Genomic DNA, 132854 nt, shown 5'->3' on the forward strand with positions numbered 1-132854 from the left:
TACGCTAAACCATGCCCATTCTGGGGGGCTTCGGCGCTGTGAAGGCACGAGCGCCCTTCATTGGACGTGACGTCACGTCGGGCTCAGTGGTAGGCTGCTGCAGTTCCCGCAGGGCAGCCTATGAGCACGCTAGACAGCCTGCTCAAGGTCTGCTAGCTGCTGAACTGCGTTGACAATGGATACAAAAATTATGGATAATTTTTTGGGTTTAATATCTCGAAAAGATTCATCTTTCCCGTAGCGTAAGCTATACTTACGCAATACGAGAGAACCTCTCGTAAGAGAACGCCAACACACAAGGAACCTGTAAAGAAACAGAACAGAAACAGACATGTTAGGGCATAGGGACTACAATTATGATGATGTAATGAAAATGTCATAGTACAGCTTAAAAAAAAAACATATTAATACTAACCAAGAGAAAAGTGCAGCAGAAAATGCAGGTTGTGCTCTGATCAGTCAGTCTGAAAAAAATTAACAATGACAACATAATGAAAAAATTACTAAACTCGAGTCAACTATACATAACTTTTTGGATCATAATACTTTAGTACCATAAATATATTCTAAATATTATTTTTAAAATTTATTTTTAATTGATGAAAATTGCACTTAAGGTGTTTGGTCAGTTTTTAGTCTGAAGCATAACAGTTAATATATAAGGAATGTCTGAGGGTTAAACAAGAAAAACATATCAAAGTTGTGCCTCCATCCTTCCTCAAAAAGTAATCGATGCGTTATGCGTCACATCATGTGTCAATATTTACCAAAAATTGCAGCAAATACAGCTGCAGTCTCTATCCTACTTGAACTCATTCAAACAGATTATCACCGCGGATTAGTGTTACATCAACCACGTGACTGCACAGCGCGAAATCAAGGTTATCTCACTCTTGAGTAATACCAGTAAAACACTCATGGAACTCCCGTTATATCAAATAAAGCTAACTACAGACCACAATAAACTTCTTACATACATTAAATTTGCACTTTGTGGTTTATGATTAGATAATTCTGTAAGTGAGCACTGGAATCGGTTCTCATCGGATTTCTTCACCGTTACTAACTTAATCCGTTAACCGCCTTTGATTAACGTTAGATGACTAACTTAATCCGTTAACCGCCTTTGATTAACGTTAGATGCGGAAACTTCGACGCTGCTTTTGATGGACATAAAAGGCGACCTGCATCAATCAATAATTTTCATTCTAATATCTATGTGTAAATGGTAGAGTAACTGCCGTAGCAAGGTTGTCCTCCTGTGCTCACCGTATCCCTCTTCCCCTCAGCCACGCCCTCTAGTTAGCTTGTAAGCGGCTAGTTATTCATTAGCGTCAATGGCACTTCGTATAAAACCGGCACATCGGGTGGAAAACTGAGTAATCCCTCGGTTCGTACGTCCTCTTTACATTGTGTTCACTGTGCTGTCGCCTATGAAAGAGGTTTGACGGTGTACCAGACGCTTCCGAGTAGCATATTGTTGATCTTTCTTGGCTGGAAGACGCTATGCACGCGCGGTCTGTCAGTGTCAACTGGAATGTGAGTTGAGGTTTGCATGCGGGGGAGGTAACCGGGGAGCCCCATTTCCGTTTATGTTGAGTGTTGTATCCCTAGAGAAAGATTGTCACTGCTGCTTTGCCTCTGGTAAATTTAATGTAATTGTAGCTCTTGCCTCATTTTGTTTTCTTTATTTTTGTTATTTTCTTTGCCCGTCTGATCTGGCCTAAACCTAGGCGTGGTGGGTTTTCTTCTTTGTCCCCCTCTCCCCTTTTTTTGTTGTTGTTTGTCAGCAATAGGTGTGGTATTGGCTACCCCAGTAGTTTGCTGTGGTATGGTGGTAACGCTAACATCTAGCTTTGCTTATTCCTGATTCAGCCAGTTAGGTTTAATAGTACACCAATCTTTCCTTCTCCTCTCTGGAGAACCAGAGTGTTGAAGCTGTTTCGTGGGGAAGGTCGCCGGACTTGAGTCCTCTTCACGCATCGCACACAGTATTTGTAGTGGTAACGTGCACCTCACTATTTGCAGTGATCATTTTTTGTAGTGCCTATGAGTGTGTGTGTGTACGTCTGCGTGAACAGGCAACAGAATCAGCAGCAGTGGTGGTGTCGGTCTCGCTCCTTTTCCAGGACAGGTAACCTCTCCCAAACAGCTGACCCATTGAAGTGATTATTGTTTGTATTTTGATGTTCCTGGTGGCAGCCACTACCCCCCTCTGGCTGGCCTATGGGGCCTGATCTGGATTGCCTCACACTGTTCTGAGAAACAAACCCCAAACTGTTTTTACTGAATTAATTGTTAATAAACATCGTTGTATTTTTATATTGAAATATCAAATTTCTGTCATTACTTCAGTATCTGTGTGTGAGAGCCCTCTTGTCTAAATCAAGGTGTTGGAGGTCTAGCTAAGGTACATCTTGGTGTGAAAGGCCCCAGGTGGCGTAGTCCAGCACCCTAGAGTCAATTCACTCCGGTGGGTCACATATGCATGAATTCAAAATACAACAAACTGCGAGTACCATAAGTATACCATTATCTTGTACATCACCAGATAAGCTAGGCTACTAGAGAGGAAAAACGATATTAACTACAACTTATATTTATAATACAAATAATATTATCTACATTTAATTCAAATAAAGAGCTGCATTTGACAATTCAAGGCTTTATAAAACAGCATATTTGAAAACAACTGTCTCCACTTACCTCAAGAGAATAATGTGGGAACTTCAGTTCTGCTCCCATGAAGTCGACCTCGCAGCCAATCAGCAGCGAGCTTTGATTGTACAACCTATAAAATCACACCTTGTAGTGATGGATCGGTCATGGACGATTCGTTCATTGTGAACAAATCTTTAATATGACTCGGGAATACCCATAGACATAATATATATCTATAGGATGTCTATGGGAATACCGTATATATTAATACTCGAATGTGTCCTAATCCCTATAGTCTAGTGCAGTGGTTCTCAACCTCTCCTGCAGGGACCCCCTGACAGGACATGTTTTTGTTTTAACCCTGAAATGGCACACCTGATTCAATTAGTCAGCTACACATTAAGCCTTTGAGCCTTTAATTCATTGAATCAGGTGTGCCATTTCAGGGTTAAAAAAAAAAAAAACATGTCCTGTCAGGGGGTCCCTGCAGGAGAGGTTGAGAACCACTGGTCTAGTGTATGGCATATGGGTGCACTATATCTGCAAGGAGTGAACGAAATGAAGTGAAGTAGCTGTGTCCAAAACAGCTCACTCGTTCATTGATCCCAATATTGAGTATGGCATTTGAGTACATTATGATTATATGATTAGGTGCATTATGATTAGGAGTGAACAAAGTGAAGTGAGTGAATTCTGACGCTGACGTATACACTGTGCGTCGGAGGAGTGCTGGAGCTGTCGCAGAAAAGGTTTCGTCACACATAGTGATTAAACTACTTTTATCTTAAATAATTGCCATTCATATTATTTCTGTTATTTAACATGTTTTGTTACATTTGTTTTGTGTTGTTGTTAACTAGGAACTAACGTAAATTTTGCGTTGCACACGGACACTTTTTAAGGTGTAACAGGAAAAATACACTTTAGTTATTCTCCGTGTGTGGACCATACAAGAGTTCTCTTACGAGAGGTTCTCTCGTATTGCGTAAGTATAGCTTACGCTACGGGAAAGATTCATTGAAGCCAAAAAATTATCCTTAATTTTTGTATCCATTGTCAACGCAGTGCAGCAGCTAGCAGACCTAGAGCAGGCTGTCTAGCGTGCTCATAGGCTGCCCTGCGGGAACTGCAGCAGCCTACCACTGAGCCCGACGTGACGTCACGTCCAATGAAGGGTGCTTGCGCCTTCACAGCGTCAAAGCCCGCCAGAATGGGCGTGGCTTAGCATATATAAACAGGGCTCATAGGCTGTATTCTCTGATTTTCATCTCTTTAGTGAAGCTCTCCGCATCGCTGGACCTTGAGAAGCCACCGCCGCCGTCGAAACAGCGACAAGCCAGCTTAGGACAGTGCCTGAAGAAGCCGGCCGTCTTCGCCACCTTCAGCCATCCGTGCGAGCTACGCTATCCGGCGACATATCCTTCCTTGCAAAACTTACTGTCTAAAAGAGCAGCAAGCGTCTTTTTCAAGATGCCTCTCACTTCCTGCGGCTCGTGCAGAGCTCCGCTCAGCGACGGACCCCGCCATGTGATCTGCGCTCTCTGCCTGGGCCAGGAACACGCAGCTCTTGCCCTCTCGGGGGTTTGTGAGCTCAGTGACGCACTTCCGATGTCGACCCTGCGGGCTCAGCTCGAAGTGTTCAACCCTCAAGCTGTCACTCCGCCCTTTGCAGGACCGCGCAAAGAAGCGCCTTTCTCAAAGTTCTAACCGCGGCTAGCTTTCTTTACGTTACAAGAAAGCTACCCCATCCCGCATGCGTCACCGGCGAAATGAGGAAAGAGTGTGCTTGTCCCGCCGAGGCCGGACTATCCCCCATTACTATGCTCGCGCTAACTTTGCTGATGTCGTTTCCCCCTGTGGCTCAGTGGCGAAACCCACAGCTTTCGCGCCAGAGACCTGTGTTCGATCCTGGCTTTCGCAGCGGATAAAAATTGTATGCAGCTCTCTTCTCTGAGATCGCGGCCAGCTTTCTTACGTGCAGAAAGCGAACACACCCTCCCGCGCGCCCCGTGTGCATGCGTCACCGGCGAAATGAGGAAAGAGTGATTTTTAGTCCCGCCGAGGCCGGACTATCACCCATTTCTCAAACATTTGTCAGCTCCTCTTAATTCGAGCAGCTGGTAATGTCAATATTGCACTATGAGCCTGTTATATAACACGCACGCCTTCAAACAAACGCCGACATGATGACGCTCTCTTTATCTGCTCGCGCTAACTGAAGCTGATGTAATTTCCCCCCTGTGGCTCAGTGGCGAAACCCACAGCTTTCGCGTCAGAGACCAGTGTTCGATCCCGGCTGTCTCAGCGGATAAATATTATGCGGCTCTCCTCAGCGAGGTGCCATATTCAGATCCGGCTCACGCCGATGGTGTTTTTAGTGTAGAAAAGGTGCCCACACCTCAGTGTTCACCCCTACACACAAGCACAACACTTCCCATGTCACTCACAGAGCCCACTCCCTTAAAGCGGAAAATAGCCGCTCGAGTGTTAAACGTAGGAACGCTGTCCACGTGTCCGTGCCCACGCCTACTTTCTGCCCGCTCTATCACACGGCCATTAAAACTAAGGCTACTGCAGTGAGTCATTAGCAGCCAACGAGTCGGTAACACAACCCGCTCGCTTGCACACAACCGCCGTTTTTACGGCAAACCAGATAAATCTCACTAAAAGCATAATGTTTGGTTATCCGGCTCACGCCGGTGGTGTTTTAAGTGTAGAAAAAGTGCCCACGCCACAGTCCTCACCCCCACACACAAACACAGCACTTCCCGTGTCACCCACAGAACCCACTATCATAAAGCTGGCAAATGCCGCTCGAGTGTTAACTGCAGGAGATGTGCCCACGTGTCCGTGCCCACATATACTTCACTCAGAAATAGCAAAACTGCTGTGCAAAAGGGCCATTGAACCGGTACTGCCTTCTCTGAGCGAGTCAGGTTTACAGACGTTATTTTCTCGTGCCCAAGAAGGACGGGGGTCTCAGACCCATACTAGATCTGAGACATTTGAACAAAGCTCTTATGAAAAGACCGTTCAAAATGATTACAACCAGACAACTCCTCGCGCACGTTCGCCCGAGAGACTGGTTTATATCTCTCGATCTAAAAGATGCCTATTTTCAGATTCAGATAATACCCCGTCACAGGCCATTCTTGAGATTCACCTTCGACGGTCAGGTTTATCAGTAAACCGTCCTGCCGTTCGGTCTGTCCTTAGCACCCCGCACATTCACGAAGTGCATGGACGTGGCACTCGCCCCCTTGAGAAATCAGGGCATGCGAATTCTGAACTATCTGGACGATTGGCTGGTTCTAGCACAATCAGAGACAGAAATACTGTCTCACAGAGCTGTGCTCCTCAGTCACCTGGAAAGCCTGGGTCTCACGGTCAACTGGACCAAGATCTCATAAGTGCCCAGTCAGTCAATTTCCTTTTTAGGAATAGAACTGGACTCCATGGCAAGCGCGCGCGCGCGCTGTGTTCAGCAAATTGCCGCGTCTTTCCAGAAGGACAGCACCGCCCTTGAAGACATTCCAGAGGATGCTGGGTTACATGGCTTCAGCTGCTGCGGTACTTCAGCTGGGTTTGCTACGTATGCGCCCGCTACAACGCTGGCTTGGCCGCTCGTGTGTCTCACCGAGCAGGGGAGTCAGGCTGCGCCCGGATCAGAGTGACTCAGAGCTACATCACAGCTCTGCAGCCCTGGTTAGCAGCCGACTGGTACCAGCGGGGAGTGCTTATGGGAACAGTCTCATACCGGAAGGTCATCTCGACAGACACGTCCAACTCGGGTTGGGGCGCGCACTTCGAGAGGAGACCAGTCTCTGGCCTGTGGTCAGACCGGGAAAAACTCCTCCATATAAACTGTCTGGAAATGATAGCGGTCGAGAATGCGCTGAAGCGTTTCCTCCCGTTTATACAGGACCACTATGTTCTAGTCCACTCAGACAACATGTATGTAGTGTCCTACGTGAACCACCAGGCCGGTGTCAGATCCAGAAATCTCTGCAATCTGGCAGAACTCCTCCTCGTTTGGTCTCAGCACCATCTGCGCTCGCTGAGGGCTGCGCACGTGCCAGGCCACCTGAACGACGGCCCAGACAGACTGTCAAGGAACAATGTTCCCCCGGGGGAATGGTCCCTGCACCCCCAAACAGTCCAGTTGCTATGGCGCCTTTTTGGCAAAGCGGAAGTCGACCTATTTGCGTCACAGGACAATGCTCACTGCCCAAAGTTCTTTTCAAAGAACGAGAACGCGCTGGCCCAGACCTGGCCCAGCCGACCATTATATGCTTTCCCTCCGGTCTCTCTGTTACCACAGGTGATCAAGAGAATCAGGGAAACGCGCAAATCAGTGCTCCTCATAGCGCGTTGGGAGAACCAGACTTGGTTCCCAGAGCTGACGCGGTTCTCCTCTCTCAAGCTCGCGGCTCGATCTGGCATCCCCATCCAGAGCGCTGGTCGCTGCACGTATGTTTGACCAACGGTTACCCGTTGCCCTGCCAGACGCAGTAATGAACACTATGTAAGGAACTCAGCTTTTTGGAAATATTAATAATCAATATTATCTTGTTATTATTAATTATAAATATTTGGGTCAGTTAATTGGATTAACTTGATGTGGCTGAATTAATATTACAATCAATTAATCAGTTCTTCCAACGAACTCTTTTGATTATTAATTTATTCTAAGAAAAGGGTATCTTCCATGGCCACCGAAGAATAATTATTTCTTCGCCTGTACTTGTACTTTGAGCCAGTAGCAAAAACCGTGATCGTAAAGTGACTTGTATTGCAAGCAAAACAGAACCAAATACATATTATGTACAAGTTTTATTAACTAAATATAGATATTTATATGTATATAAATAAACTAAACAACATACACACATGAATACATAAATAGGTTAGTGATAGGATGAAATTGGAAACCGGAAGAGGGTCTATGAGAAGAACCATCAGAATTTAATTTTCACATTTCATTGAATTGAATACTTGCATTTGTAATGGGAACAATTCTTGAAGTTGTTGAAAATTGAAGTCGTTGATGGTTCCGGCAGTGTCAAGTGGAAGTTGGTTGAGCGTTCTCTTTCTCCAGGACCGCATGGCTGGTTTGGGCAAGGCCTGGGACTCTGTTGAGGCCACGCCGAGCACCCAGGAGAAGTGAGGAAGTCGGAAGGATGGGTGATTGGAGTCGTTGTTGGTTGGCGTCTTTGTTGGTTGGAGTCTTTGTTCCAAAACTCCTGAGATTGTCCTTGGTTCTTTGTGAGAGAGTCTTCTCTCTTTTCCATGAGGCCGGATCTGGTTGGAATCGAGGCCTGCTGGGCCCTGGGGCCCCCGTGGAGGGGGAGGGGGCTCCCCAGTCTCACCAGAACAGTGTTGCGGCTGGATGAAAAAACTAAGAGAGGGCGGTCACTGTTGCCTGCCTCTGATATACCCTTAGAAAGAACCAACCCCTAAGGTTTGAATGGACCTATGAGTAAGGTGACATGTCCGAGAGGGGAAGCGGCTCTTAGTTGATTTATGGTCTTTGTCCCCAGCATGCTTAGACTGTTCATTCAAGCTCAAATAGACATAACAAATTCACATTGCATTCTAAGAGAAGGTGATGTACATCAAAGTGTGTGTCATTAAATGAGGATTAATTTGCTAGGAAGCATGATACAGGTGAGGTTATATTGACCGTTGGGTGGTCGTTCAACCACATACACCCCAATCAAACATACCATGTTGTTATACCTAATAGTACACAAGACAGTAAATCATCACAGTTTCTGTGAGGCATGTTCCTTCATAGATCAGAGTAACACCGCAAAGTTTATTTAATTAAAGATGGTCTCTCTCTCTTAAGCATGTGGCGCATGTGGCCACATTCCTTTGAGGTCGTAAAGTCTGTTATCAGTCTTAAAGTGTTCTGTAACCGGACACCCGGCTGACAAAGTAACTTCATTTGTGAGGTTAGTTTTGGGGGAGAGTTTCATAGACCTTTATATTCATTAAATATAGTGAATATGAATAATTAGTGTGTGTCTGATTGGTCCAGACCTTACATCCCCCCCTTCGACCGTTGTTGTCCCCCTCAAGGGGACCATGATCATGATCGAAGTTGAAAGTGCCGACAGATCAGACACACCTTTGTCATAGAAGGCTGGAAGGCCATGGTGGCCTCTGGTTGCTCGCGTCTTCTGGAGTGGTGGTCGTTCCACGGCGGTTGATGTGGACAGTAGCCCAGTACAGGTCTCTGCAGCAGGTGTTGGGGCAGAAGGTGCCTTGACTGGGTATCACCTGTCATTCTGGAGTTAGGGTGAAATTGTGGTTCTTGAAGAAGGATGAGGTTTCCAGCTTTGATTCAGGTTTGGCCTCAGCAGGGCAGCGTGTGTCTTGGATCAGAGACTGCAGACCAGCTGAGTTTGAGTAAAGTCATTCTGGAAGACAGTAAACAGCTGTTTCATGGAGTTCACTGTCTGGTTCAGCCGAACGCTGTGGGTGTTGAGAATTACCACAGTTCCCTTCGATGTCTTGCCGATGGACGGCAGGGAGGCACTCTGTGTTGTGAGTTGCCCTTTTAGCTGTGGGATTTCAGTTTGAATTTCAGCCACACGTTGTCTCACGGTGGCTAGGTTCAGTGCGTTGACACTGGACATGCCAATGTTAACAGAGTTCCGACGGCAGTGGCGGTTGTGTCCATCTGGCTCTGCTTGTGTGACATTTTTTTTTTTTCAAGTTGGTTGAGCATGTGTTCGACATTGGCCTCAGCTCGGGCGAGGGAGTGGAGTCGAACATACACTCTCTGGGTGTGGGTCCTGCAGTTGGTGATAAGGAGTCCCGGTTGTTCCTTCGGGACGCTGCCTGATACCGGACCTGGTGAGATGACCGACTGCGGCTGTCCTCTGGTTGGCTGGAGGCACAGGAAGACTAACCACAGCAGCATCCTGGAACAGACAACGGGGAGAGGGAGAGAGAAAGGGAGGAAAGATCTCAGCGACTGTCGTCCTTTGTTGGCTAGGACAGTCTTTCCGCTTCGAGGACGCCGGTATGCCAATTGCTTCGGTGTTCTGGTGCTGCGGTGTGCAGCACATGCTGCGTCATGGGCATACACTGGCATGAACCCCCCTTTTGCACTGTGGCACCACAAGCTTTGGCGCAGCGATGTCATCAGGTGCATAACACAGAGTGTTGTCCTGTGCACGCAGCGTGTGCTTGTTGATTTCAGTTGTCTGGGGCACCGGTTGTCGGTGGGTGCAGACGGCGTTCGTGGGTGGTATGAGGGGTTAGAGGTGGTTTCTCATAGTGTCCATTGGTTTGTCATAGTCTTTGGTAAGCTGGAAGGTTGGGGTCAGGTTAAGCAGAGGCTCTGTGACATTTTGGCACACTTGTGGTGAGAGACTAATTCATGACCCTAAAAGTTCAGAACCACTGTTTAATGGGTTCGCTAGATATGTAGCATAAAGTTAGGTGTTTCATGTGTATCTAGCTAGTGATGTGTCTCTTGTATCTTTATCATCTTAGCTGTGGATGTTAGGAGGCTAAGACTTGTGTGGTTCCTAGAGTATTTCCTGGAAAGGGCATAGCCGAGATGAAATAAATGACTTAAGATGGTTCTTATGACTAAATTATTTCTCTGGACTTAAATGGTGGTTCACTGCGGCTTGACGAAGTGAAGGATAGGAGGAAAAGGGACAGCTTTCCTATTCAAATTATGCTTATTATCAATCCTCAGGACTATAGTTATGCCCTAGTAATTGTTGAAATTACTTGTGTCGCAGGGTCACAAAAATGAGTGCACTTGTTGAAAATAAACACAATCACAAATAAAGGTGTCTCTGTTTCCTTTCTGGGCCCAATGGGAAATAGAACCACATTCGAACAAGAGAGGAAATGGAATTAAATCATATAGATGACCGAATAGACAAGGGAATAGCTGACTGCTATTATTATCAAAGTGGAAATAAAAGAATAGAATAAAAAAATAAAGTAAGTAATCAAAACAGCGGAAATGATCTGAAATTGAGAATAATCAATAGCACTAGTGACTAACCTTTAGATTTGCCTGGACCAACACTCCCTAGTGGGTCACAGCTGTTGCGTGTTTAAGACCACATCGTGTGTGTCCCTCCAAAGGTTTAGTCAATATGCTGATGAAAATTCTCATAACTATAATAAATCTTCTCTAGCTACACAGCTTACATGTAATTAAACTTGGGTTTAATTGCCAGGGCATCTGCAAATTTAGCCTACAGCGCTCAGCAAGGACTATGCTTAAACTAGTGAAGGTGAAATTCAGCTGCGAAGAATTGAAAGTAAGGAAAGAGAAAAATTAGAAACCCTAAATGGGGTTAAAGAAAGTATTTTAGAATACTTTGCGCTGTATACATAAAAGCTGTAATTAAGGCTTCAAGTAAATGATGCTAACCGCTAACTGTAGAAGTTATTATGTAGCTTAGCCTAAGCTGGATGGATGCTATGTTAGCTTAGCTTAGCCTAAGCTGGATGGACGCTAGGTTAAGTTAGCTTAGCCACCTAGGCTGGTTTGATTACAAAATGACGTCACGAGTTAGCACTTCCTGTGACAAGTCGTTGTCATAGGAACCAGTGCATGTCAGAACAATTCAACAGTACCTGAAGAATGTCTACACATTTTACTGAGTTATGCATGTTTAAACGGGTTAAAAGGGGGCGCCTATACTTTAAGTCTTTCAAGAACTTGATGTTACATTCAGTAAAATGCTAATGTATTTTGGCATTTGCTAATTTTACTCATGGAACTCTTCTCTTTACTTTACAGAACTTATTCTATTCGTTTACAAAGTAAGGAAATAGATTTGCTGTAAGTCAAAGCTTGTCTAAGCCTATATAGTTACGTCCCTCTCATGCATAAATGCTGACTTTTCAGCGAGTAAACAGTTTTGATCGCTAGGTAGCTCTCTGCTTGTGGATGCAGCTAAAAATTTAGGTGAATTACATCAATCTAACAATAATTTGTAAGGCCTTTACATTGTAGAAAGGGGAGCATCACCCAGGTCTACGTATATATAACACTGTCCTGAGCTTTCTTTTTCAGAAACAGGTTTAGCAATACTGCAATTTGGATTTCTTTAACCAAAGCAGGATAGATATCAGTACAGTTTACAAGCTGCTGAGATGAGATTCCTTTGTCAAACAGACTTACGCTTTAATGCTGAACTTACTGATACCAGTTGGAAATCTAAGACTCTTTCACTTACAGTAGAGATGTCAATTCCCGCTATCGTTTTATCTGCATTTAGACAAGCCAGCAACCAGTGATCAAAATGCGTATCGCATGTTGTGTTCCAGTTGGACCGCAATGGTCAAATGCACGCCTGTAGGTTAACAGTAGTTTAAAACTCAGGTGGTTTTCCTACACTATGGCGTCAAGGTATGCCCTATTTGGAGCTAGTGTTTCCTGTAACCCTTCATTGTCATGGAAACTAATGTAGCAGTGCCAATTCAACCAGCATGTAGCAAATGTTTGTTTCAAAAGAGTTGTGCATAGTCTGTTGGCAGGTGAGGCTTACACGTCCATTCAAGATTTTCTTTATATCAGTAAAATTCTATTTTTACTAATGCAGAGTCTTGCTGCTCTTTGAGCACCCATTTTCATCTACTTTAAAATTTTTATGTCCTATGCTGACCAGGGACTTTTTAGCAGAGTCTTGCATTGTGTTCATGCTGTGTGGCTTCTGGTTTTGCAGTTCAGGATCAATGGGGTCTTAGGAACCCTTTCTGGGGAGGCCTTCTGTGTTAGAGGCCTTCCGCATCAGGTCACACATCGTTGAGTGGGCATTGCGTGGGGGCAGGTGAAAATATGGTGACTAACTGGTTTTGGAGGAAAAGTTTCTTGAAGCTGGTGTCCTCCTCCGTCACAGGTTCGTTGTAAGTTCCACAGACAACTCGTTCGGAGTTGGTGGTGGTAGCACAGGGCCTTCTAGGTCTGTCCTGCTTGGTGTTTGGGCAGGGCCCAGCTGGGCTGGATGTGTCCAGATCAGATGGAGTCTGTCTCGGTGTGCCATACCGGTTGGAGACTGCAGGTGAAAATCAATGTCTCGTAGATTGGCAGGGATGTTTCTGACCTTTCACTTGAGATTGTTGAGTGTCACTTCATGTGCCATTTCAGGGTTTGTCTGATTTACCTTTTCCTCCTGCAGCTGCAGGGGCTCTCAGGGCACTGTCTGGTGAAGTGTTAAGCCGAGGGCTTTGGCTCCTCCCCCCTTTGTGCAGGGCTGGGGAAGCTTACGCTGCTAATGTGAAGGTCAGCAGGGTCCATCTTTCTTGTTTGGTCCATTTGCAGTGGGTTGGACTGTTGCAGCTCTCTTTGGACCACATGGAGTGCGTCAATAATGTTACAGCATCGCTAAGTCAGTGTTCGGACTTCCGCTGCACATTGATGGCTTTAGCTCTCTTTGAGTTCAAACATTTCTTTAAGTTCTTTGAGTGAAACAGTTCTTTACCCGTCGGTTTGCAGGTGCTCAGAGCTGTCGTCCGCCTGAAAACTGATGATCTCTTTCAGTTGCTCTGCTCTGTCAGGGTCCTTGCATCTGTCCTGTGCCTTCTCCCGTTGAGCAGGGTTCGTTCTCTGTGGAGTCCTGTGGCTGGCAGTGTTAGTTCATTTACCTCCTGTTTGAGGCCTGCGGGAGCATGGCCAAGGAGAAGATAATGCTGGTCAGCTCTTGGTGGCTCAGGCTGGGTGTCAGACGTCTGCTTTCATTGTTGCCTAACTGTTCCTTCTTCTGCCGTGGCAGGTCGTTGCCTGCTTCAGGCTGAAGGATGTCCATGACACTGCTCTGCCGGGTCTTCAGGTGGTCCTGGTGGCAGGGCTGGGTGTCTGAGGCCTACTGGAACACTTGTGGGAACACGAGAGAGAAATGGCAAAGGCAAATGCAAGTTTCTACAGAGGTGGTGAGCTATCTGTGTGGGAGAATGGCTATGTGGAGCAGCTAAAATTTAGTGTTGGTGAGCACACACAACAAAAAAAAAAAAGTTTTGAGTATCTTAGTTGACGTGCTTTAAGCAGCATCGACTGATGACTGGGCTCTTACATGTCATAACCTATTACTCAAAAATGCTGATGGTTCTTCTCACATGTTGTGCTACGAGAGTAACAGATAGAGCAAAACCAAAATAAAACAATGGGATGAAACCAGAAAAGAAGAGGAAGAAAGGAGTGTTTTACCTATTTAGGTTTAGCTAGGAGACATAGGTAAACAGGAGTCACTTATGGGTTATGCTGCTGTTAGACTAAGCTACCAGGGACACATCAGACATCTCAAGGTCCAAAAGAAGAAGAAGAAACAATGGGAAGTGTTTCCAGTTCTGTCTGGGGCCTACTGTGCGTTTGTGTTTAGCCGTACTTCATGTATTTAGCTTGGTGCTAAGGAGTGAGGATGGGTAAAACACAGACAGGAAGTAGGATATTAATGACCTGTGTAACTCACTATGGAAACAACAGTCGCTAGATATTGTAATCCTATAGAGAGAGAGAAGATGAGGATAGTGACTAGTGATCTAAAATAAGGTAAAGGTAAAGTTAGAACGTCCTTATAGCTCTAAGAAAACTAAAAGGAAAGGGAAGCGTATCAAGTAATTTAATTAAATTTCAAATTTAGTTGAGCCCTTTTTTTTTCTTTAGCTGAATATAAGAATTCAGGCTGAAACCAAAGTAAATAACTAAATTGAAATAAAATCAAAAAAAATTATGTAAACATTGTGTGTTCTCATAGCTCTGGTAACTATGGGGGAACTTGAATAAGCAAATTGATTTAATTAAATTCCCAATTTAATTAAATTCAACTTAACTGAATAGGAAATTCAGGCTCAACAGGTGTAAATACACAAAATAAAAGAGGGGTAGATTTAAGTAAAAATAAAAGAAACACAAATAAAAACCCAGAGTATCTGGGTTTCAATCTGAAAGTGAAACCAAGAGGAAGGGGTCGAGAGAGAGAAAGAGAGAGAGAAGAGGGTGGTTTAACCCTCTTATGAGACGTGCTTCGTGAAGCTCTGACACCAGGGTGAATCATTCGTCTCAAATCATTCGGAGTGTATCACTGCTAAGGTCACGTGATTTTATTAAACTGGGCTTCGTTACGCGTCATAGCTGTTTCGAAATTGTTTTAAATTTCAACGTTTCGTGAACCATTGTGTATCTGGTCTCTATGTGATCTCGTATCACTTTATAGATTCGTACACATTTAATGACGCATTCGATAAAGGGTCTGATTGACTTTCAAGTCAAGCTTTCATAAAACGAGCCCTATGGTTTACTAAGATATTATGCCTTGAAAGACACCTCATATTAAACGATATTAGGTAGCTCGCGGATTGCCATTACCTGATTACACCTTTTGATAAAACCTTCACGATTGGTTTGTAAAAGGTGTTCCGTTGATTTGAGTTTCCGCTACACTTCCACTGTTTTGACCAGCAGGGGTCGCCAGCGAGGGCGCTTCAAACAAAGAATCATTTGTGACTCAGTTGACTCCTTTGATTCAAAGCCTCGAAGAGCTTTGACTCTCATTACTCGTGTTCAAATCACTCAGTTCAAATCACGCAAAATCTATAGTCTTTGGTTTAAGGTTACACTTTACGCTCTAACGTGTCTAAGTTTTTAGGCGGTGCTAAAACTATCACTCGAGGTAGAGGGTTTTACTTGTAAGTCATGCGTGTAAGTTAGGATTGAGGGAGCTATTGGCTACAACCGTCGCTTGTTTACACGAGGGTCTGTGAGATTGGTGCTGTTGTCAGAAAAACTAGATAGGAACGCCTGCTCGCGTTCCGGACGCAATGCCAACCAACAACACAGATCGTTCGGAGCAGCGATCGAGCTGTGCTGACAGTTTGCACTGAGTCTCTCACTTAGACACGACGTTGCGTGTGAGTGACTCTTTTTAACAAATCAAAACAGCACCGTTCTTTCACAGACAATGGCAAATTACTAGTTAGCTAAGCTAGAATTTATACCACTAATTCGACGCGATTGTTTCATATGAGCGCTTCAGCGGTTTAATATGAATACAATGACGTAACGCATAATAAGGCCTTAATCGGTGATTGAGGAACATCGCTCAGATCACATTCAAAAATGCTGAAAATGGAGATTTCTTCGTCCATATCAGGTTAATTAGTTCTGGTACCATTTATGCGCGCGGCTAATCTGAGATTTCTTCGTCAGAGAAGGCTTATGCTCGATTTATATCTGAAATTAGGCTTTCTTCGCTAATATCAGGAGTTTATGCATTATAGCATTTGTGAACTTTCTGGCATTCGTAGGAAGGCATATTCAAGCTATAGTTTTGTTGATTTACTCAGAAACTTGTACGTGCATGTATGAGATGTTAATAAAACTTATGGGACAACATATGATTGATTACTGTCTGCTTGCATACAATGTTTAATACGATGCCTGCATTCTCCACCATTATGTAAGGAACTCAGCTTTTTGGAAATATTAATAATCAATAATATCTTGTTATTATTAATTATAAATATTTGGGTCAGTTAATTGGATTAACTTGATGTGGCTGAATTAATATTACAATCAATTAATCAGTTCTTCCAACGAACTCTTTTGATTATTAATTTATTCTAAGAAAAGGGTATCTTCCATGGCCACCGAAGAATAATTATTTCTTCGCCTGTACTTGTACTTTGAGCCAGTAGCAAAAACCGTGATCGTAAAGTGACTTGTATTGCAAGCAAAACAGAACCAAATACATATTATGTACAAGTTTTATTAACTAAATATAGATATTTATATGAATATAAATAAACTAAACAACATACACACATGAATACATAAATAGGTTAGTGATAGGATGAAATTGGAAACCGGAAGAGGGTCTATGAGAAGAACCATCAGAATTTCATTTTCACATTTCATTGAATTGAATACTTGCATTTGTAATGGGAACAATTCTTGAAGTTGTTGAAAATTGAAGTCGTTGATGGTTCTGGCAGTGTCAAGTGGAAGTTGGTTGAGCGTTCTCTTTCTTCAGGACCGCATGGCTGGTTTGGGCAAGGCCTGGGACTCTGTTGAGGCCACGCCGAGCACCCAGGAGAAGTGAGGAAGTCGGAAGGATGGGTGATTGGAGTCGTTGTTGGTTGGCGTCTTTGTTGGTTGGAGTCTTTGTTCCAAAACTCCTGAGATTGTCCTTGGTTCTTTGTGAGAGAGTCTTCTCTCTTTTCCATGAGGCCGGATCTGGTTGGAATCGAGGCCTGCTGGGCCCTGGGGCCCCCGTGGAGGGGGAGGGGGCTCCCCAGTCTCACCAGAACAGTTTTGCGGCTGGATGAAAAAACTAAGAGAGGGCGGTCACTGTTGCCTGCCTCTGATATACCCTTAGAAAGAACCAACCCCTAAGGTTTGAATGGACCTATGAGTAAGGTGACATGTCCGAGAGGGGAAGCGGCTCTTAGTTGATTTATGGTCTTTGTCCCCAGCATGCTTAGACTGTTCATTCAAGCTCAAATAGACATAACAAATTCACATTGCATTCTAAGAGAAGGTGATGTACATCAAAGTGTGTGTCATTAAATGAGGATTAATTTGCTAGGAAGCATGATACAGGTGAGGTTATATTGACCGTTGGGTGGTCGTTCAACCACATACACCCCAATCAAACATACCATGTTGTTATACCTAATAGTACACAAGACAGTAAATCATCACAGTTTCTGTGAGGCATGTTCCTTCATAGATCAGAGTAACACCGCAAAGTTTATTTAATTAAAGATGGTCTCTCTCTCTTAAGCATGTGGCGCATGTGGCCACATTCCTTTGAGGTCGTAAAGTCTGTTATCAGTCTTAAAGTGTTCTGTAACCGGACACCCGGCTGACAAAGTAACTTCATTTGTGAGGTTAGTTTTGGGGGAGAGTTTCATAGACCTTTATATTCATTAAATATAGTGAATATGAATAATTAGTGTGTGTCTGATTGGTCCAGACCCTACAACTATCACGCAGTCTAGAACTCCTTCTACCAGAAGGCTCTACGCGTCTAAATGGTCTGTGTTCTCTAAATGGTGTGCTGACAAAAACCTGGACCCACAGAAATGTGGGGTTCCGCGGTTGCTTGGTTTCCTTCAAGAGCTATTGGAAAAAGGAGGGTCCCCCTCCACGCTCAAAGTCTATGTGGCAGCCGTCGCAGCTTTCTCAGAATCGACGCGCAGCCAGTCAATAGGCAGGAACGAGCTCATCATCCGCTTCCTCAGAGGAGCCAGGAGGATGAATCCCCCGTGCCCTCCTTCAGTTCCTATGTGGGATCTTTATTTGGTCCTCGAGGCCCTGAAAGTATCCCTTTGAACCTTTAGACTCTGCGGATCTAAAATACCTATCACTTAAAACCGTTTTTCTGATCGCTCTGTCGTCAGTCAAACGTGTGGGGGACTTACAGGCGCTGTCTTTTAGTGCCGCGTGTCTCGAGTTTGGCCCGAATGACTAAAAAGTCATCCTCAAACCTAGACATGGCTATGTTCCTAAAGTGATTGGCACACCGTTCAGAGCACAGGTCATTTCGCTATCGGCTCTGCCAGCATCCTGCCCGACTGCCCGGCCAGGGCGCTGAGAGTTTACACTACGCGCTCCGCCCCTTTCAGGCGCTCTGAGCAGCTTTTTGTTTCGTTTGGTGGGCACACCAAAGGTCTCGCTGCGTCGAAACAGAGTCTATCCAGATGGATAATAGACGTGATTGCAGTTGCTTATACAGCAAAGGTCTGCAATGCCCTTTGGGCGTAAGGGCTCATTCCACCAGAGGCGTGGCCTCTTCGTGGGCATGGTCCAGTGGAATTTTTATTCATGACATATGTGTGGCGGCGAGCTGGGCCTCCCCCTTCCACCTTTGTCAGACTCTATAATCTGTAAGTTCCCGCCCTGCAGGCGAAACTACTATCAGTCTAAGTGAGAGGTCAGTTCTGCCAAGGTACTATCGTGCGCAAACTACTCTCATATGACTTAGCTCTTCTGGTTGAGCTGCACTGTATCAGGTTATGTGCTATATAATTATACATTGACCGGCGTCGCCGCTCTGTATTCCCTGTGAGTGCTTTTACTGTGCTTATATTTACATGCGCTTATTTCTGCTGATCTGGGATCCCCGGATCTTTCTGGGACTCATTAGTGGATGATGGCGCGCACGGCGTTGACAAGGGGTTCCCGTAGCGTAAGCAATACTTACGCAATATGAGAGAACCTCTCCTAAGAGAACATACTCGGTTACCTAATGTAACCTCGGTTCTCTTTAGAAGAAGGAACGAGTATTGCGTAACCTGCCGTGTTCGCGCCACGAGCGTCTTTCGCTTCAGTCGATGAAAACCAGAGAATACAGCCTACAAGCCCTGTTTATATACGCTAAGCCACGCCCTTTCTGGCGGGCTTTGACGCTGTGAAGGCACGAGCGCCCTTCATTGGACGTGCAGTCATGTCAGGCTCAGTGGTAGGCTGCTGCAGTTCCCGCAGGGCAGCCTATGATCACGCTAGACAGCCTGCTTTAGGTCTACTATCTGCTGCACTGCGTTGACAATGGATACAAAAATTAAGGATAATTTTTGGCTTCAATATCTCGAAAAGATGAATCTTTCCCGTAGCTTAAGCTATACTTACGCAATACTCGTTCCCTCTTCTAGAGAAAACCGAGGTTACGTTAGGTAACCGAGTACGTTACTTGTCTTCGAGCGAAGAATTAAGGAAGATGTTTTAATTTTTTGAACCGGGTATTTTCAAGTGAACTCATTCCCTCTTGGTTATATGCAGCCAGCAAGGTGTGTATTACGTGTGTATTCCCGAGTGTATTTGTATTTACCTCTTTAAAGTGTGTGTGAACTTGTTTATCTTTTACATTGTCATACTGTAGTTTGACGGTGGATTTCATTGACGGTAAATGTGATGACGGAGAAAGGGATGACAAGTGCAATAAATCCATCAGTAACCAGAACCATGGTGTCGTCTATTTCCTGGAGGGAGTGATATCTTACATGTTACTTACTTTATAAAATAATATTAATAACAATCATAATGTCTTTATTTTGTAATTATATATTGTAATTATGTGTATAATCATTAAATATGATAAAAAACTGCAGACAAAAATAAACACACTGTGGCGAACGGGACGGCCGAGGGACGTGAGAGAACGGCGCGAGGCCGGTGGTGCGATTGATAATGAGCAACACTTGTGAGCACACCGGTCTCGCATCTCTCACGGAGGAGCGGAAGCATAAAGGAGGAGCGACGACGTTGATGATCGAGAGAGGAACAGGCCTGTATTTTAGTTGAGTTTTGGTTTTTGTATTTGTGTTTTATTTTAGCCAGCAGTTGTCCGCGAAGGGGCTGCTGGCCGTTATGTTTATTTTGGGTAAGCCAACAGTCGTCCGCGAGGGGCTGCTGGCGGTATTTTAGTTTGTTTGGTTCATTTTAAATAAAGATTATGTTTGATTGTTCGCCGGTTCCCACCTCCTTCTTCCCTGAACATTGCTACACTGGTGCGAAACCCGGGTAGAGGGAGGAACGCGCTGTCAGAGAGTCCTCGCCGCTGTGGGAAATCCGCGGTGCCATCGAGCATGGTGCGCGAGTCGCCGCCGCTCGCCGTGGGCCGGAGCCTGCTGCCATCCGCCTAACGAGGGGATGAGCAGGGAGCGGGGGAGGAGCGGCCATGGACTCTCGAGGCGGTGCGCTGGAGTGAGTTGCCGGTGGGACGGTCGAGCTCGCTGCCGGCCGCCTGGGTATTGGAGGGGCGGCTGCCATCCGGGAGGGAGAGGAGGAGTCGCCACCGCTCGCCGTGGGCCGGAGCCTGCTGCCGTCCACCAGCGAAGGGGAGGAGCAGGGAGCGGGGGACTCCTACCGTCTGCCCAAGGCACCCGAGGAGCCGTCGCCGTCCACCGGGCGGCGGAGGAGCGTCGAGCCGTCCACCGAGGGCTACCCAGCGTCACCGCCAGGCACCGCGGAGGAGATCGCCCAGCCGGTTGGGGGACCAGATGGCAGCGCGTTGTGGGAACCGGACCAATTTTTTTTTCTCTCTCCCCTCTCTCGATCTGTCGCTCCTCATGCTTCCGTCTCCGTTTCTCTCGGCTTGTCGGTCCATAACCCCCCGGGATCGCCGCCGCCGGGGGGGAGTGGGCACAGACTCGTGGGTACCCCCCGGCCTGTAAGGGGCGATGGGGGTATGTGGCGAACGGGACGGCCGAGGGACGTGAGAGAACGGCGCGAGGCCGGAGGTGCGATTGATAATGAGCAACACCTGTGAGCACACCGGTCTCGCATCTCTCACAGAGGAGCGGAAGCATAAAGGAGGAGCGACGAATGTTTTATTCAAGTAGTGATTAATAATGCGAGGGTTGCTAGGGTGTTCTGGGTGGTTGCTAAGATGTTGCTAGGCGGTTGCTAGGGTATTCTGGATGGTTACTAGGGGATTGCTAGGGTGTTCTGGGTGGTTACTATGGTATTGCTAGGTGGTTGCTATGGTATTTTGAGTGGTTGCTATGGCGTTGCTAGGTGGTTGCTAGGGTATTCTGGGTGGTTGCTAGGCAGTTACTAGGGTGTTCTGGGTGGTTGCTAGGGTGTTATGGGTGGTTGCTATGTGGTTTCATGGGTCAGTGGCAAGTTAGTTCACTTGTTGAAATTGTAATGCTGAAACTTTCAAGATGTGCTGGTATTTGTGACATGTGGTAACATGTTTTCCACGTGTGCTCCACATGTTATCCCATATTACAATGTGTGGAAACATTTTCCACATGTACTTCACATGTTATCACATATTACAACATGTGGAAACATTTTCCACATGTTAGGCTACCACATGTGATCACATGTGGAAAACATGGGCAAATCATGTGTTTTTTTCTGAAAGGGGCATATTAAGTCCAGAAAAAGGTTTTCCAAAATACAAGTTCAGGGTGTGCCCGTGTTGTCTTTTTAGCGCTGGTCTGGCCACACCCCACCGGCAGAGCGAAGACAGAGCGCAATGCGTCATAATCTGAAGACCACGCCACTGGGGGGAGAAAACAATCCAACCGTCTCCATTGACTTTACATTGCCAGAGGCTGCCTCCTTGTCATTTATGATAACAAAAGACAGAAAATGCATAAAAGCTGCTGTGTGACAAGGTGTACAGCAAACAAGCTAAAAAAAAACAGAAAAATGTTTTTATAAGCTTCCGAACCGTAAAAGCCGTACCTTTAGGAGACAACAGTGGATAGTAAGACGTGACACACCAGCAGAAAGAATGGGTAAATTGTGGGATCCTGACACTCAGTATGTCTACGTGGGTGGTGAAAGCAATCGACATCGTTAAAATTAAGATTTTTTTATTTATTTTTTACAACATCATGTCGCGTTCCAGTGGCCGTTGTTCTCGGATTAGGTCGAGAACTAGTTGCGCTCTGTCTCAATTGATCCACTTTTATGTCCTGAAACAAACCGTTTTTTGGGGTCGACACGACAGCTTATGAAAAATATTTCTGGGTTATTTAGCTTGTTTGCTGTACACCTTGTCACACAGCAGCTTTTAGACATTGTTTTGTTTTTTGTTATAAGTCATAAATGGCAAGGAGGCAGCTTAGCCTCTCGCAATGCAAAGTCAATGGAGACGGTTGGATTGTTTTTAATTTTATGGGTGAAATGTGTTGTCCTGTGGCCTTTTCATAGTTTGTCTTACAAAACAAGCATTTATTCTCTATAATGTGTAGAGAGAGAAAATTAAATATTCAGACTCTGGTTAGCATCATATTCGTGTGGTTTGAGGCTTTATTATTCCTCCCCTAATTCCCCACAGCCCAACCAGCTTTCAGCATGATAGCCTAGTCACCTGGACTCAAGCAGTTTTTTTCTTCTTTTCAGTCTTTTTATTTTCTTGCTTTTGTTCATTAAAGTTTTTTGCTCAATACCCAGTCTCTTTTTGTGTTTATTTTCTTAATGGTGTTTAAAAAAACAACCTTTTCATGAACTGCACAGATCATAAAGGAGAAAATTAGTGCTGTTTGACATAATGGCATTCCGAAAGGCATTATTTTTTAATTTTTTTTTTTGTTTTAGTATAGGTAAGTCTACTTGAACTATTTGTTTGGTATGCCATGCCATGAATAAAAAAAAACAGAATACTCCTTAATATATTAAAATGTCACTTAAATGTTGTAGTCCTGTTTGAAATGTTCAATTACAACATTAGATATTAATTCCTTTAACATTTATAATCATAATTGTTATAATTGTAATTACCTATTTATATTTGCCTTGCATTTATTCACAGCAAAATAATGTAAAATTAAACGTATATATATGTATATTGTTTTTATTTTGGAGGCAATGTGTTCTTCAAAGGGAAGGGGGGGGGGGGTTAAAGAAAAGTCTTCATATATGTTGGCACATCACACGGAAAACTAAGGTGAACTACACGGTAGTGGGCATTCAAGGTGAACATGATGGCATCAATTTACTGATTAGATTATAGTTTCCATTGTAGGGGTTTTTGTTAGTCCCTTTTGAATTTGATTAAGAGATCTGTTCAAAACAAATACTGCAATGCTAGAATAACTATCAATAGTTTGTATTTTTGTAAGATCCCACATATATATTATTATTACATTATATAATAATACATTATACATAGATGATCATGGAAATTAAGCGTTGTATTTCTTTCAATGAAAAATAAATAAATATCCTGGATTTGCGTACATCAAAAGTCGGAAGAGCCTGTAAATACCATATATGGACAAGTGTGACGTAGCTTTGACGTTTCCATGTCGCCAGCAGGACAAGCTGTGGTTGGACTAACGTTTAGGTCAGAATAAAAAGCGCTCCATATCGCAAACTATGTTTTGCTGTCGTTATGACGTCAGTAATACTATCAGTTAACAATGAGGTATTGCTATATTGAAAGATATTACACGTTTAGCGAGATCCTAACCCTAACCTTGTAGTGTAACTACACACTTCAATAAACTACAATTTACAGCGCCCGTCCCATCGACACAATGATAGAGGCTTATGGGTAATGTAGTTTAAAAACGTTTTGTAATGGAATTAAATAAATACAATCTTTAATGTACAAAGGGACATCTAAATATGTTCATTATACAAATCTCTTTGACATATTTGAGAATCAGACTGAAATTTGGTATTTTACTGTGAGCACTTTTTAAAATGCTTTTATAACACCTTTCCATGTATGCCAGACATCTCTGTTCAACATTATGTATTAAACATAACAAAAAAAAAAATGTCCTACCAATTTTCACTTCAATACGCTTATCAGACTTTGCATTTGCAGACTTTGCAGAACATGCATTTTTTTTGCTCTTCCAGGGGTGCTACGGGACCCCTGAGGGAGGAAGGGCAGTACAACCTACACAGATGTAGTCTCTTCATCATGGACAACAAACTGTAATTGAGTCACATTTATATCTGCACATTCTTTTTCTTTCCCACCTTTTCTATATTTACATCATGCTTGTGTTTGATTTTGATCACATTGCAAGACTCTGAACTCGGAATACAAAAATACAGTCATATTTTACAAATGTTTTAAAATAGACTTTTCAGAATTGCTAAAACACTAACCCCCCCAAATTCTCAATAGCCTAATTGTCAGGATTCAGGCTCGGAGACAGAGGTAAGTGATAAACATAAATGTATCTTTATTTAACTCAAAGGTAAGTATGCAGGGTTTCGGGAGTTCAACGGTGATCTCGAAGAGGATATATGTGGCAGGAATGCATCCAGGTGAGTGAATCCTCTTCTTAAGGAATAACGTGGTGGGTAACACAGATCAATAACTTGAGTTTTTCTCTCTTTTCAGATCGTTCGTGGATAGGCGTGATTCAGGAAGGATTCCAGGTGAGTAGATCCTTTGAAGTGCACTTGACAATGAGCTCACCAGTTCAGTGATACTTTCCCTTTCTCTTGCAGCTCATCCAGTGGGAAACGGGACTCGTGGCGGATTCCAGGAAACGGAGAACATGAGTCATGGAGCGGATCCTGGGAACATCAGAACAAGGACAACAAGGTTAGTTTCTTTCAGGTAAGTATACTTTACGTCCGTTGCTGAAGGATGGCTCAGAGTTAGACAAGTGGTGACTGGTAAGGGTCGTTCCTGTTGGAGGCTTGACAATGACTGGGAGTGAATCGGGTGCTTTTGTGCTGGCTGGGAAGTGAGTGCTGAGTGGAAACAGGTGCAGGTGATCAGTAATCTGGGGACAGTGATCTTTGCGTGGTGACATGTGAGGGATCTGATTGGCTCCTTACAGTACCCCCCCCCCCCTCCAGAGTCCGCGCCAGCGGACCTTGGACCTCGACGTCGTGGGGGTCTGCCTCTGGGTCGTGGTGCAGGTTTCTCGGGATGCTGAGCATGGAATTCTAGGAGCAGACTGGGATCAAGAACATCATTACGAGGTACCCAACTTCTCTCTTCTGGCCCATATCTCTCCCAATCAATGAGGTATTCTAACTGACCTCCCCGACGTCGAGAGTCCAAGATCTCCTTGATGAGGTAGATGGGCTCGGGTTCAACGGGTGGTATCGGGGGGTTTTCTTCGGGTTCGACCTCGTTGACTGACTGGGGAATCTGTGGATGATGGGGTTTCAGAAGTGAGACGTGAAACGTGGGATGGATACGGTATTCTGGGGGCAACCGGAGCTGGTAAGTGACTGGGTTGACTTGCTTGACAATTGGAAAGGGTCCGATGTACTTGGGATTTAATTTCTTACATGACTGGCGCAGTTTGATATCTCGAGTGGAAAGCCAGACTAGTTGCTCAGGTTGGTATTCTGGCGTGGATCTTCGGCGGGTGTCAGCGAACTGCTGTTGTCTATTCACAGCTTGTCGGATGTGCTGATGAGTTTGGTTCCAGACCTGTTCGCTCTCCTCAAACCATTTGTTAACCGCGGGCACTTCTGAAGGTTCACCGGACCATGGGAATAACGGAGGTTGGTAACCAAGGATACATTGTAATGGAGTCAATTGAGTGGATGCTTGTCGGAGGGAATTCTGTGCATATTCTGCCCAGATGAGGTATGAGTGGCAGAATGTGCGCAAGAACCTACCTAGATCCTGGATCTTTCTCTCGGTTTGTCCATTGGTTTGTGGATGATACCCGGAAGACAGACTCACTGTCACATTCATGAGAGTGAAAAATGATCGCCAGACTCGGGAAATGAACTGTGGCCCTCGATCGGAGACAATGTCCTCTGGCAGACCGAAATTTCGAAAGACATGTTCCATGAGAAGCTCAGCAGTATCAAAGGCGGTTGGAAGTCCCTTTAATGGAATGAACTTGCATGCCTTCGCGAACCGATCGATGGCTAGTATTTCACTTCCTGGCTGGGAAGTGAGTGCTGAGTGGAAACAGGTGCAGGTGATCAGTAATCTGGGGACAGTGATCTTTGCGTGGTGACATGTGAGGGATCTGATTGGCTCCTGACACTAATCTAATTTGTAAAATAAATCACTCTTTTGTTTTCGATTTTCCTTTTGCCTGAGATGCATTGTCTGTGATGTGGACAAGGTCCTCCGGCCGGACCAACATGAAGACATGATGCTGAAGCAGAATCACTCTCTCACTGACCTTGATTTTGCAGTTGAACAACTCTTCTGAGTGTACAGTAACATGCTTTTGATTTAGGCTTTTTTTACTGTAACCTTTTTGTGTTTTGCAGTTGTTTCACTGTATTTTCACAGTATGCAAGTGCTGAAGACATTCAATAGTATACAATATCCGGTAACAATATGCATTTACAGTCCTGTTACCCATGTACACACTATATACTAATTATAGTAAATACAATCACTGGGTAATAACTAGGTACTAACCCTGAACCTACCCCTAGCCTATGTACTTACCTTATATTAGCCAGTACTTTCTAGGTAAGTACACTGTAAGTACACGTAAGTACTGAACTGTAAAAGGAAGCGTTACCCTATATTCAGTACAATACTATACTTGCAGTGCTTACAGTATACAATTTATTCACCTTGCCATTACTATATGTAATTGAAAAATGTTTTTACTTAGTTGCGATACATTTCTTTTTGGTAACTGCGTGTTTTGGATTCTGTTCTTAATTTTTTTATGTAGTCTAACGAATGATCTGTAGTGATCATGATAATGATTATTCTTCCTCATCATTATGGTTTTCTTCCTCAGAATCTGCTTCTTCCATGTCTCTAAACAGGTTTCAATTGTTATACAGCACCCTACAGTTCAACTAATGAAAGTTACTGTACCACACAGTACAGTACTTCAATTAATGCAATTACTTTCCACCACTGACTGGTTGTAGAGGCATGCATGTACACATTTCTATGTATGTGAAAGAAGAGGTTACACTTTGGTTTTATTTATATGGTGATAAAAAGCAGATTTTATTACATGCTTTATATTCATAGTTAAGGTAATTGTCCAGAAGTATGAAAGGTGTTACAGTCTTGTAGATTACAGTCCATCATCAGAAATGTCATAGTCACTGTCGTACTCATCAGATGATGCATTGTACAAGAAGCTCATGTTCTCTGCTCCAGACAAAACTTGCAGGTAACAGTCTCTTGCTTGCACCTTCATTTCTCTGATTTGATGCCGCTTTCTGAGGATGATGCTGTGCAGACCTTTCAAACCCTCTTCACTTAGGCCACATTGCGAATCTTAAAAGAGGAACACAAGAATATAAGACCAGCCTTAGAAACTTTATAAACAGTCATCATTGTTGTGTGTATATTTATTAGGGCTGCCCCCTAATAGCAATCTTTTGTCGGTGCAACCCTATGTTTATGTAATTTATTACAAATATATAGTTTTCATTGTCTCACTTGAAAACAAGCAGGACAGCTCTCTGAGGGTATCGGCACGAGTTGAGAGAGATTTCCAATGGTGGTCCATCTCTGCAACAAGAATCTTCTGCTCCTCCTCAAGCCTCCTTACTGACACGATGATGTCAAAAGCTCTTCTCTTTGTCCTTAGATCGACAGAGTCTGGAATGCATTTATGATAAATAAATAAATCATTAGTATTAAACATCAACCTTCAAAGAACATCTAAAATAGTTTGGGTTGCAGAATGACATTTGAAGCATTGTGGGTTATGTGTCAGTATGTATCAGATTTGTCAGAAGCAGTTAACAGACTAGTGTACATACCACTGTGTGGGAGCTGCCATGGCCAAGCTGTCTCACCAGACAGAATGGTTTCCAGGCAAAGAGTTTCTGTAATTGGAACCATTCTGTTGTATTTCTCCACAACAGATGTCAGGATTCCCTTCTCCTCCCTGATCTTGCGGCGGATTCTGGCACGACCTTTGTTGCCATCGGAATCTTTATAGAGACGCTGGGAACGTCTCTTGATACTGGCTACCAGCACCTCAATTCTGCTGGCCAAGGCATCAGCATCATTTGTAGTTGTTGTTGCAGCTGACAAGAAATAGGTGTGGTTTGCACTTTACAATACCAGTAACAATTACAATTATTTGTGACTTAATGTATTACAAGTAATCATTTCCTTACCGTCAGCCCAATCCTTTACATCATTCACCCAGTCTTCCAATTGGCTCGCTGTCACTGTCAATTGGGCTTTCATGGTCTCTAGGTTTAGTAACTGGCTTTGCAGAGCTTTTGTGGTCTACAATAACAAACAGTAGTAAGAAACAAGAACCAAATGTTCAATGCACAGCTTCATACACTGCTAACATGCAATACTGAACATGTAAAATTAATTCTACTGATGTCATAACCTTTTGATATCGGCGGGTCAGTGAGATAGCCAAATTGTTACACTTTTGCTGATTCCAGCGCATGGCCATGAGAGTCAGCATGTATGTGCGTCCTGCAAACACAGAAAATATGATGTTACCATATTCCTCCAACTTATTATGTAAGGATGTACCTGGTGCAGTATGTCACCTTACCTGCTTTTGACATATGTTTTGTGGTCACTGCAATCCTAGAGAGGAAGGCATTGCACTGTTCCACCTCCTCCCCCAGTGTTAAACCACCCCCATCCTGATATGCCCCACTCCATTTCACCTGGTTAAGAATTAAAAAAACAATAAACAAAAAAAAACCCAGATGTTTGCAGATGTTCAGTTTAGATAATGCGATTCTATCACATAGCAACATTTCCTTACCTCGCATTTAAAATCATGGGCTTTGGCATGAAATACCGAAAGGAATGGCTTCATGTTGAGAAGGTGCTGGAGCTCTGGACAGCTTTTTGCAACTCTTTGGAGGTAGGGCCAATATTTGCAGGTCACATCCATACAAAAAAAAGTTATTTGCCTACTGGCCAGCTTTTCTTGCAGGTACAGGGGATAGGCAAAAAATTCCCCCCTATACATATTTAAGGCACAGAGCAGGACTCCGTGCCGACACACCTCAAGCTCCAATCCCTCCTCGTCTACCTTGCTGGCAGATCTGTGTGAGGTCTCTATGGCTGCTGACCACTCCCCTCCACAAACACCTCTTCCACTGACCTACAATATGGAAAATGGTGTATGAAAATAAGACTCTCCTAAACAAACTCTTCGGAAAGAGGTTTTACAAGATTTTACATGTTTGGTTGTGTTGTGAATGTGGTCCACAAATCTTTTCACGTCTTCGTCCTTGGCTATGAAGACGCCTTCAAAGATGGCCTGTTCCTCAGATCTAAAAAAAACAAAAAACAACAATTGGTGATGAACAACAATTTATGATAACTTATAATCTAAGATTTCTAGGTTCACACATTAAATAGTTATGTTTTCCTATTAATACAAACACTGTGATACACAGTTTGGAGTACCTAGCAGCATTCTTGAAACGGTAATGCTTGCGGTTTCCATCAACTGAAACTGCAAGCATTTCAGGGGTGCACGCAGGACAGTTGAAGGGTTCTTCCTTGCATATTTTGTCCAACTCAAATCGCACAGCCTCCCACTCAAAAAAAACTTTTCAGAAAACTGTCTGCTGAGATCTTGCCAGTCTATTAAAAATAAGGAAACCAACAGCTAATAATGTACAACAAATACATTAGCATCAAACAGCTTATCAAACCACAACTCAAAAATATCAACAACACTGCAGGATAGATAAATTAAATACTCACACGACCAAAGCGGACAGTTCGCTGATTCAGCATTCTTAAAAATCCTTGGCAGGACAGTCCTGGTGCAGCCATCTTCATTTCTTCAAATGAAAAAAAGACATCTGTGGCATAAACTGTGGCAAATTGAAGGGTTGCAGGCCAGTAGTCACTTCTGTTTAGGTCAGAGACTCCAGAAGTCCAAGTGGCTTGGCATGCCTCACAAATTAACTCGGGAATGCTTAGATCATGTCGTCCTGTAAATATCAAAAACACATCCACTGTAATGTAAACCAGGATTTGTGTTCTTTGTACAATTTATACATTACTTTAAAAGTTTTATATCTATGTCAAACTTGTAGGGAGTCGCGTATGGATATATATTTATTTTTAAAATGCTTCTCAAACTAGACAAAATAAAGTTCTTCACATTCTTACCATTCATTGTGACCACAGCAACAGTCTTTCCTGGACTAACCCTCAATGACTCTGGTGAACAACCACAGATTTTGTCAGGCATCTCCACAGGTACAAGCCGGACTGAAAAAAGATCATATAGTACACTTGAATTCTGATCAATTTGTATTGACTGAGAAATATAAGATTGTAACAGATTGCTGAAAAAGTACTCAAGATATGCTCAAAAAGCTGACTGACACAGAGTATCCACATACATTCAAGATAAAACAATAAGGGATAAAAAGGCATACTTTAAATAATAAAGCTTATGAGGTTAACTATTCTGAAAATGATATATATGTTGTACACACAAACCAGAACTTACCACAATGGGAAAGAGCCTTATCCACCACAAAAGTTGTTGGAGGCAATGGTTGGAAGAATCCAGCAGTCATGGCATCTCTGTTGTGAAGAACATGTCTGGTGTGCATGCTGACGTCACATTCAGCACAGAAGAAGGGACGTGGTCTACAGTCACAACACCGGACAGCCGCTTGATTACTCCCACACTGTTGGCAGATGTGTGTTGCCACATGTTCTTGTGCCACAGCCGTGTTCACCAGGCGGGGTCTCTCTGCCCTCCACCTCTCTGAAAAGAGACTTTGTCGTTTGCTCCAGTTTGAGGAAGCCAGAAGAGAATCTCTTGGGGTTTCAAGAGGTGATGCTTCATCACCTGAGAATTCGCTTAGTGAGTGTTGGAGATCTTGTAGAAAACAGTCTGTAAATGGTATGGAATATTCAAAAACAATAATTTCCTTCTATATATATATTTTTTTTTTTACAATATTAAAGTGTACTCCATTTGGCTGTGAAAGGATCAGTATTCTACAAAAGTTTAAAGTAGAAACTTTTATTTACATTCTAACCCACTGTCATATATATATATATATATATATATATGTATATATACAAGGGCTAATGGTGACACAATGAAGTACACACCAACAGTCTCTGGAGTAAAGGCCACCTCACAGTTAGTGTCAGGAGCAATGAAGGGAGGATCAGTCTTCCGAATGTGATCAGCTGTAGAGGATAAAAACAACACAAATCATCATTTATAACTTGTCCCAAGGCCTGGTTGCCAGCCTAAAATGGTGCAAGCTCACTGTTTAACAGAGCTAGAGAGAAATATTTGTACACTTATTTCCCAAACCCTAATGGGGGAAGTCCAATTACTATTGGTTATCTCTAAGGTGGCAATTTCTTATGACAGTAAATGATAGAAGACAATATAAAAATATAGCTTGCTGCACCAAATGTGCAGGCTAGCAAAGTTAGCTAATTGAATTCAAGTTTTTGTCAAATTTTGTCGCATATAACGTTAATCATGTAAGATAATAGGGGAGATTTTAAGGTTTTCAGTATTACATTAGCACACAACTATTATCCAACATTATAAATGTTCAGATGAAGAACGGTGTTGCCAGTTTGGTTTGTTTTACAGCATAATTGTTTAAAACCCACGCAAAATTATATAATAAACACCCAAATAAATCTATAATTAACAATACAAATTAATTTATAACTACTACATTTTGGCTCATCACAATTTTTCAATATGAAATAAAGCAATTAATATGTATAATTAATGTAATAAGTAATGATATAACAACTTATTGACTGATTCATATATGAATTATAAAGAATGTTAGACAACATTTCTTGTCTAATTTTTTTCTAAAATGTCATTAACAATATTAACTTCTCGTTTATTGAACTGTATAAAATGAATATCACATAAAATATAGCCCATTCTGGCAACACAGATGAAGAGAATACTGCTGTAAAATGTTCAATTCTGTTTTTTCTTTAGGACCCTCAAATTTGGCAGCTTCAAAAAATACATTTATTCTTACCCCCCACCACATACACACACACACACACGCGCAAACAAAGGCACTTTTAAGAGCCATGTCCGTCTTGTTAATCTGTACTCATCAGTCTCTCTGTAGCTCTTTCGCTCTCTCGCTCTCTCTCTCTCTGTTTACATTTATATTTGTTTTATCTGTCCATCTCTTCGTTGTGAGTCTTTCTGTCTGTTTGTGTTTCTGCCCATCACAATGTCCAAGAGTGATTCAGAAATCCAAGACCATCTCATGATCTTGGATAACTTGGTTGATGACCAAGAACTGAAGGATGAGCTCCAAAGTCTTGATGACCTTCTTGGTGAGCTGCAAGATGAGGAGGCAGCAGCACCAGTGAAGACACCTGAGCCGAGGGTGGAATGGAGAAAAAGAGACATAACTGGAAATATTGTTTATGCGAGGCCAAGATCAAGCAGGAATCATTCAAATAAGGGTCAGTATTGTTTTTCATTCAAGATATATTGTAGATCTACATTGTTTAACCACTTATGAGAGTATGTGTTACAATACATGTATAGCTTGATATGGCAGGGAAACAATCAAACCAGAACCAATCATTTGATTTTTTACATAAAAAGTAGATTTAGGAAAGATATCACTAGTCTTGGATTAAGTGAAAGACACATTAAGGCTAATATTACATATTTGTGTAAAGCATAAAAAATAGTTCAATTGTGGGCTGTATTGACATTGTCAGGAAATCTTGTCAAATTGGTTATAATGTCATATGAGCTAACCTGGTTACCATCATACTAACTCTCTTTCAAGTTATTGGTTTTGGCAAGGCTGTGTTTGAAACAGTTTGTTCTTCAGAGTGTTGTCAATGGCCAACCATTCTGTTTCTTTTTAATCTGCTTCTATATAAGCATTCCTATTTGCTGTCATCATCTATATGACACCTTATATCCAGATAACCAGTGTTGTGCAAGTTACTTCCAAACTGTAATACATTATATATTACTTGTTACTGTTATTTAAAAGTAATTCATTACCTTACAATATTACTGTCTCAGAATTGTAATGCGTTACATTACTCCTGTATTACTTTTGAGTTACTTTCACCAAAATAACAATACAGGAGTAGAACTTAACATTCTAAAATAAGGCTGTAAGGATATGCCATATCCTATGAAACCGAAACGCGACACTCAGATCCACGAACCTGCAGAATCGCAACACACCCCTTCCAACTCCCAGCGTTCCCTTTCGAGAGGTCTCTCCTATTGCGTAAGTAGCTTACGCTATGGGAAAACTCCTTTTCTCGAGAATATTGAAGTCTTTATGTAAAACGCATTGCAGCTGCACAGCTGACAGCAATGAACGAAGGCAGCTCGGTCATTGGCTGTGCTGCGGCAACTTGCTCGAACCAATGACGGGGCGACTCTGAATGCGCGACCAATGAGCGCGCTTCGCGCCCGCGCGCGTCAGAGCCCGCCAAGATGGGCGTGGCCAAGAGCTATATATTGGGCGCCCCGTCATGAGAGTTCTTTAGATTTAATCTCCTTCAGCGAACACCTTCTTCGCTGGATCCTCCGGATTATTGAAGCTTCGCCGTCGAAAAGCATACCAGCGGGATTTGCTACGAGGACGTCGGCACCTTCAGCCGCCTTCTAACGCGATCCTACTGAGCCATCCGGCGTACTGCTCACGCAAGTATTTACATCTGTTCGCTCTGCGACACTTGTAAAAGAGCAAATTTTCCAAGGCGTTGTTTCAAATGCCTTCCTGCGCGTCGTGCAGAGACCTTCTCCCGGACGGGGATCGTCACATCATCTGCGCTCGCTGCCTGGGCCGGGACCACGCAGAAGCTGCTTTGACCAAGGGCGGATGCCCCGAATGTGACGACCTGGGTCTCTCCGCACTGCGGGCTCGCCTCGCCGCTTTCGCCGTGAGCGAGCCCATCGCCGCCATCCCTCTGTTCGAGCCGCGCACTAAGAAAAAGCGCCGCTCACAGAGGCTTCCTGAACCTGAGCTCAGTGACGTCACGCCGAGCCAGTCTCCGCGTGCTTCACCGCCGCTCTTGCCTTCCCCACCGCCGGTTCAGTTCACCCAGCCGGACCCACACCCCTCTAGCAGAGCGGTGGGCCTTGTGACTTTCGGCGCGTCCGAGGACGACGGGGGAATGGATGACAGCTTGTCAATCGACGCTGCATCGGACGACTGGCCGGGCTCCACTCTCGACCCCGCCCCGTCGACGCTAGCTAGCGCGAGCGGGGGCTCCACCATGGATAGCGAGATTATCCGCGTTCTCTCTAAGGCCGTGGAAGACCTCGGGCTCGATTGGTCTTCTCCCGAAGAACCAACCCGGAGCCGACTGGATGAGTGGTTTCTGCAGGGGCGCCAGCAGGCCCCTCGGCAAAGGCCTTCTCCCTTCTTCCCGGAAGTTCACGACGAACTCACCAAGTCGTGGAAAGCCCCCCACTCTGCGCGCCTAAAGCCTTCTTTTTCTTCCTCGCTCTCCTCTGTGGACGGCGCGAAGGAAAGAGGCTACGAGGGAACACCGCCCCTCGAGGAGGCCGTGGCCAATCATCTCTGCCCGCCCTCCACCACCGGATGGAAAGCCAAAGCTTCCCACCCCTCGAAGCCCTGCCGCACTACTTCAGCTCTCGCCGGTCGCGCCTACGCCGCCGCCGGCCAAGCTGCATCAGCGCTTCACTCTATGCCGGTACTTCAAGTGTTCCAAGCCAAGCTTCTCCGCTCTATGGACGAGTCTGGCCCCGAACCCGAAGCCTTTAAGGACCTACGCAGCGCGACTGACATAGCCCTGCGAGCCACGAAGGCCACCGCCCAGTCTATCGGCCGTGCCATGGCTAATTTGACTGTTCTCGAGCGCCATCTGTGGTTGACTCTGACTGAGATGAAGGACGCGGATAAGGTGCCATTTCTCGACGCGCCTATCTCCACCAGCGGGCTGTTTGGACCGGCGGTTAAGGGTTTCGCCGAACGGTTCACTGAGGCCCAGAATGCTTCACAAGCTATGCGGCATTTCCTGCCCAAGCGCTCCAGCTCATCGCAGAGCAGACAGAGGCCGCCGCAGCCGCAGCGGGCTAGAACAGCCCCCACCGCCTCTCAGCCCGCGCCTCAGGCTGACGCTCGACGCCGCTCGCGCTCTCACAACCGCAAGCCGCCTTCTGAGCGACGGGGTCCTCGGCCCAAGATTGTGCTGAACCCCGAGCCTCGAAAGCCGTCCTAGCCACAAGAATGAAAAGAGAGAGTGCGTGTCTCGCAAAAGCCGGACCACTCTCTCTGCAAAAGCTCAAGCATTACCCAGTCCCCTTACAGGCGGCTGGATATGTTCATACAGCAGTCAATGGGCCAGTCACAGAGCTCGCTCACCTGCAAACAAACGCCGTTTTTACGGCGACGCACAGAAAACACAAAAAGAGTCTTTTTCTGCCTGTGTCACTAAGGGTTCACATGTCCACAAGGTGTGCATTCCCAGATACTGTCAAAACAGTGCCAAATTCATTCCCAGCTCAAGCTGCGCACCCCATGAATGTAGATCACGTGCCTACGGTCATGTACGCACCACTACACACAAGCACTGTTCACACAGTTATAAATTCATCCCCAGTAAAAGCGGGAAACATTATAAAAGTGACGCGTGTGCCTACCACTGTTTATGCACCCCCACTTATAAACACTGTCCTTACAGTGTCAAACACAACCCCAGCCCAGGCTGCGAGTTTTACAGACACAGCGCGCGCTGCTGTAATCACACACGCGCCCATTCACTCAGCTGCTCAGCGCGCGCCCGCGCCTCTGAGAGCTATGAGCTCAGGCGATTCGCTGGCCGGGTCCCTGCGTCACAGCGGCCCGCCCCTAGCCTGTATTCAGCCCATATCTGTACACGCAGCGGCATGGGAAAATATTCCAGATATGCCGAAATGGGTATTGAATATAGTAAAGCACGGATACTCGCTCCAGTTCGCTCGCAGACCACCACGTTTTACGACTGTGGTCGAGACGAAAGTGAGAAAAGAGTGCTCACATGTTCTACGCACCGAGGTGCGCAAACTAATAGAAAAGGGCGCTGTGGAAACTGTTCCCCCCTCTCTGAGCGAGGCAGGTTTTTACAGCCGCTATTTTCTCGTCCCGAAAAAGGATGGCGGTCTCCGCCCCATCCTAGATCTCAGACACCTGAACAAAGCACTAATGATTCGCTCGTTCAGAATGTTAACAACCAAGCATATCCTCGCGCAAGTACGCCCAGGAGATTGGTTTCTCTCAGTGGATCTGAAAGATGCTTACTTTCACATTCCAATAGCGCCTCATCACAGGCCGTTTCTGAGATTCGCTTTCGAGGGACAGTCGTACCAGTACACAGTACTTCCGTTCGGCCTGTCCCTGGCTCCCCGTACATTCACGAAATGTATGGATGCAGCACTTTCCCCCCTAAGGCGAAGGGGAGTGCGAATACTGAATTATCTCGACGATTGGCTGATTCTAGCACAATCAGAGAGTCAGTTAATAACACACAGATCTTGGATTATCAGCCATTTAGAATGCCTGGGTCTAAGAATCAATTTTGCAAAAAGCATACTATCTCCCAGCCAGAGGATTTCTTTCCTGGGAATAGTTCTAGACTCGATGCAAATGACAGCGCGTCTCTCATCAGAGCGCGCGCTCACCATCCGGCGCCTTGCAACATCATTCAGGGCGGGCGCGCTCGCTCCCGTCAAGCGGTTTCAGAGGATGCTCGGTCTCATGGCCTCAGCATCGGCCGTACTCCAGCTAGGATTGTTGCATATGCGCCCTCTCCAACGCTGGCTCAAGAGCCGCGTCCCTACTCACGCGTGGCGTTCGGGCCACCTTTTAATCAGAGCGAACCACGGCTGTATAAAAGCCCTGACGCACTGGAAAGCCGCCGACTGGTACCAGTCAGGCGTGAGTCTGGGTGTGAACACAAGGAGAAAGATGATAACGACAGATGCCTCCAAAATAGGTTGGGGGGCCCTTTACGAGGGCAGGCCTGTCTCCGGCTTTTGGTCAAACCCGGAGAAGCGCCTACACATAAACTGTCTGGAAATGAAAGCGGTCGCTTTGGCTCTCAGAGCCCTGCTCCCACAGCTGAGAAACGAACACGTCTTGGTCCGAACGGACAACATGACGGTAGTATCGTACATAAATCGCCAGGGTGGACTCAGGTCGAGCTCCATGCATTCAATGGCCAGGAGACTCATTTTATGGTCCCAGCACAACTTGCGCTCGCTGAGAGCAGCGCATGTGCCAGGTGCCTTGAACCAGGGGGCGGACATGCTATCCAGAGACAAAATTCTCCCAGGAGAATGGGCTCTCAACCCGCTGACGATTCACTGGTTATGGAAAACCTTTGGCAAAGCGGAGATCGACCTCTTCGCCTCCAAGGAGAACGCGCACTGCCCTCTTTTCTTCACGAAAAGCATGGATGCGCTCGCCCAGAGCTGGCCGAGCCGTCCCTTATATGCCTTTCCCCCGATCGCGATGCTACCGCAGGTCATCAGTCGGGTCAGAGAGGAGAAAGACGCAGTGCTGCTGATAGCCCCACTCTGGAAGAACCAAACATGGTTTCCAGATCTGATGCAAATGCAATCTGCACCACGGCCGATTCCACTGAGGCCAGACCTCCTCAGTCAGGCCAACGGGATGATATTTCATCCCCGCCCCGATCTGTGGGCCCTTCATGCATGGCCCCTCAACGGGTTCCCAGGAACCTCACGAGCGGAGCACTAAAAACCGTCGCTGAGGCGCGGGCGCCCTCCACGAGACGCTTATATGCCCAGAAATGGAAAGTGTTCAGTGTCTGGTGTAATGCCAAGGGCCTGAACCCTGAAACATGCGAGATTACGAACGTACTCGCTTTTCTACAAGGGCTTCTGGAGGCGGGCCGCGCCCCCTCCACGCTCAAAGTATATGTGGCGGCCATCACAGCATCACACGACCCTGTAATGGAACGTCCATTGGGAAGAAACGACCTAATTATTCGTTTCCTAAGGGGCGCTAGGAGGATGAACCCTTCACGCCCCCCCCTCAGTGCCGATCTGGGACCTAGCTACTGTCCTAGACGCTCTTAAAGGGCCTCCGTTCGAACCACTCCGAACCGTGCACCTTAAACAGCTCTCGCTCAAGACTGCGCTCTTGCTGGCACTCGCCTCGGTCAAGAGAGTGGGCGACCTGCACGCGCTTTCGACAAGCGCTGCCTGCCTAGAATTCGGACCTAACGACTGCAGGGTCGTCCTTAGACCGAAACATGGGTATATTCCTAAAGTGCTCACCACTCCCTTCAGAGCACAGGTTATCTCCCTAACTGCGCTATCGTCCCCAGCAGACGAACACGACGCTAATCTACTCTGCCCCGTTAGGGCTCTCAGAGTGTATTTGGAGTGTTCTGCCCTATTCAGACAGACAGAACAACTGTTTGTATGCTTTGGCGGCCGTACGAAAGGTTCCGCCGTTTCAAAGCAGAGAAGCGCTGGCTTATGAAGCTAAGGGACTTCAATGCCCCTGGGGAGTCAAAGCACACTCCACCAGGAGTGTGGCTTCTTCCTGGGCATGGTCGAGCGGGATACCGATCGAGGATATTTGTGCGGCGGCAGGCTGGGCCTCACCGTCCACATTTATCAGGTTCTACAACCTACAGGTCCCGACACTGCATTCCAATGTACTATCAGCATGATGCTAGTTGAACTACGAGTTTGTATCTAGATTATGTATGTGCTTGTGTCTCACTGAGCGCCTTCTAGCCGCTCTGTATTCTTTCCCACATATAAAGCTCGCCTCTGCCGGCTAGTTGGATGATAACTTTGCTTTTTTAGCTCAGGCACCTGCCTCTGGCTATCATAAGGCGAAGTTCAGCACGCACGGCGTTTTGCATGGTGTTCCCATAGCGTAAGCTACTTACGCAATAGGAGAGACCTCTCGAAAGGGAACGACTCGGTTACTAACGTAACCTCGGTTCCCTGAGAGGAGGGAACGAGTATTGCGTAAGCTGCCGTGCTTGTGCTTGGTTAGTTCGCTTCAGTCGTTTTAACCTAAAGAACTCTCATGATGGGGCGCCCAATATATAGCTCTTGGCCACGCCCATCTTGGCGGGCTCTGACGCGCGCGGGCGCGAAGCGCGCTCATTGGTCGCGCATTCAGAGTCGCCCCGTCATTGGTTCGAGCAAGTTGCCGCAGCACAGCCAATGACCGAGCTGCCTTCGTTCATTGCTGTCAGCTGTGCAGCTGCAATGCGTTTTACATAAAGACTTCAATATTCTCGAGAAAAGGAGTTTTCCCATAGCGTAAGCTACTTACGCAATACTCGTTCCCTCCTCTCAGGGAACCGAGGTTACGTTAGTAACCGAGTCGTTATCCTTCCCGTCCAGATCCAATGCTACCACATCTTTAAATTACTATTAGTATTATCTGAAGTTAACTTAACATTATAAAATACGTAGACCTACACCACAAAACTAGTTGAGGATAAATTATTTAAAATTTGGGAATTCCAGCGTTATGGACATGACATTTGCAGTCAAAACTTGAAATATAAATTCTCAGAAAATGCATTAATACCAAAATATTGAAACGTCTGTTTATCCATAGGCTCCTCCCTGAAAGGAGTCCAGACATTAGAAAAATATCAGTCTACACATGCGTTTTATATTTAATATTATGGAAATAGACAGTCATGCGTGACAAAAAAATCTTTAACTTTTAGGAGGCAACGATTATTTTTTTTAATTATTTTTATTCTGTGAATTACACTGCGCAAATCGGATAAAGAAGGGTTGGCTCTCCACAGAACATAAAATATTCATGTTATTTTATTTTCCGTGTTCCCATTTATGAGGAAAAAACAATGTTACAGACGTGACAGTTCTCCGTTACGGACGCGACCGCTCTGAAGCGGCACTAAAAGACTGCTTTAAAACTTTCACAGAGACCTTACACACACAAAGCCTTTCTTTAAAGTGAATTTCGTTTTGTATTAATTGTATCTTAATTTTAACCAGTTTCGTCAACCAACTGCCTGGATTTAAGCGCGTGAACTGGAGCGCGTCTCATAAATGAACCGAAACTCAGCGTATAGGCTATAGCCTATTCACGGACTTGAAAAATATATCTATATTGAAATGTCTACTTGTAAACAGAACAATTCAAAACGAAAGAAAACAGACTGCTCTCTGCTTATGAAATGAAATGTGCATTTCTCTCTGGTGCATTCACTAGGCTACTGCGAAGATCGCGAGTCAGCATCGTCAACTTCATCTTGACTTTATTAATAGACAATTAAAATGTCTCCTTGCTATATTTGACATATTCATAATCATTGCTTTTGCCGGTTCTTTGTGACAGCTTTTAGGTGCTTTATCGGCAGCGCCGCCGCCCTTACATGAACGCGTCACCACCGCATCAAAAACATGATTGCGTGACGAAAACATGAAAAATACCACATAAACATAGCCTAAATGTTTAGAAAGAAAACACAGAACGAATAGCCTAATGCTCATACGTCCATCTCGCGAATGTATAGTCTTCTTCATGCCATCTTTACCATTAGCCGCTTTTCCACTGGCGAGCACAGAAGCCGAAATCATACCTCACGGCACTTCTGTAAAAAATAAATCGCTATACAAATATATCAGACGCTGCCATTTAGTCTTTATTTACAGACTTGGACACCACACGCGGCTATTGACTGACCACGAACAGTTAATTTAGCCTACTTGCATTTTTCATTCGTTACCCAGCGAGCAAAAAGTCGTCTAGAACACATCTAAAAGACGTAATTGTTAGACATCCAAAAGACGTCCTCACAGGAGCCAGAATGAAAGTTTTTTATACGTCTTTTCAGGACATTGTTTAGACGTCAATTAAAGACGTGCTATAGACGTAATTGTTAGACATCCAAAAGACGTCCTCACAGGAGCCAGAATGAAAGTTTTTTATACGTATTTTCAGGACATTGTTTAGACGTCAATTAAAGACGTCTAAAAGACGTAATTGTTAGACATCCAAAAGACGTCCTCACAGGAGCCAGAATGAAAGTTTTTTATACGTCTTTTCAGGACATTGTTTAGACGTCAATTAAAGACGTGCTATAGACGTAATTGTTAGACATCCAAAAGACGTCCTCACAGGAGCCAGAATGAAGGTTTTTATACGTCTTTTCAGGATATTGTTTGGACGTCAATTAAAGACGTGCTATAGACGTAATTTTTAGACATCCAGAAGACGTCCTCATAGGAGCCAGAATGAAGGTTTTTATACGTCTTTTCAGGACATTGTTTAGACGTCAATTAAAGACGTGCTACAGACATAATTGTTAAGACATCTAAAGGCAGCCAGAATAAAAGTTGTATTAGACACATTTTCTGTAGTAGAAATGTCAAAGACTGTTCAAGACCCATACTGACATGGTAATCCCATCTGTGCATATTTGCAAGGATCCTACTTTAAAAAATGTTTACTTCAAAACAGTGTCAGTGAGTTAGTTTTCACTGAGAAAACCCCAATTACTCATTGTTAATGGTTGTCGTGTCATGAAATTGCAGACACGCAGACCTAAATTATATTTTAAAGAATATTGATAATATTGAATATTCAATTGAATAACTGTGTAGTGTATATACTAGTCTTGCATTTTTATATCTTATCAATATAATTGTAATAAACTGCTTACCATTTTCCTGTAAACCAAACTGATCACTCCAAGAAATCAATTATTTAAATCTCAAAATATATTTTTATTACCAATTTTACACAAACTTAAAACCAGAACAGTAAAGTATAAATTAACACGATAACATAATAAAACTTAAAAGCCAGAACAGTAAAGTTTAAGGGTGTCACGATTTTGATTTTAAATCGAAATCGATTGAAATTAATTCACAATCTCGAACATCGAATTAAAAAATGGAATTGTTGATGCTGCCATGCCCCCATGTCACGTCCGGTCGGCGTGCCAAGCCGAAAAAACACGCGTGTTGAAGTGCTGGAAGTTTTTTGTATTTCCAGTGAGTTATGTTGACAACGTTCGCGCTTCAAAAAAGCCACAGTTTGCAGACATCCCAAGTCTCCCGCATATTGATAGCAGCTCCCTGATGCCTGCAAATTAATTAAAACTCCCGGAATCTAGAGTGAGCGAGCATGAGAGACAGAAAAAACTGTGCTCCAAACCGTATAGCGCGCCCACGGCAGAGAGGGAGAGAGCGAGAGACCTTGCGCGTGCGCCTCATGAAGCGCATGTAAGACAGAGAGCATCCTGATTGGCCGGTTTCGGCTTTAAAAAAATAAATGTAAAAAAATCAAGAATCGAATCGAACCGTGACCTTTGAATCGAAAATGTAATCGAAGATTTGGAGAATCGTGACACCCCTAGTAAAGTTATAAATAAAATAAACAATTTAAAAAATGTGGCTGCTATAAGGTCCACAATAGGCACAATAAGGCTATTCATTTATAGCCACCACCAAACAGGCATGTTTCAGATGATGAGATGCAGCAGACTTTATTTGGGCCTCTGTAGCAGCTGGGTCCCATTTCATGACAGCAGCTACAATCAAAGCAAAAAAATCCACATGTAAAATAAATAAATACAAATGCCACTGTTGTGGTTTAGCTTGCAGCAGCGATGCATAGTATACATAGATGAAAATTCGAGTACTCGAATCAATTAAATGAAATCGCTATTAAATCACAAATCAAGTCAAATTACATCGAGCCTGATATTAAGCATTCCACACACACACACAAACACATATATATTAGGGCTGTAGTCAACCAAAGAAATCCTTAGTCGACCAAAAGTCCTGTCCTGCGCAACGATCAGTCGACTGAAATAAATAAATAAATAAATAAATAAACCGCGATGTTTTGCATTTTGATTGAACATTTATTAAACAATTGTCATAGAGCATTTATAAAACAACAACGAAAAAACATCAATAATACATAAAACTATAATAATAATAATACAATTCTTTGAAAATTAAGTGATTTTTTTTTAACTGCAAAGTGAGGAGCTCTGTCCTAGGTCTATAGTGACAGTCACAATCGCGCACCTGACCACACCACACACTACAAAAAATATTACTTTTAGCAGCCAAATAATGAAAAATCCTAACAAAACAAAAGCTCTCGTTTATACAGGCTGTATATTCTTCTTTACATTCGAAGCTTTGGGTTAACTTTTGTCCAGCCGATCTAGGCGTTTTAAAACAAACACACAAAAAACCCAAATAGCCTAAAAAACAATCCTAATAATAATAGTCTGTATTAGGAAGGCATATAGTTTTATTTTCGTTTTGTTACATTATTTAGGCTATTTTCAAACGTGTCAAGTGTACAAATAAAAACATAAGAAAACACAATCTATTGAGTCAGCATAATAAAGCCGTTAAAGGGCCTGCTCACATATTGCGCCTTTTGTGCGCTCAAGTTCGTTATTTCAAATGTAGGCCCATGGTATGTGCGCTCATAATGGAAGCTCGTTCTTTTCCAAGCGCCTCCGCGCCGCAGCAGCACTGCAGCCAGCCACAGGTGCGGTTCCCGAGTGTTCTACGTGTGTGCGCTAAACTGTCGCGCTGTTACAAAATAGCCTAAATTACAGCATTTAAAGTTGGGGATAAAACATAGGCTAATTAATACAGTAATATATAACTGCTTATAAAGGAATAAATATCAAGGAGTAAATCAATGAAAATTTATTTCTATTGGTAAAAAAAAAAAAAAAAATGCAACTGGTCGACCAATGAGAATGTCAGTCGACCAAGACGGCATCGACCGATTAGTCGACTAAACGACTAAAGTTGACAGCCCTAATATATATATATATATATTAGGGCTGACTTCTAATAGTCGAGGATTCGATTCGGAGAGGTCTGATTCGACTATGAACCTCATAGTCGAATAGTAGGGAAGTGTTATGTAACCAGGGGTGTGACAATTATTATATAACCGTGAGAACAACAGTTATAGTTATAACTAGAGCCCGACCGATATGGATTTTTGGGGGCCGATGCCGATACCGATATTAGGGAGTAAAAAAAGCCCGATACCGATATATCGGCCGATATTATTTATGTGTATATTATAATACAGTAACAATATTATTTATGTGTATTATAGTACAGTATACCAGTCAAAAGTTTGGACACTTTCCTATTGGTGTGTACAAACTTTTGATGGGTACTTTACACAGTAGCTATAAACAGAATAAATATATTTTATAAACACGTTTTGCAATGATCACTCAAATGTGGTAATCAAACACTTGTGTGACACAGATATGTAATGGAGGCAGGGGGAATGATAGAATGAGAATTATACAGCTGAGCTGTAACCAAACTAGTTTGCATTGCATGTTATATTATATTATATTATATTATATTATAAATACTGTTGCATAATCTTCACTAACGACGACTTTGTCTTTTAATTTAGTCATAACTTGTATCAATAAATATATAAAAAGTGTCACTGACAAAACCTTATTATCTTCTATTTTTACTCTTAATTCCTCTAATCTCTACCAGTGGAGGAAGAACTCAGATCTTTTTACTAAAGTAAAATGAATAATATCATAATGAAAACGTTTTTAATTACATATGTACAGTACTTTTATACTATTTTAAATAATTAGTAAGCAAAATGTACTAAACGTGAAACTAGGCTACTCTTAATGCAAAATGGCCCTATATAAAGTGTTATAATTATATACATTTTTGGAATATTGCTTGATGTTGTAACGTAGCGTTATCAGGCAGAATGAGCTTTAACACTGTGTCTACACCGGACGCGGCCGTTACTGCTCGCGAGATCTACAACAGCTGTTTACCCTAGACAAAGCAGAATCAGTTTACTGTCGGAGATCGCTCGCGCCACGCATTTTAATCAATGTTTCATCAACCAATTGCCTTAATAAATAAGAAGGCCTAAATATAGCAGACAATATAATCAGGACTTCTCAGCTGCGCGCTTGCAATAGTCACAAGCTCACACAATACGTGACAGAGGCTTGTAGCAGAGAAATCAATTCTGTGAATTACACTGCGCAAATCACAAGTAGGCTACTACCCACCGGATGAAGAAGGGTTGGCTCTCAGTCTCCACAGGCTACATAAAATATTCATTTTATTTTATTTTATTTTTCGTGTTTGCATTTATGAGGAAAAAACAATGTTACAGACGCGACAGTTCAGCACTACGGACGTGAGCGCTCTGAAAGCGGCACTAATGCTTTGAAACTTTCACATAGACATCAAACAGAAAGCACAAAACCTTTCGTTTCAAAGTGAATTTCGTTTTGTATTAATTGTATCTTAATTTTAATCAATGTTTCATCAGCCATTTGCCTGGATTTAATTTATAAGAAGTAAATTTAGCAGACGATAGATAATCTCGACACGGAGGCGCCTGCGGGTGAACTGGAGCTCGTCTCATGAACCGAAACTCAGCGTATAGACCTGAGAATTGAAATATATCTATATTGAAATGTCTACTTTTAAACAGAACAATTCAAAACGAAAGACAGACAGACTCATGTAATCGTATGAAATGTGCATTTCTCTCTGGCGCGCGCTCACTGAAGATCGCGAGTCAGCATCGTCAACTTCATCTTTGGCTGACACTGACTGAAAACACTTGTTTATTAATAAACAATTAAAATGTCTCCTTGCTATATTTGTTGTATTCATAATCATTATTTTTGCCAGTTCTTGTGACAGCTTTTAGGTGCTTTATTGGCAGCGCCACCCTTACATGAATCACCGTACCCGCATTTTTTAAAATATTCATTTATCGGCCATTATAAATGCCGATACCGATAGTTAGGAAAATGCCTAAAATCGGCCGATAACATCGGCCCGCCGATATATCGGTCGGGCTCTAGTTATAACCGCCAAAACCGTGCTATTAAAATATTTTTTACAAACATTTTTTATCATAGAGAATGTTTAAATACTAATATCATCTTACTAGGGAAACGGAGGCGGAGTTAGTGGTGCGATCGGAGGCTGAATGCTGGAGATGATTCGGGAGAGGTCTGTGCACCTTTACCGATCAGAGCGCGCGCTGACACGGAGTAAAGCCTTGTTTATACTCGACGCGTCCGCACGAGCGCGAAGGTGCGGACGGCAAAAAATTACGCATTGGGTGCGCAAGACCCCATTTCGCTTGGCTGTGTGCACAGCTTTTTTTGTAACAGCGCGCGCGACGCCGCATCCGAGGATGAACGACTTCAAGCCGAATCTGCCCGAGCATGTAGGCTACGTCTCACCGCACCGGCACGCAGTTTGCGTGTCTAAATTCCAAAGTTCAATGCAAAGTTTTTTTGTTAAGGTTTTGTTTACTGTGTGTGATTTACTGTGTGTTCATTGCAACGTTTTTTTGTTAAGGATTAATTTAATGGAAAGCACATTCACTTCTAGTTGTCTTGCTGTTCATTTTAAATAAACGTAGAGCGAGTTGTCCTATAACAGACGAACAGTTATTCAACCAAACATCTAGCTGCCATCTAAAAAAAAGAAGAAAAAAAAGGTTTGACTATCAGTCGACTACGGCAAAATCTAACGAATCAGATTCGACTATGAAAATCCTTAGTCGAAAACAGCCCTAATATATATATATATTTACACACACACACACTTTTTTTTATTACCATAATATGAAGCTTACCTTTTATTGCTGAAAACAATTTCTTGTCTTCAATTCTAATTTCATCTTTTTTGCCCTTCCCCTTCATATTGAATAGGGTCATCAGCTTATTGTTGAAGAGCTTAATCCAATCCAAGACAAAAATAACATGCAATTATTACACACACACGCACTTAACTTTTTTCTGCAGGAATTCAAAATAAATTACAAAAAACAAACAGTGATTTTGATAGAGAGCATTGGCATTATGCACAGCCATACTATTTTTACCTTCCACTGAAAACGACAATATAACCATACAGATCTCTACATACATCAGACCTCTTGCTTGGCTGAGATGGACATAGGGCTGCATAAATTAGCCAGCGTCAGCCTTAGGCTGGCTACACACTGGCTGCGTCGCATGAGCCTGGCGTTTCTGTTGTGTGGCTGTGCCGTTTTCTATGTCTTTGCACACCAGAAACGTGTCTGATGCTGCGCTGCTGCTGCTAGACTTGTCTTTCCAATTGATTTACTGTACTCAAGCAGTAGTACACTTCATGTTAAACAAATACTGATTTGATTTGAAGACAACTTTGGAAGTATTGACGGCAAAATAGGCTACAGAATATTTTGTTCTGTATTGACAGGTGCAATTACATTTATATCTCCATTTAGGTCAAAACCTAGAGACTTTCAAACATTAATATGTCATGGCGTGAAAAATAAGTGTCAGTTCTATTTCTAGCATGTACGCATTTTCGGCGCGGCATTCTGGGATTGGAGAAAAACGTGGTTTATTGGCACTTCTCTAAACTAATCACAATCGCTAAGCATGAGGCAAAGCCATGGTACAGCTGCAAAATAGCCTCGGGAAAGAATTTCTTTTGGTGGAACGTGCACGTTCAAAAGTTGTTTTAGTCGTGCGACAGATAGCTAGCTGTCTGGATTTACCCTGCAGAGATCTGAGGAGCAGTTTGCATAAATCGACCGGAGCTTAAAGGGATAGTTCACCCCAAAATGTAAACTCTGTCAGTAATTACTCTCCTTTCGTTTCGAAAAGACTTTCGTTCATCTTCGGAACACAAATTAAGATATTTTTGAAAAAATCTGAAAGCTAGATCACTCCTCCATAGGCTTCTAAGGGATTGAAATATAAATATAATAGTCCGAGTGACTACAGTGGCTCAACCTTAAGTTTATCAAGCGACGAGAATACTTTTTGTGCACAAAAAACAAACAAAAATAACGACTTTATTTAAGTGTTAAACACACACACACACACACACACACACACACACACACACACACACACACACACAGACACACACACACAAAACCACGCAACGTGCAGCAACGCAGATTTGGAAAAATATTCATAAAATACATCAAAAATACATAAAATTAGGGGAGAATAATACAAATGATGATCAAAATGAGCATCTATTTGCAAGACAAGATTAAAAGACTATGATTCAATAGGCCTGCCTACTGTATGTAGAAAACAAAGTATACAACACGACTATCCATTCTAAAACACCTATTTGATGTATTCAGATTAAAATTTACACAAGCGATTCTTCAGAGCCCCGAGCTGGAATTGTAAAAAATGTAATATTACACCCATGTGTCAGTTACGGTTAATATAATCATAAGGTCATGATTTCATCCTTAAAACAGATGAAGAAATCAACTAATTGTGGTGTTAAGCTGAGAGGGTAGTGGTCTGTTGCTCTTTGACTTATATCTTTCAATGCAGGTTTATATTGTTTCAACAATTTTTGCCTGACCCCTGAGGGCTCTGTAATGTCCGTATATTTCTGATAATATTTGTGGAGAAACATTACACTGTTTTAATTTAGAATCCTAACCATAAATTGTACTAATTAAAAGTAATTTATTAAATAAGTAAAATAAAATAAAAAACACAAAATGTCAATGAATACTTACCAGAAGTGATAGTGCAATGTAGCAGCTAAAGAATACTCCTCCACCTTTCCCTCAATGTTTTCCAGTGAACTAAATAAAGGACTGATGAAGGTGACATGATGAATCCCCTTTCAATGCACCACTTCAACAGAAGAAAGACAAAAGGACAAAAAGTCACTCAGACTTTCTATCAGTAACGTTAAATGTCTTTTAAAGATGAAAATCATACTTAATACTATTAATCCCAGTGTAGGTTTTCGAACAGTGGGTAAAATTGACTTACTGTAAGGTGGTGAATGGGTCTTTCTGTTGGGTGTTCTCCACCGATTAAAAATTTATTTCTTGATCTAAAAAAAAGTAAACAAATATCTTTTCAATATCGTTATCAGTGTTTGAAGAGGTTATGTAAACATACTTCTAACGAATAAATGACGGTTTTATCACTACTCATTCCCACGCTTTTTTTTACTTCTCATGCGTTTCGTTAAGTTAGCTGACAAGTATGGAGCTAGAAATGTGTCTTTATTACATGTGAGAAAATAAATGATCTAAGAGAAAAAAAAAAGTTTGAGAGAAAAAGTTATCACACTGATAGCAAAAAAGCATTTCATGAGAGAAAAAAGAATATTTGAGAGAAAAAGTTTTCATACCAATAGCAAAAAATAATATTTGAGACTAAAAAAAAGTTTTGAGAGAAAGTATTTTCTCATAGAACATAAAAAAATATAAATTTGAAATTTTTTAAATTATTTCTGAGAAAAAAAATCTCTCTTAAAATACTTGGAAAAAAATCTCAAATATATATTTTTTGCTATCAGTGTGAAAACATTTTCTCTAAAAATAAAAAGTGTTTCTCTCAAAACGCTTTTCTTTGCTCTCGATGCAATTTTTTGCTCTCGTGTCAGGATTTTGCTTTAGCTGTGAAAATTGTGTCATGGGCGGGGCCACGTTCTTTTTTTCCTATGGAACGTTCCTATTGGCCAGTCGGGTGAGCATCGTCTTGTCTTAGGAGTCGAACTGAATCATTACACCATTGTTCGCGTTCGGTTCACCTAGATAGATGCAGTCTCCCAAAATATCCCACAGTTATGGATAAACTCACAATCAACTCATCATCAAGTCCTGTGTTGGGCACAATGGGCAACAAGTGTCCTCCAATGTATTTGATCCGTGGCCAAGTTCTCCACATCTTCCCATGGGACACTGACATTCTTCAGGTGTTCGTGAAACATCTGTCTCCATGTCTTCCTTGGTCTTCCCTGTCTCCTGCATGCTCCTGGTGGTGTCCACTTCATAACTGTCTTTGGGTGATGTTGTTTGGGCATGTGTATGATGTGTTCAGCAACCCAAATCTGCGACCTGGAAGGTCACAACGTGCCAAACTTCAGGGTCCGAGTGTCAGCTGCCTAATCGACGGATATATGCTTCAGTCTATCTGCATATGTGTGGAAAATTACTGTTTATCTATTTTTTAGCCAATCAGAATCTTTTAACCTGAAGCAAGGACGTAGCTTAGACCTTGGTGAAGGGTATAACTGCTGTGATCTTTGTAACTGTAAGACGGGTGGCCTACAAACTCTGTTTGAGCCTTGAAGCTGAATTCTGCCTGATGAAACTGCAAACTATCTTCAGTAAAACTTTTCTTCAATTTATTATAATTCTGACTCAGGGTCTTCATTCATCATATCTGGTTCTGGGTCTTTGACTGTAAATCCCCTTACAATTTCAACAATTGACTTATAAAGGGAGTGGTGGCCCTCTAACCTATTCTAGTTAAAAAAAAGAAAAGCTAGAGCTCATACTATATAACTTTAGCATGTAAATATAATGAACAGTAGGGTATTGTCACTGGCATTAGCACAGCCATTGCTCATATAGAAACAATTACATGTTCAATGTTGTATCTCAAGTTATTCAATAATAACTAAAACTAAAGTATCTCACATTAGTCATGTACATTTTTTTACCCGTGTTCATTTTCTGGAAACAAATTCTCTATAAATAACAGTGATGTTCTTGAAAATTGGAAGAAATGTTGTCAGTATTTTATAGAATTTTCATTTTTCTCAAACACACAAAAGTATACAAAAGTAAATCCAGAGAAATAACGTTTCCAGATTTAACTTTTATCTGCAAACAGCCGATGAAATTAAAACATTTTTATAGTTTTAAATAGCAAAATAATAATAATAATAAGGTACAAAAAAACATCTTTATTCTTTAAAAAGTGTCAACACATCATGGTAATTTTGGCTGTACTTCTGCAAATCCATCTTGTTTCAGGACTTTTCAGTTATTTTTCTAAACTTATTCCTTACTTTCATTGGTAGTTTTATTTTTATTGGCATAAGGAATGAATGCGGTTGTCGGAAGGTAAAACACTTTTGAGGGAGTTTCAAATGTAAGGAACAGTTTGCCATTCATGTTATATTTCCTTTCTTTTTCCAGGAAGGTCCCATTGAGATTAAAATAAATCTCTTCCTCCAGGGAGTCCTGGCCAAGATGGCCACAGTACAATCACACACAACACATTAAACATTCCAGAAAGTCAGAGCTCAACATTCATCATAAATCAAGTAAAATAACAACATGATTCAATCATTGTAGACTGCAGTACATTTTTAAATACATTCAGAGTTACACACATACATTCATGTTAATGAGATATACACAAGTTGGGTAATGCTGTGAGTAGGCCATTTACAAGGAAGAAAAATAAGACAAGCTTACTTTCAAATCTTTAAACTAATAGAAGACTGAAAGATCGATTATGGTTAACCATACAAGGGCTAAAACTCAACAAACTGAGACCGTGTTGTTAGTGTTTATATAAGCAGATTCTTCAAGGGCGGATCTCAGGATCGAAGACTGTAGATAAAAAAAAAGAAAAGCTCTTTAAATGAGACAATGGGTGGCTCTTAAAAGAGCCTTTGGGGTAGTTGAAGTCAGGCACGCCTCACTTAGAGCTGGTGTATTTGGTGACGGCCTTTGTGCCCTCGGACACGGCGTGTTTGGCCAGCTCTCCGGGCAGCAGCAGACGCACGGCGGTCTGGATCTCTCTAGAAGTGATGGTGGAGCGCTTGTTGTAGTGCGCGAGGCGAGACGACTCACCGGCGATGCGCTCGAAGATGTCGTTGACGAAAGAGTTCATGATGCCCATCGCCTTGGAGGAGATGCCGGTGTCAGGATGAACCTGCTTCAGGACTTTATAGACATAGATTGCGTAGCTCTCCTTCCTGGACTTTCTGCGCTTCTTTCCTCCTTTAACGGCGGTCTTGGTGACGGCCTTCTTTGAGCCCTTCTTGGGCGCGGACTTTGCTGGTTCAGGCATGTTGATACGAGATTATAAGACTAATGGAAATTCCAGTGCGATACAGAGTTATTTCTTCACTGCCCTATGCTAAGTTTCAAAGGGATAGGGGAATTTATGATTGTCTGTTTTCATAGGGCAAACCCATAAACTCGTACTTCATTGGACAACTTAAAGGATCGCAAGAGGAACGAGGCCCAATCACAGGTGGGTAAATTATAGTCCCGCCCACTGCTCCATATTTGAACGAAACCCTCCAAGTTCCTTTGTTTCGTTTCCCGCTCCTTTTATTTAATATGTTTTTTAGAAAATAAGCGTTTCTAATATTGTGCATCATCGTGTGATTTTTAAACCTCTTATAGACCCATTGAGCGAGTTTGGGAGGAAAGAGACCAATAATGGTCAGACACGCTTTAAAAACAGTTTCTTGCAATGTGCAATGTTGTTAAACTGTTTAAAATACATGAATAATAAATAAAAGCCAATTTGACCATGTGTGTACAATATATGACATTTTCGTTTCTGCTATAGTCAACAGTTCCAGCACAAAACAATGGGATTCCACCCAAACCATTCTTTAACGAGGCCTGTCCAACTTCTTTCATGTTTTATAAAAAATAACTTGATAAAGAGGTTGTTAAAAGATCATCATATACAGAGATACTGAATGGTAATGAAATGTTCTAGTCTAGAATATAAATGATTTCAGGCCTCAATGGTTTACTGTATGTCTACCTTTATCTGAATTTGCACATTTATCAGAGTAATCTCTTGTTTGGCCTTCAACTTGCGATGTAAGTTTAAAAACCGACATGCCACTATAAGGGAGTATCTGAAAGAGAAAAAAAAAGAAGAGGACCCAACTTGTTAGGGAAGACAGTTTGAATATGAAAATAAGCTTTAACGTTACCTGTAAATATGAAGATACTTTTTTAGCTGTTGAAAATTTCCAAAGCTAACAACCACATTGGAATCTCTGAGTTCGCAGTTTATCTGTCAATCAACTGCACATGATTTGTTAATTTCAATGTTTTGTATATAATGTGCTTTAATGGCCATTGTGTAATTTGCACCCTGGACAACTGATATCACAGCATTAATAAACAAGATCATAGATTGTAATGTCTATACAAACATTTAAATACATAACCAATTTAAGATACAATATTTACAAATCTACACTTCCTATTGTCCAAGTAACTAATATGATTCTGATAGCAATGGTACCTACTTATTTAAAGAACGGTGACCACGATAATGTAAATGTAATGGATGAATTTAACTTTCTACTCAGGATTTAAGCTGGAAGTTATCTCGATCTGTGCAGTTTTGGTGGCTCTTAAAAGAGCCGTTGTGGGATGAATCAGACGCGGGTTTAAGCGCGCTCTCCGCGGATGCGGCGGGCCAGCTGAATATCTTTGGGCATGATGGTGACCCTCTTGGCGTGAATGGCGCACAGATTGGTGTCCTCAAATAGACCGACCAAATAAGCCTCGCTGGACTCCTGCAGGGCCATGACAGCGGAGCTCTGGAAGCGCAGGTCCGTCTTGAAGTCCTGAGCGATTTCTCTCACCAGCCGCTGGAAGGGCAGTTTGCGGATCAGCAGCTCGGTGGATTTCTGATAACGACGGATCTCCCGCAGCGCCACGGTCCCGGGCCGGTAGCGGTGAGGCTTCTTGACGCCGCCGGTGGCCGGAGCGCTCTTGCGGGCGGCTTTAGTAGCGAGCTGCTTCCTCGGGGCTTTACCACCGGTGGATTTACGAGCAGTCTGCTTGGTTCTTGCCATTACAGCGGTCTTTCTCTCTCTGTTCTTCGTGCGCAGGAAATGCAACCCTTTGGTTCTCGCCCGGTTTTAAAGCATTACACCGCCACGAGCTCATGGTGTCACGAGGATGCAGGGCTTGTGATTGGCTAATACGTGACGTCAGCGCATGAGTGCCAGCCAATGACTGCGCGTTTTCCTCTTTTCATACAAGCGGATGGTTTCCCGCTCGAGCTGTTTTGTTCCTTGTTCTAAAATATTTGCTTTAAGTCCAAGCGGTTGTGCAGATCTCGTATTAGAACAAAACCACATTACAGTCTGTATAAAGGCACTGCAGCGAGACAGACTAGGGTTTCCATCCTTCCCGTGGAATAGGGATCAGTAGACCAGCTGCTACTAAACTGCAAAGACCCAGAGTAACATACCAATTTCTATTTCCCCGAAGCCGATATTTATATTACTTTTTAATATGGACGATAATTTATTAAAATATGCAATATATTATCAGAGCTTGCAGACACCTATATTTCAAGATTAGGGGAGATGGATTGTGTGGTAAATAAACATTAGGAGACCATCATGTGCTTCTAACATGCACAAACGTAACCTGTACTGCTAACTTTAGTCGTTGATGTAGACAACCATATAGGGCAGGCTATAGTCGTTTGGTGTCAATTTTTCACTCAACCAAAAGCGTTTATGGTGTTCGTACGTATTAACAAGGAAAAGCGCTCATAGTTAGATAAAATGGGTGGCTCTTAAAAGAGCCGTTGTGTTAATAACCCAGTATTCAATCGGTTTATTTGGATTTGGCGGGTTTCTCGGTCTTCTTGGGCAGCAGCACGGCCTGGATATTGGGCAGCACACCGCCCTGAGCGATGGTCACTCGGCCCAGAAGTTTATTGAGTTCCTCGTCGTTGCGCACCGCCAACTGCAGGTGACGGGGGATGATGCGAGTCTTCTTGTTGTCCCGAGCGGCGTTTCCAGCCAACTCCAGGATCTCAGCGGTGAGGTACTCGAGCACAGCCGCCAGATAAACAGGAGCTCCGGCACCGACGCGCTCGGCGTAGTTTCCTTTGCGCAGAAGCCTGTGAACACGGCCGACGGGGAACTGCAGTCCCGCCCTAGAGGAGCGAGTCTTAGCCTTCGCTCGGGCTTTACCGCCGGTTTTGCCTCTTCCACTCATTTCGAGTACAATTATTGCTGTCAAAAGAAATAGAATGATATTTATGTGTTTCTCCACATTCTGTATTTAAACGAGAGTGCCAGTCGCCCATTGGTTTAGAGTCTGTAAAGATTCAAACCAATCACTGAACTTCCCTGAAAAGCCCAACCCCTTTCTGGCGGGAATTACTATGCACAAGTATAGACCCCTTGTCAGTTGGTAAACATGGTGACGTTTTTCTGTGGGCGGAGCTTAGGTGGTTGCAGAACGATCCCTCTGGCCGCTTCCCTAACGTTAGTTTGCAAGTTTTGTTAGCTTGTTTTTTAACAATGACTGGAGAAAATCCGATTTTATCTTAATGTGCAAGGTCACTCACTGTCCAGGACCACGATTGTTATTTGCAAAAGTTAATTTTAACAGACGGAACCAGATTGGCGGACCCGTACACGCTCAGGCAATGGATGGACGATCTGACAGGATTAACGTTAACGCTAGGCTCAATCCTACACCTATCCGATAGAGAAACCGAGCGTAAAGACATACTGGGGTCATATAAATCTTTAGATGCCTATAACTATGTGATGAATGGTCATGTACAAGACTTGTGTGGTACGTCCGCAGTTCTGCCTAGCCAGCGCCAAGAAGACGACAATGTAAAGAGTGACATTACGGTGCAATTTTAATGATGTGAATATTTTCTAGAAATAAAAAATCCAGATATAGCATATTCATTTTTCATTGATTCTTGCATCCAACAGCACAACAAGATGACATTTAATAATAATAATAGTAATTTAAGCTCCTTATTATGTAGCCGAATCTGTGCTGGTTTGTATTGGCCGCCTGCAGTTTTCCCTTTGTTTTGCCTCCAGCTAGCGCCGTGTCGTAATTGTGACGTCGGCTCGAAATTGGTCTGGCGGGAATTACTATGCACAAGTATTAATTACCTTTGAACCAGAAGAGATTAAAACATTGAAATATAAAATTATATATATATTTATGTAATTTAAATAAATTCAAAAGTGGATACTGTAACGTTACGCTGTTTCTTCCAAAAGTGCTTCTCACCTTTCACACACACACAGTGTATGTTCTGGGCACATTGACCTTCTGATACTATACAGTATTTTGTTCCTATTGTAATATTGAAGTAATCACTCCCCATATTTGGATTTGGGTTGTTTGTACTGTCATAATTCTCCAGCATAGTGTGTGCATATATTCTGTCTGTACTGTCACTGTCTGAACCCTCTTCAGCTTTTTGTTGTTGTTTTGGCCATTTACAATAAACTTATAAACAAATAATGGATAACATTACTTTTTTTCTTTTTCAAAGCTGTGTTTTGACCTGTCCAAATAACATCAGATACTTGCTTTCAAAATTAACAAATCATTGATATAAACGAGATTTGCTCTTTTTCAGAGTTAGTGGGTGGCTCTTAAAAGAGCCGTTGAGGAACAAACACAGGACTTTATTTCTTTTTGGGCGCTGCCTTTTTAGGCTTGGCGGCTTTAGGTTTTGCAGCTTTAGGTTTAACAGTCTTTGCCTTTTTCGGGCTCTTGGCTGCTTTCTTAGCTACTATTGTCTTCGTTGCCTTCTTTACGGGTTTGGCTGCGGGTTTCTTGGCCTTCTTAGGTGATTTCTTGGCGGCGGGCTTCTTCACCGCTGCGCTCTTGGGCTTCTTGGCAGCAGCGGGTTTCTTGGCCGCGGGCTTCTTCGCTTTAGGAGCGGCTTTCTTCTTGGTCTCGGCTTGCTGCTTGTTGACCTTGAATGAGCCAGAGGCGCCGGTCCCTTTGACCTGCACCAGTGTGCCTTTAGTCACCAGGCTCTTGATGGCGATCTTGACGCGGGAGTTGTTCTTCTCCACATCGTAGCCGCCCGCAGCGAGCGCTTTCTTCAGCGCGGCGAGGGACACGCCGCTCCTCTCCTTGGATGCGGACACAGCTTTGACGATGAGTTCACCGACGCCTGGACCTGCTTTCTTTGCTTTCGCAGCGGACTTCTTCTTGGGCGCTTTGGCCGGGGCGGCAGCAGCGGGTGCTGGGGCGGTTTCTGCCATTTCTCTCTGACCGGATCTGCAATCTATCAAACGCTGTATCTAAGTCTGGTTTCTGCAATGAAATGATGTTCGAGCGGCGCGGCGCTCTTAAATACCACATGAGGACCTTATAGACTCAACCTACCCGGTCGGCGTCTGTGCGCGTCCACAAGCCCCTCATGCGTGTGTTTTCTTCTCTTACATTTTGTTCAAAACTGGAGTGGTAAAATAGTTTAGCGCAGTCAAAACAAAGTGAAAACCAAGCAGGAGGTTCTGAGCTTTCATCGGAGACTAAAATACGCGAGAGGAAATGTTTATTTTGCCTCCGTCCGATCAAAACCAAGGCGAGCATCAGCCACGTGGAAAAGCCGCGTGTAAATTTGATGGATAGTTTAAGTGGAAAGGTTGATAAAAGCCTTGAACGCCTCATTTGTGTGTTCAGCAAACAGTCTGAAAGAAACTTTAATAAAATCAGCATCAGTGAGGAGGCTTTCATACAGATGTTGTTTTGGTTAGCTTGAAGCACCATCCGAAGCTCCGATCGAGTCTCTCCATGACTCTCATGTCTGGCCAGCAGATGATCTGTCATTAAAATAATAATAATTGATATAATAATGATAGTTTTCATTAACTGATGTACATCATATAACGTAAATAAAAATATAAATCATCATATTTGTTTCTCCGTATTTGCTATTCATGATTCATCTCAGTTTTCATCATATGCGTGTAAAAACTCATCTGAATGAGCTGCTCATTTAAAACAAGGCAGAGCAAGTGACTCAAAAAAACAACTTTTCAACACTTTCATATTTCCCCTGTTCTAGCTTGTATTTTCTGGACAGTGTTTCAAACTTTGTATTGCTATAATTTATTATGCCATTGCCTGAATCGCTTGTATTTCTCCATAAGTCGCATTCAAAAACAATTATGAATCATCATTTTCCACCTGATTAACTGTAAGGAGATTTTGAGCCTCACACATAAGACCAAACATACTCCATCTCACTTTAGCCCTGATTCCTGAACCAAAACTAAAAACAACATACTTTGGACATTGATGTGCTTAAATGGATATACTTTTGTTCTTAAAACTGATTGAACCATTGAGTTGTTTTGTTCATAAACTAATAGTATCAGGGTTTCCATCTTTGCTTTCCTGGTTGGAGTGAAATTTTGAGGACATCAATGACAAGAGCTTTTAAGGATACGACAATTCATTTTTAATTTCGTCTTAATAATGCAAATTACCCAATTTTTTTTTAGAAACGGACCATATTAACTTAGCTTTGAATTGAAAGAGAAATGATCTTAGCTTAATTTTTCCGTCTATGTCTCTCCGTTTTTATCTTTATGAACAGTCTCTGTATAAACATGCTGACTCTGGGTTCAGAAGCTGTTCATCTCTTGTATTGTTTGAGTGTGTGCTTTTCTTGGAAACCAGCCTTCTCCTTATATGGACTTGTGTTTCTCTTTGTCTTGCTTTCTATATGATGTAATAATTTATATTCTCACTGGACATTTACTTGAATAACAGCTAACATGCTGAATACATTTCATGAACAGAGATTGGCTACAATGTTTATGACTCTTTCTGTGGAACCATGTCATTCCGAGAGACTGAGGCACAGGAAAATTGTAATTTTATAATTACCAGTCAGTCAGATTTCTCAATGACTAGTTTATTAAAAATACAAATGTCATGCATTTTTGTATGATCTACACTATGTGGCAAAAAGGTGCAGTAAAGGCCTCCATGTTATAGTAGGGTGAATTGCCCTAATGTGGGACACTGCCTAATGTGGGACATCTTAGGTCTAGTGTTTGTAGGTCCCCCATAAATACATGAATGACAGTGAAACTATGGGTTAGACAAAGCTGTGGTGTCATGTGATCAAAATCACATGACCTATCAAATGTCCAATCATATTTGAGGGTGGAGCAATCATCAAACAGGAGGCACCTTGTGCAAAGACCATCCGAAGATTAGTGACATAGAGTTTTAACAAATTTGATGTTAAGGAGTTAAATACATTTTAAACAAAGCAATCCTGCAACTTTTTAGCCTAATATGCTTATGAAATGTTTGTCTATCAAAAAATAGTGTAACTTTGTGTGTATAAACTATATATTTTATATATTTGTATCAAATTTCCTAGTGTCCCACATTAGGGAAATGTGGTTTCCAAATCTGGGACAGCATGATCAGCCTAATGTGCGACATACTTCAATGAGTCAAACATGTCTGGTGGGGCATGGTTTGTGGGACAAACATGGTTATTTGCATGGTTTTAGTCTTGTAATGCAATATTAGAATACTTTTAATACAGATTTTTACAGTCGTGTGACTTTTTTATTCTTGGAGGGCAGTTTGAAGGCTCTTTTGTGTGTGTGTGTGTGTGTGTGTGTGTGTGTGTGTGTGTGTGTGTGTGTGTGTGTGTGTGTGTGTGTGTGTAAAAGGTAGGTAGTTGACTTAAAATGAAAAATAGCTCTGAATTTAAAAGCGCAGTAGAAAACCAATAAAGCCATTCCACTTAATTTTATGCATCTGATTAATTAAATGAAATGTATTTCAGATAACAATGGCAAAGGTGAGAAAGACAGGGACAGATTGTCAGACGCAGAAAGAGAGGCAGAAACAGGGAAAGGATAAGAGAAAAAACTTAATCAGTGAAGGCAGGTTTATTTTATTATCGGTCTGATGATGTTCAGTTATCCATGTTTCATCCATTCATAACCAGGAAAATTACTAACTAGGTTTTAAGAGAGAATCTAAAATAAAATAAGATTTTACTATTCTACATGTATCAATGTGATTTTTGGTCTTTTATCATAGATTGTTCACTGTCCCATATTGGGGACACAACTGTCCCACATTAGGAAGCTGCAGATTGTCTCAGACGACTTGCAATAACACTAATATGTCTATAATTTATCGTATGAATGGGTTATCTTAATTCTCTCTTTTGATTTGATTAGGACACATACTGGGGTTTTTAAAATGGTATTGGGTGTGGATTTAATGTTTTGGTTATACACACTGTCATTTATTGTTCTTGAAGAGCCTAAATGTAAATAACTCCTGTTACGGTTATTTGTAAACATTATTCATGACCATGTGAGACTTTTCTGTGTCAATAAACAGATGGATAGGCTGGAAAATAACATCCCACTTGAAGATTATTCTAATAAAGAATAAGAGCAGTGCTTTAACTTCGCAAATGATCTGTTTTGCTAGTCTCATACAATACTTCAATGATTAATTAACTAATTTGTTTATCCATGTGCTGACATATAGGTTGTTTATTTTGTGATACTAAATTTCACTGATTAAATAAGATTCTTGATCGCCAAATATATATGCGTGTGTTTGACTCTGGTTAAGTCTGATTGAGGTGAGTGTAAGATCGAGGGATTGAGGAAATGCTGTTCCAGTGGAAATCCAACAGGCAATTAAGTTTCATTAGAATCTGGCCTCAAAAAGGAGTAAGTGGAGAGATGCTTTCAAAATAAAGAAAAAAAATATATTAATATATACGCACATTTATATTTAAGCAGGTATTATAAGAACTTCTATTCATAGTCTAAATAGCCTAACACCACAAGAAGCAGCTGGGTAAAACAGGACGGTACAAGTCTGAGGGATGCTACTCTAAAATCTAGGCTGTTAAACTTTTCTACTTTAGGAGTACAAAAGATTCACAAGAATGGATGGACACAGAAAATAAAGCTATGCAATTATTCAGCATAAAAAAAAGAAAAAAATATAAGCTCTTTATTTGAGAGGATGGGTGGCTCTTAAAAGAGCCTTTGGGGTAGTTGAAGTCAGGCACGCCTCACTTTGAGCTGGTGTATTTGGTGACGGCCTTTGTGCCCTCGGACACGGCGTGTTTGGCCAGCTCTCCGGGCAGCAGCAGACGCACGGCGGTCTGGATCTCTCTAGAAGTGATGGTGGAGCGCTTGTTGTAGTGCGCGAGGCGAGACGACTCACCGGCGATGCGCTCGAAGATGTCGTTGACGAAAGAGTTCATGATGCCCATCGCCTTAGAGGAGATGCCGGTGTCAGGATGAACCTGCTTCAGGACTTTATAGACATAGATTGCGTAGCTCTCCTTCCTGGACTTTCTGCGCTTCTTTCCTCCTTTAACGACGGTCTTGGTGACGGCCTTCTTTGAGCCCTTCTTAGGCGCGGTCTTTAATGGTTCAGGCATGTTGATACAAGATCTCAAACATACTCTTCGGGAGCGATACAGAGTTATTTATTCACTGCCCTATGCTAATTTTCAAAGCGATACGGATATTCTCTGATTGTTTGTTTTCATAGGCCAACCACACAAACTCGTACTTCATTGGACAGCTCAAAGCACCCAGAGAGAAAAGATAGCCAATCACAGGCGGATAAAAAATAGTCCCGCCCACCGCTCGATGTTCTTCTTCTTCTTCTTCTTTCAGGATTTAATGGCAGTTGGCAACTCATCTCAAAGGTGCATTACCGCCACCTACTAGACTGGAGTGTGAGCATTAAACTGGTATCCAAAAGAGATAGAGGAACTCCTATTAAATGATTTCGCCTAGCCCAGTGTTTTTTAAAAACAAAATTAACAGCTTGTGTATTTTCCCAGGTGTTTTCCCCAATAAACCACTCAAGTGTAAAACTTTGTTCATCCATTTGTGCCTTTAATTCTATTCTGTCTTCTTTGCAGTCTATTCTATTCTGTCTATTCTTTGCAGTCTAACAATATATGTATCACTGTCTCTTGTACATTACAATAAGTGCATAATCCAGTGAGGTGTTTTCCTATTTTATACAATGTTGCATTTAAGTGTGACCCATTCTAAGATGTGAAACTAACATCTCTTCCCTTGGGCTTCTGCCCTTCCTCATGCTTGTGACTACTTGATTTTGAATACTGTATAGATGACGCCCTGTATCCGATGTGTTCCAATATCCCTGCCATATTTTAAGTGAGTGTTGTTTTATAATGGTTTTAACCTCTGCTCTACTTTTTGGTATGTGCACATCTACTGGTTCAGGCTTTATAGAGTTTTTTGCTAGCATATCTACAACTTCATTTCCTTCCACCCCTACATTAGCAGGAACCCAAAGGAAAGAGACAGCTACTCTTTTATTATGAAGTATGCGGAATATTATATTTTCATCCTAATTTAAAATGAACATGTTTTACTTGTATTTAAACGTATTTTATTGAATGAATAAAACCTGTTTCATAAAATGACCAGGTTTGATAAACAAGGTTTTGGAGTTTTCCACTAGAGTACGCTGTTGCCCAGGCATGCTCATGCCATGTAATTCATACAAGTTTACCCAATTATTTTATTTTATTGTTATTTTTGACATTTGTGTAATTTTAATTGTTTGTGCATCTGTGCTTAAATTTAAATAATTTTAAGAAGATTTTGCCTAACCTAAACAAGACGCTTCCCTGTGTGACGATGGCAAACTGAAAGACGCGTTTTGATTGGCTAACGCTTCATCGAGTACTTCTCTGATTGGTGTGTGTCGTTAGAGTAATCATCAGTGTTTCTGACGATAGTTGTCTGAAATGTTTCTGCGTTTGCTGCCAGACTACAGTAAATGTTCTGTTTACCACTTTACCATCTTATACATCATTATTTGAGGTAAGATTAACCTGTTTCCTCTTTCGGGACGGCTTAATAGTTATATCTTCAGTGTTTTTGCTCTTGTTTTAGAGCTGTTAGCAATAGCAAGTCTGAGGGACTGACAGAAAATAAAGTCTAATATTAGCACTCATTTTGTCATTACTTATATACCGCATAAATGAAACATGCATGTATACACAAATAATTACAACTAATCAAATACCATACTTGATCCATTTGACCCATGCAGTTTGTGTTTTCTTCTGGATTGTAACGTTATATGGCTAGTTAGCATCGGATGCTATTTTTACCATTAGTCATGAAATACAGATTGTGTTTTATTATACATAGTGTTGAATTACAAATTATGTGTGATCTGAATCGGCTTCAGGGTCAGATGCGGATTCCAGACTGATACATGCATGCCATGTATAAAAATATGCACACTAAACATATGTTTTTGTTTTGAGTCTCCTGTTATTTTCCCTTACATTGTGTGCTTAACGTTACTTTTATCAATATTATCAGCATTTTCTAAGGCCTTTATCTATTTACTGACGAATATAAGTGTTAACACTAAATACAGTGTTCATGATTGTAAAACATGAGCATAACTGTTGTAATGTTCATATTGATTTTTTGCAATAAGGCACGTGATCATATTTTGAATTGAAACTTCAGAACTGTCTGTTATTTTATTTTTATCATTTGATGGATTATTTCTGAACAAAATTATTTAATTTGCAGAAAAAAAATTAAGAAACCTGCCGTTTAAAAGTTTTGTAGTCTTTATTGACAAGATTTTTAGGAATTCCCTAGAGATTGCCCATTTAAATTGGTTTTGTGAATCGACCCACACAATTAAATATGTGGTGAGAAAATAATAATGATTGCTTTTACATTGTTGGGAAGTAGGCAACCAGTTTAAAATAAAATAATGCAGTGTGGTCAGTTTGCATCATTACTTCACAGTTTGTGTCAGAAATGGAGTCCATGGGCCTGTAGTCACTGTTCTGAGCTAGGTAGAATTGAGTTTCATCTGCTTTTAACATTATTGCCGTTATTTGACCTAGTGGGAAGCATGCAGATTGAACAGGAGAGGTCCAATGATAGATCCCTGGAGGACTCCGCAAGCCAACATATTATAACCATTAAAATAAAATAGTATCAGGCCATATTCAGGTCCTGAATTTAAGCATAGGACTGTGATTATTGCGTGTAACTTTTAAGCTTTCTTGCAAGTTTGGTGCTTATAATGCAGGGATTCACCCAAAATACATATAGCAATGTGGATTGAATAAATTAATACAGATAAACAGATCAAATCAATCATTTGAAATCTTTCTCTAAGGCTGTAATATCACAAACAGTGAGAGAGAATCAGCACTATCAGGTACTGTAATCGAGCTGCGCGCTGCAATAAAACCCTTTCGCTTGCGTTTAGAATAAATGATGCTGTTAACAGGGACCACTGCAGCAGTAACATGTGTTGAATGCTAGAGTGGTATACAATATTTAAAACAGCATCCAGTTCTACTTGGTATAAGGGGTGATTTTTATTTAATTTTTTAGATTAAATACTTCCATAGTAGGTTTTTTTCCTACTATGGAAGTCAACAGGTCCATCAACTGTCTGGTTACTGACAAAATATCTTATTGCGTGTTCAGCAGAAGAAAGAAATTCAGACAGGTTTGATCTTGAGGATGAGTAAATGATGTCAGAATTCATTTTTAAAGGTGCAGTGTGTGATTTTAGCGGCATCTAGTGGTGAGGTTACGAATTGCAACCAACCAAAGTTACGGTGGCCGACAGGAAAATATGTCATCGTCTGAGACAGCAGAGAGTAGCAGTTCAGCAATGAGGTTTCTTTACAAGGATAAATTAAGAAATTATGTTTACTTAATTAGTCAGTAAAACTATATGTTATTGCGAATATTATTGTTACTTGTTCATCATTGTGTCAGTGTTTTATTCGCTGAACTAAGCTTGCTTCCTTGCACGAAGAGCAACATAGTAACGAAACGCGTTTGTCCGTTTAGAGCTACTGTAGAAACATGTCGGCGCATTTCAATGTAAGGGGATCCGCGGTGTGTGTAGACAGAAACTGCTCATTCTAAGCTAATACAAATATAACGGTTCATTATGTAAGGTCTTTATACACCACTAAAATCTTCTTTTTCAAGATAGTGAGGAAACGCGCTCTGTAGCGCTGTGTGTTCGCTGTCGGCTACGCTAGAAACATGACCACACAATATGTCGACCTCCATAGAAGGGGGCGCCCGCGGTTATGGAGATATAAATGTCTCATTCTAAGGTAATAAAAACATAACGGTTCATTATGCAAGGTCTTTATACACCATTGAAAACATAGTTATGGATCTTATATTGCATTTCTGTCAATAGATGCTCAGAAATATTACACAATGCACCTTTAAGTGAACTATTCCTTTAAAAGTAAGGATGCTCATAATTAACAGTTAACTGACATTAAGAATTTTGGCAGATTAATACTGGTTAAATATCGATTTAACGGTTTAAAAGTAATTGAACACTTGTAGATCAGACCGGAGATGCGCTTGACGCCGCCACGTCAAGCTTAAATATCTGTGTTTGTTGTAGTCCAGCCAAATGATCTCTGAGGACAGTAAAATTACATCTCCTGTAATGTCATGTCAGTTGTCCATTTTTGTTTTGTCCGCTGGTCTGGTGTTGGGTCGAGATAAAAGTTGATTGTGAAATCATTTTATATGGAAAGGCATGTGACCCTTTGCCAGCGTATTGGATATCTGGGAGGCATGGCTCAATTTAATGTCAACTGGAAAACACACTCCATGAAATCCCTGTTAGGATCACAGGAGTGTGGTTCCCCCTCAACCCAGTCGTTATGGCCTGGAGGAACAGATCACATGGCAGATTTCACATTCTTCAGGGTTTCAGCAGACAGTCATCCAGGCAATCCTCCCATGATGCCCAGAATGAGGGGTGGAGGCCTGACTCTTGAATATTATCAGGATTTTGGCCTTGACCTCTCAGAGCTGCCATGTGATTCTTTAATCTTCGCCTGGACACCCTGAGCCTCTTCATCTTCATGGCTTTCCTCTTCCTTATCCGTCATTTCAAAGATTTGAAGATGAAATTATTCATGGTGTCGCAAACTCTCTTTAACCATCATAAATATGTGAGTAAGTCTTTAGCAGAATCGTTCAAACTTTTACTGTTTTTACATGTTTTCTGGTTGGATTCTAGACTGAGAGTGTTCGTAGTAAAACACAAACTTCATGGCCTGAATACCATCTAGCATGGTCGAATAAAAGGGTACTCTGGACGTTTTTTTCCTCATACTATAATAAATGCAGTAATCAATGGTGTTTAAGTATAATTTAAAGGCGGTAGAAAAATACTACCGCAATAGTAACAATTAAAATAATCACAATTCTGTTCATTGTTACTGGTGGGTGAAATCCATAGTTGTCATTAAAATAACGTTACAATGCAAACAACTGCAAAGGTCTTAAAAACAAGACTAATTTTCTTAAGTATAGTTTCTTAAATTGTTCTATTAATTTTGAGATGTCTCAGATATGTTTTGACAGGTTTTGTGAGATAGGCTACTACAGTCTTTCTGGTCAGAATTCACACACACATTTTAAGGAAGCGAGCAGAATCGACCGTCTTTATTTCCCACTCTGAGCGTAGTGGGGATTTCCTGCAGTGAGATACTCAACCAAGCCTGGCTCAAAAATACAACTGTAGGTGGAAATGTCTAGATGACATAAAGACTATTTTTCTCCTCAGAAACATGTGCTGTGGCTTCGAGTTTCAGTCGGAGGAACGTTTGTCGTTGGGTGCGTTGCCTCCTCATAGTCTGCCTCTGTTTACTTGGATACAATCATGTTTACTCCAATTTCAATTTCAATTTCATTAATTTCATTTTCAGAATCCCTAAATGAGTTCAGCTGAATTTCTACTGATTGTACAGACAGTGAAAGAAGTTGTTAAAGGAAGAAAGCCTTTTTTGTCTGTCTTTTTATAGAAAAAATTGTGAGTGATGTGTTCCTGTGTAAAGTGGGGGTTGTCTCTGAAAAACCTCACTACCACCACAAATGCTACGAGTGGGCGCTAGGGCATTGATATGCAGTTGTTAAGGTGTTCAGAGTGTTTTTTGAGGCATTATCTTGCGGTTAATATATAGCCTAAGGTGATTGTGTACTAGTAACCCATGTCCAAAGGAACGACCTCAAGTCTCTGATATTGCACTGGTACCTCTTCATGTAAATCTGTTCCCTTAAACAAGTTGCACTATTGAAAATATCATTCATGTTACTTTGTAGGATGGGTTACACGTCAAGGTTTAAAGGCCTGTTGTGTTCACACCAACACTAATGTTCACACAAAAACTTCATTCAGTGAGATTTGTCTGTTCAGACCAATGCGTAACATGTACATTTACTCTCTGACAGTAGGGCGATTATATCAGAAATACAGCGGTTACCCTGGGTAATACGGTGGGCAGAGCAGCATTGTGCAGTTTTCTGTTTGTCAAACAATGTTTACATGTTTTCAAACCTGTTCAGATATTTGTGTATTTTATTAAATAACACCAAATACAAAAGTGTACAGTGACGAGAGCTGGTTCTGGATTCTTCTTCTGCTAATCACTTGTGCGTTTTTGTCGTGATTGAACACCACCAGGTCGCTGTAGGCTATTATGTAACGGCAGTGGCTTTGGCCATGTGACTAAATGCGTTCTCTTATTGGTTGGCCAGTTTTTTTCACAGTGAAATGGAAATGAGATCAGGGGCCGTATTCACAAAGAATTGTAAGGCTAAAAGTAGCTCCTAACTGGCAAATTTAGGAGCAACTCCTAAAAATAATGGGCGTGTCACTCCTAACTTTAGGACTCCTAATTTTTTTCACTAAGAGTAATTCACGAAGCATTTTAGCCCTAAAAGTAGCACCTAAGTCTGGGACAGCTTAAAAGAAGTCGAGAGGACTCCTAACTCTCTAAGACCTATTCACAAAGGATTGTAACGCATACCACCGCCTCTCGCAGTCGTCCAGGGTCCGCCACACAAGCGGGAATGCTGCATTGATCTGCAAACAAATCCTCTCCCATGTCTCATGCTTAGTTTTACTTGATATCCCAGTGTCGAATTTCCCTTTTATTTTTTATTTTATTTCAGCACCAACTGGACCAGCAGCGTCCAGCGTCCAGTTGGGGTTTCTTTTCCGTTTTGGCGAGTTCATAATCCATCGTCATTCAACTATTACATTACTTCAATAGGAGCAACATTTCCTTGCTTTAAGTAGTCTATTTAGGCTATGGAAGCTTGTTTCCGCCATAGAATGAAAAATAAAAAAGGTAATTGCGACTTTTTATCTCACAATTGCGACTTTATTTCTCACAATTCTGACTTCATATCTCGCCATTGTGAGATAAAAAGTTGCAATTATTTTTTATTTATTTTTATTCAGTGGCGGAAACAAGCTTCCATACTAATAGGATGTCAATTAACCAAGCAAGTGTTAATGCAAGTGTCGTTTTTCATTATTAGGCAAGTGGTGGTTTCATTAGGGTATTAGGCTACCTTAATTTAATTTAATTTAATGCACCACTTTTCTCTCTCTCTCTGGCTTTTTAGAATTACACTTCACTGGGGCCTGCACAAACATGTCATTATATATGCATTTCGATGACATTACTATTATTATTTTGTGTAGGACACAGACATATTTAGATGTCGTAATTCCATGATTTGTTGCGTCTGTGTTATGTTCCGCATGATCGCATGGTGGCCCTGTCATCTAACAACCAATCACCGTGATCATTGCGAGGAAACTCGTGCATGAGAATTGACGTCATCCATAGCAACGAAGACTCACTCTTAGTTTAGGAGTTGTCATTTTTCCTTACTAAGAGTAGGTCTGAAAGGCGTTGTGAATAACTTTTAAGAGAAAACTCCTAGCTAAAATATTTTAGTGTGATTTAGGAGTACTCCTAGTGGTAAAATAAAATTCTTTGTGAATACGGCCCCAGACCATTTCTCCGTAAAAATCTGTTGCATTGACAGCATGCGAATATTTGTGTTCATTGAAATGAGAACTGTCTGTTGCCGCCCATTCAATTAAAATATTTATTGCACCAAATTTTCACACCAAAGGAGGACAGTAACCTTCACGATAAAGATATCGTTTTTTAAAATCATTCTAACATTAAAAAAACAGCAGAGTTCACATCACAACTATAACGATAATGGCACAGAACAACGATACCGTTGGAATCACTTTAAGAACGATTTTTTCAAGCTAATGAACGATAAAAACATTGACAGCCAATCAGAATCAATCCTGCCTTAAAACACTCGAGCATTTAAAGCAGCAGACGACAAAACGGCAGCACTTATAACAAATAAAACGATATCTTCCACGGGTGGATATATAATTATTATTATAAAATAATTTTAGTGATCTTTATAGTTATCATTGTTGGTGTGAACATGTTTTTGTAATACTTAGGAATGGGGTTTAGTTCAAATTACCAATGTTAAGTATGAGTAATAGTCATGCTTGTCTTGGCAAATGCCACTTCATATTAAATTAGGTTTATAATTATATAAATACAGCTTTGCAAAGTTCAAAAACAGTCAGGAGAGAAAATGTAAGCTGAGCAAAAGTGGTTAGTAATGCTAATCCAGTTTAGTTCAACCCCCACGTCCTTTGACATTTCTAAAATTCCTTTTATCCATGTGTTCCCCCATTTTGCATCATTCTTTCTCTTAATCTGTTCCTTTTTTCTCTTTAAGGAGCTGGAGTTTGGGACACATATGGCTGTGTATGATGAGAATATCCTAAAGAACCCCTTTTACCTGGCCCTGGAAAAGCACAGACCGGACCTGAGCACCAGGGTGGCAGAACTACATGGCATTGTGAGTTCACACTTCCACATTTACCACCATTTTATGTGCTTTATTGGAAATGCTGTTCAAGTTCTTACTCATTTAAACCGCTTTCAAACAGAGCAAAAGTGAATGTTTGCGTGTTGACGACTGAAACGATGAATGGATTTATTTGTAGAACAGAATTAGTCATGTATTCATTCATGTGACTGTGGTCAGTTCACATGCGGTCAGAAAGAGGTTCTGTATGTATGAGCTGATTCTTTAATGTTGGGTGATGTTAGAAGTTCTGTTAATCAGATGATAATGACAGCGTCTGTCTTGAGAGGTCATTCTGAAATTTAAAACAATGCTCAAATGAATACTTCTCCACAAAATTATTGAATGAGCTGTTTCAAGCTGATAAAATGCTGATAAGCATGAACATGTGATGCACATTCTATATTATCACTAATTGTTCTGTTGTTGTGGTTATCAGCTCGTCTCTGATTTCATTTGGCTTGCAGCCTCATGCTTGTGACCAGATCAGTTCAATCTGTTCAATAATCAAGAAGTTAAAAACCCCATGAAGACCCCAAAATTGAAGTTTGTTTGGCCTTTGGTATGAATATGTTAGACTTACTGTTATCTATAAGCTAGTGTGCTCCAAAACAGTGACAAAATTCACATTTAGAAGATGTAAGAGATCAAAACATACAGTCTCTCACTTCCGCCAATATGGATCAGTGATTTTGATGACATCACTCGGCACTTCAGCTTCTCATAATATTTTCTGTCCAATCAGATGCTCTCTAGAATCTGAAGCTCTACATTATTAATTGATGCTGCAAAGCTGAAATCAGTCACTTGTTCACGCATTTGCTATAATCTATTTGGTGAATGGCACATAGTACACTATATAGGGGATAGGGAACGATTCAGACGATTTCCATTGGGGCGAATAAAGTCTGGTTTCACTTGTGTCACGCAAACCACCATTATGAATTTTGAAGCCTAATTATTTATGTCATAGAATTAAACGTGATAATATCATCAGCTTGTGTTCGCTTAAGCTTTTATTAATTATTTAATTTTACCAAAAACGTATTCAACCCATATTGGAACCTAGTATTCAAAAATGCCAACTAATTTCTGGGATTTAGGACTCATTCCTGTACCTTTCTCTGTGATAATACTTCCAAACAAAGCCGAAGCAGGATCAACCATTGTGTAAAGTAACAAACACTGAAAGACTGAGTGACACAGTCAAATAGCCCAGTGCTGTTGGATTGAATATCAGCAATATCAGCATCAACCAACCAGAACCGAGGATGGGAACTAACTGCTGTATAATACTGTGTAATTGAAGTTTCTGTGTTGTCTGACAGCCATAATCCGCTTCCAGTTAGACTAATGAACTATATTGCTTTGCTGAAGAATTGTTGATTTGATTATAGACCTTAGTCAGGGTGTATTTTTTGGGAATGAAAACTAGGCTGAAGGATATACACACTGTATAGTCTTTTCCATGGCATGCACTATGTAAAGTTTCTTTTAAAAATGTTTTTAAATCTATATTATTTTTCTTCTGAAAGATGGAAATGTCCAAACTAATTTGAACACACTGTACTCAGCCTCATATCCAAAAATAAAATCTGGTGCTACCCTGATTAATTTAGTATAAAGAACAACATAAGGGTGAGTAAATAATGTCAAAATAAAGCAATAAACCATGTGGGTAATAGTGTTTTTACCACTTAGATATAATTGAAACCTAATTCTAAGACTCGAATGTTCAATAAAAAGTAAAATTTAGTAATATTCAAAGAGAACACAAAACACACCATATAGGTAGTCCATATGACTTGTGTGCTGCTATGAGTTTGTTTGTGCTTGATCAATTCAAAACTTACAAACCTCTTTTTTTTAGATCCTGGTACCGTGTTGTGGAAGTTTACCAACGGCCTCTTTTACAGCAGCCCAGTTTGACGAATACGTGCTTCAGCCGGCTGAACAGGGTTACCAGACGCTAGATGGAAAGGTATGTAAAATCCCACATATAATCACGCAGAAGCCCCACATGTATCATTCAGAGTTAAATTTCAGGATCCTGACTGTAACTGAACAGCTTTTTCCTGTGGCGTATCTTCCAGGAAGTGTCTATAGACAATAACCAGGTCCGTCTGGGAGCAGGGTTTCCCAGTCCCAATTCTGTCCCCATCCTGTTTGAGGAGACTTTCTACAATGAGAAAGAGCAGGCCTACAGCATACTGTGCATCACAAGACCCTTAAATTCGGACCACAGCCCTGGTAATTTGTTTGTAAGAGGTTCTAGCTAAAGGCACAGTCGTATTAGTGTAATAATGCATTAAACTCTTACACAGAAGGTCACTTCCAAACTAAGCAGATTCAAATTGGTAATGCAGTGAATTTGCCTTAAACACTCCATAAACCTAAATCCAAATCCAAAAAATAAAATCTGTGTGGAATATTTTGCCAAAAATCCAAATTCCTATTTAGATCACTACATCTCACCTGCTGAATTTCGCCACTGTGACCACACCTTAACGTCCCCCTGTAGTCAATAGTTTTATCCCTTTAAACTCATCTTTGATGACCAAAATTACTTATTTAAAAGTTTTTTCCTTGAAAAAAAGTCTTCATGCCGTAATATAGCTTGAATGTAACTCGACACCCTTGCCTCATTTAGTAATCGCGGTTCTATGAATATGCAAATGAGCCCCGCCTCCACTCACTCACTGACTCAGAGATCCACTCGTTGACAATCACACGCTGATCTGATTGGTTACAAGGTTGTTTGTGACGTCAGAAACACCAGCGATTTCAAACCGTGTTTTTTGAGACTGTCTTATGTCGACTGTCGACATAAGAGACTGATTTGAGACTTTCGACTTATGACTAACGGCCGTTTCACACCGCAAGCATGAGCGGCGCGTGAGCAGCACGTCAGCGCAACTACATCGTCACTGAAGCTGCAGAAGCGCGCGAGTATTCACACTGGAAGCGTTTGTACAGCGTCACAACAGCGGCTCCCAGGCTACATAAGGCTACAAATAAGCAAGCATTTCTTTACAAGGACTTTTGAAATTTTTTTTTTTAGAAGTTGGTGGTCATAAACGCATTTGAAGTTTGTTCAAAGCCCAAACTGAATAATTAAAAACAAGTTTGATGGGTACATTTTCTATTAAATGTTATTTTCTTTATGTTAGTCTTCATTTCCTTTTCTGACATATGCAATTCTTGTTAAAACACACTAGACATGCAAATTCTATGCGTTTTGGGCACTTTTTGTGTGAAATCATATTAATTGTGTCCATCAAAAGTGTGCTTCACTTTAATTGAGCGTGAGCAGCGCAGCAAAAATAGACTCGAAGCCGAATCCCCCGCTTCACTGCTGCTCATGCGACGCTCCTGCTTGACCCTCACGCGCTGCTCCTGCTCGCGGTGTGAACGCACTCATTGATTAACATGCACGCCGAAAAAAATACGCGCTGCTCACGCGCCGCTGACGCTTGCGGTGTGAAACGGCCGTTATGCTTTAAGGCAAAACATGTTCAAAAACACCACATAGACATATAAACAACATTTAAAAGCTGGATTTTCACCACGGGGGACTTAAACACTTCGTCCTAACTGCAACGCATCAAGTAAATGTTGTGTGAGGTGATGAAATTGCAGCCAAACAGAACAAAAACAGTATTAAAAAAATCCATGCAATTGATAAAACGTCCTCACATGCAATGACTGATTTGGACAAAGAATGTAGATTAACATTTATAGGTTTAGTGATTTATTGCTTGACACATTGTCAGAACGTACCTGGTTAAGACAAACTGAAACAGTCACAGATGCCAATGTTGTATTAATGTAAATGGATCGTTTGCTGGACTGATTCATTCCAGTTGATCAACTCTTCAAAATCTATGAATTTGATGATTTGTTGTATTTTTCACAGAGGAGTTGAGTTCTGTTTCTGCTCTGTACTGTCTGAAGAATATTGAGGAAGTAAGGGAATTCTTGGGCCGGCATGCTGAAAAACTGGACAAGTTTGTGGCCACCTTCTGTCAGTCCTTCAAAGAACAAGAGAGGAAGGGCCTACGACATCACATAGTGAGACAAACCCAGATTTACATTTCATAATTTCTTGCTTTTATCCACTTAAATGTTAATCAGAGCCTGACAACATACGTAATTCCTTAAGAGACGTAGGAACAGTAAAAAAGAAAATGAATTGTAACATATTATTATTTGAAAGCAATCCTAAAGAATACTAATGGGAATTGTCTTGTAGCATTAAAATATTACAAATAGATATTTAGAACACATACGGGGCAATTGCTATCTTATTACAAAAAAAAAACGATTCAGTGTTCCTGTGTGACATCAAAAGGGATTGCAATAAGATTTTAAAACTTGTGTAACTTCCTGTCCAGTAGCTAGACATTATTCCAAGACCATATGGCTTTTCATCAATACAGATTCCAGATTCTATTCAAGTCCGATTCACAAGATCTCGATTAGATTCTGTTTCAGTTTGATTTGATAGCAATTAAATTATTTCAGTAATAACGTTTATTTTGCTTACATATTAAATAATTTATCTCTGCTATTGCTGTACATATACAGGGATTTGTTTAACACTGATTCAAGCTGGTAACCCATCTTTTTTTTTTTAACTATCCATTAAAAGGTGAACGTCTTTAATTTGATTTGCTAAAAAGAACCGCCTCACAAAAGTCACTTTACAATAAAAGTAAGTTTCCATTAAATATGAAACTACTTAATCATGAATAACATGATGGGTATTTTTATATGTAAATAGCATTCAGAAAATATTTGACATTAATAAGGATCAATAAATAAATACTGATGCAAAAAAACATAGTAATTTATATTTATTTATGACAAATTTTATTTGACTTGCACAATACGGACCGATACACACAGCGACACATTGTTTAGGACGGATTCGTGTTGAAGAGCTACTAACAAAGTAGTATTCATAATATTTCCTTCTTAAAATATAAGCGAGTGTCAGCATTATCAGCTTGGGGGAAAGTTATTTTAAAAGTAATGAATTACAATATTGCTTTACTCCATAAAAAAGTAACTAATTGCATTACTTGGATACTTTTTATAGAAAGTAATTCAATTACTGGGCTGGGCTTGTTTTGTTTTTTTTGTTTTTTTCTATAACAAAAAAAAGGTTATATTTTTGACAGATGTAAAGGCACTTTCACACCAAAAGTGAAATGAATACGCCTGAAGGCTGAAGGAAACACAAATTCACGCCTGTACAGTTAAAGAAAAAACTTTCAGCTGTTCTGCCATTCTGGATTGAAGAAGAATAGGATGCAGGAGAAGTTCAATACACTTACTTTGGCAATAAAAATGTAAAGAATTAAACATAAATGTGATTTTTATCATTTTTAAAGTGTGATGTAAGTCATTTTTGCTTATTAGTATGATTGAAGTGGATCATGGAAGGTCAGCAGCAAAGACATTAATAAAGTGAGATTAAATGCATAAAGTATATTTAATGTAACACATTTAATTATTGCAGGTTTGCGTAATATTCTGAGATTGCATTTCACTGTTTTTATTACATCTGGGTGATACTGAATCTGTTTTTGGGTTTTTTTGCAAGTGAAATGAGTAAATGCCGACTTACATTTATTCTAGAACTACAATAACCTTCATGTTCACAACACCTCTGCACTCACGTTTTCTCTCAACATGCGGACTGGAGAGCTGTTAATGGAATATAAATGGAAAAACAAAGTAACTTGCGTTTCATGTTTGAAAAAGTAACTCAGGTATTTTGTTGTAAATTTAAAGGTACATTGTGTAATATTTCTAGGCATCTATTGACAGAAATGCAATATAAGATCCATAACTATGTTTTCAGTGGTGTATAAAGACCTTGCATAATGAACCGTTATGTTTTTATTACCTTAGAATGAGACATTTATATCTCCATAACCGCGGGCGCCCCCTTCTATGGAGGTCGACATATTGTGTGGTCATGTTTCTATGGTGGCCCTAAACGGACAAACGCGTTTCGTTACTATGTTGCTCTTCGTGCAAGGAAGCAAGCTTAGTTCAGCGAATAAAACACTGACACAATGATGAACAAGTAACAATAATATTCGCAATAACATAGTTTTACTGAATAATTAAGTAAACAATTTCTTAATTTATCCTTGTAAAGAAACCTCATTGCTGAACTGCTACTCTCTGCTGTCTCAGACGATGACATATTTTCTTGTCGGCCACTGTAACTTTTGTTGGTTGCAATTCGTAACCTCACCCCTAGATGCCGCTAAAATCACACACTGCATCTTTAAAAGTAATGTTATTTTACTAGTTACTTGAAAAAAGTAATCTGATTACATGACTCAAGTTACTTGTAATGCGTTCTTGTCACTGATTCCCATATATGTCTGAAGATCTGAAGTCTGTCGGGGAAAACAAGAGCTTGTCGATGCAGTTCAGTCAGTCTATTTTATTCCAACTCCTGATCGGAGGCTTCCGGAAATATTTAGCTTATACGTAGAGTTACGTTTCAACTAAGTTTAATGAAGCAAAGTAAGAATATGGTCTTGTGGACTACTAAATAAATAGAAGTGCGTAAGTTGTAACTTAGTCAAAACTAGGTTAAGTTGTAACTTACGCACAGCAGATGCAACCAGCCCCTGGTTCCTAAATAAAGTAACAATATCATGTATTTAACTTCAATCCTTTTTAGATCTCACTATTTATTGTTTATTTTGTCACCTTTAGGACTCTGTAAATACCCTTTACACAAAATGTCTTCAGTGGCTGTTGAGGGACTCTCATCTGGTAAGCCATTTAAGAGAGGATCTCTCAAATACGGACTTTCTTGTGATGCTGATTGGATAAAATGTCTTAATTTCAGAGACTTTTGGCGAGACAGGAGATACAGATGACTCTGCTCAAACAAGCAGTGGAGGTCAGAGAAAAACCAACCAGTTTGTTCTATCTTTTAAACTTTTAACCTTAAATTAAGAATTAATTCGTCTTTTCTTTCCTCCATTTTCAGATGTACATCCATCATGGCATCCATGATCTACTCTTTAGTTATGTTGGGACTCTTGAAGCAAGTCGGGTACTGATAAACTATACCATTAATTAGCTCACTTTCACCTTAATTTGTTTGTTTGTTTGATGCAGGGATTAAAACTTCAACTTTGATTTCAGTAATTCAGAATGTTTTTTCTTCTTTTACTGTGCAGATTTTCTATGCTTTTTGAAAAATGTATTATTATATTATTATTATTATTATTCCAGAAGCTTTTGAATGGAGAATATTAAAAGTAAAAACATTTTCAGAAACATGGGCGCTGTAAAAGTTGGTTGTCGCTGTAGAAGCATTTTATTTTCTGTTATTACATTAATTTATATTTCTCTTGACAGGATGCAGCTTTCAACAAAACAACGCGATCCTTACAGGAACTGCAACAGAAAGACCTTGGTGTAAAGCCAGAATTCAGGTGAACTGTTCTATCTCTAGATGCATGTCTTTTTCTTAAGTGTCTGCTAAGCCAAATCACTATAGTTATATAATTTAAGTAATCAGACATAACCCATAGAGTAACATTTAAGGAAGGATCTGCCATAGAGACATTAAAATCATGAAGAAAAAATGATTAATGTTGTGCAAGAAACTGTTAACTGTTGTAAAGAATAGACTCCGTCAGAGTATTAAATTATTTAGTGATCACATGTCACTTCTCTCTCTCGTAGTATAAATATTCTTCGGGCTAAGAGGGAATTGAGTCAACTGAACATCTGTACGTCTCCCCTGCAAAAACTGCTCTGCATAAGGAAAGTTATTTTAACCATCATGCAGTCAACCAGACGGCGAGATACAGGTGCTGTGACCACAAACGGTACTTTCTATCAAAATACTCTGTATTTTCTTCATAGTATTACCATGGTACTATTGCAACTATTTAGGAGTGCCATGTAAATACCATGGTAAATGAATGCTGAACTTTGCCTACCAGTGTGTGTGTGTGTGTGTGTGTGTGTGTGTGTGTGTGTGTGTGTGTGTGTGTGTGTGTGTGTGTGTGTGTGTGTGTGTGTGTGCCTGTGCGTGTGAAGGTTTGTCTAAATTTCCTTTCGCAAACAGATCTCGTTCTGCATGGCTCTTATAACCGGATTAGCCAATGTACGCTCATTCATGAACAGTTAGTCCTCTGTTTTCCTCAGACCTTAGTTTTCATGCAGCAGAGCAGCAACACTTCCGGTGTGTGTGAACTGGAGGAATTCTATCCTAATTTCTGTTTGTCAAACAGCTTGTTTAGTAATTTTCCCAATTTTGCCATTACAGGGCACTGAAGTCAGACGGAAAAACAGGCACAGGATGCTATTTTTATAGTTAAATCTATTTAACTATTGCATGTCCCTGCCCTGTTTTTATGAGCATTTCCTTTCCTTAAAAATAAGTAAAAAATCACACCAGTCGTCTATGATACAGTCAAGCCTACAAGTAATATATAGATCTTTGCAAAATTGGTAACTTGGCTAAAAGGATAAAACCAGATTAAACTGTTATTATTGACCTCAATTGCCTTGTTAAACTCGGATGGCGAAAACGTTCACTTGACACAAAATAGATCACACTCATTTGACTAGGGCATGAGCTAGCAGATATGAGTAATTTTATTCACAATGACTATATATATATATATATACATACAGGTCCTTCTAAAAAAATTAGCATATTGTGATAAAGTTCATTATTTTCCATAATGTAATGATAAGAATTAAACTTTCATATATTTTAGATTCATTGCACACCAACTGAAATATTTCAGGTCTTTTATTGTTTTAATACTGATGACTTTGGCATACAGCTCATGAAAACCCAAAAATCTCAAAAAATTAGCATATCTCTAAACAAGCTATTAACCTAATCATCTGCATCAACTAATTAACTCTAAACACCTGCAAAAGATTCCAGAGGCTTTTAAAAACTCCCAGCCTGTTTCATTACTCAAAACCGCAATCATGGGTAAGACTGCCGACCTGACTGCTCTCCAGAAGGCCATCATTGACACCCTCAAGCAAGAGGTTAAGACACAGAAAGAAATTTCTGAACAAATAGGCTGTTCCCAGAGTGCTGTATCAAGGCACCTCAGTGGGAAGTCTGTGGGAAGGAAAAAGTGTGGCAAAAAACGCTGCACAACGAGAAGAGGTGACCGGACCCTGAGGAAGATTGTGGAGAAGGACCGATTCCAGACCTTGGGGGACCTGCGGAAGCAGTGGACTGAGTCTTGAGTAGAAACATCCAGAGCCACCGTGCACAGGCGTGTGCAGGAAATGGGCTACAGGTGCCGCATTCCCCAGGTCAAGCCACTTTTGAACCAGAAACAGCGGCAGAAGCGCCTGACCTGGGCTACAGAGAAGCAGCACTGGACTTCAGGCATTTTGGCATTTCCTTCTCCCTAGTCTTCCTCCAGACTCTGGCACCTTGATTTCCGAATGACATGCAAAATTTGTGAGCAACAGTCCAAAAAAAAAAAGTACTAGGCCAAGACGTTTTCGTTCAGAGCCAGCGTCACGTGACTGAACACAGCAGAAACGGAGGAGCAGAGCAGTGAGAGGCGCTTGTCACTGCCCCGACAAGTTTATTTTTAATGGCGGACCATACATATACCGAGCCACATGATAAGAAATCCTCGTCGTCAAAAAAGTCCAGAATTGAACCTAAAAGGAAACGTGACCGGAGATTACAAAAAAAGAAGAGTGTCGGGATAGCTTTTTCCAGGTGGAAAGAGCTAACGTTTAAGGGTTTGACTAGTGTGAGTTCTCCGAACCGTGCCCGGGCGCGGCTCGATTAGTCGGCCCTGGCCCGCTTGGAAGAGGTGGGCCAGAGCACGGTTCAGTTGGACTCGGGCGCGGTTCGCATGCAGTGTGAGCGCTAACCGTGCTGGAGCACGGAACAGGACGCGTGATGTACGGGAACTGTAGTCCGTAATCAAAGCTGCAAAGTCCTTGCTGCACTTCAGCTGGTACCTTGCAAACCTCCTCATACGAGCAGCACGATTACGTGAAAATTTTCGCGCCACTAAGGCGACACATCTGTTTAACAACAGGCTGTGAGAGGGCTGTGGACCACCGTGGACCAAACGTAATCGTACTCGGGCCCGGTTCATGGCAACCGTGCCTAGTGTGAGTTCACCCTCACCCTCATGTCACTCCAAGGCCGTAAGACCGCCGTTCATCTTCAGAACACAGTTGAAGATATTTTAGATTTAGTCCGAAAGCTTTCTGTCCCTCCATTGAAAATGTATGAACGGTATACTGTCTTTGTCTAGAAAGGAAATAAAGACATCATCAAAGTAGTCCATGTGACATCAGTGGGTTAGTTAGAATGTTTTGAAGCATCGGAAATAAATTTTGGTAATACACAAGGATCACAGATGGAGAATTGCAGAGAATACTTGAGTCTTGGGGTCAGAAGCCTATATATATATATATATATATTAGTGCTGTCAAACGATTAAAATATTTAATCGCGATTAATCGCATTAATGCCATAGTTAACTCGCGATTAATCGCACATTTTTATCTATTCTAAATGTCCCTTGATTTCTATTTGTCTCATTATTTTTTCTAATTGTAATGCTCTTATCAACATGGAAAAGTGGATCAGCAGTAAGTTTGTTCTTAGCTGTGGTATCCATGTGCTTCTGTCTGAAGTCATCCATTGTAGAGCTTAGATCGGGCCCAAAAAATCAAGCCCGACCCGAGCCCGTGCGCATTGTGTCCGAGCCCGGCCCGACACATAAACTGTAATTATGAGCCCGAGCCCGATTTAAACCCGTCCATTTTTTTAATACGTGGGTCGTTATAACTGACGTTCTCAACTACTTTCTATGTTACTTTCTCCCGCCCGCAACATTTTTGTCCCGCTCCCGCCCGCAAATAGACTCTTTTTTTGTAGGCTACCTCCAAATACTTTAGCCTACGTGTCACCACCATACACATCAGCATAAATGCTCCTGATAAATTATTTGTTATTAAAGCATTAACACACAAACCACTGTTATAACATAAAAGCAAGCAGGCTACTGCATGCATGGTTTGGCATTACTGAATGCGCGCAAAGTGTGCTCCCTTAATAATTCCTAAAAAGCTGACATCAGTTCATCGCAATCTCACACATCTGTTATTATCAATGAAGCTGACTGCACAATGTATCTTTCATAATATATGCACTTTGTTTGTTATAATTTGAGGATTTGCCAGTTTACAGAATTCAGTACTGAACAAAAAGTCAGTTTTGAGCGGTGAGGGGAGTCTATTTTAAATGCTTCTGATTGGCCATTGCGTTCAAGAAATCAACACATATGTCTGTGATTGGCTACATCCCTCAACGCTGCAAACATGTTATAAAAAGAAACTCTGGCCTGTAAATTGTTTCTATTTAGTTTTAGTTGTTCTTGTTGCTTTTCTGCAACATATGAATAAAAATGTATTAGTTTTTATGTTTTATTCATTGATATTTCTAGTTTGCGGGAGTCCCGCGAATCTTTTTATTCTCCCGTATCTGCACACAGAGTGAGTGCATTACCGCTCGAGCCCGCCCTCGCACTCGGCCATCAAATCTAGTCCCGCGCCGCACTCTATTGCGTTGAGAGTGCACGTCTCTAGATCGGCGTCTCGCGCTCGCGCCATCCACTCAAAACGTACCGTTAGCCTACTACTCTTTGGCCGGCGCGCAAGCCCAAACAAGTACGTGCGGCGTGCCTGTTGTTTTGTTTCCGGTCTAGCTATCCGGTGTGATGTTGTAGTTGTTCTAACGTTACTAGTTGTTGCAACAGCATTTGATAAAAATACAAAGTTTGCTTGGGCAAAAAGAGCGTTAATTTGCGATAAAAAAAATTGACGCCGTTAAAATGTGTTTGCGTTAACGCCGGTAATAACGCGTTTAACGCACAGCACTAATATATATATATATATATATATATATATATCAAACAACCCCTACATCCCCTCCTCGCTCATCCAAAATCAAACTTCAAACGACCGGAACTTCAAACAGCACAGTGTTCTGTAACTAAAACTATTTTTGGTTCTGTAACTAAAACTATTTGACACATGGTTCTGTAACTAAAACTATTTGACACATGGTTCTGTAACTAAAACTATTTTTGGTTCTGTAACTAAAACTATTTGACACATGGTTCTGTAACTAAAACTATTTGACACATGGTTCTGTAACTTAAACTATTTGACACATGGTTCTGTAACTAAAACTATTTGACACATGGTTCTGTAACTAAAACTATTTGACACATGGTTCTGTAACTAAAACTATTTGACACAGGGTTCTGTGGTCAGATGAAACTAAAAAGAGAGCTTGTTTGCAGCAAACACGCTAGATGTGTTTGGTGCACACAAGGATAAAAAGTACCCCATGTGTACAATTTCATATATACCGTTGGATCTTTAATGTTGTGGGCATATTTTTCTGCTGGAGGTCCTGGACTTCTTGTTCAGATACATGGCATTGTGGATTCTATCAAATATCAACAGATAAAAAATCTAAACCTGACGGTAGAAATCTTATAATGGGCCGTGGTTGGATCTTCCATCAGGACAACAATCCAAAACAAGCTCAAAATCAACACAAAAATTTGTCAATGAGCACAAAATGAAGCTTCTGCCATGACCGTCCCCGTCCCTGACCTGAACCCTATAGAAAATAAGTGGGCTGAACTGAAGAGGAGAAGCACCAACATAATCTGAAGGATCTGGAGAGATTCTGTATGGAGGAATGGTCTCTGATCTCTGGTCAGTTGTTCTCCAAACTCATCAGGCATTATAGGAGAAAACTCAAAGTATTTAATAAAAGGGTGCCAATAATTGTGGCCAACATGTTATGGAGAAAAACATTTATTTCATAATGTGATTTTCCCCCACTTTCAATTATTTTACTTCAATGAAAGGTTCGATTTTTACTTCTTCTTTTTTTATGAAAGATCAAAAGGATAAGCAATGCAGACTTATTTTTTACAGCCATTTTTGATCATATTTACCAGAGGAGTCATTAATTCTGACCACAACTGTATATAGTTTGTCATGGCCACTGTGCCTGCAGGGAGTGGAAGAAGAGAGCTGTACACATACTGTCCTGCTGTCGCCAATACTAACCAACGGCAGAGCCATACAGCACTGCAGTCTCAGGACAGCAGCGCCAGACCAGCAGTTTAAGACCAGCAGTTAGGCTGGAGATTATAGCATCATTAAGGTTAGGTTTAATGGTGAGGTGGGGTTGGGCATTTGTTATGGTGCTTCTAGTTCCAGAAGTTATGGTTGGTTGTTAGGGCGGCTTAGGCGATCGTCAACTCCAACCAAACTGAGGCTGCTGGCCTGGAACTGCTGAATTTAGACACATCTCGCTGCCACATGTCGACACAACCCGGGAAATATGACACTTAATAAAACCCTGTCATTTTTAAAGTACCAGTATTCGTAAAATTATGAATAATATTGTTTTTAAAAGCAGGGTCTCACAATACCTAACTAGTGTCGGTACATTGTGCAATACTAATTGGGAGTGCCATAAATTTTGTGTTTTGCAAAGTTTGCTTTTTCAGTTGTTGTTGTGTTGATTTATATTGTTTCTAGATTATTGTGCAGAGCAGGGGTGCCGCTAAGGGGGGAAAAGTTAGGACGATTCTAAGGGCCCACACACTTTTGGGGCCCCCAGAGATCGATTTTATTAATGGAATGGGTGTGGTAGGGGGCCCAACCTCATATTCTTTCATAGGGCCCAACATTTCTAGCCGCGCCCCTGGTGCAGAGTGACCAGGTGCATTTAAAATAATTGCAAATAGCTTCAGTGGCGCAGAAAAAGCTAACATCATTTCACTAATCATCGTCAACACATGGGAAAGTGTGAACAAGTTCTATTCCGGTGAAATTTAAAATCATTCTGAGTGGATTATTACAGCAGACTGATTGCTTTTAAAGGAAGGAAGAAGTGCTTCCAATCATTGTGTCCTTGTGTTAGCAATGGTTCCCTCCAAAGAACGATGTGCAGCCATTATTGCTTTGCATCAAAATGGCCACACATGCAAGGAGACTGATGCAAAGAATATTGCATCTAAAGAACCATTTACTGGATCATCAAGAACTTCAAGGAAAGAGGTTCAGCTGCAATGAAGGAGGCTACAGGATGACCATCAAGCACCAGGACCGTCTCCTACTAAGCAGGCGAGTGTGAGAGAGTCTGAACACACAGTAGCCGCGCCTCCATTACAGATTTGCGAAAAACTTTTGCAATATTTGTAAATGTTGATATAAAAGTATTGCGAATTGACAGCGTTTCCATTAACTGGTGTTATGCGACCAAAACATATTTTTTTCCTCTCCCGATAAGTCATTACAAAAATCAAGGCAACGGATGTTGGTAGGTCTTGATAAATTGTGGCATTTCTTTGTGGTTTAGAATCCAGTATTCCCGTAATTATTTTGTCTTTTATGAGTTTAATATAGACTCTGTCTCATCTTGTCCCAACATACAGCGTCATCTTTAAAGAATGATCGACTGTAACATAGGTCAGGTGTCCTGTAAATGCAAAAAACTATTGCAGTTTTGCGAAATATTCCTTTTTCGAATTGCCTGAAAAACCACCTCATGCGAGCGTAAAACCTTGTTGTATATATGGGATATATATATCGATATATGGGAGTTTTTTGCTAAATTGACTTGTTTCCATTGACCTTATTTTCTATTCGCAATTTTAATGTGCCCAATTTGAAGGGTAATGTAAACGTGGCTATTGAGGCCAAGACTTTTGGACAGTGTCCTGGTGTCAAGAAGGGCAACGAAGAACCCACTTCTCTTCAAGTAAAACTTCAAGGACAGCCTGAAATTTATCTGGAAGTTCAAGGATTGGGCAGCAGAAGACTTGTGCCAAGTTATTTTCTCTGATGAAGCCCTCTTCTGAATGTTTGGGGCATCTAGAAAATCGGTTGTCAGGAGAAGAAAAGGTTGAACGCTGCCATGAGTCCTTTGTTGTGCCGAGAGTGATGCATCCATATGCGGGGTTGCTTTTCATCCGACTGCGTGGGCTCTCTCACAATTCTGCCCAAAAACACTGCCAGGAATAAAGAATGGCATCGAAACGTCCCACAGAAGCAACTTCTCCCGACGATTCAGGAGCAATTTGGTGATGATCCATGTAAGGCGAGTGGACGAGTAGAAGCCCACAAACTGTGATCACCTCCAGGCACTAAAGGCACGAATGGATCGGGACCAGTAAGGATTTGCAGAGAAGCTGATATCCAGTATGCCGGAGTGAATCGCAGAGGTTATGAAGAAGGATCAACACTGTAAATATTGAGTCTTTTCTTATGTTTTTTTTTTTTTAAATCACCAAATTGCCAAAAAATCTGTTTTCCAGTATACCATAGAAACATGTGAAAAATTTCATCTACAAATACTGAAGCAAAAAACTTTATGAAACAAAATGTATGTCACTGCCAAAAGCATGGCTGTAGTTCTTCACGAGAAGCTCTTATTGTAGCAATCTGGTGAACTCTTTATCTTTCTCATGTGTAGAGTAAGATATTACACATTTAATAATCTCAGTTTGCAGTATGATGTGTGTGTGCAATATTATGTGTGTGTGTGTGTGTGTGTGTGTGTGTGTGTGTGTGTGTGTGTGTGTGTGTGTGTGTGTGTGTGTGTGTGTGTGTGTGTGTGTGTGTGTGTGTGTGTGTGTGTGTGTGTGCGTGTGCAGTATGAGGTGTGTGTCTGCAGTATGAGGTGTGTGTGCAGTATGAGGTGTGTGTGCAGTATGAGGTGTGTGTGCAGTATGAGGTGTGTGTGCAGTATGAGATGTGTGTGCAGTATCAGGTGTGTGCAGTATGATGTGTGTGTGCAGTGTGATGTGTGTGTGCAGTAAGATGTGTGTATGATGTGTGTGTGCAGTATGATGTGTGTGTGCAGTATGATGTGTGTGTGCAGTATGATGTGTGTGTGCAGTATCAGGTGTGTGCAGTATGATGTGTGTGTGCAGTAAGATGTGTGTGTGCAGTAAGATGTGTGTGCAGTATCAGGTGTGTGCAGTGTGATGTGTGTGTGCAGTATGATGTGTGTGTGCAGTAAGATGTGTGTGCAGTATCAGGTGTGTGCAGTATGATGTGTGTGTGCAGTATTATGTGTGTGTGCAGTATGATGTGTGTGTGCATTGTGATGTGTGTGTGCAGTAAGATGTGTGTATGAGGTGTGTGTGCAGTATCAGGTGTGTGCAGTGTGATGTGTGTGTGCAGTAAGATGTGTGTGTGCAGTAAGATGTGTGTGCAGTATCAGGTGTGTGCAGTATCAGGTGTGTGCAGTATGATGTGTGTGTGCAGTATCAGGTGTGTGCAGTATCAGGTGTGTGCAGTATGATGTGTATGTGCAGTAAGATGTGTGTGTGCAGTATCAGGTGTGTGCAGTATCAGGTGTGTGCAGTATCAGGTGTGTGCAGTATCAGGTGTGTGCAGTATGATGTGTGTGTGCAGTATGATGTGTGTGTGCAGTAAGATGTGTGTGCAGTATCAGGTGTGTGCAGTATCAGGTGTGTGCAGTATCAGGTGTGTGCAGTATGATGTGTGTGTGCAGTATCAGGTGTGTGCAGTATCAGGTGTGTGCAGTATCAGGTGTGTGCAGTATCAGGTGTGTGCAGTATGATGTGTGTGTGCAGTATGATGTGTGTGTGCAGTATGATGTGTGTGTGCAGTAAGATGTGTGTATGATGTGTGTGTGCAGTATGAGGTGTGTGCAGTATGAGGTGTGTGTGCAGTATGAGGTGTGTGCAGTATGATGTGTGTGTGCAGTATGATGTGTGTGTGCAGTATGAGGTGTGTGTGCAGTATGAGGTGTGTGCAGTATGAGGTGTGTGTGCAGCATCAGGTGTGTGCAGTATGAGGTGTGTGTGCAGTATGATGTGTGTGTGCAGTATGATATGTGTGTGCAGTAAGATGTGTGTATGATGTGTGTGTGCAGTATGAGGTGTGTGCAGTATCAGGTGTGTCTGCAGTATGAGGTGTGTGTGCACTATGATGTGTGTGTGCAGTATGATGTGTGTGTGCAGTAAGATGTGTGTATGATGTGTGTGTGCAGTATGAGGTGTGTGCAGTATGATGTGTGTCTGCAGTATGATGTGTGTGTGCAGTATGAGGTGTGTGTGCAGTATGAGGTGTGTGCAGTATGAGGTGTGTGTGCAGTATGAGGTGTGTGTGCAGTATGAGGTGTGTGTGCAGTATGAGGTGTGTGTGCAGTATGAGGTGTGTGTGCAGTATGATGTGTGTGTGCAGTATGAGGTGTGTGTGCAGTATGAGGTGTGTGCAGTATGATGTGTGTCTGCAGTATGATGTGTGTGTGCAGTATGAGGTGTGTGTGCAGTATGAGGTGTGTGCAGTATGAGGTGTGTGTGCAGTATGAGGTGTGTGTGCAGTATGGTGTGTGTGTGCAGTATGAGGTGTGTGTGCAGTATGAGGTGTGTGTGCAGTATGAGGTGTGTGTGCAGTATCAGGTGTGTGCAGTATGAGGTGTGTGTGCAGTATGAGGTGTGTGTGTGTGTGTGTGTGTGTGTGTGTGTGTGTGTGTGTGTGTGTGTGTGTGTGTGTGTGTGTGTGTGTGTGTGTGTGTGTGTGTGTGTGTGTGTGTGTCTGTGTGTGTGCATCAGAAGGTTTGTGTTGACCTGATTATCTGTCTCTTTCAGCGGTGAGCATTGAGGCCATGTGTGCTGATGATCTTCTGTCAGTCATTCTCTATTTGCTGATCAAAACTGAAATTCCTAACTGGTGAGTGTTATGTTTTTTGTATCATTATCTCAGGATAAGTGATTCTATTGTTAAAGGCACACTATGTAAGATTTTTGGATCCAAATATCCAAAAACCACTAGAACAATGTTATATGTTTTGTTGATTTGTGTGCTGGCATTATCCCAAATATTTCTAAGAATGTTTAAATCCAGAGAAATAAACAGTTTTAACCAGGACACGAACCGTGCGTCACCTATTAATGACATCATACCTGCGTTACCCTCGATTTCTGGTTTTATTTTGTAGAAGCCATGGAAACACTAAAGATGGTGTTTTATTAGACAAGTGAGTAACTGTTTGGATACATTCATCGACAGAAAACGAATCATTGTTATACAGTCTTTTTGTTTAAATCTCGTTTTCTTGATTTACCATTTACCATACCATTTCATATATTTAGCATATACCAATCATATTTACCATTACCATTTCTTGAGAACCATATTTACCATGCCTTATATTGATCTAGCTCACCGCAGTGTGCAACAAGTGTCTCATAAAGCAGCCGAGCGAACGCACAGAGTAGCATTATAACAAATTTAAACACACTCAAAAGTATCTAAGATGATAAAACAGCGCTGCGTTACCCAACTTACGCAAGCGGTCTGCGACATAATAAAAGCTCCACTGCTCTCGAGCCGTGTGTCGTGCTCGTCTCTCATTAGCAACCGCTCCAACGGCTTTCACAGCGTTAATTAATCTTCAATACATCACCAGTCATCCATGAATATGATTGTATTCTCCACCAGCTGTAGAGGTGAAGGCAACAACTCCCATGACTCCGCCAAATCAAGATCATCAAGCTGCACCTTTGTTTTGAATAAGTGACCTCTAGTGGTGAAAAACTACATAGTGTGCCTTTAAGTCAAGTCACCTTCATTTATATAGCGCTTTTAACAATATAGACTGTTTCAAAGCAGCTTTGCAGTGATAATAGGAAATTACAGTAACAGAGATTGTTTAGCTTTACAGCAGCTCTAAAATAAAGTTATTGGTTTTGATTGATTGAATCACTTCGGTTGCAAGGGTCATTAGTTATTAACTTAGGGGCCGCTAACACAACACTGCTCTAACAGAATAAATGAATGTCTTTAGCAATCTGTTGCTTACATTAATTATATATGCAGAATGTTGATAATCTGACTTTTTCTTCAGGATGGCAAATCTGAGTTATATAAAGAACTTCCGCTTCCGCAACTCCAGTAAGGATGATCTGAGTTACTATCTGAGCTCGTTTGAGGCGGCGGTGGAGCACATCCGCCAGGGGAACCTCAGCCAGAGCCCTCTGGTAGGAGCTCGAGACACTCAAGTCATGGTTCTGTTTCTAATTATGATCATCACCAAACATTTGATTAAAATATCTCCTCTGAACATCAGTTTTGGCCATTACTGTATATCTCCAAATAAATCTATACCAAATCGAACTGAATCAAGATCTGAAATAAATTGAAGATTGTGAATCTAAGTCGAATCGTGAAATATCAATACCCAGCCCTTAGGCTTGTATTTGTTTTTGCTTATATTGAAATTAGTGTCAAACATTATACAATTTCAATGGTATCTTAAGTGTTGATATTTTAACAACCTAAGGTCAAGCAAAAACTTCTTCATATGTATGTTATCGTGATATGTTGCTATCGTGTTGTTATCGTGAAAAGACATGTCATATTTGTAATAGTGTTATTATAAGTAAAATTACTCAATAAAGATTGTGGTCGTATCACCAACCTCTAAATGCAAGCGAATGGGAACAACTTTAGTTAATTTAAATAGCAAGATTAACGTTAATTTAATTATTTTTTTATACGAGCATTTGGTTTGACACTGCAGGGTTTGAACCTAAAAACTTTCAGGCACCAGGCCCAGTATGAATTATGAGGCAATGTCTTGATGGTTGGTGAATGTGTGCTGTGGTCCACAGGGGTCAGGAGATAGACTGTCCTTCAGACAGAAGGTGGACCTGCTGTCCCAGAATGCAACACCTACAGATCAGCTCTTTGAGGTGAGCACCGTGGCTGTTTTCTGCCTGGCTCAAGAACAGGAAGTAACATTTTATACTAGTTTAGATGCACAAGACAAGTGTCTCAAATTGTTTTTTTTATTTAATATATGATTTATGATCACATTAGTAGTTATGCATTGATACGAAGTGTGTGTGTGTTTGGGCAGTACATTGTGAGCGGAAATGAGGTCGAGGTTCAGCGTTTGCTGAGTGAAAGCGAGAGTGAGGAGGACGGGAGGAAGTTATGCCACCCTCTGTGTTCCTGTGACGCCTGTGACCTCCACATCTCAGGGTCAGCACTGACAGACTCGCATACTTATCATCCACAGAACTAATGCATAGAAGCTATTCAAGTGATCTTTACATTAATGCCTTTTAAACACTAATTACCTGATCTTGAAGGTCTAAGAGGGCATTTATACGACACCATTTTCATTTTCATTCCGTTCATTTACACAACAATGGCCTTTTGCGGGCCTGAAAAACTAACTTTTTGAAAATTATATTGATATTGTTGAATTTGTGAAAATGGTGGCGTCATGCGCATGCTTATTACGCGTTCAGTCTCATTACAGTGACATCGCTGCGTACTGGCCTCGCATGTAGAAAACAGCGTTTTTAGTAGTTTTTGCGGAACCGTGTGAACGGGGAAAGTGTTATAAAGGGTTATATGTAGAACTCAGAAACCCCTGTTATACTGTTACACTTAAGTGAAATGCAGCCTGCAACTCACGGCTCATGCACACGTAACGTACAAGAGGGAATGTATTTCAAGGTCCACAACGAAGGTCTTTTTCGTTCTTCGATTTGAAGTAAAAACAAGTTGTGAATACCTTTGCAGCGATATACTGTTAATGAATAACCAGACACGTCCACGCTGCTGAGAGCGACGTGTGAATATGTGCTGCACGCTTTCCTCTCAATAACAAAATAAACTCAACAAAAACAGCAGTTCAGAAAGCATCTGATCATAGTGATGTGGATACATTTGCACCAGCTGTCGACAGATGAGGTCATTAAATTTACACTGTTATGATAATTTGATTCTAAATTATATTTGAGACTATAGACTATATAGACTGGCTATGTGAGACTATAGTCTGAATTAATCCCTTTCCCTTGCATGACACATTAACCATACAGAATGGCTCTTTCAGCATTATCCTGAATATTGTATTAGCATTCGTTTCATGTGTCATTGAACTGAAGAAAGGCACTAAACCGTCACATCCTTTTGATTTTCCCAGCAAAAAATGTTCCGAGTCCTTCACATAAGAATCAGTCTACAGGCTACATAGACAACCTAGGAAGTCGGGGAAGTTCTTGTTTCTTTTGTGTGTGTTTTTTTTTCGTTAGTACTTGTTCACATTGGCAATAAAAAGTGATTAATACATAAACATTCTTACATATAGCCCCTTTAACACTACAATCTTTATCACAGCTCTTTAATTTCATTATCAAGTTAATTTTGAGACCGTAATGACAATATGTTGGGCTGATGACCACCACTAAGTGATGAATGTCCTTTGCCTAATTAAATGTTGAAGTATTGCTTTGCTTGTCTTTCTTGGCATTTTCTTGGTTCAGGAGATTAAACGACCCGTCCATAGTCACTCCGTTCTCTCGGGATGACCGAGGCTATACTCCTCTACATGTTGCTGCTATTTGTGGTGAGGGTTATATTTCTGTTTTGTTTGTTTTTGTTTTAGATTTTTCCCATGATAGATTTTATAATGGTGTAGATGTTGTAGTATTTTTGAATCATGAATCTGTAGACTTCACACGGAGTTGACCTACACATGTTGTGTTCACACGGAGTTGACCTACACATGTTGTGACTGGGCTGTGCTTGTATCCAGGTCAGTCTCTGCTGATTGATCTGCTGGTGTCGAAGGGAGCTGTGGTGAACGCCACCGATTACCATGCCCTCACACCGCTACACTTCTCCTGCCAGAAGGGCTACCAGGGAGTCACGGTCAGATCACAACACAGCTTGTGTCAATAACTATCTTGTGGTAACAGAAGTAATCTTAGAGTAACAGAACTTTCTGGTTAGTTCCTAGTATCTTACATGTTAGATTGTTTTCCAACATTGGGACAGTCTTTTTACATAATAATAAAATTCAATTCACATTTATTTGTTTAGCACTTTTCACAATACATATTGTTTCAGAGCATCTTTACAGAAAATGCATGTCTGCATTACAGTTTAGAGTGATCAGTTATCAGAGGTGATTGTCTCCAAGTTATGCATTTCAGAAATGTACAAATACAAATCACACAGTTTGCTAATAATGTATTAATTTAAGGCGAGACACTACAGGTGAATAGGGTAAAAATGTTAACTAGCAGAAATCACCATGAAACTTTCCCAGTTGATTACCTACATTGAGATGAGAAAAAAATGTATTACAAGTTTTCTGTAATTTAATGTTTAAATATCCAAAATAGCCATCTAATTAAATATGCACTAATTTGCATATATTTTTACAAAAATCTGAGTATTAGATAAAGCCAGGTTCAAAATTATTTTTTCATTGTGTTCACATATTAGATGGGGTGAAAATTACTGAGGGATTTATGGATATCTACTTTTGTTATCCTGTAAATCAGAATATACTGTCAATAGCCTTAAATTATCTTTGCCATGTTTTTTGGAATAAAATGTTATATAAATCAGGCTAGGAATAATATATTTACAAATCCCTCTGTAAATGTCTTCATAATATAACTAGGCACAAGAGTGGAAAGTCTGATGTATATAGGTGATTCTGAAGTGGAGATTTCAGACTTGGGGTATGAGAGAAAAGTCATTTTGAGAAAACGGGCTTTAAAGATCTATATTGTGAAATGAGATTGCGCATTTAGAGTTAAATCCCCCTTTTTACTTTCACGATTGGTTGCTGATAAAAAGGAAATGACCATATTTGGATCCGACAGCACTGTACAGGAGAGAGAGAGCTTTCTAACGGTGTGTGTGATGACAGGAGAGAGAGAGCTTTCTAACGGTGTGTGTGATGATAGGAGAGAGAGAGCTTTCTAACGGTGTGTGTGATGACAGGAGAGAGAGAGCTTTCTAACGGTGTGTGTGATGACAGGAGAGAGAGAGCTTTCTAACAGTGTGTGTGATGACAGGAGAGAGAGAGCTTTCTAACAGTGTGTGTGATGACAGGAGAGAGAGAGCTTTCTAACGGTGTGTGTGATGACAGCAGGGCCGTGGCCCGGTGGCTAGAGCCACTGCCCCTCTGCCCTCATCGACTGAGGTGCCCCTCTTCCCCACCACCAACGCTCCGCTCCGCTCAAAGCATTCCACTGATCCCGTTTTCCCGCTCGCTCTGCAGCATCACTAACAGTAGGACCTCTGGTGGAACGGCCCCGGCATTCTGGCGTTCTATTGCGCATGCGCGACTTTAACTGCTACTTCACGAAGTTCCACTGTAACCGTCTACTAGGGCGAACAGCTGATTTTCCGTAGTCACTACTAGTACTACGTGGAAGATTTAGAAAGTTAATGTTATGTTTTATGGTATGTGGCATTGTAATTGTTTATGTATATCATTAAATGACCAAAGCAACCCTCTCCTGCTTTTTAAAATCACTTTCTTTATTTGTATTTTGTCAAATGATTAAATTATCCCCTACGCGTACTCTTCACTGTTGCTTAGTGATTGTTGCGTTCTTTAACTACGGCAGTTAACCGTTTACTTCCGGCTGCCGTTTCCGTTCCATCAGCAGCTGTTACTTAAAGTCCCCATACGTGTCTGCGAAGCGCTCTCTTGAAACACGACAGTCCACGAAAGCTATCGCATTAACAGGTAGGCTATGCAAGACAGTGGTTGAATCTGTGAAATTATTCATTATTCATTTGGCATTTTTTGTTGTTGTATTTATGTCGGTAATGTTTTGCTCTTGGTCTTCTCCTAGTACTAACAACTTGTACAACATACGTTCTTAGAATTAACATTAGCTGCTTGTCTAATCTAATTATTGTACTCTCGATCAGATCTAATACAAATAACTAAATTATCTGTTGTTGGCACACTTTGTAGACAAATTGTAACAGGTGTGTTATTAATTCTCTATATTAAGATGAAACTGCATGATCAGAATCAACTCAACAGAGAAAAAGTTCAGAATGAGAAAGAAAGGCAATACAATGAGACCAAGAGGGAAGAGACAGACGCAGAACAGGAAGAAATGGAGAGTTGAGGCAGCCACAGCAATGTACACAAGGGAGGAAAAGCCGGAAGACTTTGAGTTTTTGCTTCAGTTACAAAATCCATCACAAAATGGCCTTCACAAAATCTTCCAATACAGTAGGATATCCCAATCATAAAAGATGAGGTTATTAAGATCTTTCAGGACATGGTACCAAATAGAAAGGTTTTGCTGTAAAAGGTAAATACAAAATTGTAAACCGGTAAATAGTTTCTGTTATTATCATCAATGTGTAATTGTGAATAATAAAAAATTAGGTTATCAAGATCTTTCAGGAAACGGTACCAAATAAAAAGTGTTGCTGTAAATGGAACAGGTAAATATAAAATTGTAAAACAGCAAATAGTTTCTGGCACATTATCAGCAATGTGTAATTGTAATGTTCTATCAAAACATCTACAATAAAGTCTAAAATGTATTTGAGCTTGTGCTGTATTCTCTTTTAATTGTATATTTTGTAATAACTGGATAATTTGTGTTAACAAGCAACCACCCCCTTAGTGCCCCTTTTTTGGGTTTATGCCACTGCCCCTCAAAATGTCTGTGCACGGCCCTGATTTAGAGCGCCAACTTTTTTTGAATTTATGAGAAATCTACAGACGCAAACAGACAAAGTGTAGTAAAATAAAGACCTAAATGTGTATTTCTGACTTTTCTTCACCACAAGTCTGAAAGAAGACATGTTATTGAAGACAAATATCCCAAAATCTCAAAATTGACCAGTGAAAAAAAACCTGTTTTTGCCTGCCGTGTCTCGCCTTAAGACAGAAACAATGAACTCAGTAAAGTAATGAATCCATGTTTGTTAACAAATGATTCGAATATATAGAAAAATGCAGCATTGGTGCATGTTGATTCAGAGTTTGTCATCTTTGGTCTCATCATTCCTCATAAAACTCCTGTGGATTGTCCCTCATCTGTTGTTTCACTGATCTTCACGTTTGCTCGTGTAGCTGCTGCTCTTGGATTATAAGGCAAACACAGATGTTCAGGATAACAGTGGAAACACTCCTCTTCACATGGCCTGCATGTACGGACACGAAGATGTAAGACAGTACATAGTAGTTTTACTTTCTTTTAATTGTGACATCATTACATTAAACTTACTACATTTGTGAATGTCTAGTGTAAAAACTGATGGTGTATGTAATGTAGGTATTTAATTCTTGATGTAAATGTGTGTCAGTGTGTGAAGGCGCTGGTGTACTTCGACCTGCACTCCTGTCGACTGAACGTTCAGAATGATAAGGGAGACACGCCGCTCCACATCGCCGCTCGCTGGGGTTACGAGGGCATCATGGAAGTGCTCCTGGAGAATGGAGCATCAACGCTCATCCATAACAAAGCCAAGGAGACTCCATTACACTGTGCCCTCAACTCCAAGGTTAGCGTACAGTCGAGACCAGGGCTGCGTTCCACTCCACTTTTAGACACGCACCCGCAAACTTCCCTAAGCACTTCCCCTTGGGGAATCCCCAACACCAATTTGAAGTGTGTTCATGGACAGAAAGTTAAGTTTATATCAACAGACCCTTGATTTTGACCGCGGGAGCGAGTCTTCTTCATATGTACACTTCAGGCAGCTCCATATACCACAATGCAACGCGATTATGACGTCACAGCATATAGAGTTTAATTTACCACCACCACAAATAACTCTATGATATATTAATTAATATTTTTTTACATTTAAAACAACCCAAACATACCTACACTGCCGTTCAAAAGTTTGGGGTCGGTAAGATTTTTAATGTTTTTAAAAGAAGTCTCTTCTGCTCACCAAGGCTGCATTTATTTGATTAAAAATACAAAACAAACCCAGTAATATTGTGAAATATTATTTCAATGTAAAACAGCTTTTCTATGTGAATATATAGTAAAGTGTAATTTATTCCTGTGATCAAAGCTGAATTTTCAGCATCATTACTCCAGTCTTCAGTGTCACATGATCCTTCAGAAATCAGTATAATATGATGATTTGATGCTCAAGAAACATTTATGATTATTATCAATGTTGAAAACAGTTGTGTACCATTTATTTTAGGATTCTTTGATGAATAGAAAGTTCAAAAGAACCGCATTTATCTGAAATAGAATCTTTTGTAACATTAAACACTCCCGTTCAAAACTTTGGGGTCAGTAAGAATTGTTATTTTATTTTTGGGGGGGAATAAATAAAGTAAATAAATACTTTTATTCATCAAGGAGGAATTAAATTGATCAAAAGTGACAGTAAAGACATTTATAATGTTACAAAATATTCTATTTCAAATAAATGCTGTTGTTTTTAACTCAAAGAATCCTAAAATAAATGGTACACAACTGTTTTCAACATTGATAATAATCATAAATGTTTCCTGAGCATCAGATCATCATATGATACTGATTTCTGAAGGATCATGTGACACTGAAGACTGGAGTAATGATGCTGAAAATTCAGCTTTGATCACAGGAATAAATTACACTTTGCTATACACTCACCTAAAGGATTATTAGGAACACCTGTTCAATTTCTCATTAATGCAATTATCTAATCAACCAATCACATGGCAGTTGCTTCAATGCATTTAGGGGTGTGATCCTGGTCAAGACAATCTCCTGAACTCCAAACTGAATGTCAGAATGGGAAAGAAAGGTGATTTTAAGGAATTTTTGAGTGTGGCATGGTTGTTGGTGCCAGATGGGCCGGTCTGAGTATTTCACAATCTGCTCAGTTACTGGGATTTTCACGCACAACCATTTCTAGGGTTTACAAAGAATGGTGTGAAAAGGGAAAAACATCCAGTATGCGGCAGTTCTGTGGCCGAAAATGTCTTGTTGATGCTAGACTGGAAGACTGGAAAAATGTTGCCTGGTCTGATGAGTCTCGATTTCTGTTGAGACATTCAGATGGTAGAGCCAGAATTTGGCATAAACAGAATGAGAACATGAATCATCATGCCTTGTTACCACTGTGCAGGCGGGTGGTTGTGGTGTAATGGTGTGGGGGATGTTTTCTTGGCACACTTTAGGCCCCTTAGTGCCAATTGGGCATCGTTTAAATGCCAAGGCCTACCTGAGCATTGTTTCTGACCATGTCCATCCCTTTATGGCCACCATGTACCCATCCTCTGATGGCTACTTCCAGCAGGATAATGCACCTTGTCACAAAGCTCGAATCATTTCAAATTGGTTTCTTGAACATGATAATGAGTTCACTGTACTAAAATGGCCCCCACAGTCTCCAGATCTCAACCCAATAGAGCATCTTTGGGATGTGATGGAACGGGAGCTTCGTGCCCTGGATGTGCATCCCACAAATCTCCATCAACTGCAAGATGCTATCCTATCAATATGGGCCAACATTTCTAAAGAATGCTTTCAGCACCTTGTTGAATCAACGCCACGTAGAATTAAGGCAGTTCTGAAGGCGAAAGGGGGTCAAACACAGTATTTGTATGGTGTTCCCATACTTTAGGTGAGTGTATATTCACATAGAAAACAGCTGATTTACATTGAAATAATATTTCGCAATATTACCGGGTTTGTTTTTTATTTTTAATCAAACAAATGCAGCCTTGGTGAGCAGAAGAGAAACATTAAATATCGTACCGACCCCAAACTTTTGAACGGCAGTGTATATATATATATACACTCACCTAAAGGATTATTAGGAACACCTGTTCAATTTCTCATTAATGCAATTATCTAATCAACCAATCACATGGCAGTTGCTTCAATGCATTTAGGGGTGTGGTCCTGGTCAAGACAATCTCCTGAACTCCAAACTGAATGTCAGATGGGCCGGTCTAAGTATTTCACAATCTGCTCAGTTACTGGGATTTTCACGCACAACCATTTCTAGGGTTTACAAAGAATGGTGTGAAAAGGGAAAAACATCCAGTATGCGGCAGTCCTGTGGGCGAAAATGTCTTGTTGATGCTAGAGGTCAGAGGAGAATGGGCCGACTGATTCAAGCTGATAGAAGAGCAACTTTGACTGAAATAACCACTCGTTACAACCGAGGTATGCAGCAAAGCATTTGTGAAGCCACAACACGCACAACCTTGAGGCGGATGGGCTACAACAGCAGAAGACCCCATCGGGTACCACTTATCTCCACTACAAATAGGGAAAAGAGGCTACAATTTGCAAGAGCTCACCAAAATTGGACAGTTGAAGACTGGAAAAATGTTGCCTGGTCTGACGAGTCTCGATTTCTGTTGAGACATTCAGATGGTAGAGTCAGAATTTGGCGTAAACAGAATGAGAACATGGATCCATCATGCCTTGTTACCACTGTGCAGGCGGGTGGTGGTGGTGTTATGGTGTGGGGGATGTTTTCATGGCACACTTTAGGCCCCTTAGTGCCAATTGGGCATCGTTTAAATGCCACGGCCTACCTGAGTATTGTTTCTGACCATGTCCATCCCTTTATGGCCACCATGTACTCATCATCTGATTGCTACTTCCACCAGGATAATGCACCATGTCACAAAGCTCGAATCATTTCAAATTGGTTTCTTGAACATGATAATGAGTTCACTGTACTAAAATGGCCCCCACAGTCACCAGATCTCAACCCAATAGAGCATCTTTGGGATGTGGTGGAATGGGAGCTTCGTGCCTTGGATGTGCATCCCACAAATCTCCATCAACTGCAAGATGCTATCCTATCAATATGGGCCAACATTTCTAAAGAATGCTTTCAGCACCTTGTTGAATCAATGCCACGTAGAATTAAGGCAGTTCTGAAGGCGAAAGGGGATCAAACACAGTATTAGTATGGTGTTCCTAAAAATCCTTTAGGTGAGTGTGTATATATATATATATATATATATGTATATATATATATATATATATATATATATATATATATATATATAAAATGCAGTATTAAACAAATTTGTCAGGTGAAAAAGAGTAATAAATAATATAAATAATAATATATCAACTCCATAGCGGATTCAAGTGATCAAGGGCTTAGGACGTTCAAATTCAACACATTGCAAAGGGTCCGCCAGTAGTGGACACTCATGCAGCGTAAGCAATGACGCACATCTGAGTGAACGACACTGAGGGAAGTTAGCGAGGGAAGGGCATAATAAAAGAAGAACTGGAGCGCAGCCTAGGGTTGTCCAGTGGGTTTATTTCAGCAGAGAATTTCATAAACTATCGAAATGATCTGTGTTGCAGATTCTGTCATTGTTGGAGCGCAAACACAATGACTCCAGTAAAAGGGAAAGTGGATTTGAGGTGAGCTTAAAATTCAAACTAATTGTGTAAATGTGTAGTAAAGTTAGTTCTTGTCAGTTGGATGTGTTTCTCTTGACCAAGGGTTCCCAAACATTTTTTTGGGAAGTTGAAAATATTAACTCAAAGTCCCCACAGATTTAAAGTTATCATTTCAGTAATTTAATGACACGTTCACATATTCACTTTGTTGCTGAACTTTATAGCAGACTCCAAAATCTCTTTAGTTGCGATAGTAACTCGCATCACATTCACACTGGTGTTTAAGGAAGCCAATCAAATTGAATAAAAATTATTATTATTATTACTATTGTAATATCGTTTTGTCTACTTATAAAATTTAAGTCTTATATATTGTACTGTAAAATAAAAATTGGGATAATTTGATAATTGTATTAATTTAAAGTTTCAATCGTATTATTTATGTCTTAAATTCTTGATTTCTTGATATCCTTGTCTTGAGTTCTTGAACCCTCAAGCTTTTGTTTTGGCAGAATACCGGTGAAATGCTGGAATGCTATAATCGCAATTATCGAGCACTGGCACAGAAGGACACACACACACACACAAATGTATAATTATCGCAATTATAAATTTAGCATTCAATGTCATTCTCGGCGTTTCATCATCTCACAGTTCCCTCACAAACCCCCTTGTGAAACCCCATTCTAGACATTTCGGCACTCATCCATGTCTCAACCGATGAACCCATTCTGTTTCAAAATGTCTTGAGCAACAGAGACACACGTTCAGTTGACTGTAATAACTACAGAATCTTTACAGAGAAAGTCTTTCAGCAACAGCCCTGTTGATCTAACCGTCTAACTGTTCTCTACATTCCCTAATCCTCTCTCTCTCACTCTCTATCTCTCTCTCTCTCTCTCTCTCTCTCTCTCTCTCTCTCTCTCTCTCTCTCTCTCTCTCTCTTTCTCTCTTTCTCTCTTTCTCTCTTTCTCTCTGTCTCTCTCTCTCTCTCTCTCTCTCTCTCTCTCTCTCTCTCTCTCTCTCTTTCTCTCTCTCTCTCTCTCTTTCTCTCTCTCTCTCTCTCTCTTTCTCTCTCTCTCTCTCTCTCTCTCTCTCTCTCTCTCTCTCTCTCTTTCTCTCTCTTTCTCTCTCTCTCTCTCTCTCTCTCTCTCTCTCTCTCTCTCTCTCTCTCTCTCTTTCTCTCTCTCTCTCTCTCTGTCTCTCTCTGTCTGTCTGTCTCTCTCTCTCTGTCTCTCTCTCTCTCTCTCTCTCTCTCTCTCTCTCTCTCTCTCTCTCTCTTTCTCTCTCTCTCTCTCTCTCTGTCTCTCTCTGTCTGTCTGTCTCTCTCTCTCTCTCTCTCTCTCTCTCTCTCTCTCTCAGTCTCCGAGTCGCTCTCCTCCGCCGTCTGATTGCAGCAGTAGACGCTCCTCCATGTCCAGCTCTTCATCATTGAGTGTCGAGGCCGCAGCGCCAGACCACGAATGCACCCGACACAAAGAGGTACAGCAGCGCCATCTGGAGGACAGATCTCAGCATTACACTCTCCAAGATGAGATCATTTACAGCACTCATCATGAATGAGCACACTCCATCTGAAACGTCTTAGTGATCACTATAACATTTCATGGAAACATGACAAAATTTAATTGTATTAAACATATACTTAATAAAAACAGATCAGTATCTGTGAAATAAGTAAATCAGCCAAGTTTGCTTTAATGAAGAGATGCAAAAATGAGTACGCCTGTGATTATATTCAATAAACGTGGAATATTCTAGTACACTGTATGTCCTCCATAACTTTACGGCTATGACCTTCTTGGCATTAAAGGAATAGTTCAAACTTCACTCCCCCTTAAGTTATTTCAAACCTGTATGCATTTCTTTCTTCTGCTGAACACAAAGGAAGATATTTCTCCATTCCTCATTTACTTCCATAGTAGGAAAAAATAATACTATGTAAATCAGTGGCTACCTTCAGCTGTTTGGTGACCAACATTCTTCAAAATATCTTCTTTTGTGTTTAAAATAAAAAAGAAATTCATACAGGTTTGAAACAACCTAAGGGTGACTAAATGATGACAGAATTTAAATTTTTAAGTGGATTATTATTTTAAGTTTACAAGTTCACAACACATTTTCACATCTATCTGTTGAACTCCTGTATGTGTGTGTGATGGGAAGTGTTGCTCATCCCATCTCACACAATTCCCCTCAGCTGCCGATAGTGTTACACTCGTCCACTGAAGGATTTTCAGCTTGGGAGAATGTGTAGAGTCATTGTCATGTTGAAAAGTGAACTTCACTGTGGGGACAGACACTTCTCACTGCACTCCTCCCTCTTGCAATGCCACACGTTTTGGATGCTGTTAAATCCAAAATGATTGATTTTGTTCTCATGAGACCAGGTTATGGATTACCAGAAGTATACATTTAACATGAGCCTTGGGAAAGACTAAATGAGTGTCTTGTGCTTCGGCTACAGTTCGGCTACTTGTTTTGTACTGAGGATGTTGTTTTAAGCTATCAATCTTAAAGGATGTTTTAATGGTCTAAAGACCTCTTATATGTCAAAAAACCAAGGTAAATTGTATTTCCCATGTCAATGACCCCTTTACATAATTTTCAAAACTTTGCATTTGCAATAATTTTTAAAGTCAATACTTGATGTATGCATAAGTCTAAGAGAAGTTTAGTCTAAGAAAAAAAGGATGCATAATGTGTAATATGAATCGGACTGTTGAAACATAGCATCTATTATTCCTTAACTATCAGTGTGTTTGTGGATAACTTTTTTGTCACATTTTACATGTGGATCCCTGCTATTGTGCTCCTCCTCTCTTGTTTTTGATGAACAGGTGGAGAAGTTGTTGAGAGCTGTGGCTGATGGAGATGTGCAGATGGTGAGCATAAACCTTGTCAAGGAGGAGTCTTGCTTTGAGCTCGCTTTAGTAATAATAATAAGAGTTCAACACCGAGTGGCAGTAGTGTGTGTGTGTACGTGTGTATTAGGTGCGTTATCTGTTGGAGTGGTTGGATGAGGAGCCGGAGGAAGAGGAGGTTACAGTGCCAGTAAAGACCGAGCTGTGCCATCCTCTGTGCCAATGCTCACGCTGTGAACCCACACAGAAGGTCTGAACACACATCAACATTGTGTGTGTGTGTGTGTGTGTGTGTCCTCTGTGCCAGTACTTACGCTGTGAACCCACACAGAAGGTCTGAACACACCTCAACATCATCTCTCTCTGTGTGTGTGTGTGTGTGTGTGTGTGTGTGTGTGTGTGTGTGTGTGTGTGTGTGTGTGTGTGTGTGTGTGTGTGTGTGTGTGTGTCTGTGTGTGTGTGTCTGTGTGTCTGTGTGTCTGTGTGTCTGTGTGTGTGTGTGTCCTCTGCCAATGCTCACGCTGTGAACCCACACAGAAGGTCTGAACACACCTCAACATCATCTGTGTGTGTGTGTGTGTGTGTGTGTGTGTGTGTGTGTGTGTGTGTGTGTGTGTGTGTGTGTGTGTGTGTGTGTCCTCTGTGCCAATGCTCACGCTGTGAACCCACACAGAAGGTCTGAACACACCTCAACATCATCCAAATATATATCGTGTGTGTGTTCAGAAAACTGCCTATCTGCAGCCGGATGGTCTCGGTGTGAACAGCGTCAGTGCCGACGGCTTCTCGCCGCTGCATGTGGCAGCGCTGCACGGACACACAGCTCTGGTGTCTCTCTTCACCCGTCACGGTGCCAACGTCAATGCCCGCAACACCCAGAGCGCCACTCCACTTCACCTGGCCTGCCAGAACAGCCACACACAGGTGGGCACATCACACGTCACCTCACACACAGATCAACAGGACGAATCGGCAAAGGGTCGCCAAACAGTTCAGATTTAACTAGTAGTTTTTGTGTGCCCCATTTTGCTGTGTAAATGATTAAAACTAAATGTTAAGTATATTAATTTCCCTAATTACATTGTAAGCTAATTTAAACCTAGTCAAAATTAAATCAAAATTTCCCCTTTTTGCAAAGACACATTAAAAGTGACAGTAAAGACATAATATTTTTTTGTGGAAACTGATACATTTTCTGTAACATCTTAAGCAGTTTTAAACATTGATAATAATAGAATGCATATTATAATGTTTTCTGAAGGATCATGTGACACTGAAGACTGGAGTAATGATGCTGCTTTGATCACAGGAATAAATTACACTTCACTATATATTCACAAAGAAAACAGCTGATTTACATTGTACTATTTCACAATATTACAGGCTTACAGTATGTTACGGTATATCAAATAAATGTAGCCTTGTTGTTCAGAAGAGACTTCTTTCAAAAACATTGTATGAACAAAAATATTAACCAATATGATTATAGTCTAATATTTTTCAATCCAATCAAATGCAGACGAATAAACTTCCTACATTTTCCTTATTCAAGTTTAAATATATCAGATTACAGTAAAAACCAAAAGATGTGTTCATACATTTACTAAAAGAATATTAAATAACCCAAAGATGGCATTTCCTTGTGTTTGTCCAAACCATGTCTTTCTTCCTTTGTACAATATCTTTGCTACTCTTTTCAATATAGTGTGTGTGTGTGTGTGTGTGTGTGTGTGTGTGTGTGTGTGTGTGTGTGTGTGTGTGTGTGTGTGTCTGTGTGTCTGTGTGTCTGTGTGTCTGTGTGTCTGTGTGTCTGTGTCTGTGTGTCTGTGTGTCTGTGTGTCTGTGTGTCTGTGTGTCTGTGTGTCTGTGTGTCTGTGTGTCTGTGTGTCTGTGTGTCTGTGTGTCTGTGTCTGTCTGTGTCTGTCTGTGTCTGTCTGTGTCTGTGTGTGTGTTGTTCCAGGTGGTGTGTGCTCTATTGGAGTGTAATGCCAAACTGAATAAGAAGGATCAATATGGAAATACAGCGCTGATTCATGCTTGTCTAAAGGGAAATCTGGAGATAGCCACTGTCTTGTTGGAGGTACTCTGTTCATATATATATTACACTATATAAATAATAATATGGGTCTAATGTACAGAAATATAATTTGTATGTATGCATTATTATATATCACTATACAATGATAGTTTTTATAGTTTATATAACTAATGGATTGTTGTTGGTACTCTACAAACGACTGGTTCTTGAACACCTGTGATGTGGATCAGAGCGGTGCGCTGGTGAATCTGGCGAATAGCCACGGGAACACGGGTCTGCATGAGGCGGTGAGGGGGGGGCACGTCCCGCTGGTGGAGCTGCTCCTGCACAGGGGGGCTCTGGTGCTCCTGCGCAACAAGAGACAGAGGAATGCCCTCGACTGCGCTCACGAGACCGTCGGAAAGGTGTTTGTGTCTTCATTATTTTTTCAATCTTTAGTAGATGATGAATATAAACTTTCCTTATCAGCCATTTAGATCATTTAAATTGGGCACCTACGTGAAGTTTAACAACATATATTAACATATTTAACATTTGTACCAACATTATGAGATATATTTGATACACCAGAGGGTGGTGATGGCGCAGTGGATAAGACACATGCCTTTGGTGTGAGAGACCCAGGTTCAAATCCACTGTGAGACACCAATGTGTCCCTGAGCAAGACACTTAACCCCTAGTTGCTCCAGAGGCGTGCGACCTCTGAAATATAGCAATTGTAAGTCACTTTGGATAAAAGCGTCAGCTAAATGAATAAATGTAAATGTAATATTTTTATATATAGATATATATGTATTACTATTTAAAAGGAGGACTGAATTCATCAAAAGATACCCTACATTTTGTCTGACGGCCCAGTCTGTTTTGATTGACCAATCAGAGCTGAGTAGACCAATCACACAGACGGCCCATCTGACCAATCAGAGCACAGTAGACCAATCACAACAGAACGGCCGTCTGACCAATCAGGGGAGAGTAGTCCAATCACAATCATTCTACTCTGAGAATTTGAAAAATGTATTCCAAGCCAACGACCCAGCGTCAGTTTGGACTGGCCTGAGGAACATCACAAAATAAAATAAAATCCACCCCCAATCTGTGGAGAATCAACAACTGGCTGCGGATCTGAATGTGTTTCACTGTAGGTTTGAAAAGCCCAGTCTCACACCCCAAATCCATCCTGACCTGCACACATACACCCAGGGCTCCTGCAAACCCCCCTTCTCCCCCCTCCTGCTATTCATCCTGCGCTCATGGTCGGTCTGGAGGACGTGTGCAGGGTCTTCAAAAACAGAAGACTAGGAAAGCTTCAGGCCCAGATGGTGTTTCACCTGCCTGGTTAAAAGTCTGCGCTGACCAACTGTTCCCAATCTTCACGCAGATCTTCAACAGATCACTGGAGGAGTGTGAAGTTCCCTGCTGCCTCAAACGCTCCACCATCATTCCAGTCCCCAAAAAACACAAAATTACTGGACTTAATGACTACAGACCTGTCGCTCTCACATCTGTGGTCATGAAGTTGGATCACCAGCTCTCTGTGCCCACCCACATCTGTCAGTGGATCACCAGCTCTCTGTGCCCACCCACATCTGTCAGTGGATCACCAGCTCTCTGTGCCCACCCACATCTGTCAGTGGATCACCAGCTCTCTGTGCCCACCCACATCTGTCAGTGGATCACCAGCTCTCTGTGTCCACCCACATCTGTCAGTGGATCACCAGCTCTCTGTGCCCACCCACACCTGTCAGTGGATCACCAGCTCTCTGTGTCCACCCACATCTGTCAGTGGATCACCAGCTCTCTGTGCCCACCCACATCTGTCAGTGGATCACCAGCTCTCTGTGCCCACCCACACCTGTCAGTGGATCACCAGCTCTCTGTGTCCACCCACACCTGTCAGTGGATCACCAGCTCTCTGTGTCCACCCACATCTGTCAGTGGATCACCAGCTCTCTGTGCCCACCCACACCTGTCAGTGGATCACCAGCTCTCTGTGTCCACCCACATCTGTCAGGTGATCACCAGCTCTCTGTGTCCACCCACATCTGTCAGGTGATCACCAGCTCTCTGTGTCCACCCACATCTGTCAGTGGATCACCAGCTCTCTGTGTCCACCCACATCTGTCAGTGGATCACCAGCTCTCTGTGCCCACCCACATCTGTCAGTGGATCACCAGCTCTCTGAGCCCACCCACATCTGTCAGTGGATCACCAGCTCTCTGTGTCCACCCACATCTGTCAGTGGATCACCAGCTCTCTGTGCCCACCCACACCTGTCAGTGGATCACCAGCTCTCTGTGTCCACCCACATCTGTCAGTGGATCACCAGCTCTCTGTGCCCACCCACATCTGTCAGTGGATCACCAGCTCTCTGTGCCCACCCACACCTGTCAGTGGATCACCAGCTCTCTGTGTCCACCCACACCTGTCAGTGGATCACCAGCTCTCTGTGTCCACCCACATCTGTCAGTGGATCACCAGCTCTCTGTGCCCACCCACACCTGTCAGTGGATCACCAGCTCTCTGTGTCCACCCACATCTGTCAGGTGATCACCAGCTCTCTGTGTCCACCCACATCTGTCAGGTGATCACCAGCTCTCTGTGTCCACCCACATCTGTCAGTGGATCACCAGCTCTCTGTGTCCACCCACATCTGTCAGTGGATCACCAGCTCTCTGTGCCCACCCACATCTGTCAGTGGATCACCAGCTCTGTGCCCACCCACACCTGTCAGTGGATCACCAGCTCTCTGAGCCCACCCACATCTGTCAGTGGATCACCAGCTCTCTGTGTCCACCCACATCTGTCAGGTGATCACCAGCTCTCTGTGTCCACCCACATCTGTCAGGTGATCAACAGCTCTCTGTGTCCACCCACATCTGTCAGTGGATCACCAGCTCTCTGTGTCCACCCACATCTGTCAGTGGATCACCAGCTCTCTGAGCCCACCCACACCTGTCAGTGGATCACCAGCTCTCTGTGTCCACCCACATCTGTCAGGTGATCACCAGCTCTCTGTGTCCACCCACATCTGTCAGTGGATCACCAGCTCTCTGTGTCCACCCACATCTGTCAGTGGATCACCAGCTCTCTGAGCCCACCCACACCTGTCAGTGGATCACCATCTCTCTATATCCACCCACATCTGTCAGTGGATCACCAGCTCTCTGTGCCCACTAGCTCTCTGTGCCCACCCACATCTGTCAGTGGATCACCAGCTCTCTGTGCCCACCCACACATGTCAGTGGATCACCATCTCTCTGTGTCCACCCACATCTGTCAGTGGATCACCAGCTCTCTGTGCCCACCCACATCTGTCAGTGGATCACCAGCTCTCTGTGCCCACCCACATCTGTCAGTGGATCACAAGCTCTGTGCCCACCCACATCTGTCCGTGGATCACCATTTCTCTGTGTCCATCCACATCTGTCATTGGATCACCATCTCTCTGTGTCCACCCACATCTGTCAGTGGATCACCAGCTCTCTGTGCCCACCCACACCTGTCAGTGGATCACCAGCTCTCTGTGCCCACCCACATCTGTCAGTGGATCACCAGCTCTCTGTGCCCACCCACATCTGTCCATGGATCACCAGCTCTCTGTGCCCACCCACATCTGTCCGTGGATCAACATTTCTCTGTGTCCATCCACATCTGTCAGTGGATCAGCATCTCTCTGTGTCCACCCACACCTGTCAGTGGATCACCAGCTCTCTGTGCCCACCCACATCTGTCAGTGGATCACAAGCTCTGTGCCCACCCACATCTGTCCGTGGATCACCATTTCACTGTGTCCATCCACATCTTTCATTGGATCACCATCTCTCTGTGCCCACCCGCACCTGTCAGTGGATCACCAGCTCTCTGTGCCCACCCACACCTGTCAGTGGATCACCAGCTCTCTGTGCCCACCCACATCTGTCAGTGGATCACCAGCTCTCTGTGCCCACCCACATCTGTCCATGGATCACCAGCTCTCTGTGCCCACCCACATCTGTCCGTGGATAATCAGCTCTCTGTGTCCACCCACTCCTGTCAGTGCATCACCAGCTCTCTGACAGATGGGCAGCAGCGAGTGAGACTGGGGAAACTCACATCCAGGACTCTCTCTATCAGCACTGGTGCTCGTCAGGGATGTGTCCTCTCCCCACTACTCTTCTCCCTATACACACATGACTGCACTTTAAAAGACTCCAGTCTGGTGATGACTGAGTCTGCATTAATTAGGTGCACAGACTAGTCGACTTTAATGCTGTGCCATTTGACGTCGACTAGTCAGTGGTCGTGGCCTATGGAGGGCGCAACAGGAGAAGAAAAATAGTCTTTAAAAATCTTTAAAGTCAAATAGTTAAAAAGACAAATAAATGCATACTCTGAGAGCGCTCCACAAGACGTGTTTGATTATACCATCTGCATGTTCAAAATTGATCTGGTGAATGCACGTTTTAAACAGCTTATTGAACACACAGGATAATCGCCAATCTAAACTAGAGCCCGACCGATTTATCGGTCTGACAATTTTATCGGCCGATATAAGCCTGTCGCAGATATATCGGTATCGGCGTATATGGCGCCGGTCTGAATTTTTTGTAGTTTGTCCAGCAGAGTGTGCTCCATCATTTGCTAATGGCGACCCAGGTCACTGTAGTGACACACGCCAAGTAAAAGGAGGTTTTTTATTCAGACACTGTGTAAGATGCACACACATTAGCTTCCACTCCACTGACAATGTATGAAACACGGCTAGCTAGCTAATCTAGCAAACGAGTATGATAATAAGCTCGTTGTGAGAGTAAAAGACAGGGACACATTTTTTATTTACTTTATAGCATTGCGTCTAACCAGGTGACAGCGTAGCATTAAATCACCATTCTACAGATTCATGCCACGCACTGGTAAATATTCAGCAACTTACCGTTAAGACACCGCTTGACTGCTTGTCTGCTGCTGCCTGAACAAGACACCGGACGCGGGCAGCGCGATGCAACAAAGGACAGTTGAACCCATTATAATCAGTGATATTGTCCACACTCGATGCGGTGCGAAGCGAGCGACAAATCTCCGACAATAAACTGATTCCTAATTCTATGTATGACGTACTGACGCGATGGAAAAATGCTTTGTAACGCCCGCGTCCGGTGTAGAGACAGTTCATTCTGCCATAACGCTATGTTACAACATCAAGCAATATTCCAATAATTTATATAATTATAACACCTTATATTGGGCAATTTTGCATAATGAGTAGTTTCACGTTTAATAATAATTAATAATTCATTACATTTATATAGCGCTTTTCTGGGTACTCAAAGCGCTTTACATGGAAGGGGGGGAGTCTCCTCAACCACCACCAATGTGCAGCATCCACCTGGATGATGTGACGGCAGCCATAGTGCGCCAGAACATTTTAGTACATTTTGCTGACTATTTACTTTTATTTAAAATAGTGTTTAAATAAAAGTAGCCTACTGTACATATCTAATTAAACATGTTTTCATTATGGTATTATTACTTTTACTTTAGTAAAAAAGATCTGAGTACTTCCTCCACTGGTAGATACTAGAGGAATTAATAATAGAAGATAACAAGGTTTTGCCAGTGACACTTTTGATATATTTATTGATATAAGTTATTTTTTATATAACTTGACTAAATAAAAAGACAAAGTCATTAGTGAACTGATTATGCAACATAATTTAGAATATTTTAGAATATTTAGAATATAATTTAGAATAGAACATGCAATGCAACTAGTTTGGTTACAGCTCTAATGTATCATTCTCATTCTACCAATCGCCCTGCCTCCATTACACATCTTTGTCACACAAGTGTTTATCACCACATTTGAGTGATCATTGCAAAAAATGTGTTTATATATATTCTGTTTATTTATACTGTATTCTACATACAGTACCAGTCAAAAGTTTGTACACACAAATGGGCAAGTATGTCCAAACTTTTGACTGGTACTGTACTATAATATACACATTAATAATATTACTACTGTAATATAATATACACGTAAATAAAAGTGGCCGATATATCGATATCGGGCTTTTTTTACTCCCTAATATCGGTATCGGCCCCCAAAAACCCATATTGGCTGGGCTCTAATCTAAACTAAAGCGTGCTGTGCTGCATGCGCACACACACACACACACACACACACACAGAAAGTAGCTCAGATCAAGCGCAGATCAGGCACACATAATCATTTATTAACGCAGAAATGTGTCAACACTGATCTGTGATTTATCAATAAAATGTCTTTGAAACTGAAGTTCTAGCATATACTTCTTAGTTACTAAAACCCACAGCTTCACTGTCAGTAGAGAGACGCTGCCAGGTAGAATTAATTCAATCGCTCTCTCACTAATGAATTCATATAAATGTGATCTTTACTGTGGTAGTTTATCTGTATCTGATTTAAAACTAGCAGAAATCTGTGAGAAATATAACAACCCAAAGACAAAAGAACTGATAAACATAAGCTGTTATGTAGGAGCTCTGCGTCATACGCCATATCTGTTCCAGTCTCAGCTCGAGCTTCAGGATAAATTGTTCATTAATGACGTCATCACCGACAAGTCGTCGTCGACTCAACTTTCATCACATAAAAAATCTGAAGTTTTTCAACTCCTGGTCTGCATACAGACAAGAGATCGAACTACTGGCTTTCTGGTGCAGACTGGAGTCATAAAAACCTGGAGCTGAACATGTTGAAAACAGTGGAGATGACAGTGGACTTCAGGAGGAACACCCCAGCACTGCCCCCACTCACCATCATCAGCAGTCTGTCAGGTACCAGGACCTGAAGGGGGACAATCACATTGGCTCCATTGTGAAAAAGGCCCAGCAGAGGTTGTTCTTCGTTTGCCAGCGGAGGAAGTCTGCCACAGGAGCTGCTGATGTTCTACTCAGCCATCATCGAGTCCGCTCTATGTAATTCTATAACTGTCTGGATTGGTTCACCTACTCACTCGGACACAACCAGTTTGAGCTGTTGCCGTCTGGGCGGTGATGTGGGTCACTGGGCACTGGAACAGCTTCTTCCCACAGGGCATTTTCCCCTTAAACAGTTTGCTTCCCAAGGCACATGCCTGTAAGTGCAAAACCCCACTGCTTAGTGCAATATATTAGTAAATTTAGTTTATTTTTTTCATTTTATTCCTAATACTGTAATGTTCATAATCTGTAAATGTTTATTATGACTAAACCTAACTGTCTTCACATTTTAATTTTTTTCAATTCTTACATTTTTATCACTATTTCTTGTTGTTGTATTTGTATTTGTGCATTGGAAGCTTCAGTACCAAGATTTTTCTGATTTTTCTCTTTGTCTTGCACTTTGATCTTTGTGAATGTAAAAGGTCTGCAAAGTTTCAGCTATATTACACACTATATGAAAGGTAATATTTGAAAAAGCAGAATAAGCATAACATAGACCATTAACTGTCAGTGTTTTCTTACAACCATTTAAAGTGTAAATTGCAGGTTAAATTTTTCAGGAAGATAATGCAATGTGCTTATTAAACATAAAGATAAGAACCGCCCACCATTGTTTTGTATGTTTTTTTTATACCAAAATGCTGAATATAATATGAAAAGTTGGTACTTTTTACACTCCCTCTCCCTTCCACTAGGCTGGGCGTGATGTCATAAAAGGGACTCCAAGCCTAGAGTCACCGTTAGTCTAACGGCAAGTAGGCTAGCAGTTATATTGGAGACCTAACTCACCAAGCAAAAATGGTGTTGATGAATGAAATAACCCAATTGTAAACATACTTGTGTGTGCTGGCTATGATATTACCGTGATTCTGCCTCAAATTAGTGTAAACTATTCGCAAAACAAACGGGTTCAGGCAGCATGCGTCAAAACCAGGATATGCTGCGCGAGGCACATCAGATTAATGGATTATTTGATGATAATTTTTACTTTTCACGCCGTTTTAAAAAATAAAAACAGACAGTACAGTATACAGTACTCATAACTTTGAATGTTATTATAATTGTATTTCATATAATATACAATAATGTCATTTTTACTTGTTATATCAAATGTGATAATTGCTAGTGCATTTAAAATATCAAAATATGCTCCCCATACAAATTTTAAATGAAATAACGATGTAATAATATTGTGTGATTTACACGATGGAAACAATAGAGAATGAATCGACATTCTCTGTGATCGATTCGCGCTTGGGTAGCATTTTTCGACAAGGCAGCACAAATCGTCTGAACACCGGTCGCGGCGCGGGTCGAGCTGCTCCACTAAACTCCAAAACGCGTTCACCTCACAGCAGCACATACTCTCCAGTGCTGAATCCATTGGGTGACATAGCCCACACAAACACCTGTCAAACACATCGATAGGGACATCGATCTCTTTTTTTCTTTCTGACAATGAGCATCGCTAATTAGTTGCGATTTAGCACACGCAATATCGCGTTCTTTCTGCAGATGCCAGCAAAAGCGCCATTGTGCCTGTGCAGTGTGTGCATCTCTACAGCTCTTATTAGGACTACTAACACCATGTAAGTAAATAATGTCTTCAGTCGTTGTCCCTCCTTGCTATTCTACATGACGACAAGATTTTGAAAAGACTTGGGCTTGTTCCCTAATGTTATCCGGGTTAGCACAAGGTTAACCTAGGCTAGCTCTAGCTACTCACCATGAAGCCTGGCCAACCCTCCACTCATTTTCCTCACACCAAGCATTGATAACTGTTTGAGGGCCATGATTTCTGGCAATTTCCTCCCCTCTCTCACACCTGACTGCTTCAAAATTGTCCATAGTCAAGCCACAAACAGTAGGAATCTAGCAGAGTATGGGTTGCTACTCCCTTTTATCACGTCATCACCTAGTTACGGTAAAAAAACATGCTACCTTTGAAGAAACCCCAATAAATGTTATTTTATCGCATTTTAAGACAGAAATTTTTAAATATTTACATATTGAGCATGTTAATCTACACATTAATTGGTTGTGGTGGTTAACCTGCAATTTACACTTTAAGTTGGTTAAGGTTAAGGCTAGTCACACTTTTCTAGAAACTGCTGTTTACAATCTAAAATGACCTGAGGAGTACCAACAAGTCATGTGTGTGAGACAGAGCCTGAATGTGTGAGAGTTGGAACCCTGTTCTTATTATACATTGACAGCCCTATTTTAGATATTTCTTTCTTTCACAAAATGCAAATCTGTGTCATGGGAAGGACATGTGTCACCTGTATTTGTGTGCTTCCACAGAATACAGAGATCCAGAGACTCCTGCAGAAAGCCTGTGCTGAAGTCCCGGATCTCCGTCTGGTCAAACCACACTCCAGAGGACAAGAGGGCATTGTGGGTAAGAATCCAACAATTAATTTTGTAGTGTATTATTTCATCTCCAGAAATGCTCTACTAGGCTGTGATGTGTAAGATAGTACATGTTATATGGCATACAGGTGCTGGTCATATAATTAGAATATCATCAAAAAGTTGATTTATTTCAGTAATTCCATTCAAAAAGTGAAATTTTGATGTTATATTCATTCATTACACACAGACTGATATATTTAAAATGTTTATTTCATTTAATTGTGATGATTAAAACTCACAACTAATGAAAATCCCAAATTCAGTATCTCCGAAAATTAGAATATTACTTAGGACCAATACAACAAAAAGGATTTTTAGAAATGTTGGCCAACTGAAAAGTATGAACATGAAAAGTATGAGCATGTACAGCACTCAATACTTAGTTAGGGCTCCTTTTGCCTGAATTACTGAGGCAATGTGGCGTGGCATGGAGTTGATCAGTCTGTGGCACTGCTCAGGTGTTATGAGAGCCCAGGTTGCTCTGATAGCTGCCTTCAGCTCTTCTGCATTGTTGGGTCTGGCGTATCGCATCTTCCCTTCACAATACCCCATAGATTTTCTATAGGGTTAAGGTCAGGTGAGTTTGCTGGCCAATTAAGAACTGGGATACCATGGTCCTTAAACCAGGTACTGGTAGCTTTGGCACTGTGTGCTTGTGCCAAGTCCTGTTGGAAAATGAAATCTGCATCTCCATAAAGTTGGTCAGCAGCATGAAGCATGAAGTGCTCTAAAACTTCCTGGTAGATGGCTGCGTTGACCTTGGACCTCAGAAAACAGAGTGGACCAACAACAGCAGATGGCATGGCACCCCAAACCATCACTGATTGTGGAAACTTTACACTGGACTTCAAGCAATGTGGATTCTGTGCCATTCCTCTCTTCCTCCAGACTCTGGGACCTTGATTTCCAAAGTAAATGCAAAATTTACTTTTATCAGAGAACATAACTTTGGACCACTCAGCAGCAGTCCAGTTCTTTTTGTCTTTAGCCCAGGCGTGTCTTGTTCAAGAGTGGCTTGACACAAGGAATGCGACAGCTGAAACCCATGTCTTGCATACATCTGTGCGTGGTGGTTCTTGAAGCACTGACTCCAGCTGCAGTCCACTCTTTGTGAATCTGCCCCACATTTTTGAATGGGTTTTGTTTCACAATCCTCTCCAGGGTGCGGTTATCCCTATTGCTTGTACAATTTTTTCTACCACATCTTTTCCTTCCCTTCGCCTCTCTATTAATGTGCTTGGACACAAAGCTCTGTGAACAGCCAGCCTCTTTAGCAATGACCTTTTGTGTCTTGCCCTCCTTGTGCAAGATGTCTTTTGGACAGCTGTCAAGTCAGCAGTCTTCCCCATGATTGTGTAGCCTACAGAACTAGACTGAGAGACCATTTAAAGGCCTTTGCAGGTGTTTTGAGTTAATTAGCTGATTAGAGTGTGGCACCAGGTGTGTTATGAATGTGTGTTATGAATGAATATAATATCCACATTTCACTTTTTGAATGGAATTACTGAAATAAATCAACTTTTTGATGATATTCTAATTATATGACCAGCACCTGTATATAGAGTCCAGCTTAATTACACAACTTTCATCAACTTTCACAAAGCATCTCATCATCATCATCTCCAACAGGAAACTCAATAGTGCAAAGAGTGAAACAGCGTGAGAGTCCCAACAATGGCAGACGAGACTTAGATCACACTAAACAAAGGTACATTTAATGTCCATTAATGGCTTGTTTACTGACATTACATTATGATATAAATCTACACCAGCGCTGTGTTGTGGTGTTCTGAAATGAGGAGGTAATGTCCTGACTTATTTTTCTTTTCTTTTTTTATAAATCTAATGTAATTTCATGTCCCAGTTACATGTAATGTCACATTTTCCTGGTAAAATATTACCTTACATTAGATTAAAAAGAAATTGTAATTCTATTTTGGATTTTTACATTAAAAATGCAGTTATTGGTCGATTTATTAAAGCCAAGTATAAATCTCATCAAGTTTTTGTTTTAAGCATTTTTACATGTATTTCAAAATAATAACTAAAGGCAGTAACATTTTGAACTATATATTTTATTTTTGAACTGATATTCAGCTGTTCTTAACTTATTTTTGGCTCATCAGTCATCTCAGTAAACACTGGTCACAGACATATGTGTGACGATCGGCAGCTGTAGTGCCCTCGAGAGCCACTGGAGGGCACTCTCCCATTGTGTTATGTTTTCCCCATGGACTCATTATGTTATTATGTTCAGCTGTGTTTCATTATTGGTTATTGAGCTCCTGATTTAAACCTGTGTTTCTCCTCTGTCCTTTGCGAAGTCTTGTTACACTGTAAGCGTGCATTTCTGAGCGTTATTCCCTGTTCTGTTTCTCCGTGTTTCCCTGGACTCTCGACCTTTGCCTGTATCCTGGACTGTTTGCGAACCTGTGCTGCCTACCTCGACCTACGCCTGTTAACACCACGAGTTATTGGATTGCCCTTGTTTATTTGTGTGCCTGGTTCATTTCTGCTTATGTTCCAGTTCTAATAAAGTTCTGCACATGGATCCGACCGCCTCTGTCCGTACGTTACAGAAGACTTCGCCGAACGAGGATCCAGCAGACTTTCAGCATATATCCACCGTAGTCAAGACTCGAGCTTCCATGCTAGCCTCTCATCATTTACAGCTGACGAGACTAACCTCTCTCCTTGAGGAACTAGCAAGCTCCATACTATCGTTGTCTCCGCAGAGCTCAAGCACAGCCGCTAATCAAGCCCAAGTTCCCGCTGCACCTGTTCCACCGCAACCCAGTGTGAGTACTGCATCTAACTATCCCAGTCTGTCATTTCCTGAAAAGTCTGATGGCTCACCTGTGGCGTGTGAAGGATTCCTTCAGCAGTGCAGCTTATTTATGAATCTTCAGCCCCAGTTTTACACCTCGGATGACGAACGCGTTTCCTTTATCTGCTCACTGCTCACTGGAAAGGCTCTGGAGTGGGCAGGCATATTCTGGGAACCAGGTCGGATGTCATTCCCTTCTTATGATGTGTTTATCGGCCTATTCAGAGAGGCTTTTGAACTCCCCGCAGGAAAGGAGGATTCTGAGGAACTGCTCTTGTCCCTGCGTAGGGGAGGTTCGTATGCGGCGGATTTCTCTCACTCATTCCACACGCCGCTAAAGCCTCAGCTCGCTAAACTGTTTGATCCTCCCTTGAGGACCGTCAGAGGAGCTTTTAAGCATATCGTTCCTGCCAAACCCACTCATCGTGTCGGACCCCTCAAGCCCGCATTCCGTACTGGCCCTGTTAAACGTGCTATTCCAGAGACCGCGATGGTTTCGCCGGCCGAACTGGAGTTTGAGCGTGTGTCAGCCGACTCGAAAGAGTCAAGTGCAGAGTCAAGTGAACCGAATCCTGAGTCAAGTGAACCGAATCCTGAGTCAAGTGAACCGAATCCTGAGTCAAGTGAACCGAATCCTGAGTCAAGTGAACCGAATCCTGAGTCAAGTGAACCGAATCCTGAGTCAAGTGAATTTAGCGAGGAAAGTAAGTCAAGTTTGGCTGAATCTATGGAGTCAGGTCCAGTTAAGCGAAACAAGTCTGTTCCCTTGGATCCAGAGTTACAAGTTCCAACAGCGCGCCGTCGCAGGAGGAGGAGGACTCGCAAGGCTCCGGTGAGTGTACCCAGGCGCCTCGCCCTGCCGGCCCCGCCTCTGCGCCTCGCCCTGCCGGCTCCGCCTCTGTGCCTCACCTTCCCTGCGCCCGTCAAGCTCCAGGAGGCTTCTCTTGAACCTGTTTACAGCCTGGAGGTTCCTCCCATGGATTTCCCCAAGTATTTTTTTTTGGGGGGGGGGGCAGTAGGGACCCTAAGAGGGCCATGGAGGTGGCATCTACATGGACCTTTGCACGACCACCTTCGCCTGAGCTTTCCATGTCACTGGTCCTGTCCAGCCCTTTGCTCCCTACGGCTTGGTCCCCGGTTAAGTGTACTCTGCCCTGGTCCTGTGTGATGTGTGCTCCGTTCTGTTCTCCTGTCTCTTATGCTCCAGCCTGTCTTCCTGCCAAGCATGCTCCGCCCTGGCTACTTGCGGAGCGTGTCTCCCCGTGGTCTCGTGCCTGGCTCTGGTCTCCAGGCCCCCTGCCTCTCCACGGGCCTGGCCCTCCATCCCAGCCCCCGCTGACCTCCCCCCGGAGCTCTTAGGAGCGTCTGGGTTATGTGACGATCGGCAGCTGGAGTGCCCTCGAGAGCCACTGGAGGGCACTCTCCCATTGTGTTATGTTTTCCCCATGGACTCATTATGTTATTATGTTCAGCTGTGTTTCATTATTGGTTATTGAGCTCCTGATTTAAACCTGTGTTTCTCCTCTGTCCTTTGCGAAGTCTTGTTACACTGTAAGCGTGCATTTCTGAGCGTTATTCCCTGTTCTGTTTCTCCGTGTTTCCCTGGACTCTCGACCTTTGCCTGTATCCTGGACTGTTTGCGAACCTGTGCTGCCTACCTCGACCTACGCTTGTTAACACCACGAGTTATTGGATTGCCCTTGTTTATTTGTGTGCCTGGTTCATTTCTGCTTATGTTCCAGTTCTAATAAAGTTCTGCACATGGATCCGACCGCCTCTGTCCGTACGTTACAATATGAAGATGTATCGTTTATTTTATTTTGCTCACTGAAAACCCCACGCAGTCATCATGTTTTCAGGCCATTCACGCGTTAAAAAAAAACAATTTAAAATATATTTAATTGTAATTTATTTCTGTGAACAAAGCTGAATTTTCAGCATCATTACTGTCACATGATCTTTCAGCATCATTACTGTCACATGATCCTTCAGAATTCATTCTTATTTCGAATATTATTTTAAGCATTATTTTAGGAATAGAAAGTTAAAAGAACAGCATTTGTTTGAAATATAATTCTTTTGTAACTTTATGATTGTCTTTACTGACACTTTTGAGCAATGTAGTGCGTCCTTGCTTAATAAAAAAATGTATATCTTAAAAACCTTTTAAAAAACATTCCCCATTGTGATCATTCACTTGCTGACTAGATTGACTTCTGAATATGATTTCAAGCTGTTTATGAGAAGCTTTTGCTGTTGACAGGAGTCAGAAGAGGCCTGACAGAGCAGTGACCACCTCTGCATTAGAACAGGTACTCTTCTTCACAAACTCATTTGCTATTCTACCTTGCAGAACAAGAGAATAGTCATCATGAATTTTTAGTCATTATTATTATTACTATTATCATCATCATTATTCACCCAGCCATAATCATAAAATGTATGTAAAAATGATTTAGTCTTCCTTATTACGCTATTTTAAAGGCTCCTAATTTTATTTTAGAGTGTCCTACAATATATTCACATGCATCCAAGGTCTAAAAACACATTTTCTCATAATAAACACTGCAGCATCAGCTATTTTCTCACAGAAGCTGCGTCCCAATTCAGAGGCTGCATCTTTCCAAGGGTGAATGTGTCACACCGAGTGGATCCTTCTCAGACTAGCCTATCCCACGTTTCATTGCTCGCCAGTGACAATATACATATATATATATATTTTTTTTTGAAATAGAGCGAGGATGCTGGATTGCACTTTAAGATGCAAGTTTTGTTAGTTTTCAACTTGCTCAAATATCTAACAATATCTTCCAGTCTCAGATACAACTACAGTTTGAGGGTCAAAGACACTTTTCGCCGGCAGCCAATGAAGACCATAAACTGGCATTATGCAAATCTGTTACAAACCTACGCATGTTCAGCAGGAAGTGAGACTGGAATCGCTGATGACTCGTTTCAGCAGTTCAGAATCGATTCTTTCTATTCAGAGACAAAAACTCAATTTATCGGCATTTTGACCTTTGGAACTTTGCAGACATTTTGCTTTATATTACATTACACACTTACATAAATTTATATTACACACTACATGAAAGGCAATATAATCCAAAAAGCATAATAGCGGCACTTTAAATAGCGTGGTTTTGTTGGTCTTTTTTTAATAGAAATTAAAAAAGCATGTTTACTGCATACATGACTCCTGTTTGAACGATTCACCACAGACTCCAGACAGTACGAGTGACAGGCGGAGGCTGATGAGAGGAGAGACGCTGGACATCAGCGGCCCGCAGTCGCCCCAGACCCACAGCAGGAGCCTGACCCGCTGCCACACCATCAGCCAGGACCTGACCCAGCGCTCGCTCCACACACCCTCAGCCGGCCCGCAGCCGCTCAACGGGGCCCTGGAGGAGTCTGGGGGAGGCCGTGTAGAGACCGCGCTCACAGAAATGGACAGTGTTGTGTTGTGATGAACCTGAGGTCCGATGTTTTCTTCAAACAACTCCTGCTTAATAGACTAAATATAAACCTCTCCTAGTAAATCTGTTCCGCCTCCCCGTCCTGGTCTTTACTGTATTGTTGAAGTAGCTTAATTGACCTGAATATGCAAGGATTGTGGTTTATATTTCCTCATGCCTTTGCTTTATTAGATGGTTAAAAAAAAAACTGTTTTAGAGGTTTTAAGTGGAGACCAGAATTTGCTCCACAGCAAGAAGAAGAAGTTGCTTTTTTAATTACACTTCCAAATGTTGCTCTTAAATCACAAAATATAAGAGACATTTTGTGCATGTGTCAACACTGATGGGTGAAATGAGAAAAACAGCAATGAAAAGTATAAGGCAAGCAGAAACCAGCTTTAGTGAGTATTTTGGATGTGTGAAGAAACTTTCTTATTTTATAACATGTAGGTTAAAGGGAGACATTTAGATTTACCTGTACTGAAAGAATGTGGAGGATTTTTTTTTAACTAGCACCTAATTTTCTTTCAGAATGTCACATTATGAAAAGGGATAATTAAGGATAATATCATGTAGCAAGATTTTAGTTTTTCTTTACAAAACTGAAGCGCTTCTTTTCATTTATCATATTTACATTTGCTAAACATCTCTGTTTGTACATCTTCTAATAGGTTGTTAATAGTAAATTTTTCCCCTCGTTTTACTTTTCTTTTTATGTCTTCCAACTATTTTTTCTGCTTTGATTAATTCCATTGGTCTTTCATGGAATGAATCTCCTCTATAAACTGTCCCTCAAACTTAACTCAATTACGCTGATAATAAAGCTGATAAATACTCCTTTAATAATAATGCAGAGGAATTATATTTGGTTTGTGGATTTTTTTTTTTCTTTCTTATCAACATGTTGCATTTGTGAAGAAGTGCAGAATTCCTGCGGAATAAATGTGATCTGGGTTCAGCAGGGGTCAGTATTATGGACCACGGCTCTATTTAAATCATGCACTTTATTCCCTAGCAATGTTACTGAGTTTGTTTGGTTTACCTGTATGACTTTGCAGTTTACTAACAACACGTTTTGAGTGGCGGGTGTAAGTGCATTTTCTACTGCAAGAATGTGTGTGTGTTGGAAGGGTTAGAATTAATGCTGGACAGAAAGTAATTAAAAATCTGCACACAAATTGACCATGTAATAAAAACAGCTGGTTTGTGATCAAATGTCGCGCATCTTTGAATGTAAGGGTTTTTTGTGGCAATCTGATGATCTAGAGAGCAATTATTTTTGTATGATTCCATTTGTTTTTTTCTGTAAATGCAGTAAATGTGCCTTATTTAATTTGTGCCAAAATAATGTAATAAAACCATATAAGAAATAAATAATATTGCTCATTTATTGGTGACGTCAACGGGATCTGCGTACACAAACAGCCATGCAGTGTCAGGGGTAAGAGTTACGTTACCAGGTTACTTTTTATTGAGTAACTTAAAGTAAAGCATTACTTTTAAATGTACAACAAAATATATACTTAACCTCCTCGTAATGTCTTGATTATCTAATAACTGTTTGTAACTCTTGACAAATTTATTTAAACATAAATGACAGCCACTGTGTAAATGATTATATTTCTAAAATGAATTTGAGTAGAAAATTAAAGTGCTCTAAGCGATGTCGGGTGACGTCACTTCTTGTTGACGTTTAAAGTATTGTCAAACAAAACGGAGGCCGCCGCGGCTCACACTCTCTCTTATCTAAAAGAGCAAGCGTCTTTCTAAAGATGCCTCATTGCTGTGGCTCGTGCCGAGCCGCACTCAGCGACGGGGACCACTATGTCATCTGCGTTTCCTGCCTGGGTGAGAATCATGCAGCTCTCGCGCTCGCGACAGCGGCTGCCATCATTGCGAGCTATTGCCATGGCGACTCTGAGGACTCGCCTGGCATTTTTTCTGCAAGTGTGCACTTCCACCCGCTATAGTGCCGCGCCGTATAAAGCGCCGTACTCAACGGGTCCCCGAGCCTTCTCCAGCCTGTGAAAGCTCGGCGGTTCACCAGCTTCACTCAAGTCGCTCACCGACGTACAGCGGCCGCCGTCTGCCGTCGCTTCCGCCATAGGTGAGGACGAGATAGCTGCTTCTGTGGAGGAGGACAGCTGCTCTATCCTGGCGTCGGACAGTGAGGATTGGGCAAGCTCTGTGGACCTCCCCCCCCTGCCCGCGAGTCATCAGGGAAACGGGCCCGCATCGAATCCGAGCTGATACATCTGCTCTCACAGGCCGCGGCGAGTAAACTGCAGTTAACAAGCCGGTACCACGGCCCGCTTGCCTGCACACAAAAGCCGTTTTCACGGCAACCCAGATAAATCACATGAAGTGTATTTTCTGTATTCCGGCCACGGCCGATGGTGTCAAATGTTCATTACATGTAGTGAATGTGCCCACAACTCAGTGCCCACAAACGTTACACAATGCATGTCCCACGGTTTCTGTAAAAACGAAACCAACACACATTCAGTCAGCTCAGGCTGACGGTGTTTTCTGTGCAGTAAATGTGCCCGCTGTCCCGCACCCACGTTCTCTCAGAGCAGGGTGAATCCCATGGGGTTTTGTCCCGCTCGCTCTCTCTACGCGAACTGCCATAGAGAAATTGAGCGCGGCCAGCGACTCATGTCGATTGTGCATTACATGTTGTGTATGTGCCCACATCTCAGTGCCCACAAACACTACATAAAGCATGTCCCACGTTTTCTGTGAAAACGAACCCAACAAACGCATTCAGTCAGCTCAGGCCGACGGTGTTTTCAGTGCAGTAAATGTGCCCACTGTCCCGCGCCCACATTCTCTCACAGACATGTTGAACCCCACGGGGTTTTGTCCCGCTCGGTCTCTCTCTCCACAAACTGCCTTAGAGAAGTCGAGCGCGGCCAACGACTCATGTCGATTGTGCATTACATGTAGTGAATGTGCCCACAACACAGTGCCCACAAACACTATACTATGCATGTCCCGCGGTTTCTGTAAAAAACGAAACCAACACATATTCAGTCAGCTCAGGCAGACGGTGTTTTGAGTGCAGTAAATGTGCCCGCTGTCCCACGCACACATTCACTCACAGACATGTTAAAACCCACGGGATTTTGTCCCGCTCGCTCTCTCTACGCAAACTGCCATAGAGAAATCGAGCGCGGCCAGCGATTCATGTCGATTGTGCATTACATGTAGTGTATGTGCCCAGATCTCAGTGCCCACAAACACTACATAATGCATGTCCCACGTTTTCTGTGAAATGCATGTCCCACATTTCACCCCGCTCATATTCTCTTCGCAAACTGCCATAGAGAAATAGAGCGCGGCCAGACTGCCCGCTGTGATCAGCGTGCCCCCCGCCTCAGATGCTGCAAGCACAGTGTATACTTTAAAGCACAAGGTAGCTCATCTACTTCGAGCCGAAATAGCGAAACTACTGAGCAAAGGGGCCATAGAACCTTTATCTCAGAGCAAAGGGGGTGTATACAGCAGATATTTTCTGGTACCAAAAAAAGACGGGGGTCTCAGACCCATTCTAGATCTGCGGCAACTGAACAGAGTGCTTGTGAAGCACCAGTTCAGAATGCTTACAACCAGGAAAATCCTCGCGCAAGTTCGCCAGGAGGACTGGTTTATGTCAATAGATCTGAAAGACGCTTATTTCCAAATACAAATAGCGTCACGTCACAGGCGTTTCTTGAGATTCGCCTTCGAGGGCCAGGCATATTAATACACAGTCCTGCCGTTCGGCCTGTCCCTTGCACCCCGTACATTTACGTTGTGCATGGACGCGGCTCTCGCACCCCTGAGACTTCGGGGCATGCGAGTTTTGATTGGCTGATTCTAGCTCGATCACGCTTAGAGCTCATAGAACACAGGACCATACTACTCGAGCATCTCGAGAACCTGGGTCTCGCAGTCAATTGGGCGAAAAGTTCGCTGTCTCCAAGTCAGAAAATTTCTTTTCTGGGCACAGTACTGGACTCGCTGTCTATGACAGCACGCCTGTCGCCGGAGCGCGGACTGGCGTGAGTCTGGGGACTTCCTCGAGTGTTAAGGTGGTGTCCACGGATGCCTCCACCTTGGGATGGGGAGCGCTGCTCGAGGGCAGATCGTTCTTTGGCCAGTGCTCGGAACGGGAAAAGCTTCTACACATAAACTGTCTGGAAATGATGGCAGTCGACAAGGCGCTGAGGAGTTTTTGTCCCCAAATAAAAGGTCACCACGTCCTGGTCCGATCGGACAACATGTCAGTGGTGGCCTATATAAATCACCAGGGTGGCATCAGGTCGTGAAACCTTTACAGGCTGACGGAACACCTCCTGGTCTGGGCTCAGCACAACCTGCTTTCGTTGAAAGCAGCACATGTGCCTGGTCACCTGAATCTTAGACCAGACAGACTGTCCAGAAACAATGTTCCAGCAGGAGAATGGTCGCTGCACCCGCTGACGATCAGACTGCTGTGGGAGACATTCGGCAGAGCGCAGGTGGACCTGTTCACGTCCTAGGAAAACGTTCACTGTCCGAAGTTTTTCTCTAAAAGCAGGGATGCGCTGGCCCATATCTGGCCCCGCTGCCCTCTTTATGCTTTTCCCCCCGTCTCGCTACTGCCTCAGGTGTTGGAACGAATCAGGGAAAACGGATTGCTCAGTGCTGCTTGTGGCTCCGCTCTGGACGAACCAGGCTTGGTTCGCAGCTGACCAGCACTGCCCCATGGCCAATACCAATGAGGAAAGACCTCCTCTCTCAGGCCAAGGGCTCGATCTGGCATCCTCGCCCGGAGCTATGGTCCCTGCATGCATGGGCCACCAACGGGTACCCGCTAACCTCGCGGAGGGAGTCTTAAACACGATCACACAGACTAGAGCCCCGTCTACTAGACGGCTCTATTCCTCAAAATGGTCTGTGTTCTCTGGCTGGTGTCAAGCTCAGGGCTTTTCACCCCTAGACTGCGGGGTTACGGAAGTTCTTTCCTTCCTTCAAGAGCTACTGGATAAGGGCAGAACCCCATCCACGCTCAAAGTTTATGTGGCGGCCATAGCAGCGTTTACTAAACCGGCGTCTGGCCAGTCACTGGGGTGGAAAGATCTGGTCGTACGATTCCTCAAAGAAGCTAGGAGGCTGAACCTTCCCAGACCCCCTTCAGTCCCCGTGTGGGACCGTTCTACGGTTTTGGAAGCCATGAAAGGTGCCCCATTCGAGCCAATCCATTTGTCAGACATGAAACATTTGTCTTTCAAAACAGTGTTTCTTGTGGCTCTCGCTTTGGTGAAGCGCATTGGGGATTTTCAAGCGCTCTTGGTGAGCGCGACATGTATGGAATTCGGGCCTAATGACTCGAAAGTCATACTCAAACCGAGGCACCGGTACGTGCCCAAATCCCTCAACACACCGTTCAGGGCCCATGGTGATTTCCCTGTCTGCCCTTCCAGTTCATGATGAGGAGGAGGATACGAGTCTCCTATGCCCTGTCAGGGCACTGAGAACTTATGTGTCCCGCTCGTCTGCTTTCAGACAGACTGAGCAGCTCTTTGTTTTGTTTGGCGGGCGTTCTAAGGGCCTAGCCGCGTCAAAACAGAGCCTATCCAGATGGATAGTCGAGGCCATAGCGCTGGCTTACACTTCTAAGGACCTGCAGTGTCCTTTGGGTGTCAGAGCGCACTCCACGAGAGGCGTGGCCTCGCCGTCTACATTTATAAGGTTTTATAACCTAGAGGTTCCCGCCTTACAGTCTAAGCTTCTGTCGGTCTAGTATTCGGCTCTGTCTGCCCCGTTGCTCCGGCTCAGAAGGCTGAATTTTGCTTGTGCATCGTTCACTGATCGATAGAACAACTCCATGGGTGTTGAAAGACCCCTACTGCTACCCAGTTCAGGCTGAACGCTGTTCACCCTGACTGCGTGGTACACTGTTAACATGATTAGCTCCTGTAGGATGCTATTTATGGGGAATGATGCTTACAGCCTCTCTTCTCCGACTCTCTGTGAGTCTAAGGTGATTATGCACTATATGAGCCCCGGGTTACTGCCCTTGGGACTTTGGTGTCGGATCCCAGTACGCACAGCGTTTTACACTGTGTTCCCCATAGCGTAAGATATTACGCAGTACGAGAGAAACTCTCGTAAGAGAACGTACTCGGTTACTAACGTATCCTCGGTTCTCTCTAGAGAGGGAATGAGTACTGCGTATCTTGCAGTGCTTACAACATGCTCTGGTTTGCTTCGGCGATGAAAAAACAGTTTGTATCAGCCTGTCGAGCTATATTTATAGGTCAAGGCAACGCCTATTTCGGCGGGACGTGACGTAGTGTCGCGAAGCGCCCCCATTGGATATGGCGTCACGCAGGGCCTCTCTCGATAGACTGCTGCTGTTGCCGCAGGCACGCAAGCAGCCTTGCCTATGTCTGCAAGCTGCCGCAATGCGTTTTACATTAATTCAAAATTAAGGATAATTTTTGGCTTCAGTATCTCGGGAAAAGAGGTTTTCCCCATAGGGTAAGATATAATGCAGTACTCGTTCCCTCTCTAGAGAGAACCGAGGTTACGTTAGTAACCAAATAAGATTTTTTTTATCATTTAGAAAAAATTTTTATAATAGAATTTATTTATTTCCCTACGCCCCCCAAACCCCCTTTTGCCTTTTGTCACACTTATAGTACAGATACAGTGTGTATATACAGATAGACTACTATATAGTAGGGAAGTATGTGATTTCGGATGTTGAACTTTCTCCTCCTGCGTCTATTCTTCTGTGGTCCAGAATGGCAGCAGCTGAAAGGTTTGTTTGAGCAGCGCCCTCTACTGTACAAGCTCAAATTTACATTTCCTTCAGCCAGAGGGTTATTTATGTTATTAAAAAAAAAGCAAGTCCAGTCCAGGGGAGAAAATGTAGCCTAACACATTAGTTACATTTTTAGGGAGTTACGCAATATTGTTATGCATTACTTTTAAAAGTAACTTCCCCCTAAGTAACTGTTAGACTTGTAACCATTTATATATCACACTCACGCTTGCACTGTACATTAACCATTTCTATACATTTTCCGATTTGCACTTCTGGTTAGATGCTAACTACATTTCATTGGATCTGTATATGTGATAGTTTCCTTGATAAGGTGCATCCCCTTCTCCTAATTGGGTCTGACTATCCAAACCTGATCACAGCTAAGGAGCCCATCAGACTAGGATCAGCTGGTGGACCGGCAGCTGTACGTACAGGAATGATCAAGGTTCTGTAATTCCTACTGATTGCAGTAGAGGGCATTCTCAACAGCAAGGCATTGGGATATGTTTTATCTGATGTTGCAGGCATAGACCCAGTTACCCCTAACATGCTGCTTATGGGGCGGCGAGATGCTTCACTTCCCCAGGTAATCTACACTCCCGAACCGCTATTTAAATGCTACTGGCGTCATTCTCAGACCATTGTTGATCACTTCTGGTCATGCTATATTCGACATTACCTCCCAAGCTTCCAGACTCACCAGAAGTGGCAGTGAGAAACCCAGGATTTAACTGAGGACATGGTGGTGATGATTATGGATCCATAGCTTCCCAGAGCTCAATGGCCAACTGGTAGGGTTGTTAAGTTGATTACCAGTGCTGATGGACACATTCGCTCAAATGAAGGTCAATGACCGTTTATACCTATGACATGTGGCCAAACTTGTCAGACTTCCTGCACTTCCGGGTGGAGGTGACACTGACTCCAAGGACGAGGGAGTTTATCTTTACACATAAGCTATGCTAATTTGGGGTCAGCTGTTCTAAATGCCCTATATACGAGTATACGAGAATGACTATTATAATAATAGTAATTTGTTACATTTATATAGTGCTTATCTTGTACATTTTCAGTCATTCCGGAATTCATTCTGTGAAAGCAGAACATTTGCACACAGTATACATACTGCAGAAATAGTACAAGTATTAACAATAATATGCTATTCTGCTCATGTTCAAATCTGAAAACATCAAACCGGCAAGATTTGAGAGGAATTGGCAAAACTACTATATTAACAGTTTTATGTTATATCTTAACTCTAAAGAAATACATTTTTGTTTGGGTTTGATCTAACTCAAGTCACCTTCATTTATATAGCGCTTTTAACAATATAGATTGTTTCAAAACAACTTTACTGTGATAATAGGAAATGAAAGTAACAAAGATTGTTTTGGCTTTACAGCAGCTCTAGAATAAAGTTATTGTCCAGCTAAAGTTAGTCTTGATTGATTCACTTCCGCCGCAATGATCATTAGCTACATTAAGTTAGGGAACGCTAACACAACACCGTTCTAACAAAAAACCCTTAATGGGATCCGGCCCCTCATTTGCACAAAACAGTGCCTGGTGGCTCGAGAACGCAAACCATGAAATAGGTTCCAAGGTACAAACCTTGAAAAATGTATAATACAGAATTTTTTATCATTTCCGTGTAGTCACGTGAACCGGAATTATCCCGACAACGTTTTATCAGTACAGAGGTAAAAGGAAGGGAAGGGAAGGAGGCCTTCACATGGGAGAGACTAGTTGACACTTCAGGGATGCGTTGTCGTCGTGTCTAGGCGCAGGTCCTTCATCAGATCCAGATACGGCCTGGATCCGGCGGACTGCGGTAAACCTCGGGATAAACAGAGAGACTAATATAGGCGTAGATGCCATCCTTCATATGATGTACAAAGTACATCAGGATTTATGGGAAGTGTTCCCCGGTTCCGGCTGACCTAATCTATGCAGCCTAACGTTAAATTATAGAAGTCTATAATTTGTTATGTGTATGCTAGGTCAAAGCGATGTGTTTTTAGTCTAGATTTGAACTGACAAGAGTGTATCTGCTTCCCGGACAATGTTCGGAAGACTGTTCCAAAGTTTTGGTGCTAAATAGGAAAAGGATCTACCGCCAGCAGTCGATTTATATATTCTAGGTATTATCAACTGGCCGGAACTTTGAGATCGCAATAGACGTGAAGGACTATAAGGCGTTAAGAGCTCGCTCAAGTACTGGGGAGCTAAACCATTTAGTGCTTTGTAAGTAATCAGCAAAATTTTAAAATTTTTACGAAGTTTAATAGGGAGCCATTGCAGTGATGAACAGAACCGGGCTAATATGGTCATACTTCCTGGTTCTGGTAAGAACTCTTGATCCTGCGTTTTGGACCAGCTGTAGTTTGTTTATTAAGCGTGCAGGGAAACCACCCATAATAGCATTACAATAATAGCCTTGATGTCATGAACGCATGAACTAACTGTTCAGTATTTGTAATTGAGAGAATATTATGTAATTTAGATATATTTTTAAGATGGAAAAATGTGGTTTTACAGATATTAGACGTGACTTTAATATGAAAGATTGGTATCAAAGAGCACACCTAGGTTCCTAACCGATGACGAGGACTTGACAGAGCAGCCATCAAGTGTTAGACAGTATTCTAGGTTATTACGTGCAAAAGTTCTTTGTCCAATAATTAGAATCTATGTTTTTTCAGAAATTACTAATCATCCAGTTTTTTATATCAGCTGTGCATTCCGTTAATTTTGTGAATTGGTAAGTTTCGTCAGGGCGTGAAGAAATATAGAGCGGAGTATCATCAGCTAACAGTGAAAACTAATGCCATGCTTCCTAATGATATCTCCTAAGGGTAGTATGTACAGAGTGAACAGCAACAGTCCTAGTACTGAGCCTTGTGGGACGCCATACTGAACTTTTGATCAATAAGACATCTCTTAATTTACTGCTACAAACTGATAACGGTCAGATAAGTATGATTTAAAGCATGCAAATGCAATTCCACTAATGCCAACAAAATGTTTGAGTCTTTTTAAAAGAATGATGTGGTCAATAGTATCAAATGCAGCATTAACACTAATAGAGAGATACAACCACGATCGGATGATAAGAGCAAATCATTTGTGACTGATGAAAGCTGTCTCAGTACTATGGTACGGAGTGTGTGTGTGTGTGTGTGTGTGTGTGTGTGTGTGTGTGTGTGTGTGTGTGTGTGTGTGTGTGTGTGTGTGTGTGTGTGTGTGTGTGTGTGTGTGTGTGTGTGTGTGTGTGTGTGTGTGTGTGTGTGTGTGTGTGTGAGAGAGAGAGAGAGCTCGTGCGGTGCTGAGTGCTGCAGGGATTGATGGCTGGAGTCGGACAGATTTGAAAACTTACAGCCCGCTTGATTTAATGAAATAGATGTAGGGAAATACGGTCATTACCATTATTAAGCACGGAGCGGTTTCTCAGGCAGCCATGCGTCAAGACCACAGAGATATTAAAGCACTTACACTAAACGCACAGAGAGAGAGAGGGAGAGAGAGAGCGTATAAAAGTGCATTAAATGATTGGAAGATTTTTCTGAAATGTTTCGCCTTGAAGATTGTGGTGCTTGAGGTGTGCTTGAAATTGAGGTGCAGTGTCCTATCTATCTATCTATCTATCTATCTATCTATCTATCTATCTATCTATCTATCTATCTATCTATCTATCATTATGTAAGTAACATTGTAAAGAGCACAAAACAGAAATAACTTTACATATTTTGCACATACTTTGACAGAATAATGTGTCCATAAACATTATTATTACTTAACATCAAGATTTTAGGTTGAAACTTATACGAATCTAGAGAAAATGTTCACTTTAGGTCCAGTAAGTCACCATTTCCTTTTTCACAGTTTTAATCACCTTTTTGGATTCACGTTATGTTTAGGATTTTAAATGGTATGGTGTGAATAATTAAAACTAAAAACATGGCATAACATTATATTATAATGATTCAGTTATTAAAAATATTTTTAGAATTCATGTTGTAGACTAATATGTCATACTTCTTTCTCTCCATATTTTTTCCTGTAGATCAGATAGGCAGACCTTTCTCTGAACAGTATATGTGAATATGTGACAGAGATTATGTTCATCAGTGTGTGAAAGCAGACACTGGAGGGCAGTATTACATCAGAGCAGCACAGCAACACACACACATTCAGTGACGCACAATACCCTCGACTGTTGACTGAAAAAAACACTCCAGTTCAACTTATACATCATATAGAGCAATTCAGGATCAATTATTAACACTATCCAACGATGTTCTTTTTAACAGACAAGTGTTATATTTCTCACATTTCCAAAACATGTAAATTAATATATTGAAAAATAATTGATACAAATAATCACTGTTTTGACTTCTCATGGGAAAAGGATGTGCATCAGTAAACTCCAGCTAAGCAATAGGATTTGGTGCGGTTCCCTCCTCCTGTGTCCGATGAGCAGAGCATGTCAACATGCCCATATTGACAACATCTCAGTGTGGAGACACCAGTCCTGTCACATGACCACAGTATTGGCAGCTTGTCCCCTCTCAAGGCATGCGTCCCATACATGTTTACTCCAACAAACATGACAGACACACATAGATCCACCCGGAAGAATCCCATTAAAGTTTATCGGGTTTAGCTCAGACACAATAGGTTAAAGTTCGAAACCCTGAAGGCTTTTATACCATCAGAGCAAAAGTGTGATGTCTAGAGATTCTAGTATGTAAAATAGCAACATCTTATCATTATGATATGTTCATTAATTGCTGCATGTTATTTGTTGAGGAACTTTGAGAAGGCGGATGGAGGAATTTCAATTATACACCTCATGTTAAAGTCAAAGTGTGTTATGCTTGACGTTATGGTAATTTCAACAGTTAAATGTCAAATTCATCCCATGCTTTTGAAAATCCATCATAGACTTTTTCAGAATTCCATATCAGTTCCGTATGAATTTAAATGTGCTCAGTTCAGTTATGGACTGTAAGCATCCGATCTATACAACTATAGGTTTATCGGTTTTATCAAAGATTCATTTTTTAAGGGACGATCCAGATTCAATACATGTTAAAGCTCTATTGACAGCATTTGTTTTTACTTCATACTTTAATTCATCTTACTTTCTTCTGCAGAACACAATATGAGATATTGTGAATAATGTGCTGGTTGTTCTTGTCAAAGCAGATACAATGAATGTGTAAATTAAAAAAAAACAGATTTACTTTGTAATTATTTTTGAAATGTACTATCAACGAATGAAAATTGTTTCAAAGAAACGGCAAGTAACATGAATTAAACATACAATGACTGAAATGGTATTTTCTTGTAAAACATATTACAATACTCCTTTGGCAACTTTGAAAAAAAAAAACATTTTTTTACATGCACTGAAGCTTTCAAGCTTCAAAAGGGTCATAAAAATACCATAAATGTATAATACTCATCACAGCACATCCACACAACTGCGCTCGATTCCAAGTGTTCATATCCTTTAAGCGACAAATTACACATAATAATCCCAAAGGGATAATTCTTCCAAATATTACAATTCTGTCATCATTTACTAAAAGAAGATATTTTGAGAAATGGAAATCAATGAGCACCGTTTGGTTACCAACATTCTTCAATTATTTTGGTCCGCAGAAGAAGGCAGCAGATTTGTATTAATTTTAAATACCAATAAATTCTATTACACTTAGTAAAAATAGCAGTATTTTCTTTGCAATAAGTGTAAATAGTAGTTAAATGCTATTTATACTTATAAATAGGGGCATATTGTAACGTGGCAGGTTGGAACATAGAAGGAAGCAGGATCCAAATGCAGCAGTAGTACTTTTACCTAATAAACTAAAGAATAGACAGACTCAAAAATAGCAAACAACATCATGAACCCACAAACACTGTAACAAGACACAGGGTTTAAATACAGAGACTAACAAGCTAAACAAGATAACAAGAGGGCATGGTTAATCAGAAACACCTGGGGATTCTAATAAACTAGAAAAACTACAAGGACTACAAAACATGGCACAGAACAGGAAATAACTAAAGTTCACACAAGACAAGGGAAACACAGACAGGAATCATTACACATATACTATCTGCACCTCAGAGTTGTTGTACATTAAACTGTATGGAATAATAATATAGAGTGTAAATGAATATATTTATTAAAATTATTAAAAGGGTCCCGACTTATTGTTACAATAAAGCCTTCCTTACACCTTACCATAACCAATAAACACTTTATTGTGTTTGTATAGTTAGATGATTTGATTGGAGTAATAGTATTTTTGTATTATATTAATTGTATTTATCTTTTTCTTATATTTTATTTGTCTTGTGTTGCTTTGTGAACCCCAGGAAGATAGCAACCACTCTGTGAAGATAATGGGGATCAAATAAAGATTAAAGAATATTGTTAAACACACGTTAGAAACTTTATTTCTACTTTTCAAATATTTTCTTAATTTTTATTGAAAATAAATGCTTTCCGACCTGATATGTGATTGGAGAAGGATCGAGCGAGTTCGGCGAAAGGCAGATTCGAACTCCGGTTGATTTGTGTCTAAATTGTCTGCCATGTGCCTTATCTCTACACTACTGCTGCTGTTGACAATCCAGCATCTTCTGTATGTTTGCCTGGCCCAATCAGGCGTCAGTGGGCGGAGCTCCTGTAAATAGCCTCTGCCAACAAGACTTCTTGCAGTCAAACCTTACATGCAGCACATTTTTTATATTTTGCTATATAAAGCAGAATATATGCTTTATCGATTTTTTTCGATAATCGATGAAAAAATGTATCTATTGCTTAAAGACATTTCTTGAAATTATGACTC

The 132854-nt window shown here is 41.7% G+C and overlaps 6 protein-coding genes and 1 pseudogene across 7 annotated transcripts; 1 reads left to right on the plus strand and 6 right to left on the minus strand.

The window, feature by feature from the left end:
- Positions 1 to 26996: 26996 nt before the first annotated feature.
- On the minus strand, positions 26997 to 30678 carry LOC143720498 (uncharacterized). The gene is made up of 12 exons (XM_077209956.1): positions 30493 to 30678; positions 30147 to 30248; positions 29733 to 29965; positions 29430 to 29609; positions 29200 to 29293; positions 28777 to 29121; positions 28558 to 28675; positions 28384 to 28475; positions 28157 to 28271; positions 27794 to 28063; positions 27468 to 27629; positions 26997 to 27302 (listed from the first exon to the last, which is right to left on the minus strand). The coding sequence occupies exons 4-12, from the start codon at positions 29486 to 29488 to the stop codon at positions 27097 to 27099; spliced, it is 1461 nt and encodes a 486-aa protein (XP_077066071.1). The 5' UTR covers positions 29489 to 29609; positions 29733 to 29965; positions 30147 to 30248; positions 30493 to 30678; the 3' UTR covers positions 26997 to 27096.
- Positions 30679 to 51469: 20791 nt separating this feature from the next.
- On the minus strand, positions 51470 to 51932 carry LOC143721258 (histone H2B-like). The gene has a single exon (XM_077211549.1). It carries the CDS (start codon positions 51888 to 51890, stop codon positions 51516 to 51518), a length of 375 nt encoding a protein of 124 aa, XP_077067664.1. The 5' UTR covers positions 51891 to 51932; the 3' UTR covers positions 51470 to 51515.
- A 1290-nt stretch (positions 51933 to 53222) lies between these two features.
- LOC143721255 (histone H3) lies at positions 53223 to 53666 on the minus strand. Its single transcript, XM_077211545.1, has one exon. It carries the CDS (start codon positions 53653 to 53655, stop codon positions 53245 to 53247), a length of 411 nt encoding a protein of 136 aa, XP_077067660.1. The 5' UTR covers positions 53656 to 53666; the 3' UTR covers positions 53223 to 53244.
- Positions 53667 to 54420: 754 nt separating this feature from the next.
- Positions 54421 to 54817, minus strand: LOC143721256 (histone H2A-like). The gene has a single exon (XM_077211546.1). The coding sequence runs from the start codon at positions 54815 to 54817 to the stop codon at positions 54431 to 54433; it is 387 nt and encodes a 128-aa protein (XP_077067661.1). The 3' UTR covers positions 54421 to 54430.
- A 1403-nt stretch (positions 54818 to 56220) lies between these two features.
- LOC143720499 (histone H1 pseudogene) lies at positions 56221 to 56887 on the minus strand (annotated as a pseudogene).
- Positions 56888 to 59498: 2611 nt separating this feature from the next.
- Positions 59499 to 61123, minus strand: LOC143720500 (histone H2B-like). Its single transcript, XM_077209957.1, has one exon. The coding sequence runs from the start codon at positions 61044 to 61046 to the stop codon at positions 60672 to 60674; it is 375 nt and encodes a 124-aa protein (XP_077066072.1). The 5' UTR covers positions 61047 to 61123; the 3' UTR covers positions 59499 to 60671.
- Positions 61124 to 62363: 1240 nt separating this feature from the next.
- ankrd27 (ankyrin repeat domain 27 (VPS9 domain)) lies at positions 62364 to 120566 on the plus strand. Of its 2 annotated transcripts, none has more exons than XM_077211544.1 (29): positions 62364 to 62475; positions 69262 to 69384; positions 71264 to 71374; positions 71487 to 71643; positions 73310 to 73464; positions 76138 to 76197; positions 76274 to 76327; positions 76418 to 76483; positions 76792 to 76868; positions 77122 to 77267; positions 87108 to 87189; positions 88367 to 88499; positions 89133 to 89213; positions 89381 to 89505; positions 90801 to 90883; positions 91073 to 91188; positions 94385 to 94477; positions 94618 to 94815; positions 98607 to 98666; positions 100008 to 100127; positions 101486 to 101530; positions 101640 to 101759; positions 102236 to 102433; positions 103470 to 103589; positions 103778 to 103951; positions 112800 to 112896; positions 114540 to 114618; positions 118001 to 118049; positions 118959 to 120566. In XM_077211544.1, exons 2-29 carry the CDS (start codon positions 69283 to 69285, stop codon positions 119202 to 119204), a joined length of 3147 nt encoding a protein of 1048 aa, XP_077067659.1. In that variant the 5' UTR covers positions 62364 to 62475; positions 69262 to 69282; the 3' UTR covers positions 119205 to 120566. The 2 variants fall into 2 exon arrangements, with proteins under 2 accessions (XP_077067659.1, XP_077067658.1); XM_077211543.1 differs by having other exon boundaries at positions 62365 to 62475; positions 77122 to 77249.
- The last annotated feature ends 12288 nt before the right edge of the window (positions 120567 to 132854 follow it).

Source organism: Siphateles boraxobius, unplaced genomic scaffold (assembly GCF_051911475.1).
Source record: "Siphateles boraxobius isolate OS27281-9 unplaced genomic scaffold, OSU_SipBor_1 65, whole genome shotgun sequence".
NCBI classification, from domain to species: Eukaryota; Metazoa; Chordata; class Actinopteri; order Cypriniformes; family Leuciscidae; genus Siphateles; species Siphateles boraxobius.

What these genes read in the sequence shown, in the direction of transcription:
- LOC143721258 (XM_077211549.1), bottom strand. Translation starts at nt 51,890, where the DNA reads ATGCCTGAACCAGCAAAGTCCGCGCCCAAGAAGGGCTCAAAGAAGGCC.
- LOC143721255 (XM_077211545.1), bottom strand. Translation starts at nt 53,655, where the DNA reads ATGGCAAGAACCAAGCAGACTGCTCGTAAATCCACCGGTGGTAAAGCC.
- LOC143720498 (XM_077209956.1), bottom strand. Translation starts at nt 29,488, where the DNA reads ATGCTTGCAGTTTCAGTTGATGGAAACCGCAAGCATTACCGTTTCAAG. An exon ending in CCCATGATTTTAAATGCGAG is followed by an intron (nt 28,676 to 28,776) that starts GTAAGGAAATGT and finishes ATTCTTAACCAG; the next exon opens with GTGAAATGGAGTGGGGCATA. An exon ending in ATGGCAGCTCCCACACAGTG is followed by an intron (nt 27,630 to 27,793) that starts GTATGTACACTA and finishes AATGCATTCCAG; the next exon opens with ACTCTGTCGATCTAAGGACA.
- LOC143720500 (XM_077209957.1), bottom strand. Translation starts at nt 61,046, where the DNA reads ATGCCTGAACCATTAAAGACCGCGCCTAAGAAGGGCTCAAAGAAGGCC.
- ankrd27 (XM_077211544.1), top strand. Translation starts at nt 69,283, where the DNA reads ATGGCTGTGTATGATGAGAATATCCTAAAGAACCCCTTTTACCTGGCC. An exon ending in ACCAGACGCTAGATGGAAAG is followed by an intron (nt 71,375 to 71,486) that starts GTATGTAAAATC and finishes CGTATCTTCCAG; the next exon opens with GAAGTGTCTATAGACAATAA. An exon ending in ACCTCAGCCAGAGCCCTCTG is followed by an intron (nt 88,500 to 89,132) that starts GTAGGAGCTCGA and finishes TGTGGTCCACAG; the next exon opens with GGGTCAGGAGATAGACTGTC.
- LOC143721256 (XM_077211546.1), bottom strand. Translation starts at nt 54,817, where the DNA reads ATGAGTGGAAGAGGCAAAACCGGCGGTAAAGCCCGAGCGAAGGCTAAG.